Source organism: Globicephala melas, chromosome 5 (genome assembly GCF_963455315.2).
Source record: "Globicephala melas chromosome 5, mGloMel1.2, whole genome shotgun sequence".
NCBI classification, from domain to species: Eukaryota; Metazoa; Chordata; class Mammalia; order Artiodactyla; family Delphinidae; genus Globicephala; species Globicephala melas.
Window position 1 is genome coordinate 64,208,486 of NC_083318.1, and position 135,543 is coordinate 64,344,028.

The 135,543-nt window shown below is 37.6% G+C and overlaps 1 protein-coding gene and 1 pseudogene across 5 annotated transcripts; both read left to right on the top strand.

Moving 5' to 3' along the window:
- Positions 1-34: 34 nt before the first annotated feature.
- On the top strand, positions 35-1,204 carry LOC115865918 (nucleosome assembly protein 1-like 1 pseudogene; annotated as a pseudogene).
- A 10,465-nt stretch (positions 1,205-11,669) lies between these two features.
- On the top strand, positions 11,670-101,175 carry N4BP2 (NEDD4 binding protein 2). Of its 5 annotated transcripts, XM_060299250.1 has the most exons (19): positions 11,670-12,002; positions 17,484-17,547; positions 26,416-26,514; positions 44,813-44,905; positions 46,301-47,438; positions 51,027-51,151; positions 53,758-53,846; positions 56,943-57,019; positions 62,564-62,716; positions 64,263-66,640; positions 67,266-67,351; positions 67,857-67,902; positions 69,482-69,678; positions 72,479-72,597; positions 77,282-77,420; positions 88,960-89,148; positions 90,052-90,220; positions 97,057-97,180; positions 98,369-101,175. In XM_060299250.1, exons 5-19 carry the CDS (start codon positions 46,312-46,314, stop codon positions 98,412-98,414), a joined length of 5,064 nt encoding a protein of 1,687 aa, XP_060155233.1. In that variant the 5' UTR covers positions 11,670-12,002; positions 17,484-17,547; positions 26,416-26,514; positions 44,813-44,905; positions 46,301-46,311; the 3' UTR covers positions 98,415-101,175. The 5 variants fall into 5 exon arrangements, with proteins under 5 accessions (XP_060155233.1, XP_060155234.1, XP_060155236.1 ...); XM_060299251.1 differs by lacking the exon at positions 17,484-17,547; XM_060299252.1 differs by lacking the exons at positions 11,670-12,002; positions 17,484-17,547; positions 26,416-26,514 and adding an exon at positions 42,281-42,314.
- Positions 101,176-135,543: the final 34,368 nt, after the last annotated feature.

Below are 135,543 nucleotides of genomic sequence, written 5' to 3' on the forward strand. Positions count from 1 at the left end.
GGCCACCTGGCTCCCTGTGCTAGCCACCGATATTTGGAGTTCTTACAGTAACACAGACATTGACAAGAAAGAGCAGTCTGAACTTGATCAAGGTTTGGTTGATGTTGAAGAAGTAGAAGAAGAAGAAACTGGTGAAGAATCAAAAATCAAAGCAGGTCAGCTGACTGTTCAGATGTTGCAAAATCCTCAGATTCTTGCAACCCTTCAAGAAAGATCTGATGGTCTGGTAGAAACACCAACAGGATACATTGAAAGCTTGCCTAGGGTAGTTAAAAGACAAGTGAACGCTCTGAAAATCCTTCAAGTTAAATGTGCATAGATAGAAGCCAAATTCTATGAGGAAGTTCATGACCTTGAAGGAAAATATACTGTTCTCTATCAGCCTCTATTTGATAAGTGATTTGAGATCACTTATGAACCTACATAAGAAGAATGTGAATGGAAACCAGATGAGGAAAATGAAATTTTGGAAGAACTGAAAGAAAAGGCCAAGATTGAAGATGAGAAAAAAGATAAAGAAAAAGCAGACCCCAAGGGAATTCCTGAATTTTGGTTGACCATTTTTAAGAATGTTGACTTGCTCAGTGATATGTTTCAGGAACATGATAAACATATTCTGAAGCACTTGAAAGATATGAAAGTGAAGTCCTTAGATGCAGACCGGCCTAAGAGTTTTGTCTTAGAGTTTCACTTTGAACCCAGTGAATATTTTACAAGTGAACTGTTGACAAAGACACATAGTATAAGTCAGAACCAGATGATTCTGTTCCTTTTTCTTTTGAAGGACCAGAAATTAAGGCTTGTACAAGGTCCACATAGATTGGAAAAAAGGAAAGAATTGTCACTTTGAAAATCATTAAGAAGCAGAAACAAGGGACTTGGGGCAGTTTGTACTGTGACCAAAACAGTTTCTAATACTCTTTAATATTTTTGCACCTCCTGAAGGTCCTGAGAGTGGAGATCTGGTTGCTGCTGCTGAAGCTATCCTTGCTGCAGACCTTGGAAGTCATCACTTTTTACATGAATGTATAATCCCAAGATCAGTGTATACTTTACTGGAGAAGTTACTAAAGAAGATGATGATGATTATGATGAAGAAGGTTAAGAAGAGGATGAGAAAGGGGAAGAAGAAGGAGATGAGGAAAATGATCCAGACTATGACTCAAAGAAGGATCAAAACCCAACAGAGAGAAAGCAGCCGTGAAGCAGGATGTATGTGGCCTTGAGGGTAACTTGCACTGATCTAACTTCAGCTTCCTTGGAAAGGAGGAATTTACATAACTTGAAAAGCCTATTTCAAGTTTTTTGTTGTTGTTTGTTTGCTTGTTTTTGTAGCTTAAAATAAAAATATCAAATTAAAAAAAATGATCTCACAGTTTCTGTGGACAGGAATTTTTTTTTCTTTTTCTTTACTTTCTTTTTTTTTTTTTAATTTTTGGCCGCACCGTGCAGCATGCAGGATCTTAGTTCCCTGACCAGGGAAGAGTGGAAGTGCAGAGTCTTAACCACTGGACCAACAGGAAAGGCCCTGTAGTCAGGAATTTGGAAGTGACTTAATTGTGTAGTTGTGGCTCAGGGTCTCTCATGAGGTTACCATCAAGATATTGGCTGGGGCTGCAGTCATCTGGATGCTTAATAAATCTGGCTGGAGGATCTGCTTCCAAAATGGCTCATTCTCATGGTTGTTGGCAGGAGGCCTCAGTTCCCTACTGAAACCGTGCACCTCAGATTGGGACTTGAACCCACATGCCAGGACTTCACCCCGGCCAAAACCCAAGAGGCTGGGACTCGAACATGGCCAAAACCCAAGGTCTTCTAACTGAGATCACACACCTGGTTTCAGGACTTAATGAAGCTCAGGTTCTTGATGTCTCATTGCAGAAAGAATTCAGTGAGCCATAAAGTGATAGGTGAGACGTGGATTTATTTAGAGAGAAACACACTCCACAGACAGAGTGTGGGCCATCTCAGAATGCAAGAGCAGCACCAGGGTATGGGGTTGTCAGTTTTTATAGGGATGGGTAATTTCATAGGCTAATGAGTGGAAGGAGTATTCTAGCTATTCCAGGAAGAGGCTGGAATTTCCAGGAATTGGGCCATCACCCACTTTTTTTTTTTGCGGTATGCGGGCCTCTCACTGTTGTGGCCTCTCCCGTTGCGGAGCACAGGCTCCGGACGCGCAGGCTCAGTGGCCATGGCTCACGGGCCCAGCCGCTCCGCGGCATGTGGGATCCTCCTGGACCGGGGCACGAACCCGTGTTCCCTGCATCGGCAGGCGGACTCTCAACCACTGCGCCACCAGGGAAACCCCACCACCCACTTTTTGATCCTTATGGTCGGCCTTGGAACTGTCATGGCACCTGCCAGTGTGTCATTTAGCATGCTAATATAGTACAATGAGCGTATACTGAGGCTCAAGGTCTACTGGAAGTCGACTTGTCCGCCATATTGGACCCTTTTGGTTCTAATCAGTTTATGTCATGTCCTCAGGCTATGTCGTTCTTTCAAAGGTTGTGTCCTACCCACTTCCTTCCTGTTTCACTACCACATGAGTCTATCCATAGGGCTACTTGAGTATCTTTGAAATATGACAACTTCCCTAAGAGAGAGCAAGGAGGTCACAATGCCTAATGACCTAGTCTTAGAAGTCATGCAACATCACGTTACCACATTCTACTCATTAGAAGTGAGTCACTAAGTCTAGCCCATATTGAAAGGGGAGAGAATTACACTTCAACTTTTTGAAAGCAGGAGTGCCAAAGATCTTGTAGACATATTTTAAAACCATCAAACATATTCAAGGAAAAAAAAATTCAGCATGGGGCTTCCCTGGTGGTGCAGTGGTTGAGAGTCCACCTGCCGATGCAGGGGACACAGGTTCGTGCCCCGGTCCGGGAAGATCCCACATGCCGCGGAGCGGCTGGGCCCGTGAGCCATGGCCGCTGAGCCTGCGCGTCCGGAGCCTGTGCTCCGCAACAACGGGAGAGGCCACAACAGTGAGAGGCCCGCTTACCGCAAAAAAAAAAAAAAAAAAAAAAAAAAATCAGCATGGCTAGAATTAGAGTAAAAGATGAGGGTAATGACTGATGAAGAGAGGACTGGTGAATGATGACAGTGGAAAAATTAGCTGGAACCAGATTCCTTATTTCCCTATTAATCTTAGTGATTTAGTTTTTATTTTTAGGACAGTGGTAAGCCATTGAAAAGCTTTCTTTTTTATTTATATTTAAATTTAAATTTGTTTTCATTTTTTAATTTTTTGGTCACACTGTGTGGCTAGCAGGATCTTAGTTCCCTGACCAGGGATTGAACCCATGCTCCCTGCAGTGCAAGCGTAGAGTCCTAACCACTGGACTGCCAGGGAATTCCCAAAAGTTCTCTTTTTTAAAGCTTTATTGAAATATAATTCATAAACCATACAAATCACCCATTTAAAGTGTTCAACTCAATGGCTTTTAGTATATTCACAGAATTGTGCGGTTATCTCTACAATCAGTTTTAGAACATTTTCATTACCCCAAAAAGAAACCTTTAGTTGTTACTCATCCTCCCTGTCCCTAGGCAACCACTAATCTACTTTTTCTCTCTATACATTTACCTATTCTGGGCCTTTCATGTAAATGGAAATGTGGTACTTTGTGACTGGTTTCTTGAAATTATGTTTTCAAGTTTCATCTATGTTGCAGTATATATCAATAGTTCATTCTTTTTTTGTTTTAACAAACATTTTATTTACTTATCTTTTGGCCTTGCTGTGCGGCTTGCAGGATCTCAGTTCCCTGACCAGAGACTGAACCTGGGCCACAGCAGTGAAAGTACCAAGTCCTAACCACTAGACCACTAGGGAACTCCCAATTCTTCATTCCTTTTTATGGATGAATAATATTCCGTTGCATGGATATACACATTTTATCTATCTATTAATTGATAGACATTTGGGTTGTTTCTACTTTTTGGCTATTGTGAATAATGTTGCTGTGAACATTCACGTACAAGATTTTGTGTGGACATGTTTTCATTTCTCTTGGGTATATACCTAGGAATGGAATTTCTGGGTCATGTGATAACTATATGTTTAGATTTTTGAGGAACTTCCAGGCTGTTTTCCATTCATTTGCACCATTTTACATTCCTACTAGCAACATATGAGGGTTCCAGTTTCTTCACATCTTTGCCAATACATGTTGTTGTCCATCTTTTTGATAACAGCCATCCTACAGAGTGTGACAAGGCATTTCATTTTGTTTTTAATTTGCATTTTTGTCTTAAAATGTAGATTTTGGGACTTCCATGGTGGTCCAGTGGTTAAGGCTCCGTGCTTCCACTGCAGGGGGAACGAGTTTGATCCCTGGTTGGGGAGCCCGGGATCCCACATGCTGCATGCTGCGGACAAAAAAATAAAATAAAATAATAGATTTTGTTATTATTCAGGTATGACAAGGTCAACAGATCAGATTGCCATTGAAAAGACAGCTGTTATGCTCAGAGATCCCAAGAGGAGGTGGCACGCCATGCCATGGCAGAGGAAACCACCAAGTTCAGTCAGGAGGGGAGGGGAATGTGGGTAAGAATTTTATTGTGATTTCTGTGGTAACCACAAGTGAGGCTGAGTACGGTTTAGGATTGGCTAGGTTGAATAATTTCCATAAACCATGGGGCAAAGGGACTGCTCCTAGCTATCTGGTACCTGGCCGGGGGGAGTAAGATAGGGAAATAGTAGCCTGCAGTATAAGAGTTTGATAAAGAATGTGATTGAGGATTTGGGCTGTAGATTGGTTGGTTTGTCTATGAAAGGCATGCCTCCAGGCAAGTCGTTTTACTGTCTATAAAAATTGGCTAACCCCGGCAGGGGAGGGGCAGGAGCTTCAGGTCAGCAAGGTCCCAAAATATCAGAGCATCAGAAACGTACAATGCCCCTGATAGTTAATGTTGTTGAACCCTTTCATATGCTCATTGGCCATCTTTGGAGAAGTGTCTGCTCAGATCCTTTGCCCATTTTTAAATTGGGTTGTCTTTTATTATTGAGTTGCAATAGTTCTTTGTACATTCTAGCTACAAGTCCCTTATCAGATATATGATTTGCAAAAATTGTCTCCTGGGACTACCCAGGACTCCTTGCTTCCACTGCAGGGGGCACGGGTTCAATCCCTGGTCTGGGAACTAAGATCCCGCAAGCCTTGCAATGTAGCCAAAAGAAAAAATAAATTAAAATTATAAATAAATAAATAAAGGTGAGGGGTGAGATCTAGAGCACAGGGAATAAGTAGCCTTAGTTAGGAGGAGAAGTTATGCTGCTCCCATGGAACCAGGAAGGGTGGCAGAAAGCATGAGTGGCCATGTAGGTAGGTTTACTGGCCCGCTGGCAGGAAGCTGATGGAGTTCTTCAAAGGAAGGCCATGGCTGCACCCTCAATGCCCATCACAGGGCCTGCTGTAGAGTAAGGACTCAGTAAATGTTTAATGAACTGAACAGGCTTGGGTTTCAGTCATGATTGCATCATGATTATATCACGATTTCTAGATACGATCTTAGGAAAGTTACTTACTCTCCGTGCCTCATTTCCTGTGAAAGTGGGGATAAAAATCCCAGTCATTGAGTCAGAAACAATATATATATATATATATATATATATATATATATATATTCACCAAAATCTGTTTCCTTTTCTTCTTGGACACACAGCTAGATAATGCTTTGCCTCCTCCAGTTATGTTAGGCACATACTGACTGGCACATCATTGGCTCTCAATAGATGTCTAATGAAAGACTATAACTACTGAGATATTCCATTATAAACTTTGTTGTGTCACCAGTTCTTCCTTACCTTGATCCAAGATGACATCTTGTCTGGCCATGGAGGTAGTTAAGTCCAAATGAAAATTTCCTGTGGATGATCTTTTGTAAAGAATATAATTTGTTTTACACAGAACTAACTAATGATAATTAATTTCCCCCTAATTATAATTCATGGAGAAAAGCAGGTGGTATTCTTAATTCCCTGAATAGAACTGGAGGGAAGCAGTAGTTGTGGAAAACTTTTGCCAGAGTATTTCTCCCCCCACAGGCCCCCCCCCCATGTAATTTAAGGGTACACTGTTATTAGAAGTAGTGTGAGGGACGTTTTGATTAGAGAATGGGAAAATTGAACTGCCGCTAACAAAAACTTGCTGACTATGGAGGTGGAGCGCTCTAGGGTTTTAGTACCTTAGATGAAGCTGTCAGTGATTCAGATTTTCAACCTCAACTTTTCTGGTTTAATAACATGGTCAAGTCAGTTACATGAATGCATTAAACAAATTCATGAATTCTCATGCCAACCAATTTCTTGTGCAAATAATATGTAAATCAGGATGCTAATTTATTAATTTACAATGATAAATGTAACCAGAGAGCAGGTTGTATGGCTTATCAGCTGCTTGATACACTCTTTTTTGGTAGGAAGATATGGGAGGCCATATAGTTATAATCAGAAAGTTTTCTGGTAAACTGAAATCTGGAGCAAGAAGAGTTAGATGGGCAATCTTAAAGGCCAGGATTATCGAATTATGGTAAGTGAATGTAACCATTTCAGTAGTAAGGACAGGCTTGCTAAGAGAGGGTTGCTTTTTCTCTACTGATTTTTTTTTTTTTTTTTCGGTACGCGGGCCTCTCACTATTGTGGCCTCACCCGTTGCGGAGCATGGCTCCGGACGCGCAGGCTCAGCGGCCATGGCTCATGGGCCTAGCCGCTCCGCGGCATGTGGGATCTTCCAGACCAGGGCTCGAACCAGTGTCCCCTGCATTAGCAGGCAGATTCTCAACCACTGCGCCACCAGGGAAGCCCAAGAAAATGTTTTAATATATGGTATTAATATATTTTATTTATATCAGTGCAGTCATAAAATATGGCTTTAAATATTTTTTTATGGAAGAAGGGACCCATAAAGGCAGAAGTGCCTATGGCCCCATGCAAGACCCAGTGTGGCCCTGTGCTGCCTGTGGAATAGGGTGGGGAAGTCTACTTAACTGAGTTGTTCAGGTGACAGATCAGTTTGGTTCTCATAAGCTATAGCCTCCAGTTGGTCCTTATCAGTTCAGGAGATACTTGATCCATCATTTACCTTACACTTGCCCTTTATTCTCAATTTAGACAGAGAAGACCAATGCTATTTACTGGGCTCCCTGAAGACCCCCACATAAATCACAGGAATATATATTTACTGGGAATTCCCTGGCAGTCCAGTGGTTAGGACTCCAAGCTCTCAGTGCCAAGGGGGCAGGTTCAGTCCCTGGTTGGGAACTAAGATCCCACAAGCCCCGAGGTGCAGCCAAAAAAACCCAAACAAAACCAAACAGAAAAGGAATATATATTTACTGAATTAAATGGAAGGAGACTGGAGAATTTGTGTACTGAGCAGGGCTACTCTAATCAATGATGGTCAATCTCTGACAAATTACTGTTATTTAACTTCCCTTTTCTATGTTCCATGCAGCTGCAAATTCTTCTGTATTTTGGAATCAGCCAAAAGAAAATGAGGAAACTCCTTGACATCATCCTACAAACCATCCTGATTTGGAACAGGTATTTTTCAGCAGTCCATCAAAGCAAATAATGAGAAATTCCTATGCCCCACCATGAACAAATATCCAATGTAGTACATATTTTGAAACACTCACATCTATATGGGACCTAAAGTAAAATCTGGAACTGTTTTACATGTGACAAAGGCACTTAGGTGATATTACATTCAGAGAGCAAGTTGGAATGACAACATTTTTTCTAGGAATGATAATGTTTTTCTAGGAAAACAATATTTAATTTTTTTCCCTTATCTAGTTTACTTGATTAAAACTCTGGATATCGGGCTTCCCTGGTGGCACAGTGGTTGAGAGTCCACCTGCCGATGCAGGGGACACGGGTTTGTGCCCAGGTCCGGGAAGATCTCACATGCCGCGGAGCAGCTGGGCCCGTGAGCCATGGCCGCTGAGCCTGCGCGTCTGGAGCCTGTGCTCCGCAACGGGAGAGGCCACAACAGTGAGAGGCCCGCGTACCGCAAAAAAAAATAATAATAATAAATAAAAAAATTGTACATACTTAAAGTGTATAACATGATGATTTGATATAGGTATACATTGTGAAATGCTTATCATAATTAACACATCCCATCACTTCTCATAGTTACCTTTTGTGTGTGTGTGTGCACACGAAGAACACTTAAGATGTATTCTCTTAGCAAATTTCAATTCTTAAAAGTTATCTCCTCTCCGTAGATATTCTTAGTACCCTATTCCTTCCTTCGAGATATTTGTTTCCTCACTTTTTTTAAAAAAAAGCAGCACTTTATGCCTGCCTTTTTATAGATAAATAACTGCACAGAGAAAATTACTTTTTCTTCATGATTGAATCCATAATATCTGCAATTAATAACTACCATCTATTGAGCCTTTACTTTTACATGCTTTCATTATTTTAATTAATCATAAGTAGATATAATGAATGCATTAGAGAGATGAGAAATTTGAGTTTTAGAGGGCTTAAAGTAATTTTCCCAAGGCACAAAGCTTGCAGCTCCTGTTGAGTGTGGTAAAGAAATCTTTTATAAAGATAAGCCCACTGATATTACTTACTTTAGATAACAGCAATATAACTCACTATCCAGTTTCTACCAGATTTAAAATTGAAAAACACAGGAGTTCCAGCATATGTTGGTTCTTACTTTCTTTTAGTAATGTTATTGCAAAATGTTATTCTAAGTTTAATTGGGAATGAAAACAAGTATTTATCAGCCACTATGTAAAAGAGGAAAAAAATCCTGAGACAGATTTTCTTTTGATTTGCCATATGCTGTGTCATGGAGTAATGCTCATTCTTTTACTCATCAAGTGTTCAAGGAGTGTTTTGTACAAGGGTCTGAGTTTGGTAATGAGGAATACAAGACTAAATGGGAAACAGAACCTATCTTCAAGGAATTGATGATCTACTAAGGGAGATTATAAATATGTAAATAATTAAATTAAGTGGAATGCTCCAAGTCAAATTAAAAGGATAGAAATGTAAAGGTGGCATAAATTATTTTCGACTGAGAGGAAATCATACTTATGTTCTAAACAAGCATGTTTAGAATTTAGCTGTTAAATAGACCGAAGATGCTTTAGACAAATATCAAAGATTTGTTTATAATAAATTACAAAATTTTATTTATTTACAAAAACCCAAGACATTTTTAAAAATGTAAATTTTATTATTTCCTTAAAGGCCAGTCTTTCATCTAAAGAAATGCCAGGGTTCATCTTATTTAAAGTGTTAAGTGGTAGCATTTTGCCATTCTACAGATTCATCTGGCATTTTAGAGAATTAAATATTGTAACATAACCAACTGGAAGATTATAGAGAACAATGTGAGATCAGGAGTAGCACCCTGGTATTTAAGGTACATCAAGATACTCAATAATTCAGATATTCTTAAATTTCTTCTTTAAAATTAAAAGATACCCCATCTCAAATGAGAATGAGCATGATAAACAATCAGTTTATCCAATGTTTTAACCTAATGCTTATGTCTCATCCTTTAAAAGATGTGTTGTACTTTTCCCATTGGTTTAGAATTTAAACCAATAAGGAAGGAGGAAATCTTTATAAATATTCACAAAGAAGGCTGGCATTGTGGATGTTGAGTAAAGATTGCTTTGTTCTTCATTTGAGTCTGACTTTAGAACTTTATAGTATTGATGTTTTTCTTTTATTGATATAGGAAGCAAACACTATTTTTTCTTTAAATATTCAGCCTGGGTGATGTCTTGCTGGCTTGAAATATATTTTCCAGTGTTAAGAATACTTTATTTCTTTTTGTTCAGACCTAAGATGTGATGAATCCTTAACAATGTTCAAAGGAAAAATCAAGAATTTAAATGCCAGTTTTTATTATCATGCTGATATTATCAGCATGATAATCATTTTATTATCATGTTCATATTTCATATGAATAAAATTAATATTAACTTGCTAGATTTCTTTGAAGTTTATAATTACTAGGATTCTTTCATTACTAAAGCGGCATGTATCACTGTTATTAGTCTCTTTTAATGGATGTGCAGAGGCAGAGATAATGTCAGGGTCTCAGCAAAAGTTATTTATATCTTGAGATTCTGGGTACTTTGTTAAAATCTCTGCTGCTTCAAAATTAATAAAAGCATTGATAGGGGTGTTTGTATTTTAATTTCTTAACAGGGGCTCAAGAGACTTTTAAAAATACAAAAATCATACAAAAGGGAAAAAAAAAACAGACCTTTTTTTCCCCGTGTGGTTGGTTTCATTAGAACATGTACCAAACCCGAGGTCTCTGCTTAAATATTTCGGGTTTCTAAAAAAACCACTAGAATGTTTTCGTGAGTTACTGTTCCAACTAGACCTAAATGAAGATAAAAATTCACTTGCATTTTCCCCAAATTTCCACTCAGTTTATAGCAATTACTAAAACAACACTGACAGTCTGTCTCTTCGATGCAAAGGAATATTTTGTCAGGGAGCTACTTCTTTTCGCTACGAAAAACACTGATGGTGTAACAAAAAGTAATTGCAAAGGGAGGGGAACAGAGGGAGGAAAAAAACAAATAAGCATAATCACCACCCCCAGAAAGCAAGGGTGAAAAATTCGTGTGCCTGAAAACACAACATTTCACGTCAGAACACAGAAGAAGCAAACAAAGGAAGGCAGAGTTTAGGAGGACAAAAAAATGGAGCAGGTTTTGGGGACGATCTAATAAGACAGTGAATGCAAAAGGGCAGAAAACCTCGTTGCTTTTTCTTGGCACCTGAAAACTGAAGCTCTAAGCGGGGCAAAGGTCAGCGTCTGCGGTTCTACGTTGCAAACGTGGTCTCGTTTTTTTGTGCTTCCGCCAGCGTGTTCTGACCGCATGTCGGTGGCGCCGGTTGGGACCAGGCAGCCTCGGTCCCGGCTGCGGCCGCGGCTGCAGCCGACCCCTTTGTCTCCCGACTCCGAGGCGGCCGCGCCGTGTCAGACGCCCGAGCGCGCAGAGGGGCAGCGGGCCGCGCGCCCGGAAACCTCCCGCGGACAGCGCGGCGCGCGCGGAGGCGGGGTTCGCGCGCCCGCCGCCGCCTTGGCCTTACACGCCTCGAGTCAACGGCTCAGTTAGGCTAAGCCGAGGCCGCTTGGCTCGCCCCGCGGTCTCTACCAACTTGCCGCTGGGACCCGCGAGCTGGCGGGCCCGCCCCGGCTTCCATTTCCTTCCCAGCCTCAACCAGCGAGTACGATCTTGTGTTTCTGTTTTGCTTTTGAAGATTGCGAGAGAGTGAAGAGGCTTATACACGGCTGTGTCTAACACGGTTACCGCGCAGCTTGTTTCGGCCGAAATTACGGGCCCCTTATTGCTACGTTCACCAGCTCAAAACGGCTCCCGCCTTCCCCGAAAACCCGACGCATTGAAAAGGGCTTGCTTCTCCGTGTGACCCCACCACAGGGAGAGGGGGAAACACGTCAGGCTTTCGGGCTTTCGGGGGTGGGGGCGGCTCAGATGCAGCAGAACCGGCCAGGCCGGGGCCCGCTCTCAGTGGGGAGCGGGAGAGGCGGGAGCGCCCGCGGGCAGGGGTCGCCGGGGCTGGCCCTGCGGGGCGGGCCGACGCGCCGCAGCGGAGCTCGGGGACGAACCAGAGGTCTTGGTAGGGAGCCGGCGTGGGTGGGGGAGGCGGAGAGCAGCGATTCACCTGGGCGACGTGGCAGCCATTCCCTACTCTCCGAGACCCCTCCCCATTCGGCCGCCCACCCGCCCTCTCGCGGCTGGTTGCTGCGAGGCTGCTCTTCCCCGGCCGGACGGAGAGCGGCAGTGTCTCCCCGCCGGGCGCCCGCCGTGCGTCTCCCCCGCGCGGCCGCCGCTGCTCGCCAGCCCTGCGCCGTGCTGGAGAGCGCAGTGGCGGCGGCGGGAAAGGGCTGCGGAATCGCGGCGCTGCGTCTCACACTCGACGACGCGGCCTCGGCCTCGACGCCCTCCGCCCGTTCCCGGAGCAGGTAAAGGCGGCGGGTGGGAGGCGGGGCGGCGGGGCTGGGCTGAGGGTCCGGTTGGGAAGGAATCCCGGAGTCCCCGAATCCGAGCGGAGGGCCTGAGGTAAGCGGCGGGAGGCGCTGCCACTGAAACCCCAATCCCCGAAGGTGGGGGGCCGGCGCTGGCAGTCCGGCCCGCGGGCCCGGTCGCCCGGACGGAAGGGAAGTGAGGCGTCGGTGAGAGGCGGGCCATGGCGCGCCGCCCGAGGTCGGGCGAAGGCGGAAGCTGCGGTCGCTTTCCTGGCCCCCCAGTCCCTGGCGGCCCTCCAAGCCCTTGACACACCCCTCTCGCCCCCAGTAGCTTCCCTGTCAGTTCCCGCCCGGACTTGACCTCGAGGCCCTCCGAGCGCCTTCGGCTTTTCCCAGGCGGATCCTTCTTGGAACTTCGGGCCACCCTCCCGAGCACGTAGTCCTATTAGAGCTGTTTATTTACTCACTTCCAATCCAAACACAGCCTCTCCGCACGTTCCGAGTTTGGATACTGCGGGGAGGCATTCCCGGTTCCCGTTGTCTGTGCCGCTTGGATCGTCGTCCACACCCCCTCCCCCGCGGCAACTTTGATCCTCGCTGGGTCCCTCCTTGAGCCCTACCGTGATCCGGACCCTCTCCTAGAGGTCCGTGTGGAAATCCGTCTTGGATAGAGTGAGTCACTCGACCTGGGGCAGTTTATTTCTTAAGCTCTTGGTTAAAACGTGGTGTTTTTTGTTGTTTTCTCTCCGAAAGAGAGCTAGAGTAATTTAAAAAGAAAAAAAGTGTAAACGGCCGATTGCGCTCGCTGTTGGCTTTAAAGAATCTTCTTTTCAGCAACAGTCTTTAGAACTAGGATCTGATATTTGTGGCACGGACAGGTTTGTACACATTCTCGCCATGCAGTGGTTGTAATGTCTTCATAGCACAGTTCTGACTTGAAGGTAGGATTGGCTGGTTTTTCTACTCGACATCTTTAAGCCAATCAAGAAGCGGTGCTTGCCTGGAAACTGGATAACTCAGAAAAGGTGGGGATTGGTTGAGCTCAGAGAAAAAAATCCTGGACATGAACCTGGCTTCTCAGAAAAAACTGATTTGCAGCTGCCTCTCTTCCCCCACTTAAAAAATAATGTTACCATTTCATCTCAACAGCAGGCTTTTTATTCTTTTTTTATTATTTGTACTGTTTTTCTATCAAACGCCCAGCTCTCTTTTTAACTCATTTTAGCTTTCATCCTTCAGTTTTCAATGAAAGAATCTTTAAACGCCTTAAGAAATGTAAACATCATGTGTTTGTTTTGATAATAAGCATGGTTTAATTTTCTTACGTTGTCCGTTGTTAAAGGTCAGAAATTAAATCAACAATTTTTTGTTCCTGTGCCAGAGCCTTTATTATTCAAGTGGCTGTGGTAGGATGGGGGGCTGCCGTGATGGAGATGGTGAAAAGAATAGGGAAGAAGTGGCTGCTTTTCTGCATGGATGCTACACTTTAGTTCATGAAAAAAGACTAACGTATAAAACAAACAAAACCCATGACAAATCAGCATTTAGTACTTACGAATGTCAGTTTGTGCACCTGTTGACTTTAGTTGCTTTGAAGGGGAGAGTAAAGAGGACCGATCACTGGACTTCATATAGAAAAAGTGGGCTTAAGTTATTGAATGTTTTTTTTTTATTAAAGTAGGCATAGTATCTGTACACAAGAGAGGCTAAATATATTATCAGTGTAGGTGCATGTTTTTTTAATACTATCTGAGGATTTTCCTTCTCTTAAAATCTCCCTTTTCTTCTTGATTATCTAATGGTTATGCATGTATTTTGATATGCAAATCAGTTAGAAGAGAATTACCATCTTTGCCTTCCTTCTATTCAGCTTTTTATATGCAAACTCACATTCTAAGTCTTGGGAATAATCTTAGTTTGTCAGGTCAAACATTAAATCTTAGCAGATCACATTATTAAGTGCCTTTAGTAGTAGTTTTATTAGGAATTGAAGAAGAGATTGAATTTTTTTATTTTTATATTTATCATGCCAGTCTATGAGTAAGCCAAACGTCATTAGAATTGTATCTGGGGCTTCCCTGGTGGCACAGTGGTTGAGTATCCACCTGCCAATGCAGGGGACATGGGTTTGATCCCTGGTCCGGGAAGATGCCACAGAGCAACTAAGCCAGTGCACCACAACTACTGAGCCTGTGCTCTAGAGCCCATGAGCCACAACTACTGAGCCCGTGCACCACAACTACTGAAGCCCGCACGCCTAGAGCCCGTGCTGCACAACAAGAGAAGCCACCGCAATGAGAAGCCCGCGCACTGCAACGAAGAGTAGCCCCCTCTCGCCACAACTAGAGAAAGCCCGTGTGCAGCAACAAAGACCCAACACAGCCAAAAATAAATAAATAAATAAATAAAATAAATAAATTAGAAAAAAAAGAATTCTATCTGGACTCTTGACTTTTAATAACAATCCTTCCATCTTTTATCGAATTTTTGTAGCCATACCATTTAATTGTATAATGTTACTTTCATAATATGATATAGTATTTAGTAGAATGAATTTTCCCTATGTGTCTTTAAAATTTTTTTTTAATATATCTGCTCTATTTATTAAATTTAAGAATTAGTTTTGGAGACTGACATGAATAATATTTAATTTTTCTGTTCTGAAGCAGGGTATCTTTTAAAAAATTTTTTCTTTTGTGTTTAAATTTGTTTCTTCCGCCTGTAGTGTCTTCACTGTTCTCTGTGTCCTCCTCCCCCTAAACTCTCTGCTAACCTACTTCAAGATTTAGGTGGTACATGTTGTAAAGTCTTCTTTCCTTCCTTCCCCCAGCAGAGATAATCACGTACTCATTGTATTACCTCTGAACCATTACATACTTACTGCTATATTGAGCTACCTCCTCCCTATAGTAACTGAGTTTCACTGAATTTTACTCAATTCTTTTTCTCTAACACTAGTCCCAAAGCTATAGTTGTATAGATATTAAATAAATATTGGCATGAATAAAGGAGATATTTTACTTTAAAAAATATTTTTCCCAGTTACTATCTGTATGCTGTTAATTCTTAAATCTCCAACCCAAAGCTCTTTCCTGATAACCGACTCGTATATCATCTACCTTCATGACATGTTCATTTGTATGCTCCCACAGGTAACGCAGACTGAGCATATCCCAAACTGTAGTTATTATCAACCTTCCCTCTCCCAGCCTCAAACCAAAAATATGAAACAAACTGTGTCTTCTTTTTAGGGGAAGATTAAATGAGATAATGCATGTGTGCTAAGAATTCGGTAAATAGTAGACGCTGCTAATAATAACTTGGCAGAAACATGGGCTATTCCGTTTCCTCTCTTTTTCGCTTCATATTCTGATTGATCACTGAGCCCTGTTGAATTCTTTCTTCTTAATATCCCTTGAACCTGTGCCTTTTCCTCTATTCCCAAGGCTAACATCCAACTCCATGGTTAGCATCATCTCTTACCTGGATTGCCGCAGTAGCCTCCTAAGTGGTTATCCCTTCTTCCAGTCTTGCCTTCCAATCCACTTTTCCCACTGTAGCCAGAGTAATCTAACACATTTAAACCTGTAACTCCCCTGCTAAAAAAAATTTTTTTTTTTTTTTTGGCCACACTGTGCGGCTTGTGGGATCTTAGTTCCCTGACCAGGAATCAAACCTGTGCGCCCCTGCAGTGGAAGTGCAGAGTCCTAACCACTGGACCGCCAGGGAAGTCCCAAAACATTTTTTTTTTGTGACTTTTCATCGCCTTCAGGATAAAATCTGAACTTTTAAAAAAATTTTTATTTATTTATTTTTGGCTGCGTTGGGTCTTCGTTGCTGCGCACAGGCTTTCTCTAGTTGCAGCGAGGGGGCTACTCTTTGTTTCCGTGCATGGGCTTCTCATTGCGGTGGCTTCTCTTGTCGCGGAACATGCGCTCTAGGTGTGCGGGCTTCAGTAGTTGTGGCACGTGGGCTCAGTAGTTGTGGCTCGCGGGCTCTAGAGCACAGGCTCAGTAGTTGTGGCGCACGGGCTTAGTTGCTTCACAGCATGTGGGATCTTCCTGGACCAGGGCTCGAACCCGTGTCCCCTGCATTGGCAGGTGGATTCTTAACCACTGTGCCACCAGGGAAGTCCCTGAACTTCTTAATTTGGCTTTCAGGATCATGATCTGGCATGTTTACTTCTTCATCCTCTGTCACTTTCTCCTTTTGCCCTCAATGTGCTGCTAGTCATAAACAGTTACTTGGATTTCTCCCTCAAGATGCCACATTTGTTAAATCTAGGCCTGAGTACAGAAGCTTTCCTCTGTCTGGAATGTCTTACCTAGCTCCCTGCTTCCTTCCCCTTTGGTTTTGTTAGCTCATACTTATCTTTCAGGTCTCCGTAGAGGTGATGACCTCTCTAGGGAAGCCAGCCCTCTACTTGTTTGCCTAGCATTCTACATTCTCATTGTAATTGCTTATTGTTATCTCACCATATACTGGTTAGGGTGTAACAAAGAAAAAGGTAAATTGACTATGTTAAAAAATGATGTGAAGGACTTCCCTGGTGGTCCAGTGGTTAAAACTACATGCTTCCACGGCAGGGGGCACTGGTTCGATCCCTGGTCAGGGAACTAAGATCCTGCATGCTGCGTGGCATGGCCAAAAAAAAAAAAAAAAAAAGATGTGATTTGCATAGAGTGTATTAAAAAGGGAATTAAATAGTAATTTGGGGGTTTACCTAGTAGGGAAGAGAAAGACATTATATCGGATAGATGAAAGTTTTCTTAGTAGGAAAGGCATACTAAGTAGGTCCTTTTACAGTTTCAGTGAAGTATACCTTTACATATAATTTCCATCTTATTCAGTTTCTCTGAATATTAGTTAGAGGTTATTAGTTAGGACTTTTTGGATTGCAAATAACAGAGATACAGTTTGAAATGGCCTATGGATGGAAAAGTTACTGGTTCAGTAACCATATAACAGAAAGTGTATGGATAGAGATGGCCATAAGGAGCTAAGGTGGGAACTTGCCCATAGTTAGATCCTTCCTATAAATTTTTTTTTTTTTTTTTTGGCTGCACCCCGCGGCATGTGGGATCTTAGTTCCCCGACCTGGGACCTGGCAGTGAAAGCGCCGAGTCCTAACCACTAGTCCTAACCACTGGCGCCATCTCTCCCACTGCAGATATGCTTCTTCACAAAGTGGGACCTGGTTCCTGGCGCACAGGCTTACCTACTTAGAGACTAATGTCAGAGGATCTAGATAGAGTGGCTCACATGCCTGTCCTTCGACCGGTTCCTGCAGCTGAGGGGATGAGGTACTATGCCTAGTTCAGCCTAGATCATGTGTTGTGCTTACTTATATAGCCAGGGGTCTATTAGCAGGAATCAGGCCCCTGGTGGAGTAGGGGAGGAGAAGGAGTTCTGGGCAGACACAAAGAATATCCATTCTAAATCTTAACCACCCTTCTGACTTTCAATTTATTTTCCTAGATATTTTATTCATGGGAAAGAGATGCCCTGTATTATGGACCTGAGTATTCCAGGTACCGAAATGGTAAGTCCAGTATTTTAAAGGACTAAATTGGCTTTTTGGTTTATGCTGGCATATAACAAATATTTGTTAAGCTTTTGTTTGCTAAATAGAAACACATTGTGAGATGCTTATAGACTAGTAGTGTAAACAAATAAATACAAAGGTGCTAAGGTAGAGGTGTATCTAGGATGCAGTGGCAGCTCTATGTAAATCAAACTTTGGGATAGTGGAAAACTTTCCTGAAAGAAAGTTAATTGAGGCAAGAAATATGGGTTGTGTGGGATGGGGTAGAGGGACTTTTGGGTAGAACGTGTGTGAGGCACAGAGATGTGAGATGGGCCAGGGGCCCATCTATCTAGTTATTTGGGAAACAAATAATTAGATACAGGAGGAGTAGAGAGTACCTGGGGAGGAGTAGAGGAAGAGAATGGTAGGGGTAGGTAAGGGGCCAAATCATAGAAGTCCTTGAATGGTTTAACCAAGGAGTTGGAACTTGATCTTGAAAGCTGTGGAGTCATTGAAGCATTTTACGCTGGAACTCTCAGGCCTGAAGTGCCTGTGCAATATACACATGGATATGTCTGTCAGGCAGTTTTTGGAGAGACAGCAGTGAGCAGTCCTGAAGAGAGATCTTAGTTCTCTGCCCAGGAATTGAATCTGGGTAGCCTGGATGAAAACTAGGAATCCTAGCTGCTAGACCACCAGGGGCTAGAGGCTAGAAGCAAAGTGGCCCTGGCTCTTGCCCCCATTTGAAAGCAGGAATGTTTCAAGGAGGCAAAAACTGTAAAAACAGGTACAAATTTTATTATTAGAGACACAACACAACAAGTGGGAGAGCACACAGAGAAACAGTTTGTTTATTTAAGCCTGAAGCAAGGCAGAAATATACACTTGGAGAGAAAGGGTATGAGTCTCTTCTTTAATGAGAAGGAGCGCAGTAAAGAGGTGATTTAAATCACTTATATAGGACAGTCCTTCCGGGTCTTTGTTTACTTTAGGCCAATAATCTTGTTTCTTTTTTCACATCTGACCTGTCCTAGGACTCTCCCCAGCATGGGTGCACAACTTTTTGCTAAGATGGATTCCACCGCAGAGGGCTGTTGGGGGTATGTCCACACTTATTATGGGGTGGCGCCCCCTCCCTTTTTTGACCCCTCAAGGAGCCTTCCTGTGCATGTGCAGACAGGGAAGTTTTTGTCGACCTCAGGAGTGGTCATCTTATCTTTTTACTTCAGCAAAGCTCAGCTCTTGCCACTAACTTTGTCCTTGGAGTGTCTAGGGAAAACAAAGCTTCAATTTTACTCCACTTGACAAACACCAGCTGTCTAGCCAGGGGCCCATCTATCTGCTATCTCAAGGCAGTTAACTATATTGGAGTTTGGGAGAGAATTCTTGGCTGGAGTCATAGGTACTGAAGCCATGGATTTGGATGGGCCTAGAAAAAGGTGGTGGAGCAGAAGGTTGGGAACAGAACCCAGGGTAACAATGACACTGAAAGAGGAGCATGAGAAAAGCAATCAATGAAGGAGACTGAGAAGGGGCAGCCAGAGAAAAACCAGTAGGTGTAGGCGGCAGATTGCATTGGATCAAGAAGTCAACAGAAAGTGGGAAGTTGAAACAATAAATTGTAAACTACTTTTATTTTAAGGAACTGAAACTGCCTAGGAAATACTGGGAGTTTGGATAGTCTGAGTTAAGAATTTGCTTCATTGTTATCAATTCAGGGTGTATTGAGAAACCAAATTTCAAACAGTTTTTCCACTACAGGAATTTGAACTTTTTAGAATTAGAATTTTTAAAGATAGGGAGGAGAGGATGGAGGCTTTTTGGAGGGTGGTAGTTGGTAGGAAAGAAGTGGTTGAATAGGGCATGGATATGGTTTATGTACAATCAGTCATTTTGGGGTGTACAGAGCACCTAGTAGAGTATTCTGTGTATAGTTTCTGGAGCTATAAAGATTCAGTAAGTCTATTTTATCAGGAGACCTAGAGTTGATAAATGATGGTGTAGTTGAAATTAAATCTATACTTCTTGGCATTTCTATTTGTGATTTTCTTTCCTGTTCTATTTCTGACTTAACCTCTCTTGAGTGAACATTTTCTTTCCCTTCTCTTACATTTGTTTTTCTTTGTAGTTAAACCCCTTATAGATTTTTTAAAAATTGTAATAAACGTATAACAGAATTTATCATCTTAACTACTTTTAAGTGAACAGTATAGTAGTGTTAATAATACAGTAAGTCCCCTACATATGAACAAGTTCCATTCTGAGAACGTGTTCATAAGTCCAACAAAGTTAGCCTGGGTACCCAACTAACAATCGGCTGCATGGTACTGTAATATAATAGATTTATAATACTTTTCACACAAATAATACATAAAAAAACAAAAAAAATAAACATTTTTAATCTTACAGTACAGTACCTTGAAAAGTACAGTGGTACTGTACAACAGCTGGCATACAGGAGCTGGCATCAAGTGAACAGGCAAGAAGGGTTACTGACTGGAGGAGGGAGAGGAGCTGGGAGATGGTAGAGCTGAAGGACCGTCAGCAATAGGAGACAGAGGGCAAGCTGCAGTTTCCCTCACACCTTACTTGATTGGACATGCGAGCACATGTTTGTATCTTTGGAAGTTCGCAACTTGAAGGTTTGTATGGAGGGGACTTACTGTATATACATGGTTAATACAACAGGTCTGTAGAACTTTTTCATCTTGAAGAACTGAAACTCTATACCCATTGAACAACCCCCCCCTTCCCCACCTCACCTCTAGCCCCTGGCATCTGTCATCCTACTTTGTAAGAGTTTGACTACTATATTTGTTTATTGAGGTATAGTTAATGGACAATATTATATGTTTCAGATGTACAACATAGTGATTGACCATTTTTAAAGGTTATACTCCATTTATAGTTATTATAAAATATTGGCTATAGTCCCTGTGTTGCACAGTATATCCTTGTAGCTTATATATATATATATATATATATTTTTTTTTTTTTAACATCTTTATTGGAGTATAACTGCTTTACAATGGTGTGTCAGTTTCTGCTTTATAACAAAGTGAATCAGTTATACATATACATATGTCCCCATATCTCCTCCCTCTTGCGTCTCCCTCACTCCCTCCCTTCCTCCCTTCCTATCCCACCCCTCTAGGTGGTCACAAAGCACTGAGCTGATCTCCCTGTGCCATGCAGCTCCTTCCCACTAGCTATCTATTTTACGTTTGGTAGTGTATATATGTCCATGCTACTCTCTCACTTTGTCACAGCTTACCCTTCCCCCTCCCCGTATCCTCAAGTCCATTCTCTAGTAGGTCTGCATCTTTATTCCCATCTTGCCCCTAGGTTCTTCTGACCACTTTTTTTTTTTTTAGATTCCATATATATATGTTAGCATATGGCTTGTAGCTTATATTATACATAGTAGTTTGTACCTCTTAACTCCCTACACCTATCTTGCCCCTCACCCCCTTCCCTCTCCCCACTAGTAACCACAGATTTGTTTTCTATATCTGTGAATCTGTTTCTTTTTGTTATATTCATTAGTTTGTTTTATTTTTTAGATTTCACATATAAGTGGTATCATACAGTACTTGTCTTTCTCTGACTTGTTTCACTTAGCGTAATATCCTCCAAGTTTATCCATGTTGTTGCAGATGGCAAAATTTCATTCTTTTTTATGGCTGAGTAGTATTCCATTGTGTATATCTTCTTTATCTATTCATCTGTTGATGGACACTTAGGTTACTTCCATATCTTGGCAATTGTAAATAGTGCTGCTCTGACCACTGGGGTGCATCTGTCTTTTCCAATAAGTGTTTTCATTTTTTCTCACATATACCCAGGAGTAGAATTGCTGGGTCATATGGTAGTTCTAATTTTAGTTTTTTGAGAAACCTCCATAATGTTTTTCACAGTGGCTGCACCAATTTACATTCGTGAGGGTTCCCTTTTTTCCACATACTCACCATTTGTTATTTGTGTTCTTTTTTTTTAAATTAAAAAAAATTATTTATTTTTGGCTGTATTGGGTCTTTGTTGCTGCACATGGACTTTCTCTAGTTGAGGCAAGCAGGGGCTGCTCTTTGTTGCAGAGTGTGGGCTTCTGTTGTTGCAGTTGTAGAGCACGGGCTCTAGGCGTGTGGGCTTCAGTAGTTGTGGTGCACGGGCTCAGTAGTTATAGCTTGTGGGCTCTAGAGCGCAGGCTCAGTAGTTGTGGCACGTGGGCTCAGCTGTTCTGCAGCATGTGGGATCTTCCCAGACCAGGGCTCGAACCCACTTCCCCTGCATTGGAAGGCAGATTAGTGACCACTGCACCACCAGGGAAGCCCTTGTGGTTTTTTTGATGATAGCCATTCTGACAGGTGTGAGGTGACATCTCATTTTTTTTTTTTTAAGTCTTTATCAAATTTGTTACAATATTGCTTCTGTTTTATGTTTTGGTTTTTTGGGAGTGAGGCATGTGAGACCTTAGCTCCCTGACCAATCAAACCCGCACCCCCCCTGCATTGGAAGGTGAAGTCTTAACCACTGGACCGTCAGGGAAGTCCTGCATGTGGTTTTTTTTTTTTTTTTTTTTTTTTGCGGTACGCGGGCCTCTCACTGTTGTGGCCTCTCCTGTTGCGGAGCAAAGGCTCTGGACGCGCAGGCTCAGCAGCCATGGCTCACGGGCCTAGCTGCTCCGCGGCATGCATGTGGGATCTTCCCGGACTGGGGCACGAACCTGTGTCCCCTGCATCGGCAGGTGGACTCTCAACCACTGTGCCTCCAGGGAAGCCCCCCTCATGTGGTTTTAATTTGCATTTCTCTGATGATTAATGATGTTCTGTAGGCCATCTGTATGGAACTTGACTACTTTAGATACCTCATATAAGTAGAATCATACACTGTTTGTCTTTTTGTGACTGGCATATTTCACTTAGCATAATGTCCTCAGGTTTCATCTATGTTAGAGCATATGACAGGATTTCCTTTTTTTTAGAGGCTGCATAATATTTCACTATGTATATGTGTGTGTATCCCACATTTTCTTTTTCTTTGTCTTTATTTATTTGGCTGCATTGGGTCTTAGTTGTGGTGCGCAGGCTTCTCTCTAGTTGTGGCACACAGGCTCCAAAGTGCGAGGGCTCAGTAGTTGTGGTGCGCAGACTTAGTTGCCCTGCGACATGTGGGATCTTAGTTCCCTGACCAGGGATCGAACCCGCATTCCCTGCATTGGAAGGCAGATTCTTAACCACTGGACCACCAGGGAAGTCCTTCCCACTTGTCTTAATCCAGTTTTCTATTGATGAACATTTAGGTTGCACAAACTTTTTTTTCTTAATTACTTATATGTTCTTCTGTATCAACTAGTCTGCTGTCAACTCCTTGTGTGTATTTCATTTCAATTATTGTAGCTTTCAGCTCTTACTGGTTCTTTTTTATATTTTCTTGTTTCTTGTTAAAATTCTCACTGTGTTCATCTCAATTTTTTCCAAGTTCAGTTAGCATTCTTATTACTAATGCATTGAACTTTTTATCTGGTAAATTATTTATCTGTTTCATTGGCTGTTTTCTTTTTGCCCAGGGTTTTTTTTTCTTATTTTTTCATTTGAAAGAAATCCCTTTGTCTTCTCATTTTGTTTAACTCACTCTGTCTCTATGAAATTAGGATACCTATCCCAGTCTTGAAGGGGTGTCCTCTGCATGTGAGTATGGGTCACATCTTCCCCCAGGATGTGCTGGAAGCTATCACCTTGGTGTGAGGTGAGACTAGAGACTGAGAGGCTAGAACCAGAGACAGGTGTGAACTGGAGCTTCTCCCATGTTCAGTGGCCATCACTACCCTATTATGGGCATCGTCAGGTCCCAAGGTGTTGGAGTTAGAAATCCTGAGGGTCGGGTCCTAGCTGGTCTGTTCTCTCTAAGTGTGCACTCTCCCCATGCCTGGTAATGGGGAGCAGCATTGAAGCAAGAGGAGCTGGATCGTGTGCCTGGTCCAGGCTGGGACACATGCTGGGACAGTTCTGGTATGCCAGTCAGAGCTCAAAACAGCTCCCTATCCAACATCTCCATGAGCACTAGCAATGGCTGCCCTTACCCCTTTCAGTACAGTGCTGGGCCCAAGTTGGCTCTGTCCCTCAAGGGTGAGATTGCATGGACTTTTAATTTGCTTCTACCTCTTGACTATTGTGAATAATGCTGCAGTGAACATGGGTGTGCAAATATCTCTTGGAGATCCTGTTTTCAATTCTTTTGGACGTATGCACAAAAGTGGGATTGCTGGATCATATTCTGTTTTTACTTTTCTGAAGAACCTCCATACCATTTTTCATAGTAGCTGCACCGTTTTACATTCCCACCAACAGTACACAATAACTTTATTTATTTATTTATTTGGCTGCGTTGGGTCTTTGTTGCTGTGTGCGGGCTTTCTCTAGTTGCGGCGAGTGGGGGCTGCTCTTGGTTGCGGCGTGCGGGCTTCTCATTGCGGTGGCTTCTGTTGTTGCAGAGCATGGGCTCTAGGCGCATGGGCTCAGTAGTTGTGGCTCATGGCTCTAGAGTGCAGGCTCAGTAGTTGTGGCGCACGGGCTTAGTTGCTCCACAGCATGTGGGATCTTCCCGGACCAGGGACTGAACCCATGTCCGCTGCATTGGCAGGCGGATTCTTAACCACTGCGCCACCAGGGAAGTCCTCACAATAACTTTAACTTTTTTTTTTTTCCTCAAGCTTGCTTTGGCTATTTGGGGTTCTCTTAATTTTTTATTTTAATTTTAATTTATTTATTATTTATTTACTTTTATTTTTGGCTGTGTTGGGTCTTCGTTTTTGTGCGTGGGCTTTCTCTAGTTGTGGCGAGCGGGGGCCACTCTTTATCGCGGTGCGCGGGCCTTTCACTGTCGTGGCCTCTCTTGTTGCGGAGCACAAGCTCCAGACGCCTGCAGGCTCAGTAGTTGTGACTCACGGGCCCAGTTGCTCTGCGGCATGTGGGATCTTCCCAGACCAGGGCTCGAACCCGTATCCCCTGTATTGGCAGGCAGATTCTCAACGACTGCGCCACCAGGGAAGCCCTCTTCTCTTAATTTTTATCCTTTAAAAATTTTTCTTTCATTTTCTTCCTTCCCTTACCACATGATTAAATTTTTCTTTTTCTTAGAACACATACGTAACCAGATATAACCTTTAAAATATGGAGTGTGCCCTGCTTTTATTAAAACTTTGTATATTTGAATTCAGAGTTTCAAATTAAGGGTTGGTATTTGAATTTAAAAAGGATTTTTTACTTTGTAGAGGTAAACAAACCAGTTTACTTGAAGCATGGTACATATTAAAAACTTTTATTAGCAAAATACATAGACATATATAGAAAAGTAGAAAAGTACATTGAACTCATGTAAACCCACCTCCTAGATTTAATGATTACTAATATTTTGCTACATTTGCTTTATATATGTGTATATTTCTATGTATATATAAATTTCCTGAGCGTTTTAAAAGTAAATGGTGGCAAATGAGGGTTTTTTTCTTTTTGTGTACTATACATTTGTATTATAAATGTTATATATATTTTGAACTTTGATAATTTCATTTAAGGATTAAGCTTGAAATTTACTCTTTTAAAAAATCATAAGAGGGCTTCCCTGGTGGCGCAGTGGTTGGGAGTCCGCCTGCCAATGCAGGGGACACGGGTTCGTGCCCCGGTCCAGGAAGATCCCACATGCCGCGGAGCAGCTGGGCCCGGGAGCCATGGCCGCTGAGCCTGTGCTCCGCAACGGGAGAGGCCACACAGTGAGAGGCCCGTGTATCGCAAAAAAAAATAATAATTCATAAGACGTATTATCTTTGACATATCTTCCAGAAAAAGGATATTCTCCTATATAACCACAAAACCATTATCATTCCTAGCAAAATTATCAATAAGTCCCTAATATATAATACTTGTACCATATTCAGATTTCTCTAATTGTTCCAAAAACATCTTTTATTGCCTTTAAAAAATATGAAAATCTAGTCAAGAGCTACCCATTGTATCTGGCTGTCTCTTGAGTCTTTTTTAATTATAGAATTGTCTCTTACCTACCCACCCCCTTTACCACCCTCCCTCCTCCTCCCCATAATACAGATTTGTTGGCTCTGTTGGGAATGTCTGACATTTTGTATTGCTGATAGTTTCTTCATGGTCAGTGTAACTTTTTCCTCTATCCCCTATATTTCATATAAACTGGGAGTGAGATTTAAAGGTGTTTCAGGTTCAGGTTAGACATTTTTGGAAGAGTAGTTCATTTAGCAATGCTGTGTACTCATATTGTTTCACTTACAGGCATGTAATGTTTAGTTGTCCCACCGTTTGGATGCTGTGTTTGATCACCAGGCCAAGGTGATGACCACCAGATCGTTTTATTGTAAAATTATATTTGTCTTTTTATATCTTGCGAATAATCTGTGGCATGGTACTTTGGCACCAGGTATGTCAATATCAACCTTTCACCTAATGATTTTAGCCTTCATTGATGATTGTTGATCAGCTATTTAATTATGGTTTACGATATGGTAATTAGTTTTAGATCCTATTACATAGTTGTCTTCAATAAAGAAGGTTTCCCTCATCAATTAGCGCTATTTTGTTGCCTTGAAATAATGTTTTACTTAAAAGACAGAATAAATGCTTAGATCTTTCCCTTGTATAACCATTTCCAGAGTGTAATAGTCACCTCTAATGGCGGTGGATGAAGTTGGTCTTTTTTCTTTACTTTGTGGTTTTCTCTTTGGAATATGATATATATCTATATTATAAATATGGTATATATTTTGGACTTTGATTTCATTTGGGATTACTATTTGATATAAATTTGCTTTTGTTACGTATGTATATAATATATCATCATTTACATTTTTTTTAATAGTAAGAAGACATTACGTGGATAACAGGAAGAGCTGTAGAGTTTGCAGGTGTCAGCTGTGGCCTTAATAAGCACATTGATAGCATCAGTGATAGACAGATGGTAAGTTTATTGAAGTCTAGAGTGAGTATATTTTACACATAGGTTTTCAAGCTTTTATTTACATATTTGAGTGATTAAAGAAATCTCTCATAAGAAGGAAAATGTAATCACATATTTTGTTACTAGAATTTCTCAAAGAGCTTGTGGTTGCATAAAACATGCTGACCCAAGAAGTCTAAAGAACTGTATTGTGGTTTTCCCATTTAATGTGTGTTTTGGTGTCTTTGCTTCTAAAATACTACTTCTTACTCCTTCATATTTTACGTATTTTAGCCATCCACAAATATTTTTTGTGCACCTATTTTATGTATGGGACTATGACTAAATGCCAAATTGGAGTAGTATGTATCATAATCTGTGTTCTCAAGGAACATGGCTAATTGGGGAAATAAACACATACAGATGAAAATATGTCAGTAAAACCAACAATGTGAGAATCTAAAATATCTAAGGAAGATTAGTACTGGTAGTAAGTAATGAAGGAGTATAGAAAGTGTTGAAGAATTGTAGAGAAATACACTTTCCTGCCATTCTTTGGCCCAAAGCTGTATATGGTTCAGCAACTGGCTTTTTCCCTTAAGAATATGTCTCAGAGATCTTTCTGGTTTCTACATTATACCTTCAACTTTTCATAGCTGCATAGCATTACAAAGCATGATTTTTTTTTGCCATAATTTATTTAACCATTCTTTATCAATAGTTAGTATGTCCAGTTATTACTTATAATAGTTCTTATGACAGATGGATGCATTTTAAGATTATTGGTTACCTTAATTTGGTTACATTTTCTATAAATACTGTCTTTTTTAGTGACACACCCTTTGGTACCTTGATGAGATTTAGTATCTACCTTCAGCTTATCAAGCAGGAGACTTAAAATCATCTTGTAGGGTAACTTACTCCCCAGTAAATGATTGTATTGGTTCTTGGTAGCAGTTGTTTCTGAGAGAGATGTTTTCTGATCTTGTCTGGGATTGTGCCATATTTGAGTCTTCTAACTTCCCTATATGTTCCTTATAGAGAGATGATTTTTGTTTTTGTTCCTTTTAAAGGGATGATTTTTGTTTTCGTTCCTTTTATGGTGGTTTTAAAGAGCTAAAATACTATTGATATATTTGATTGTTAGTATCAGTTTTCTTAGGTCTGTTATTTCTAGATGGTTGATATTGAGTATTAAATAGAATATCTTGACTGTTAACAGAAATTTATTTCTGGATATTTTTCCATAAAGATAAGTTCTTTAAAATTACTAGCCCTTATATGCATGTAACAGATTTATTCATAAACTGATACAGGAAAATTTTTAAGTGTTAGCACTGTGTTGATGATGTAGTGTTTAGTAGGAAAGTTTTTTCCTGAAGTGTTGTTTATTGGTATATCCACTTTAATGGCAGTACTGACCATTACCATACCACTTCTAGAGTTCATGTTTACTTCTACTACTATTTATAGACTTCATGTTCACCCTGAATTTTTTTTAATGGTTAAAAGAACATATATCCTTATCTGTTAAAAAAAAAAAAAAAAGAACTAGAGTTAATAAGACCTCTGCTTATCATGCTGAAATTTTTTTTTTTTTTTTTTTTTTGTGGTACGCGGGCCTCTCACTGTTGTGGCCTCTCCCGTTGTGGAGCACAGGCTCAGCGGCCATGGCTCACGGGCCCAGCCGCTCCGCGGCATGTGGGATCTTTCCGGACCAGGGCATGAACCTGTGTCCCTGCATCGGCAGGCGGACTCTCAACCACTGCGCCACCAGGGAAGCCCCATGCTGAAATATTTTAATGATAATCTGTGAGCAAGTATGTATTGGTTAGCTTCTCTCAGGTTAAAACTGAATAATAGAGGTAGAAGAGCTTGGAAAATGGGTATATGAAATTTATATATATATTCATGGTATCACTATTAATAACAATTTATATTATTTGTTTTTAGGTTCTTCATTTGAGAACCAGCCCTTTCACATTTCTCCATAATATATCAAACCTTCTTACCCATCCTAATTTCCCATATCCTTTTAGAATATTTAGGTCAGGTATGTATATGAAGAAGCTACACAAGCTTGTTTAGTGTATTAATGAGACCTTCTTTATGGAAAAATGAAGATATATAAAATCAGGTGTTAAAAGTTAAATGTGAACATTACTTAAGTGAATAAATAGGATTGAAGTAAACTGGATCTACAGAGTGATTGGGAGGTAGTGTCAGCTATGTATGTTTTTTGTTTTTTGTTTTTTTTTGTAGTACGCGGGCCTATCACTGTTGTGGCCTCTCGCGTTGCGGAGCACAGGCTCCGGACGCGCAGGCTCAGCGGCCATGGCTCACGGGCCCAGCCGCTCCGTGGCATGTGGGATCTTCCCGGACCGGGGCAGCGGACTCTCAACCACTGTGTCACCAGGGAAGCCCAACTATGTATGTTTTTATACTTAAGAGTTTCTTCCCTATACTGGTTGGATACTTAAACTGCCTATATGTTTAGATCCTTTTCCATATAGGTAGACACAATAAAAAAAGGGGTGGAAGGATAATATAGTTTGCAAGCTGGAGGAAGTGTATAGGGAAGTCCAAGATTCACCTTTAATTGATAATAGTGGTTGTTTTTTCCCGTGATGATGAAAGAATGTATATATTATAGATTATTTGGAAAATGCAAAAAGTAGTTTATAAAAAGTAGATAAAAAAAAGTAGTAGTTAAAAATAAAGTTACCATTACCCAGGATTTCCTTTCCAATCTAATATAGTCCAGTCCCATTTAGGTGTCTGTATAAATTATATTCAGTTTTGTGTCTTGCTTTCTTTTTTAACATAGTTTTTAAAAAAACTCTAGTTAATATCCAAAATATAGTCTTTAATGGCTGTATAAAATTCCATTCTTATGAATTTACAGGGATATTGTATCTAGTAGAGTCTAGCAAACCTGGGTTCAGATCCCAGTTTTGCTACTTAAGAGCCTTAAGCCTGATAACTTACTTTTTCTAGTCCTTAGTTTTCTTACTTGTGAAATAGGCATAATATTAATTACTGTTTTAAGAATTAAGTAAAATCATGATCTTAACATTCTAGCTGGCATATGTTAAGTATTTAATACATTATACTTACCGTCATCAGAAAGTTTTTTATCATTTCTTTCTCACCAAATATTTAGTTGTTTTCCATTTTTCTTTGTAAAAAGTTACAGTATTTTGAACATCTCTATATAAATATTTATGTAGATCTGTGATTATTATTATTATTATTTTTTGCGGTACGAGGGCCTCTCACTGTTGTGGCCTCTCCCGTTGCGGAGCACAGGCTCCAGACGCACAGGCTCAGCAGCCATGGCTCACGGGCCTAGCCGCTCTGCCGCCTGCGGGATCTTCCCGGACCGGGGCACGAACCCGTGTCCTTGCATCGGCAGGCGGACTCTCAACCACTGCGCCACCAGGGAAGCCCTGTGATTATTTTTTATGATGAGTTCCTAGAAGTAGAATCCAAAAAATGGGTCAAAAAATATAAGTAACCTAAAATTTCTTGATACATAGTGCCATTTTGCTTTTCAGAAAGGTTATACCAGTTTACACTCATCACAATGTATAAGAATTTTTATTTTACTCTAGCCTTGCTAACACTGGCTATTGTCATTTTTAAAAATTATGTTTTATTTAATAGGCAATATAAAAATGTTTTAATCCTATATTATCTCTTTTAATTTGGTTTTATTAATGGGGTTAAACTTTTTAATGTTTATTGAGTATTTCTGTTTCTTCTTAGAATTCTGTACCTATTGCTTTCTCGTTCTTAGTTCTTTTTCCCTGCCTTAATCCTTTATTCATCAGCAGAAATTTATTGAGTGCTTACTATGTGTTAGACATTGTTTTAGTATTGGTATTTAATTTTGATATTTACTATAGTTTAGTGATGGCAATGCAGGAGTGAACAGAATTGACAAAAACATTTTTTTTCAAAGAGCTTACTTTTAGTGTCAGTATACTGGCATTAAACAAAATAAACATCTAAATTACAGAGTGATAACTGCTTTGAAGCAAAAAATAATGAAAGGGAGATGGAGAGAACTCTGTGTGCGCACGATTTTACACTGGGTGGTTAGGGAAAGCCTCACTACAAAGGTGCCATGAGTAAAGTCTTGTAAAAAGCAAGTCAGATACATATCTGGGGGGTGGGGAGGAGTGCATTTCTGGCTATGAATCAAGTGTAAGGGCAGTGAAGCAGGAGAATACTGGGTGAATTTAAGAAAGAGCAAGAGGGAGACTAGCAAGAAATGATGTGAGAGAGTTATTAGGGAACCAGACTGTTTAGGATTGTAACTAGGCCATTTTAAGAACCTGGGCTTTTACTCTGCATGAGATGCAGAGCTATTGGAGGTTTTAAAGCAAAGGAGTGACCTGATTTGACTTATGATCTACTGATTCAACGCAGTCCCTGTCAGTGTACTGTCTGACTTTGCAGAAATTGACGAGCTGACTCTAAATTTCACATGGAAAATGCAAGGGGCCCGGAATTGCAAAACAGTCTTGGAAAAGGAGAACAACGTTGGAAGACTCACATTTCCTAATTTTAAAATTTACTGCAAAGCACAAGAATCAGGACAGTGTGATACTGGCATAAGAATAGACATATAGATGAATGAAATAGAACTGAGAGTCAAGCAGTAAACTTATTCTCATGGTCAGTTGATTTTCAGCAAGGGTACCAAGACCATTCAATGGGGAAAGAATAGTATTTTCAACCAGTGGTGATGGGACAACTGGATATCCACATGCAAAAAAATTAACTTGGACCCCTGTCTTACACCATATACAAAAATTAACTCAAAATGGATTGAAGACCTAAATGTAAGAGCTAAAACTACAAAATCCTTAGAAGAAAGCATGGCACATATCTTTGTGGCCTTGGTTTAGGCAATGGTTTCTTAGGACACCAAAAGTGTAAATGACAAAAAAAAAAAAAAATTCATCAAGATAAAAAATATGCTTCGAAGGACACCATCAAGAAAGTGAAAAAGACAACCCACAGAATGGGAGAAAATATTTTATATTTGATAAAGGACTTGTATCCAGAAATACAAGGAATTCTTAAAGCTCAGTAATATAGACAAGTAACCCTTAACTTTAAAAATAGGCAAAGGATCTGAATAGACATTTCTTCAAAGAAGATATATGAATGCCAGTAAGCACATAAGTGATGGTCAATGTTAGTTATTAGGGAAATGCAAGTTAAAGCCACAATGAGATACCATTAGGATGGCCATAGTCAAAAAGAGAGACAATAACAGGTGTTGGTGAGATTGTAGAGAAATGGGGAATCCCCATACAATACTGGTAGAAGTTGAAAATGGTGCAGCCACTTTGGGAAACAGTCTGGCACTTCCTCAGAAGGTTAAACATAGAGTTACCACATGATCTGAATATACATTGAATTTAGAACTGGCAAGATTTGCTGAATGATTAGACATGAGGTGTGAGGGAAAGAGGAGGCAAAAATGACTCAGTTTTTTTTTTCCTCAGCAACTGGAAACTTCTATTGCTGCAGTTGAGAGGATTGTAGTTAGGGGGGGTCTGCAGTGGAGTTTCAGAAGATCACTTAGACATGCTTGGTTTGAGATGTCTATTGGATACACAAAGTGGAGATGTTCAGTGGGTAGTTTGGTGTGGGTATGGAGTCAGGGAAGAGGTGCAGATTGGAGATGTAAATTAGTTAGCATTTTGTTAGTGTTTAAAGCCATTGAAAGATCACCAAAGGAGTGGGTAAGCTCCACTGTTTCCAAATTGAGTGATGAGGAAATCCTGAGAGTGGCACTGTCCTGAGAAGAAGATAATGTTAAACGTTCTTTGGAGGAGGGATTTATCAGCTGAGTAAATGTGGCTAGTAAGTCTAGACCATTAGATTTAATTTCATTTTCTCAATGTTGGTGTTAAAGAGATATACAGTGTGGCAACCTTGCTAAATTATCTGGGTAATCCAACAGATAATCTGTAAATTCTTTTGGATTTCATATGCACTCAATTTTAGTGTCTGAATAACGATGGTTCTATTTCCTCCGTTCCAATCTTTAGAACTTTTATTTCCTTTTCAAGTCTTAATGCTCTGGCCATGAGCTCTGGTACGATGTAGTTGATTATATGACTTTTCTTCTTTATTTTGTTAATATCAGGAATTGCATTGGTTGACTTTCAAATATATTTTTTAAATTAATTAGTTTTATTTTTGGCTGTGGTGTGTCTTCGTTGCTTGCGTGGGCTTTCTCTAGTTGCGGTGAACAGGGTCTACTCTTCGTTGTGGTGCATGGGCTTCTCATTGCAGTGACTTTTCTTGTTATGGAGCACGGGCTCTAGGCATGCGGCCTTCAGGAGTTGCAGCGTGTGGGCTCAGTAGTTGTGGCTTGCGGGCTCTAGAGTACAGGCTCAGTAGTTGTGGAGCACGGGCTTAGTTGCTCCGTGGCATGTGGGATCTTCCCAGACTAGGGCTCAAACCCATGTCCCCTGCATTGTCAGGCAGATTCTTAACCACTGTACCACCAGAGAAGCCTGACTTTCAAATATTTTGACAACCTTATATTCTTAAAATAAATTCAGATTAGTGATGCATTATTCTTATCAGTCACTAATATAATTTTTGTATTTTATGTAACATCACTCATAATTTATGTATTACTACTTTAATATTTTGTTTAGGAATTTTGTATCTATTTTCATGAGTGAAATAGGCTTGTAATTTTTCTTTCTTTTAATAACTTGCAGAGTTATCAGGTTATATTGGCCTCATAAAATGAGTTGGGAAGTGTTTCTTCTTTTTCTAGTCTCTGGAAAAGTTTGTATAAGATGGGTATTAGATTATTTAGTGGAATTTATTTTATTATTTTTTTTATAAATTTACTTATTTATTTATTTTTGGCTGCGTTGGGTCTTTGCCGTTTGTGGGCTTTCTCTGGTTGTGGCGAGCGGGGGCTACTCTTCACGGGCTTCTCACTGTGGTGGCTTCTCTTGTTGTGGAGCATGGGCTCTAGGCGTGCGGGCTTCAGCAGTTGTGGCTTGCGGGCTCTAGAGCACAGGTTCAGTAGTTGTGGTGCACGGGCTTAGTTGATCCGCAGCATGTGGGATCTTCCCGGACCAGGAATTGAACCCGTGTCTCCTGCTTTGGCAGGCAGAATCTTCAACACTGTGCCACCAGGGAAACCCATAGTGGAATTTATTTATTTTAAAAAACTAGAAAAAAATTTTTTTTGGCCATGCACTCGGTATGTGGGATCTTAGTTCCCCAACCAGGGGTGGAACCCGAGCCCCCTGCAGTGGAAGAGTGGAGTCCTAACCACTGGACCGCCAGGGAAGTCCCTTTAGTGGAATTTATTGATGAAGCCATGTAGACTTGGAGTTTCTTTGTGGGAAGGTTTTAAATTACAGATTTCATTTCTTTAATAGATACAGAACTATCAGGTTTTTTAAATATCTGGTATGGTATGATGTTTGTTTTTTAAAAAATAATATGTGCATTTCATTTAAAGTTAAAAATTTATGGATGTTAAATTGTTTATGATATCTTCATCTCTCTCTTTTTTTATTTTTTACAACCAAGACAAAGAATTTATTCATTAATTTCAAACTAACAGGTGAAAAGGAAGCAAATTTCTTCCATAAATTGTATATAGACATATACTGGACTCCTAAAGAGATGCATCAGAGTCTTAAGATAATGAGAGTCTTGTAAGACAAGATTCATCTCTTTTTTTAAATGTCCGTGGGCTTGACAGTGATGTCTCCGTTTTCATTTCTGATATTGGTTGTTTGTGCCTTTTCTTTCTTTTTTTGATCACTCTTGCCAGTGATTTATTCTTGTGTTATTTTTTTCCCCCCAGGGAACCATCTTTTGACTTTTTCGATCCTCTGTACTGTATAGTTGTTTTCTGTTTTCTCTTTGCTCTTTATTATTTCCTTCTTTCTAGTTTCTTTGGGTTAGATTTGCTGTTTTTTCCCCCCAACTGTTATTTGGATGCTTATTTAGATCATTTATTTTTTTAGCCCTTCTTCTTTTCTAATATATGCATTTGTATGCTTCTCTTCTACACGTGACTTTGTTTCTCACAAGTATGGATATATAACATTTTTATTTGGTTAAAAATATTTTCTAATTGATATTAATAATTATTTTTAAAATTAACTTTAATTGTATGTAATTATAATGAATTCTTCTTTGATATATAGACATGTATTTCTTAATTTTCAAGTAATTTGGTTTTCTAATTATATTTTTGCTACTGATTTCTAACATAATTCCATGTGTACTTGAAAATAAAGTGTATTCTGTGGTTATTGGGTCCAGTGTTGTATAGATATTAAGTCGTTATACTTATAGTATGGCTCAAATCTTTTATGGCCTTACTGTTTTTTCTCTCCCTTTTTCCACCTCCTCCTTCTTCTCTGTGTGTCTGTGGTGGGGACCTCCTTGTTCTAATAGTTACCGAGAGAGGGCTTTCACTAGTTGAATGCAAATTTAGAACTGCTGCATCTTCCCTGTGGATTAGACCTTTTGTCTTTGACTTTTATCATTGACATAGGTTACTGGTGATTTAGATATGAGCAGTTGTTAGTGTAGTGGTAGAAATGGTGGGGGCAAAATCCTGTCTAAGAAAGAATAGAAGGAGAGAAATTGGAAAGAGTTGCCATTTTCCTGTATTTTTTTTTGGTGGTACGCGGGCCTCTCACTGCTGTGGCCTCTCCCATTGCGGAGCACAGGTTCTGGACGCACAGGCTCAGGGGCCATGGCTCACGGGCCCAGCCGCTCCGCGGCATGTGGGGTTTTCCCAGACCGGGGCATGAACCTGTGTCCCCTGCATCGGCAGGTGGACTCTCAACCACTGCACCACCAGGGAAGCCCCCCACTTTTTTTTTTGATATACAGGTATTTTACATTTAAATGTGGCTAGATGTGTTAGTACTTCTTTTTCTTTATGACCTTCAATTTGTACTTTTCTGTATATAAAGCTTCTTAACTTCCTAAAATGGGATATTCACTTGCCCAATGGAACTTATATTCTAGAACAGTGCTGTCCAGTAGAATTATGGCAAAGTTCACTGTGCAGTATGATAGTCATTAACTACATGTAGCTATTGAGCACTTGAAATGTGCCTAGTGTGACTGAGGAACTGAATTTTTAATTTTACATCCTCTTTTTCAAAATTAGACTTTTTGAGATTGTAGATTCACATGCAGCTGTCATAAATAATACAGAGAAATCTCCTGTGCTCTTCACCCAGTTCCCTCAATGAAAGAAGCATGTTTGCAAAACTTAGTATGGCATCATAACCAGGATATTGACATTAATACAGTCAAGATATAGAACATTTCCATCACCACAAGAGTCCCTCAAATTACCCTTTTATAGCCACACCTACTACTACCCTCTCCTTCCTCCTCCTTAACCTTTGACAACCGCTAACCTGTTATCTATTTGTATAATTTTGTCATTTCAAGAATGTTAAATAAATGGGGACCATTCAGTATATAGCCTTTTGGGATTGACTTGTTGTACTCAGCATAATTCTTTGGAATTTCATCCAGGTCTTGTGTATCAATAGTATATTTTCTTTTTATTGGTGACTAGTACTTCATGAATGGAAGTAACATAGTTTGTTTAACCATGTTACCCATTGAAGGGCATCTGAACTGTTTACTAGTTTTTGGTTATAATGAATAAAAGCTGCTACAGACATTTGTGTGCAAGTTTTTGGGTGAACGTAATGTTTCATTTCTTAGAGATAAGCACCCAGAAGTGCAATTGCTTAATTGTATGGTAGTTGCAGGTTTAGTTTAAGAAACTGCCAAACTCTTGTCCAGAGTGGCTTTACCATTTTACATTCCCATCAGCAGCATATGAGCCATCCAGTTTCTCTGCATCCTTGCCAGGATTTGGTGTTGTCATTATTCTTTATGTTAGCCAACTTAATAGATGTGTAAGTAATATTTCATTGTAGTTTTAAATTGCATTTACTTAATGGCTAATGATGTTGAAATCTTTTATGTGCCTATTTGTCATCTGGATATCCTTTCGGTGTAATTTTTTTTCTGTTTTTTTCCCCCCATTTTCTAACTGAATTATTTGTTATTTTTCCCCCTCTGATTTAATTAATCAATTTATTTATTTATTTAAAAATGTATTTATTTTTGGCTGCGTGGGATCTTCATTGCTGCGTGTGGACTTTCTCTAGTTGCGGCGAGCGGGGGCTACTCTTCATTGTGGTGCACGTGCATCACATTTTAGTGGCTTCTCTTGTTGCAGAGCATGGGCTTTAGGCACGCGGGCTTCAGTAGTTGTGGTGTGTGGGCTCAGTAATTGTGGCTTGCGGGCTCTAGAGCACAGGCTCAGTAGTTGTGGCACATGGGCTTAGTTGCTGTGCGGCATGTGGGATCTTCCTGGACCAGGGCTCAAACCCGTGTCCCCTGCATTGGCGGGTGGATTCTTAACCACTGTGCCACCAGTGAAGTCCCTGTTTTTACTTTTGAGTTTTGATAAAGTTCTTTTATATATTTTAGATACTAGTCCTATGTTAGATACATGGTATGCAAGCATTTTCTCTCAGTCTGTCACTTTTCTTTTCATCCTCTTAACAAGGTTCTTCACAGAACAAAAGTTTTAAATTTTGATGAAGTACAGTTTATCAATTTTTCCTTTTATGGATCATACTTTTGGTGTTTTTGCCTAGCCCTAGATCCTGAAGATTTTCTTCTTTTTTTTTTTTTCTCTAAAAGTTTTATAGTTTTATGGATTTAAGTCCTTGATCCATTTTTTTTTAACTTTTTATTTTATATTGGAGTATAGCTGATTAACAGTGTTGTGATAGTTTCAGGTGCACAGCAAAGGGACTCAGCCATACATATACATGTATCCATTCTCCCCCCAACTCCCCTCCCATCCAGGCTGCCACATAACGTTGAGCAGAGTTCCCTTCTTGATCCATTTTGAGTTTTTTTTTTTTTTTTAATAAAGTGTGAGACTTAGGTCAAGGTTTATTTTTTTTTATCTGTGGATGTCTGCTTGCTTCACTTCCATTTATTGAAAAGGCTATATTTTCTCTATTGAATTGCTTTTGCACTTTTGTCAGAAGTCAGTTGGGCATATTCATGCTGGTCTATTTCTGGGTTCTCTTGTCTGTTTCCAAATCTATAATTTGTTCTCAGATCTATATGTCTGTCCCTCCCCTGATACCATATAGTCTTGATAAGTTTAGCTTTATAACACGTCTTAATAATTGAGTTGACTGATTCCTCTTGCTCTATTCTCTTTCAAAATTGTTTTAACTATTCTAGTTCCTTTGTCTTTCCATTTAAATTTATTAATAATCTTGTCCATATCCACAAAAAATCTTTGCTGGGGTTTTGATAGGAATTGAGTTAAACTGTATATCAATTTGGGGAGAATTGACATCTTTACTATATTGAGTCTAACAGCCCATGAATCCATTCATTTACATTTTTGATATTTTTCATCATGATTTTGTATTTTTAGCATACAAGCCTTGTATATGTTTTGTTAGATTTATATCAGAATATTTCATTTTTTGGAGCATTTGTGAGTCATATTGTATTTTAAATTACAGTGCCCATGTATTCATTGGTAGAATATATAAATACAGTTGCTTTTGTGTGTTTATCTTGTATCCTGCACTTTGCTGAATTCACTTATATGTTGGAGATTTTGTCAGTTCTTTGGGATTTTCCACATAGATAGCTATGTCATCTACAAGTAGGGACAGTTTTATTTTTTCCTTTTGAATCGGTACGTCTTTTATTTCCTTATCTTCTCTTACTTCACAGGCTAGAGCTTCCAGCATTATCTTTAATAAGAGTGGTGAAGGTAGACATCCTTGCTTTGTTCTCAGTCTTAGGAGGAAAGCATATAGTATTTTACTATTAAATAAAATGTTATCTGTAGAGTTTTTGTAGATGCTCTTAATCAAGTTGAGGAAGTTCTCTTATATTCCTATTTTTTGGGTACCTTTTATCATGAATGGGTGTTGAATTTTGTCACTTTTTTTCTTCGTTCATTGATACAATTGTGGTTTTTCTTCATTAGCCTGTTAATATGGGTGGGATACTGATTTTTAAACATTGAGCCAGCCTTGTATCCCTGGAATAAACCTCACTTAATCATGGTATTTAATTCTTTTAAAATAAATTGCTGAATTCTATTTGTAATATTTTGTTAAGGGTTTTTATGTCTGTATTCGGGAAGTATATGGGTTTGCAGGTTTTTCTTTTTTTTTTAACTGGCTTTGTCTGATTTTGGTGTCAGGATAACAATACTGGCTTCATGAAGTGAATTAAGAAGGTTCCCTCTTCCATTTTTGGAAGAGATTATATAGGGTTAGTTAATTCTTCTTAAAAATGTTCGGTAAACTTCTCCTTTGAAGGTATTTGGGCCTGGAGTTTCTTTTCTGGGAATTTGTAAATTGTGAATTAAATTTCATTAAAAATCATAGAGCTTTTATCTGTTTCCTGTTGGGTGAGTCTGATAATTTGTGGTTTTTGAGAAATAAGTCTATTTCATAGAAGATGTCAAACTTTCACATGTACATTTGTTTATAATATTCCCCTATTAGTCTTTTTTTTTTTTTTTTTTGCGGTGCGCGGGCCTCTCACTGTTGTGGCCTCTCCTGTTGCGGAGCACAGGCTCCGGACGTGCAGGCTCAGCGGCCATGGCTCACGGGCCTAGCTGCTCCGCGGCATGTGGGATCTTCCCGGACCGGGGCACGAACCCGTGTCCCCTGCATTGGCAGGCGGACTCACTGCGCCACCAGGGAAGCCCCCTTATTAGTCTTTTGATGTCTGCAGGGTCTGTAGTGATTGTTTTTCTGTTTTTAGTTTTATTCATTTCTTCTCTGATCTTTATTATTCCGTTTTTCCTACTGGCTTTGGGTTTATTTTTCTCTTCTTTTTCTACGTTCTTGTGATGGGGGCTTAGATTATTGATTTGAGACTTTTCCTCTTTTCTAATGTATGCATTTAGTTATAAATTTGCTATAAATTTCTGCCATTGCTGCTTTAGCTGTGTCCTACAAATTTTGATATTGTATATTTTCATTTTTATTCATTTCCGTGTATTTTGAAATTTTCCTTGAGACTTCCTCTTTGACCCATGAATTATTTAGTATATTGGTTATGTTCCAAGTGTTTGGAGATTTTCCTGTTATCTTTTTGTTATTGATTTCTAGTTTGATTACATTGTGGTCAGAGAACATACTTTATATGATTTCAGTTCTTTTAAGTTTGTTGAGGTTTGTTTTATAGCCTAGGGTATGGTCTATTTTGGTATGTGTTCTTTGGGCACTTGAAAAGGATATGTATTCTGCTGTTGTTGAATGTAGTGTTCTATAAATGTTGATTAGATCCTTAAAGGATGGTGTTATTGAGTGCTTCGGTATCCTTGCTGATCTTCTGTCTATTTACTCTTATTGAGAGAGGGGTATTGTAGTCTCTAACTATAATTGTGAGCTTGTCTCTTTCTCCTTTCAATTTTGTCAGTTTTTGCTTCACTTACTTAGTGGCTCTGTTGTTTGGTGCATACACATTTAGAGTTGCTACGTGTTCTTGGTAGACTGATCCTTTATGATTATATAATGTCCTCTATCTCTGCTGATTTTTTTTTTGCTCTGAATTCTACTTTATCTGATATTAATATGTAAAAATGTAATTTTATTTAATTTTAATTAATTTAAATTTAAATAGGCTCATGTGGCTGGTGGCTGCCATATTGACATTGCAGTCCTGGAAGATGGAGAGAGCTATGACACAATAAATTTGATTAAAAGGTAAATTTTATAGTATGTTAGAAGGTGTTAAGGGCAATGGGTGGTTAGCAGGAAAGGGAAATTGGGGCAGAGAAAGTGGGTGATATGACTTTAAATTGGGTAATCAAGGAAGAAATCATTGAATGTGACACTTGGGCAAAGATTTGAAGGAGTGAGAGAGTTAGCAATACAAGTATCTTGGGGAAAAGTATATTAAAGGCCAAGAGGGAGGCGGGCCGTAGTAAGAACTTTAGCTTTTACTCTGAGTGACATGGAGAGCCACTTGAGAATTTAAAGCAGACCCTGATTCATTCTGACTTATGTGTTGTATGAAGATCATTCTGGCTGGTGTGTTGAAAGTAGACTGTAGGGGACAAAGGGTGGAAACAGGGAGGCCATTTAGGAGACAGGAATATAGGTGAAAGATGACAGTAGCCAGACCAAATGGTTAGAGCAGGTTTTTAAGAAAATATCAGACATTTGGTTTTAGGTGTGTTACATTTGAATTGTTTATTAAATAGATCCAAGTGGAGAAAGCAAGTAGATTGTCAAAGTTCTCCAGATCTATCAGTCCCTGCCCTTGTGGAGCTTACATTTTACTAGAATATGGGTAGTAAATACAATACATAAATAAAACAAATGGATAAAACATACACTGTGTTAGAAGGTAAATCTTAGGGAGAAAATTCAAGTAAGGAAAAAGGGATAAGTGGTGTTGGGCGACTGACTTGCTGAGAAGGTAACAACTGAGTAATGATAGGACTAATGATAGGAGGAAATACATCTTTTAGATACCTGGGATAATATTAGTTTAGGTAGAAGGGACCAAATGTAAAGGTTCTGAGATGGGAGCATGGCTGATGTTTGAAGAAGAAGGAGGTGAAGTATGGCTGGAGTGACATGAGCAAGGGAAAGAGGATTAGGGATGACAGCACAGAAGTAAAAAGTGTCTGCGTTATAGGCCCTTTTAAGGGCTCTGGCTTTTATCCTGAATGAGATGGGAAGCTAGTGGATAGTTTAGCAGAAGAGAGGCATGATCTGACCCTGTGGTTTAACTGAGTCACTCTAGTTGTTATGAATGAAGGGGCAAGGGTGGAAGCAAGATTAGTTAGGAGACTTTTATACTAATCCGCTGTGGTAGCAGTGGAAATGGTGAGGAATGATCATATTCTGGATACATTTTGAGGGTTGCATTGACAAAATTGCCTTACTGATTGGATGTGGGCTGGACAGGAGTCAAGGATTATTCCAAGGTTTTTGACCTGAGCCGTTGGAAGGATAGAGTTGCATTAATTGAGATAGGAAAGACTAGGAAGGACAGGTGTGAAGTAGGTGATCAGGAGCTCAGTTTTGGACATGTTAAGCTTATGATGCCTATTGGACATCCAAATAGGTGTTCAGTAGGCATTCTCATTATGAATACTGTTTTTGTTTTAAAAATGAAATAATTGTACTAAAACAGTGTACTCATTGTTCTGAAAATATATTGCATTTGTTAATATCTTAATTTTTAACATGTTCAATCCTGAAAAACTTGAATATTTTTGAGAGAGAAATTGTTTGACTGCTTTTTGGCTTTGCTGCCACCAGAGTTGATGGTACTTTCTTAAATAAAGATGTCATTCCGATTTTAGACATGGAAATATAACTATAGTCCGAGTGTTTCAACTTGCTTTCTATTTTAGGTCCTATTACTGCTGGATTGTGCAAGATATTTAACCCTATTTTCTTTGAGGTATGACTTAAATATCAAAAGTCTTAAATAAGAGAAGGGAAACATTTTAGTTTTGGAAGTCAGAATGCCAAGGAGAAGGAAAAATCTTGGGGGAAATCCTTTTCGGAAGACTACAAACTCTAAGGAAGTTGTATCCAGTGTTGCTAGTCATGAGGAGCCAACCACTACTCTTCCTTCCATGTGTGAGACAAAAGTTGATCAGGAAGAACTCTTCACCAGTATCTCAGAGATGTTTTCTGATCTGGATCCTGATGTAGTGTATTTGATGCTTTCTGAATGTGATTTCAAAGGTGAGAAAAAGTTTAGTTTGAACCCTTTGCATCCTATAAGAAGATTTCATGTACTATGGTATGACCAGTAGTAATATAGAAAATGACTACCTTATTTCTATTTTGTTCATCATTTTTTGAATATCTGCTGCGGGCAAGGTATAAGTTGGGTATTACAAGGGATATGAAGAAGAATAAAGCTTAGCTTCTTCTTTCAAGAAATGTACAGTTGTAAGTGTAAGATGTATGTGTAGGTATCATATTCTATGTTTTATTTCTTTTTATCTTCCCTCTAGAATAGGTTGGCACTATTGACGTTTTGGACCGGATAATTCTTTGTTGTGCGTGGCTTTCCTGTGCATCGTAGGATGTTGAGCAGCATCTCTGGCCTGTACCCACTAGCTGCCAGTAGCACATTCCTCCCTGCTACCCCAGTTGTGACAACTAAAAATGCCTCTATATATCATCTTATGTCCCCTGGGGGCAATATCATCCCCCAGTTGAGAATCATTGACCTAGAATGTAAGCTCCTTAAAGACAGGGATTTAAAAATCTTTTGTTTTACTGTTGTGTCTCCAAGCCCCCAAATACCAAATGACTCAGTAGGATCTCAGTAAATATTTCTTGAGTGAAAAGGTAATTATAATTGTGGAAATGAGAGCTGATTAAGAATTGAGGCTAATAGAGTAGTGTGGTTTCAAAAATTTGGCTTTGGAGTCAAGAAAACTAGGTTGGATTTCCAGCTCTGTCACTTAACCTCTCTGGTTTCAGTTTTCTTATCTGCTAAGGAGAATAATAATAGTATGTACCTCATAGGACTTTTTCAGTGAAGGTTGAGTTTTCGTTTTTTTGGTTTGTTTTGATAAAGTCTTCAGTATAGTAAGTTATTAATGACTTGTAATAAATTGTTTAGATGTATGTTTGCAGCCATACATATCAAATTTGACTGATGAGTAAATTAAATATTGATGTTTAGCATTGCTATTGGCCATGATTAGTATAAGATAAAATTATTCTAGGTTTAGGGAGTTTTGGTAATGTGATAAACTTCCATTTTTTTTACATTCTGTGGTCTGTGATGTGAGCATATCTTATCTATCCTGTTATGTATACAGAAAACCAGTTTTCAGCAGTTCACGTGATGCTCAGAAATGATAGTGTTTACAATTTTACTTGTGGCTTCAACATTTATTTCCTAATTTTGATGTGTTTAAACTTTATTTGTTGCACATACACTGACATAGCAATGAAGAATTACAAGGAAAATATATTACCCTTACATCCTAACAAAAAACATTTCTCTTTTCCAGGATCTTCTCTACACCTTGTTCATAAATACTGATGTTTTGAGTAGTTTGAATAATAACATTGATGAAATTGTATATTCTACTTTTTAAACTTAACATAAGCATTTTTTTCAGTGTTGGCTGCAGTCTTTATATTTATTTTTAATAGCTTTCTAATATTCCATTGGGTTGTTGTGCTCTAATTTATTTAATTATAACTAAGTTTTACATGGATAATTAATATTGCAAAGAACATCTTGGTACAAATAAACTTTTCTGTCTTTTGGCTTTTTTCTCAGTCCCAAAGTTTTATTTTCTTCTATCACAGGGTTAGGACAGTTTTTGGCTCTTGGAAACATACTGCTAAATTGCCTACTAAAGAGGTGTGCCATATGGTATCAGCATGGGAAAGGGTGGGGTGGGATAAATTGGGAGATTGGGATCGACATATTCACACTACTACATATAAAATAGATAACTAATAAGGATCTACTGTATAGTACGGGGAACTCTTCTCAGTACTCTGTAATGATCTACATAGGAAAAGAATCTAAAAAAGAGTAGATATATGTGTATGTATAACTGATTCACTTTGCTGTACAGCGGGAACTAACACAACATTGTAAAGTAACTACACTCCAATAAAAATTAACTTAAAAAATAAATTTATTTAAAAAAAAACGGGGGTGTGCCTATTTGTAATGACACCAGCACTGTATAAGTATAGGAGTTTCGTCACAGCCTTTTGAGCATTGAGTGGTATTATTTTAAGATTTTAGGAATAAGATTTTACCTTTTCTTAATGCTATTTTTTTAAGATAAAGAGAAATGTTGAATATATTTGTGTATGATTGTTTATTAATTCTTGTATTGTGTGAATTGTTCATGTGCTTTTCATTGTTTTATACCATTGTTTTAATTTTTTTCAACATTCTGTGAAAGAACTTTTCTTTTGTGTTATATAAATATAGTTTGATCTTTTACTTATTTTTACTTAATACTGTTTTTTCATTATATACACATTAATTTTTTTGGTTGATTTTTTTCTTTTGTGATTTTTCTATCACATAGATTTTTTTCTTAGAAATACCTCTTATATTTGCTTTTTTTTCCTTTTCTTTTTTCTTTTTTCCATGTTTAGGGCTTCTAGCTTTTGTAGCATTGCTATAGTCTTCTAACTGGTCTCTCTGTCAGCCTTGCCCCCTCCAATCCCTCTTTGTTTTTCTTCTTAAGGGAACATAATTTGGGTGCTTACTAGGTGCCAGTCCTTGTGCACAGCCCTTTTTCATGGATTATCTCATTTAATCCTCACAACAACACTATGAGGTAGGTACTTTTATTATCCACACATTGCAGATGAGGAAATCAAGGCTTAGGAAAGTTAAGTAGCTCATTCAAAGTGTTATTGCCAGCAAGTAGGGATTTAAATGTTGTTCTGACTCCTGACCAGAGCTTTTACCTACTGTGCTGTGCTGTTTCCACATTTATCTTCCATAAAACAAAACAAGATAAAACACAAAAATAATATAAAAAAGCCTCAAATTTCTGATGCTTAACAATTCTAATGGCTCTGTATTTATGTTATAAGGGAAGGAGCTCAGCAGTGGAGTCAGACATACCAGTCCTGGCTCTGTTGCTTACTATCTGTGTGACTTGGGCTAAGTTAATGTACTTTCTGAACTTCATTTCCTTCATCTATTTGCTAGGAATACTGTAACTCATAGTATAATTTGAAGATTCAGTGAGATGACAAAGCATCTAGCCCAAATGCTATGACAGGTAGTTTCCCTTCAAGTTCCCTTAGAAAATAAAATTGATATTTCTTACCATGAAATACAGGACGCTTCCCAATTTCCCTTTCCAGTTTTATCTCCTCTTACCCACCATACTACTTGTACTCGCATTCCAACAAACTTCTCTTAATAACTTAAACATGCTTTGTGTTTTCAAGACTGGCTTTGCCTTTCCCTTCTGTGTCTGACAAGTTTCTTTTTGATCTTCGACTCCCAGTTCACATATTACCTTATGTGAAATCTTTCCTTACTCTCCTATAAGGCTGTTAAGGCATTTGTATATTATAAAAAGTGTGCATTATTTAACCTATATTATATTATAGTGTGATTGTCTTCTAACGTAATTATCTGTAATTGCCTCCATTAGACTGCAAAAATCCTTTGAGTGTAGTTAAAAGCCGTCTTATTCATCATTGTACAAAGTATGTCTGATACGTAGTACATGCTCATACATATTTTTTTGTATTAAGTGAAATTCATAGCATGGACCATATATACAAATTACATTTACTAGGAGAGTACTTAAAATACTTCATCCTTAAAAGGACATGCAGTAGGTTAGTATTTGTTGAGTAAATCAACTGATTTTAGGATCTGTATAAACAACCCTAATGTATATAATTACAGATATTTTTACTTTTAATCAATAAATTCATCAGAGAATATCTACTTGATGGCAGTTCATTAGCCTAGTTTACTACTGTTTGTTTGAAAGTAACATTGCATGTCTTCATAATTTAAACCTTTCACTGATACAGACTGATATATTAGTAAAATATTAATTTAAGGAATGACTTGAATACTTATAAATTTCTCTGTATTTCATTCAATGTGAATTCTAGTATAATTTTATGTGGATTTTAATTAAATTATATTTTACTGTTTTCAATACATACGGATATATTTTGTTGTCGTTCTTGTTGTACAGTTGAAAATGCCATGGATTGTCTATTAGAATTATCAGCCACTGACGCTAAAATAGAAGAATCGCCTTCAAAAAGCTTCGTTGCTTCTGAGAACCAAGTAGATGCAGTGGGATGTGAAATAATGGAAAAGTGTCCTCCTGAAGAAGAGAATGAAGATTCAAAAATGGATTCATTTTTGGACATGCAGCTAACTGAAGACTTAGATTCCTTAATACAGAATGCTTTTGAGAAATTGAACTCTTCTCCTGATGACCATGCATACTCATTTTTGACTTTGCAAGATGTTAATAATCTTAGTAACCCGAGTGCATTTATAAATTCAGATTCAAGTAGTACGACTCCCATTCTTTCTACCCAAAATATGGATTTGAACAGTGAAAATGTAGAGAGTTCTGCCTCTACATTAAGTTCAAATTCCTTAACTTCACATTCACTTTCAAATGAGTCCAAAAGTTTTACAAAGGATAACACATTGGCATTGGAAGATTCTCTTCTCAGTAGTTCTTTAAATGTAGCAAATGACACTACGATGGATTGTAGTAACCAAATTCAGAAAGAGCTTTTAGAATCTGTGTGTGTTGAGACTCAGTTCTCTCAAGCCCCTGTAGATTTGGATGCCAACGAACTTCAGGCGCCTTTAAACCTTACTGTGCAAAATCTGGGGCTTGGTTTACTAGGTACAGGTGGAGATCAGAAATCTTCTGTCCCTGATGTTTTTGTACCTTCTGAAGAATTCAATTTCCAGTCACACAAACAGACTGAACTGCCACCAAAGGGGAAGGATGTGAACTACTGCCCAGTACTTACCCCTCTCCCTCTACTGCTGCCTCCTCCTCCCCCTCCACCAATGTGGAATCCAATGATTCCTGCTTTTGACCTCTTTCAAGGAAACCATGGCTTTGTAGCTCCTGTTGTAACCACAGCTGCACACTGGAGACCTGTCAACTATACATTTCCACCCCCGGTTATTTCTCATACTTCCCCAACAAAGGTATGGAGAAATAAAGAGGGAACAAGTGCTTATCAGGTACAAGAAACTCCAGCTTCTCAGGTTGTAAGAAAGAAGACATCATCTTATGTTGGACTAGTTCTTGTTCTTCTCAGAGGGCTTCCGGGATCAGGAAAATCTTTTTTGGCAAGGTATGAGGTTTAATTGAGTTTAAAGAAAGAGTGTAATGCATGAACTTGAATATTTATAACAGCGTAAATATGTGGAATACTTTTAGTTCATAGAGATGTTTACTAATTTTTTTTTAACTTTGTAGCTAATAGCACTGTTTTCTCTAGAAGTTTTTATTGAATTCTTTCATCTCAGAATATTTTGAGAGACAGAATAGAGGAAAATATTAAAGATGATTCCAAGATTGTGAACTTGTGAAATCAACAGAAATAAGTTCATGTGGAAGAGAACTAATTTGGGTGGGAGAAAGATGAATTCAGCTTTGATTATAGAGATAAAGGGCCATAATTGATTTTGAATTCAAGGAAGTCTTATACACAAGAATTCTACTGGTAGTTGGAGATTTGGAAGTGTAGCATGTTGTTAAATAAGGTTTTAGAAATGTATGTTTGAAGAAAGAACATGGGATGAACCACTGATAGAGAACTTCAAATTCTCAGTGATTTATTTCTTGCAAAATGTGCTCTCAGTTGTTTTATCTCAAATACCCATCTATGTCCCTTTTGTAATCAAGGAATGTTGTGGATGCCTTGGTGTGAGAGACTAGAGTCAGGGTTAGAGGCAGCTTTGTTGTGTTTTCAGTAGCACTTGTTAAAGAGTGTTGTTTTCAAAGTTTTTTCCTACCCTCCTTCTTTAAATTCCAGAATATTTACATCTAATATATTTTATTTGCCAGTTTTTCCCTTTTCCTTCCAAATTTTAACTCTTTGCTCTCTTCTATTCTTAGCTGGGTCTTTTCTATTTGATCCTGGGTGTATCTAGCATTAGTGAGTATGCATGTATACCTTGATGAGCTCATTTTCAGTTTTTTTTTTTTTTTTTGCGGTACGCAGGCCTCTCACTGTTGTGGCCTCTCCCACTGCGGAGCACAGGCTGCGGACGCGCAGGCCCAGTGGCCATGGCTCACGGGCCCAGGCGCTCCGCGGCATGTGGGATCCTCCCTGACCGGGGCACGATCCCCCGTCCCCTGCATCGGCAGGTGGACTCTCAACCACTGCGCCACCAGGGAAGCCCTTCAGTTGTTTTTTTTAATGTCCTTTCTTAGTGTGGATTTATTTCCCAATAAATTTCCACATATTCTACTCATACACTTATAAGTATATTCTTCTGTAGACATAGGCTTTCTCATTGATTTAATGACCACAAGAATAAAAAACACTTTAATTTAATATTATAGACATTACAGTCAGTTATGATATTGCATTTTGTGAAAGATTGGAACAAAAGGTTGTACCTTAAAAAGTAATAGTGCTGTGACATTTGTTTGAAGAACTAGGTTTCAGAAGCCTTAGAGCCAGAGGCAGCTACAGTTAGCAATTGGGAAGGGAAAGAAGTGCGTGTTACAAAGTCAGAGCTTACTAATAATTTTTGAATGAGTAGAGAGAAATAACTGGGAAGTACAGAGACATAGAAGCTGAGTTTTCTCAGAGAGAACAGTCCACCGTATTAAGCTAGCATGCAAGCCCAAGGAAAATGAAAGATGAAAAACAGCTTTTGGATTTATTGGAAAGAAGGTCATGAATGGATATCTTGAAAAACAATTTTGTTGCGCTGGGAAGGTGGAAGACCTTAAGACCTTAAAAAAGCATTTATACTAAAGCAGTTAAGGGAAGGAGAGAAGTTGGGTAATAGTTGAAAAAGGGGTCCTTAAAGTGTGGTTAAAATTTTAAAAGATAGCTGAGATGTATACACGTTTAAAGGGAAAAGAGGAATTAAAGTGTCAGAGGGGAAGACTTAGAGATAAAGGAGAAGAGGGTAAATGTAGGAGTCTTAAAAAGTGGGATCAAGTGAGCATTCACCAGAATGTGAGCTCCATGAGTGCAAGAATGTTTGTTGTTTTTATTCACTGATGTATGCTCAGTGCTTAAAACAGTGCCTGGCACTTAGTAGATGCTAATAAAAATTAAATTCAAAAGGTATATTTTAATATGGGAAAAGAATCTAAAAAAGAGTGGATATATGTATAACTGATTCACTTTGCTGTACACCTGAAACTAACACAACATTTTAAATCAACTATACTACAATAAAAATTAATTTAAAAGTATATTTTAACTTCAGGAATATTTATACGTTTTAGGAGAGGATAAATGGTGATATTTTACAAATGGTTAAGAGGGTAGCATTGTTATGTCTCTGTGGATTCTGTTTGCTTAGTTTTTGCACGTATCTCAATTACATAGAAGATAAATTCCAGAGTCAAGAAAGAGAGATGGGAGACTTCCCTGGTGGTCCAGTAGTTGAGACTTTGCGCTTCCACTGCAGGGGACACAGCTTTGATCCCTGGTTGGGGAACTAAGATCCCCTGCAACCTGCGCAGCATGGCCAAAAGAAAGAGATGTCAGAAAAGCCCAGCAAAACTATCTTAACTTTGTATAATTTAACAGATTAAATTAATAGTCTATTAACATTATATTTTTGGATGTTTTTGGCATACTCACTAAATTTATGGCAATATACAAAGAGCTTCATCTACTTTTGAAGATCGGTTGAATATCAAGGTACTCACCTAATGGGAAGTGACCTTCCACTTAGAGTGGGTAAGGTAGATCAGTGTGTATCAAGTGACCAGATGAGGGGATTGCCTGTGACTGATAAGAGTTCTGAAGCATTTGCAGTTGTCTGGTTTTCATGATAATTAAAATGTGTTAATTTTCAAACCTTTATAGTATATAAAGCAAAGTAGCCTTGCCTCAGGTCAGTATACCTGGGAGTCAAACTTCTGCTTAGAGGATTTCTAGTGTGATTTTATTTTTTTAATATTTTATTTATTTATTTATTTATTTTATTTTTGGCTGCGTTGTGTCTTAGTTGTGGCACACGGGATCTTTCGTTGTGGCACGCGGGCTCTTTGTTGCAGTGCACGGGCTTCTCCCTAGTTGTGGCACATGAGCTCCAGAGCACGCGGGCTCAGTAGTTGCAGCGCGCAGGCTTAGTTGCCCCTCGGCATGTGGGATCTTAAGTTCTCTGACCTGGGATCAAACCTGCATCCTCTGCACTGGAAGGCATATTCTCAATCACTGGACCACCAGGGAAGTCCCTCTAGTGTGATTTGTTTGAATAATAAAATATTTTCATTCTTTTAAATAATAATATTTGAATTTTTAAGTCGGTTTTTTAAAAAATTAATTTATTTGTTTATTTTTGGCTGTGTTGCGTCTTCTTTACCTTGCGCGGGCTTTCTCTGGTTGGGGCGAGTGAGGACTACTCTTTGTTGCGGTGCACGGGCTTCTCATTGCGGTGGCTTCTCTTTGTTGTGGAGCATGGGCTCTAGGCGCGCAGGATTCAGTAGTCATGGTGCGCAGGCTCTAGAGCACAGGCTCAGTAGTTGCAACACACGGGCTTAGTTGCCCTGCGGCATGTGGGATATTCCTGGACCAGGGATCAGACCCGTGTGCCCTGCATTGGCAGGCGGATTCTTAACTGCTAAGCCACCAGGGAAGTCCAATACTTGAATTTTTAATTCGGATTATGACCTTGCAAAAATTAGGAGAGAGAATTTAAATAGAAGAAAAATGAATGAAAATAATTACATTTATCATTCACAGGACCTTGCAAGAGGATAATCCAAGTGGAGTCATTCTTAGTACTGATGATTATTTTTACATAAATGGACAATACCAGTTTGATGTAAAATACTTAGGAGAAGCACATGAATGGAACCAGAATCGTGGTAAGAATAGACATCAGATGATGCGTAATATTAAGAGGAATATAAAGAAAAAAATCCACTTAGTGTTTGTATTTTGAGAGACGTATAACTTTTAAAAGTTATAATTATCTTTAATTCTAAATTGTAACTATATATAATATAGGTAAAATTATAACAATTCTAATGTTACATAGTAAGTGAAAGAGGTAGTCTCATAGAGTTGTTATGAGAATTAAATGAGCTAAGTTTTATAGAATAGCTTAGTACATTGCATAACATGTTTAAGTTTTATTTAGTCAGTGGGTTATCTTGTCAGAAGTATAGTAAGTCAGATTTTCTGTGCTTGTCTCTGAATAGCTCAAGATGGTTACAGTTTTCTGGCTCTGGTTCCTGTTTCCTAAAATAGAATTTGCATTGTTAATCACTAGTCTTGCCTAGATTGGCTTAATTTTTATAGAGGATAGTGTGAATGTAAAAATGACTCTCCTCAAACTGAATCTGCAGGGAGATCATAGGTAAAACCTTAATTTCTTTATTAGTGCAACTGTCTATTCACTGAACATGGTTTTATTATGAAATGTTTAGTTATGGATAGAGTTTTATGTGTGAAGTTCTTATTAAGACATATAGACAATATTTTACTTAGTGTTTCTTTTACGATAAATGAAGGCTATGAAGGCTATTCTTGAGTTTGTCATCTTTAGACATTGTTAAATTTTTCTAAATTCATTCTTGAACGAAATACTGAAGTGAAAACTCAGGAATACCAACACAAAAATAAACAGTGTGATGTGATGAAGAGCAATCTTGGATTTGCCAGTTACTAGCTGTGTGATCTTGTGCAAGTTATTTATATTCTCCAGGACCCAGTGTCTTCATCTGTAAAAGGACTTAATAATACTAAACCCCCAGGATTCTTGTAAAGGTTAAATGAGAATGAAAAGTGCTTAGCCATAGTTCAGTGTGCCCTTTCTATAACAACAACCGCAACAATGATGGTATGAAATTAATTGGCAGAACTTTTTTTAAAAAGCTTTATTGAATGAGATAAGAATCAAATCGTTTTTAGCATATTCAGTGTTGTACAACCATCACCACAATCAATTTTAGAACGTTTTTATCACTCCAGAAAGACCTCATACCCATTAGCAGTCACTCCTCATTTCTCCCCAACTCTCTCCCAGCCCCAGGCAACTACTACTTTACTTTCTCTTTCTATAGGTTTGTCTCTTCTGAACATTTCATACAAGTAGAATCATATAATATGTGGTCTTTGTGAATGGCTTTCTTTCATTTAGCATAACGTTTTTCAAGGTTCATCCATGTTGTAGAAAGTATCAGTACTTTATTCTTTTTTATGGCTGAATAATATTCCATTATATGGATCTGCCACATTTTGTTTATCCATTCATTAGTTGATGGACATTTGGGTTGTTTCCACTTTTTGGCTATTATGAATAATGTTGCTATGAACATGCCTGTCTATGTCTAACCTTTTTAGTAACTGCCAAGCTATTTTCCAAAGCAGCTGCACTATTTTACATTCCCAGTAGCAGTTTATGAGGGTTCCAACTTCTCTATATCTTTACCAACACATGTTATTATCTATCTTTTTGATGATAGCTATCCTGGTGGGTGTGAAGTGGTATCATGTGTGGTTTTGATTTGCATTTTCCTGATGGCTGATGATGTTGAGCATCTTTTTGTGTGCTTGTTGGCTACTTGTTTATCTCCTTTGGAGAGCTTTCTATTCAAATCTTTTGCCATTTTTAAATTGAATTATTTGTCTTTTTATTATTGAGTTATAAGAGAGTATACAGAACTTTTAAAACTTCCAAATATTTTCCTCATAAGGCTTATTTATTGTGGCTCATCATTAATTCCCTGAATGGTCTAATTCCTTGGGAAAAAAGGCAGTTTTATAAGAAAATCTCTTGCACAAGGCATATAATAATTGTTTATTTCAAATCAAGACATCTTGTTTTTTGTCATGTGTATGCGTGTTTGCCTATATTTTTTGTTTTTAAACTTTATTTTGGAATAATTTTAGATTTATGGAAAGGTTTGCAAAGGCAGTATTGAGTTTCTCTATACCCCTCACCCATTTGGCCCTAATGTTAACATTTTATATAACTATGGTACATTTGTCAAGGCTAAGAAATTAAAATTAACATTGGTACATTACTATTAATTAAACTCCAGATTTTACTTGGATTTTAGTTTTTCTACAAAAGTCCTTTTCTGTTCCAGAATCCAGATTCTGGATTCATGGTATCCAGAATCTTATCCAGGATACCATGTTGCTTTTAGCATGGTATGATATTGTTTTTAATGATAGCTTTTTTCCCCATTTATGCTATTTATACATGTAACATGCACGTCAAACTAAAATCAGGCAGTTTTTATTTAATTTCTCTCATTATAATTTTAGTATTTAGTATTCAACATTTCCCTATGTTTTAATTTTTTATATATTCAAAAGTAGTATTTAGAAATAGAGTTGTGAATAAAATTAGCACATATCTATGATTTTCAAATTATGAAAACAAGATCAGATTTTTAAAATATCAAGCTAATCCTTAATATTGTTACTAAAAGTGATTTCTCATTTTCTGTTTGTATTTCAGCAAAAGAAGCATTTGAGAAGAAGGTATCTCCTATAATAATAGATAATACAAATCTACAGGCATGGGAAATGAAGCCATATGTTGCTTTGGTTTGTACCATGAATTGTCATAAGTCTAATAGTGGGTTTGAAATTATTGGGGGATGTTAATTACACAAGTGAATCTCAAGCAAACAGTCCTTGGACTGTATGTAACTGAGCTTTCTCTGGTCTTTAGCAAAATGAGAAAAATAGGAATAGTTTTTCCATAAAACTAAATTTATTCAATTTTCAAATTTTGAGATTCAGTTTTTAAATTCTGAGATTGTTTTTGTTTTTTGATGTCTTTTATGAAAAGATAGTGGTATTAAATTATAATTTTATGTTTGTGTGTATTTATGTGTATGTATGTGTGTGTCTACACACACACACAACCATTTTCTTATTGCTTTTACTTGGCAGAATCAAAATTTGCTGGTTCTTTCTTAGTCCCCAAATTTCTTTTGAAATTTTGCTATTCTGAGAAATTCAAAATTCTGTACATTCAGCTATTTTCAGTTCTCCAAATTTGCTGGATTCCTTTTTTGTCCAGCTTTGATGTCAGCTTTTTCAGGAAGTTAGCTTTCATTCACTTACTAAAAAGCTGAATTGGGCACTCTTTCTGCTTTCCTGGCACCCTGGCTTACTTCTGTCATAGTATTAAGCACACGGTTTTTATCAGTAGGCCATGGGTTGACTAACTTTTTTCTAGAAAGCACCAGATAGTAAATATTTTAGGTTTTGCAGGCCACAGTTTCTGTTGCATATTCTCTTTTAACAACCTTTTAAAGATAAAAACACACACACACACAAAAACTATTCTTAACTCCTAGGCTGTACAAATACTGGCTGATGGGCTGAATTTAGCTCTAAGCTATCCATTTTTCTTGAGGGTAAGCCTATCATTTTTTTCATCATTGAATCTCCAGAATATAACACTATGCTTGGCATATAATTAATATATATTCATTGAGTAAATTGATGAGTGAAGCTTTTGTGAGTATGGGTATTGTTTGTTTTATTACCCCAAGATTAGCACATCTGGCACATTGAAGCTCAGTTTGTTTCTTTAGTTAGTAAATATTGTACTTGCTGATTTATGTTCTTAACACATCCAACTTATACCCCCATTGCTGTGCCCAGTGCACTTGTACTGTTTTGAAGTACAAGGTATGATTCTTTACTTTTCTGAAGAAAATTGTGTCCTTTGAACAAGTGAGATTTTACTTCTGTGCAGGGCAGTAGAGGGAACAAAGACTTGATTTTAGTGCATTGGGAGCACTAAAATCACACACAGTTTGCTTTCTGGCCTTAGGAGTTTCTAGTTTCTAGACTAATATATTCACCACTGGGACCTGCTTCCCCCTTAACCTTACTTAACTCCTCTGTAGGTTTTTCTTAGCTTCCTGCTCTCATCTTAGAAAGTTCTTTATTTTCCTATGAAAATAGGAAAAAAACCACTTTACTTTCCTATGTAGAAAACAAAGAAGTCCTTGAATTATGTGTTTCTGATTTTCATTTAGGCTTCAGCCTTCTATAATGTTTTCTTTCCCCTTTTTTATTATATAATGATTGAAAATATGAAGCTATTTTTCCAGTATTGATTCCTTGACTCTTTGCAACTCTACTTAGAAGTATAAAGGACTCCTGCTTATCATAGATGGCAAATGCTTTTGTCTTCATAAAGAAGTAGATGAAGGAATTACTGTAGAGAAGAGGATCACTTTTTGCTTCTTTTGGTAGTAAGATAATGAAAGCTGTAGGGGAGTGGAATAGAGTAAACAGTCTATTACCATCTTGACTGTCATTTACAAAAGTAGCTAAAGTAGTAAGAGATAAATAGGGAGCAGTCAAATATGCTTAGTGGCAATTGGCAAAACGTGTGTGTGTGTGTGTATGTGTGTGTGTATGTATGTATGTATATATATGGCAAAGCAATATTGTCCCTTGTGGGCTATCATAGAGGTTGACCTAAGTCAGAATCCTCTTAAGTAATGTAACATATTTTTAAGGTTTGCCTATTGATATGGGAGTTGAAAAAGTCTTTAAATTGATAGTCTCTCTTTTTCTCTTTGTGTATGCATGAATTTAAAATTAATTTGATCCTAACAGCTGTATGATACCCCTTTAGGTAATTAGAGACCTGGGCTATTGCCAGGCCTTGAATCATTTGTATGAAATTTGGTGCTGAGGTGAGGAGATGGAAGTGAGTAAGCTCATTACAGGGTGTTATGTCACTACCTACCTTGGTGTCTGGGTTGAATTTTGGACTTTTCTGTCAGAATGACAGAAAATAGCAGTGACCACTCTTGTCATCTTGTCATAAAGCTGAGAGGATCAATAGTGGGAGGTGAGGTCAGAGATGTAATGGTGGTTGGGGAGATGGTAGGGCAGATTATGTAAGGGCTCATACATAGATCACTGTGAGGACTTTGGATTTTACCTTGGGTGACGTGGAAGATACATTAGTCTGCTCAGGATGCCATAAAAAAAATACCATAGACTGGGTAGCTTCAACAAGAGGAAATTAATTTTCTCATAGTTCTGGAGGCTAGACGTCCCAGATCAAGGTCCAGCAGGGTCAGTTTCTGGTGAGAGTTCTCTTCCTCCCTTGCAGGTGGCCATTTTCTTGCTGTGTTCTCACATGGTGGAGAGAGCAAGTTCTCCGGTGTCTCTTCTTTTTTTTCTTTTTCTTTTTTTTTTTTTTTTGCGGTACGCGGGCCTCTCACTGTTGTGGCCTCTCCCGTTGCGGAGCACAGGCTTACTTTCTTAATTTATATTAAGTACATTTTCTCATTAACACATATAGTATTTTTAAAACCATTGTATATATTTTCACTGTATGGCTGTATCTTCATTTCTTTAGCCAGTTCCATGTTAATAGACACTAAGTTGTTTGTATTCTTTTGCTGTTACAAATAATGGCGAACTGGATATCCTGCTGTATATATATTTCTGCACTCTGACATAAGTTTTTATCAATAGCATAAATTTCTGAAAGTTCATTGCTGGATCAAAGAGACTGTGCATTTTACCAGGTAACACACTCATCAAGATTAGATAATCTTTTAGGTTCTTTCAGTTTTAACATGCTGTGAATTTGGAAACAATGAATTAAATTTCATGGAAGTAATTATTTTAAAATGCATTTGTCTTTTTTGTACGTAGTCTCAAAAACATAAATATAAAGTCCTTTTCCGGGAACCGGATACCTGGTGGAAATTCAAACCAAAGGAACTTGCAAGGTAAAACTTGGAGTTTATCTAACATGTTTTTAATTTCATGAGAGTGATAGAAAGTCCATCTAGATTTTTTTCCCCTTGTAAATAATGAACGAAACAAAATGTATTAGATTGCGGCTTTGCCACTTAAAAATTGATAACAAATTTTGTATTGCCTATAGGCTTTCTTTTTTCAGTTTGTGAAGAATTTGTCTTTCTGTTCCTCAATTGTTAATTAACAGTCAGAACAATTCCAATTGTCTTATATAGTCAGTACTTTATTACTTATTAATAATATAATGTCAATATCTGAAACTAGAAGAGATTCTAGGATTTGGCAAACCTGAACCGTGTGCTACTGGCAGGAACAAATTGTTGTAGCTGCCTAGTGACTCACAATGCTGGACGGAAGTGAGGAGGTATAAATGGAAAAGGTAGCAAATGTTCAGCTGTCCAGGTTTTTCACTACCCACTCTGCTTTCCCCCCAAGGTTATACTTTTTTCTTTGATTGTTTGACTTGGATAAAAATGTTAACTCAGGACATGGACATACAGTGTATTTTGTTTTGTGCTCTGTATTCCCTTAGAGATAGCCCTAAATTAATTTTGGTCAGGGTATTTTCTCCATGGTAATTTAAACTAATGTCAGTACTAAATAAAGGACAACCTAACTTTAGGATATCCACAATGTTGTGCAAGCATCACCACTGTTTAATTGACGAACGTTTTCATTACCTCAACAAAGAAGCCCTGTATTTGCTATTAGTCACTCCCAATTCCCCTTTCCCTTGGCAACTACTAATCTGATTTTCTGTCTCTATCAATTTGCCTATTCCAGACATTTCATATAAATGGAATCATACAATATGTGACCTTTTGTGTCTGACATCTTCACTTAGCATAATGTTTTCAAGGTTCACCCACGTTGGAGCATGTATCAGTACTTCATTCCTTTTTATTATCCTTTTGTTACATTACTAGATACATTACTAGATTTGGTTTTCTAGTATTTCATTTAGGATTTTTGCATCTGTATGAATGAGTGAGATTGACTTACAGTTTTTTCTTCTTTGCCCTGTTTTGCCTGGTTTTGGCATCATGGTTTTAGGTTCATAAGATTAGTTGGGAAGTATTTCTTCTCTTTTCTGAGTTTATGTAAGTTTGAATGTTTGATAGAATTTACTTATGAAACTGTCTGGATCCTCTGTTTTCTTTGTGAGAAGTTTCCATTGGAATTTGTCCATTACACCAAAGTTTTCAAATTTATTAAGACCGTTTATGGGACTTCCCTGGTGGCGCAATGGTTAAGAATCTGCCTGCCGATGCAGGGGACACGGGTTCAAGCCCTGGTCTGGGAAGATCCCACATGCCACAGAGCAACTAAGCCTGTGTGCCACAATGACTGAGCCTGTGCTCTAGAGCCCACGAGCCACAAATACTGAGCCCTCGTGCCACAACTACTGAAGCTCACGTGCCTAGAGCCCATGCTCCACAACAAGAGAAGCCACTGCAATGAGAAGCCTGCGTACCTCAACAAAGAGTAGCCCCCCTCCCCGTAGCTAGAGAAAGCCCACGCGCAGCAACAAAGACCCAACGCAGCCAAAATATAAATTAAATAAATAAATACATAAAACAAAAAACTTTTTATTAAAACTCTTGTAGTATTCTCTTACCATTTACATCTCTGCTGCATCTATACTTTTAAATACTAATGTGTTTATGTGTATCTTCTTTTTTTTCTTGATTATTCTTAGCAGAGATCAGATTTTTTTGTTTTTATAAATTTATTTATTCACTTTTTAAATTTTTTTTTTTGCGGTACGCGGGCCTCTCACTGCTGTGGTCTCTCCCGTTGCAGAGCACAGGCTCTGGACGTGCAGGCTCAGCGGCCATGGCTCACGGACCTAGCCGCTCTGTGGCATGGGGGATCTTCCCAGACCGGGGCACGAACCCGTGTCCCCTGCATCGGCAGGCAGACTCTCAACCACTGCGCCACCAGGGAAGCCCTATTTATTTGTTTTCATTTTTGGCTGTGTTGGGTCTTCGTTGCTGTGCACGGGCTTTATCTAGTTGCAGCAAGTGGGGGCTACTCTTCGTTGCGGTGCGCAGACTTCTCATTGTTGTGGTTTCTCTTGTTGCAGAGCATGGGCTCTAGGCATGCGGGCTTCAGTAGTTGTGGCACGAGGGCTCAGTAATTGTGGCTCGCGGGCTCTAGAGTGTGGGCTCTAGAGTGCAGGCTCAGTAGTTGTGGCGCACGGGCTTAGCTGCTCTGCGGCATGTGAGATCTTCCCGGACCAGGGCTCAAACCTGTGTCCCCTGCATTGGCAGGCGGATTCTTAACCACTGTGCCACCAGGGAAGCCCGAGATCAGATGTTTTATTAGCCTTTTCAAATAGACATCTTTCTGCTTTGTTGATCTTTCTATTATAAGTTTGTTTTATGTTTCATTCATTTCTGCTTCTTTTATTCTACTTTCTTTGCTTTAAAAAAATCTATTTTGCTTTGTTTATTCTTTTTTTTTTTTTTTGGCTGCATTGAGTCTTCGTTTCGGTGCGCGGGCTTCTCACTGCAGTGGCTTCTCTTGTTGGGGAGCATGAGCTCTAGGCGCATGGGCGTCAGTAGTTGTGGCATGTGGACTCATTAGTTGTGGCTCTCGGGCTCTAGAGCACAGGCTCAGTAGTTGTAATGCACGGGCTTAGTTGCTCCACAGCATGTGGGATCTTCCTGGATCAGGGCTTGAACCTGTGTCCCTTGCATTGGCAGGCAGATTCTTAACCACTGAGCCACCAGCGAAGCCCTAGGTCATTTTCTAATATGAACATTTAATGCTATAAATTTCCCTAAGTATCATGTTAGATGCCCCTAGAATTTTAATATATAATATCTTCTTTTTATTATTTATTTTCTACTTTGCATTACTGTTACTTTAATTCTTTAACCCTTGGGTTGTTTAGAGCTATGTTTTAAATTTTGGAACAGATGGTTTTAAAATTCATCTTTTCAAAAAAATTGGTTTTCAACTTTACTGCAGTAGGTAAGATTGTGCGGTTTGTATGATACTAATTCTCTGATATATTTAAAGTTGTGTTTTACTAGTTCATTGTCAATTTTTTATAAATGTTCATATTTGCTTGATAATGTATAACAGTTATAGTATATTAATATATCATTAAATCATGGTTATTCTTTTGCTTGCATCTGTAGCTTTACTTTCCAGAAAATTTTGCTTGATGGATTAATGTTTAAGAGAGGGATGAGAAAATGTACTATGGGAGAGGTATTGATATCTCCCTCTATTATGTTGATTATGTCAGTTTTTCCTTATAATTCTGCCCATTTTTGCTTTAAATATACTGAGGATATTTTTTGAAGTACATATAAGCTTAAGATTTTTATATCACTCTAATTGAACCTTTTATCCTTGTCTAGTAATTTTCTTTTATTAATATTAATTTTTGTTATAAAATCTAATTTGTCTAATATAAATAGAATTATACCAGTTCTTTTAGTTAGTATTTGAGTGTTACTTCTTTTTCTATACTTTTCCTTTCAACCTTTCAGTATCTTTGTGTTTAGGTATATCTCTTATAACCAGTATGGCTGGGTTTTAAAAAATTCACTCTATCTTTGGCTTTTAATTGATAAGCTTAGTTCTTTTACAGTTATTTTGGATATTCATATAATTGGTCTTGTTTCTTGCTGTCTCTCTCTGTACTTTTTATTAATCTCACCTTTTCTGTGATTGTTTTTTCTCCTATCACAGAAAATTATATATTTGACTTTTTTTCCTCCTGTCTTGCCTTTTTTGGATTTTTTTAATTGAATGCAAATTTTCTTACTCGTTTTTTCCTTCTCTACTAATTTGGAGATTATATACACTTTTTAAACTCTTTTAGTGGTTACATTAAAAGTTTTATCATGCAGACTTTAAAATTAAACCATTTTCCTAGCTTTCCTCTTCACAAATGCAAGGACTTTCAAACATGTTAACTCTGATACTTACTTCCTTTCCAACTCACATGCTATGATTGTCCGGAATGTACAGATGGTGTTTTCACTCGTGTAGTTATTTGTGCTGTGTGTAGTGCTTTGTGCTTAATTTTCCTTTCATTATAGGTCTTTCATCTGAGAATTTCCTTCTGCCTGACAGTTCATCTTTTAGGATTTTCTTTACATTGTAGACCAGTTTCATGTCAATCTCTTTCTTTTTTTTTTTTTTTAAATCTGAAAATCCTTTTATTGTCCTCATTCTTATAAGATACTTTTGCTGAGTGTATATATTCTAGATTGATAGTTTCTGTTATTGATGATGACATTTGTCCATTATTATTGTTGTCAGGTGTAATTCTAATAGTTGGTTTCTTTGTAGATGATTCGTTTTTTTAAATTTCTAGTTGCTTTTAATATCATCTCTATCTTTGGTGAATGACAATATCAGTACTGTGTTTCTAGTTGTAGATTTCTTATTTATCTTGCTTAAGATTTGTTGGATTTGTGAGATTAGGAGATTGATGTCTTTCATCAGTTCTGGAACATTCTCAGCCATTTTTCTTTAAATTGCTTCTGTCCCACATACTCTCTCTTCTCTTTCTGGGACTTGGATTAGATGTATACTAGACCTCTTTGCTCTGTCCTCTATGTCTGTGTCTCAACCTCTCTTTCATATTTTCTATCTCTTTGCTTCTCTGTCATCTGAAACCAGATAAGACTGAGGTATTTAAATATGAAAGCCAGATTTCCCCAGGGGGCAAATGCTAATATTAGCCTCAGGATCCAGACACTAAAGTTGGATCCATCCTGAGATAGGAGAGTTTCAACTGGGATGTTTTCATTAAGACAAGACCCTTGAAGGACTAAAGCATACCATCTTGCCTCCTGGCAGATGCAAATTCAGATGCTGTATGAATGAAAGCGCCCCCAGTTTAAGGCCTAAGGATTCCCATATATTAGATTCAACTAAGTGTGAGCTCATAAACAAAAACAAAGGAATAAGCTACCATGAATGAAAGCACAAATATAACGAACTTCATATTTGGACATCCAGAGACTTCAAATACTAAGAATGTTTTTTCTTTACTTGAACTTAAAATGTGTTAAAGTGTGTGTCTACTTTAATTCGTATGGGATCCAGTTTTACTGTAATAGGAGTGTCCTTTGGCACATCTAGTCTGCTGTACTGGCATAAGTGGAAGCCTCTGTAGTGGAATATTTTTAGTCACTAGTTAATAATTAATCAATTGAAATGATGGTCATGTTCATATGAGATTTTTTTGGCAGAGCTTGAGAATAACTTCTTTTAAAGTTATTAAGATCTGCTGTTTTTTTCCAAGTTGATGAAGGATGTTTGGAAAAGATTGTATGGCATAATTAAGAAAATGGTAATTTAGGACATTCTGAATAAAATGAAACTTAGAATCAGATAGTTTATATTGTATCATAATAAACCAGTTTTGATATTTTTATGTATTAGAAATGTATCGTTGTTTCTCTTAACATTATATGAGCCGATTTTTTAAGAACTTAATTACCAGTGTTCCTTCTACCCTTTTTTTCCCCTGGAATTTTTAGGCGTAATATTCATGGGATAAGCAAAGAAAAAATAACAAGAATGTTGGAACACTATCAACGTTTTGTTTCAGTGCCCATAATCATGAGTTCTTCAGTTCCAGAGAAAATGGAACGTATCGAGTTGTGTGCATATTCTTGTGACAGAAGTACTAGGTAGGTTAAAGTCTCTATGTACAGAAATTCAATTTAAAAACTTAATTTTAAAAAATCTGATAATTTAGGAACTTCTAAAATCACTGCCAAATAACTTTAAAAATAAGGTAGGCGTTTGTTGTTTGTAGGGTTTAGGTATAGTCTTACCTGGAGCAGGATATATATGGTTAGCAAGAGAAGTAAAAGTTTATGTGGGTGATGACATACATGGGGGTTTCATTGTCTTTTGGTTTATGTAGGTCCATGTTTACACTATGAATACTCCTGCCTTCTTTATTTAACTTGCTGCTATTCCAATATTTATCTGTTACCTTATCTACCCTCTATTGTTATTTGGTATATAGTCACATTACTTCTTAATTTTCTTAGGTATTAATAAAAATACTCTTTCAAACAAGTATCGTAAAAATGTATTATGCATGGTATACTTTTACTAAGTAATAACAAGTCACAGCCTTTTGAAAGTCTGCAATTCAGGATAGTACTGATTATGTTAAAAACATTTAGGATACATAAACAATTGAATAAATAAGTGAGTAAAGAAGAGTCTTAAATATAAATAAAGTTCTGAATTGCTCACATTTTTTGATGATTAGGGATGAGAGACCCTTTTAAAAAGGAGTTGGGAAAAGAAAATTCACAAATGCTCTTTTATTGAGGAGCAGTATTGCAAAGTGGTTAAGAATATGGGCTCCTTAGTTGTATTTCCTGGCTTCAAATCCCAAAGCTTTGTAATCTTTGACAAATTATAAAATCTCTCTATACTTCGGCTCCTCATTTGCAAAATGGCAATAATAACACTTTGCTTATAAGGATCTCATAAGGATTATGAATTAATACTTGTGAAGGACTTATAATAGCATCTGGTATATAGAAAACTGAATGTTAGGTGTGATTTCACTTAGGAAGGCTTCATGGGATAGTTGGGACTTTGAGAACTCCTGCAATAAAGAAAGAAAGGAAGATGAGTTGTTAAATAAGGAAAATGCACTGAAGTTGAAAGTATAATGATTCGGCAAAAGTGCTCTGAGTCTGAAATTAACATCGAGGATGGCTTTAAAAAATTTAGCAAGTGACATCTCAAATGAGAGCTGTCCTCCCTTTCTCTCATTTCACTTAATTGTGCAGATCATGTTGGTTGACTCTTTGAGACTTTGTAAATCAATCTTAAGCATTTTCCTCTGCAGCAAATGACAGGTGGTATAGAGGCAGACCTAGTTTCACATATATTAAGCTTAAATAGGTTGGAAAGGAGCTAGGGAGGTGTCCTCTTCTGGGAACAAATTTAGAACCTTAACTTTAATATTTAATGCATAATAAACACCTTAACTGAAAATCTCATGTTAATTATTCAATTTGAAAAAATCTGAGTGCTTCTTGTATGCCAAGCGTTGTGCTAGGTGTTGGGATTACAATAAAGCGTTGTGTTCATAGTGTATTAGGGAAGGATCAAGTGTCTCTCTTTCAGTTGAATGATTCTTTAAATCATAATATTAATGGCAACATTAAGAGATTTCCTTATAATACTTAAAAACAAATCTTACAGCCCAAGAGACAATGAAGATATTGCCTCTGAAAAAGAAGAAAATGTTTTATCCTCGTCTCTGAAGCATCCAGAGTTAATTGAAGAGAAGAAACATGATGTGACCAAAGAAAATTTGTTACCTGAGAATGTTACATGTCTCCCTAATGCAGATTTAAACAACGGAAAAAAAGAAATAAGTGGTATGAATCCTAACATTCAGAGTGCTTTCATTCACGAAGCTCCAGACATTTATTTTTCTGATTCTGAAAGCAAAGAACGAGCAACAGACAAACGTGAAAAAGAAGAGCCAGTAGAAATGGCTCCTGAAAAAGAGTGTAGTAAAACCAGTGCAGATAGTTTTGTAGAGAGAATATCACCAAGTATTTGCTGTGGTGGAAATAATCAAGAAGACTGTGGTCTTTCAAATACTGTACCACTTCAAAATGAAAAATCTTCATCTAGTGAAACGCTGGAAGAAAGAGCAGGAGTAAAGAAAAAAGCCTTTGGAAAACAAAAAAGCAAATCAACTTCGGAAAAGTTCCCAAGACAAGAGCTGTCTTTTGTTGGTGACTGGCCAGTTGATAAGTCTATTGGTCAGAGGACAAAAAGGAGCCGAAAAACTGAGAAAGCTTTATCTATACACAGTGACAAAAAGTATAATTGCCCTCAGTCACATAAAGTATTAGACAGTAGTTTATCTGTGAGTATAGATTGTATCCAGCCACGAGGATCTCCACATGAAAACGTAGAGGATGACAGCAAGTCACAGTGTGATGATGCCTCAGAATCTTTCAATAGCTGTAAATATGGTACTTATAAAAATACTGAAAAAGACTCATTTAACATTGTGGGTGACTGGCCTTCATCTGATTCTTTAGCTCAGAGAGAGCACAGATCAAGAATGCCAAAGGCTGGCTTAAATGAACCCAACCTAGAATTTGGAACTAACAACACTATGAATGAAATGTCCTTATATACAGCACGTGAGGCCTGTTGGGGCACAAGTCCTGAAGAACTAAAAACGTTGGGTAGTTCTACTCGAGCAAGTTCTGAAATGCTGCCCAATGAAATGACCTGTGAGAATAAAACTTGTCCAAGTAAAAAGATTCATAGGCAACACACATTGTCTCTTACTTTTACCAATAGTGTGCCAACTGCTCCTGGAGGAGTGGGACCACAAACTTTAGCTGAATTTCAAGAAGAAAAGACTAAAGAAGTCCCTGGAATAGAAGTAGGCAAGTGTACTCAGACTGAACCACAGGATTTTGCTCTCTTATGGAAAATAGAAAAGAATAAAATTAGTGTTTCAGATTCTCTGAGAGTATTAACAGGAAGATTAGATGGATTTAAACCAAAAGCTCTCAATATTAACACAAAATTAGATGTTCAAGAAACAATTCCATATAGGGTAATGTATGACAAAAGCACATATGTTGAAGAAAGTGAGCTTACCAGTGCTGATGAATCTGAAAATCTTAACATTCTTTGTAAACTATTTGGATCGTTTTCATTAGAAGCCCTAAAAGACCTATATGAGAGGTGTAACAAAGATATTATTTGGGCCACGAGCCTTTTATTGGATTCTGAAACTAAATTATGTGAGGATACTGAATTTGAGAATATAGAAAAGTCATATGATGAAACACAAATTGGGCCATTTTCTCTGGGACTGAATTTGAAGGAAATTATTAGCCAAAGAGGAAGCTTAGAGGAGTCTAATTCTTCTGTGCCAGAATTTAGCCATGGAATTGGTATCAGTAACACTAATGTACAGTCCACCTGTAATTCAGAAAAGGAAAGCTTAGAGCAGGCAGAAATAAGAGCTGTAACTACTGAAAAACCTGGATTAATAACAGGTATACTTCCTAATGTAGATCTCAAGAATAATAATGAAGTACTTCCTAATAGTCAGGCAGAACTTTCAGGTTTATATAATGTTAAGCAGCTTTTTCCAGGCACTCTAAAAGCTACTACCACTAAAAATGTGAGTGAAATGGAGAAGAATCCAGAAGTCACTGAGATTGGAGACAGTATAAATTCTTCTTTGAATTTGTCTGATATTTTAAATTCTGTATTGAGCACTTCAGATCTTGAATTACATGAAGAAATTTATTTTACTGACTCTTTTGACATAAATAAAAGTGAAAATCTTCCAAAGGATTATGTGAAATTTCCAAACACAGAAGAATTTATGAATGAAGATGAACAGGAAGTGGAAAAAATTCTAATGGCAGGGAGTGCTTTGTCAGCTGAGGTTACTGAAGAAGATAAAACTGAGACGTTGAATCCCACGCCAGTGATGGCCAAATCGCTGACCATAGACTGTCTGGAATTGGCATTGCCCCCTGAACTGGCTTTTCAGCTCAATGAATTATTTGGCCCTGTTGGTATTGATTCAGGTAAGGAAAAAGTAAATTACTTATATGTGTATCTTTGTGTAAGTAGAATATAGATAGAGGGTCTAGTTCAATTTTAAAATTATTTTATGTTACTAGAAGTGTAAAAGTAATTTGTGTTGCCTACCTTATTATTTTTGACACAGTGTGTTTGTAGAAGATTTTTAAGTATATAATTTGAAGAAATAGAGAGTATTTAGATGGACTTTGTGTTCATCTTGTGCATATACTGGAAGTTTTCTCTGGTATTTACCTCATACTTATTTGCACAGGTACATCTTTTTGAATCCTTTGGTGCTACTCCAGATACACTTAAGGCAAGATAATTCCTTAGAATACGCCTACTGGAAAGTCTTGACTAATGGAAATGAATATATTAAATATATTTAGTGTAATGGACATGAATAACTTAAATATATGAAACATAATATAATTGTACCTGCCAAGAAGTGTGAAAACAATGACATACTACATAAAAATATTCCAAGAGATTTAGAACTAGAGACATAGGTTAGTAATTAAAAATACAAATTAGTTTTATGATGCATAAGGTAGTTGAGTATGTTTTCTGCAAATGTATAATGAGTAATGATCATATTTTCTTTTCTTTTCTTCCCCCCGTCACAAGGGTCCCTAACAGTTGAGGACTGTGTGGTTCATATAGATCTGAATCTGGCTAAAGTGATTCATGAAAAATGGAAAGAATCTGTAATGGTTGGTAGGCTTCTTTTTATAGAAAGCTCCTTTTGTGTACATTTTGTCACCTTTGCTCTTCAATAAAATCTGTTATATGAAAGATTCTATTGAATTTTGACTTTGAGAGAGAATTAATTTTACCAGTTAACAGGTTACTGATTTTTTTTTCTCCTTCCAGTATTTTAGATTATTTCCAGACTGGCCAAATTATATAATTAATGATGGAGCTCAATATGACTGTTGATTTTTGTTTTTAATGGAAAAAAATTATAGTTTTTTACTCCTTAAAGACTTGCAGTGCTAATTTTCATAAACAGTTTTTTAAAAATCACAGCATAAGAGCTCTATAAGTAGAAAAAATATATAGATGGAATCAATTTATAATTGTATTTATCTGCTTTTATTAGATTTAGCAAGAATGATTGATAGTTTTACAGGGAGAAATGATTACTAGAGAAAAATAATATAAGCTTGTTTTCTAATGCACTCTGCTTTGCCAATCCTGTTCTGCCTCTGTGTTTAGGAGCGACAAAGACAAGAAGAGGTATCCTGTGGCAAATTAATGCAAGGTAAAGCACATATTTTCACTTCTAATATTCTTGTCTTGATGTTGAAACTTGGTGTGTGTGTGTGAATTTTAACTTTTTTTTTTTTTAAGCGTTTATTTATTTGGCTGCGCCAGGTCTTAGTTGTGGCATGCGGGATCTTCATTGCCGCGTGTGGGATCTTTGTTGAGGTGTGCAGGATCTTTAGTTGTGGCGTGAGGGGTCTTTTAGTTGTGGCATGCAGGCTCTTAGTTGTAGCATGCGGGATCTAGGTCCCTGACCAGGGATCGAACCCCGGCCCTCTGCACTGGGAGCAGGCCAGGGAAGTCCCTGAATCTTAATTCATTTTAAATATACTTCCACAAAATATGTTACCCAAGAATTTTGATTTGCAAATAAAAGTTTTAACATTTAATATTGATACAAAAGAAAATAAAGCTTAAAGAAGAAAAAAGCCCCTATAATGTCATTTAACTTTCAGTTAACACCTGAAAACTAACACAACATTATAAATCAACTATATTTCAATTTAAAAAAAACAAACAGGAGTGCTGTGGAACACCCAAGGTGTGCTCTAATGCACATAGTCAGGGTGTTTCCTGTTTATGATTTTGCTCTGAATGAAGGGAAACTGTTCTGGTTTGAGAGCAATAAAGTATTCCTGTGTTTGAGAGTATCATTGAAATATTACTTGATTTTTCAAATTTTTTATTGATGTTAATATAATTAGAGCACAAAAGTCAACCTGCTTTTTGATTACATCTGCCAAATTGAAAATAATTGATTCCAGAAGATTTCTTAGATAGCATTGTCGTAAGTGGTTAGTGCAGGGTGGCAGACCTGTTACAGGGTCCTCCTTTTGTGCCTGAGTTCCTTCAGATGCCTCTTTTGTCCACTCCGTACTAGGACTCCAGGTTGAAGATTCTTAACTTTAGTTCAGACCTGTGTTGTAGCTTCAAGAGCTAAAGCTGTTTGAGAGCTGGAGGTTCCCAAAGAGTATCAGAGTTATTCAGATGACAGTATTTGCTATTTCTTCACTCTCCAGGAAATCAAAGGAGTATATCAGAATGTGGTACTTAGAAAAGCTGAAATATTATACATTAAGTCTTGTTATTATGAACTTCTTAGAATGTTTAGTTTCTTCCTTATGTTGAATATCATTTGTTCAGTATTTATTGTAGACCTCCAATGGGTTACAGATTTGCAGAAATATTCATCCTTTCAGTTCTTGGAGTGGCCAAGCAGAGCTGACCAAAGCTGCTCACTTCTGGCTGGCTGCAGCTTCCTCTGTTTACCAGTGTATATGTGTGTCACTGTTTTCTCTGTGTTGATGTGATATGAAAAAGAGTGGGGAAGCATTGAGTTGATTTACAGTAATACCCAGATCATTGTTCATTTGAATATTTCTACATTTATACTTGCTTGCGATTATGTGAAGATGTATTTTGAAACTTTGAAATACAACTTGGAATATTGTATTTATAAGCAAAGAGTAAAAAATCATGTTTTCTGGGTCTCTCTGAGGTAGATGTAACAGAATGAATAATGCCTAATTTGTACATTTATTTTTGATGGTCTGACACTATTGATACTGCTTTTGTAGATCCTTCCCTGGTTGGGCGTGTTGGTCTTGATAATCCAGAACAAAAATCATCTCAGAGAACGGGCAAAAAATTACTGAAGACTTTAGCAGCACCTGAAATGCAACCCTTATTGGATCATTGGAACACTCATACTAAAAAAGTATCACTCAGAGAAATAATGTCAGAAGAAATTGCCTTACAGGAAAAGCATGATTTGGTATGAGTTAGTATAAATATTAAGCCTTTGTCTCTGACTCTAATTTAATCATATGTTTACTTTTTGATTTTCATTTGATTCTACTTTTCCTAGTCTGAAATCATATTTTAACCTGATTGAAGTTAATGTTAAAATTGAAAAATGTTTTAAATGTAGTTTGAAGTTGGAGGTCTTTGCTTCTGGAAAATTAGTTGATATTCTATAACAGTAAGCCAATTTATGTTAACTCTGTTGTTTTAGATTTAATTTTGCAGGTGTATATATCTTATCTTTAACATTTACTTCTGCAATTTTTTAATTCTAGAAAAACATGAAAGAATATTTCCTTTGAAGATAATTTCATTTATAAGTTAGTAATAAGAAATGACACTTGCTATTAAAGAATTGTCCATCTTTGAAACAAAATTTTTTTAGAGAAAAATTTTAGAAACTTATGAATCTGAAATTAAGTACTCTTCTTTTTTATCTAACTTTGTAATTAAACAAGTTCAAACAGATATTTCACTTTGCTTTGAACTTAATTTTTGTCCTTTATTCAACATATCTAATTATATGGTATGAAGCCGTAAGAGAATTTTGTTTATTTTGCATTTCTTTTTCTTAACGTTTTTTGGAATTCTGAAAATTAGTATTAGAGAATTTCAGAACCAAAACGGAAAAGACTTTAGAGGTTATTTAGTCCAATTCTCAAGGAAAAAAAATTTCTTAGTTGGTGATCTTAAAGCATTTTACCCTCTTTTTTCACTAATTTGACTGCTCAAAGGAACACCTTTATATTGGCTGAAATACGTAGAATTGGGGCATAGAAAGAATGATGGGATTCTTCTACCTTCATATTTATTTCCCCCAGTTATCTTGTTAATTAAATTGGAAATAAGCTACCATTACCATCTTTGCATGTTTACATAATCCAAAGAACAATCTCTTCAGTAGGATCTTATAATTTAGTGTTGTTTCAGATATCTTCTTCAATTTACGTATGTAATAAATTGGAGAAATAGATTTTCTTAAAAAATAAGGAAAGCCTAGAACTTATGCTCAAATGGTGTGACACTTTTTGTTGAAATGCCATTTTCCTCTACTGAAACTTATCTTTATGGTTCTAACCTGCCTTTTAATCTCTTAGTATAATAATGAACAAAAAAGTTTCTTTGACTTTCCAACTTAATTTTTTTTTTTTTTCTCCTATCAGTGATTTTTGCTTTTTTTTCCATGGGTTTGGTAATAGAAGCTATACTCTTCATCCCAAGGGTATTCCCCCTTAGAGCCTCAGTTAAGAGAATTTCTGGAGAAATTTCTCAGTAAGAGAATTTCCCAAAGGAGAAATATCATTTAAATTCTTATAAAGCAAAGCATATAAAATAAACATTAGGCATAATGTATGAATAGGATAATTAATTGTAACATGATTATGGTTATGAGTTTTCAGTTTATTGATGGGACCCTAGAATTTGTAGTTTAGAAACTCTATGATCTGGCAGATTGCTAGTAAATCTGATCACTGAATTTTTTAGTAAGGTCGGATTATAATGTATATCTTAAATAAGACGTGAATGTTTAAAATTCTTGAGGTGGCTTGTTTTCATCACTCTTGTGATGTCTGATCAGTTCTTTTTACTGGTCAGATTGTCACCTATTGTGGTTCTTTTTTTATTGTTGTTTGGTGCTATAAATGGCCTAAATATGGTTAGGCTTCAAAACCATTAACTATTCCAGGATTTTCCTAAATTATTGTAATTTTTATATTTTCAGAGACACCTTTGAAATTTTATAGGAAGTTATTTTTCAGACATTAGGATTTTTGGAATAAACAAAAATATTACATAGTTAAATCACAATGTCAGTAAATTGTCTTAGAGTTAGAAATCACTTTAAGAATGATTACCATATTCCTCAATTAGAATTCACATGGCACATTTTAGGAAAGCTCTTTCGGTTTGGCTATTTAAACAATCCAAATATGACTTTGAAAAAATAACAGTAACAAATCTCATGCAATTACTTTGGAGTAAATATGTTTGTGAAAAAAATTTTTTTATGTGAATTTTAAGATTTTCTGTCAACCTGAATTTGCAACTTATTTGTACATTGTAGTTTCTGCCCATTGAGGAGAATATGTTTTTGAGGACGTTGTTCACAGCATCACACAGTGTCCCTTTAATGAGGACCCATGGGAGAAATTTCTCTCAGGTCTCAGTACCAGGAAAAGCTGTACTTCTCCTGAGCAACTGGTTTGTTTTTATTTTATGGACACTGAGAATCTTTGTTTCCCCCTTTGCTTTGGCCACTAAGAAGCTAAGAACTGAATTTGTGGCCCACCTTTAGCAATTGTACAGGATTTTGTGGTATGCATTTATATACTAATTTTACTTGCTAGCTTTATCCTATATTCTTACCTTTATTTTCTCTACTCTTTGACTTCATTTATTTATATCCTGTTTATATTTTTATATATGTATATATATATATCCTTTTTTGTATAATATGATTGAATGTGTTGGGTGTGTATATGTGAGAGTATATATACACATGCACACGCATATATGTATATGTGTGATTGTGTGTATGTGTGTGTGTGTTAATGAACAGCTTCAAATACTTAGCAAAAAATGGGATATAAATAAATTGTGCAAGAATACTTATATTACTAATTTCAGCCTTTAATCAGTGAAGAAAGTCTGTGACTGCTTTTAAATTATTAGTCGTTTTGCAATAAAATAACCATGCTTTTGGGTCAGCATAACTAGTATTGTAAATTCCATCATAAAGATGGTTTTTGTCTTTTTTTTGTTTGTTTTAGAGAAGGGAGCCGCTTATATTTGAAAAAGATTGTGCCACTAAACTAAAGGAGAAGCAGCTCTTTAAGATATTTCCAGCCATTAACCAAAATTTTCTGGTGGACATTTTCAAGGACCACAAGTGAGTACTAGAAGGATTGTGTGTAGTTTCTGTTGTGATGTCATTGAAAGCATATGTCATGCATTTTAATCTCTTATTTTTATTTTTCTGTTAACAAAAATAATATAGGTATATTATAAACCATTTAAATGCAATAATGTAGAAAGTGAGGAGTTTCTGTCAATTGGTTCATATTCCTCCTTAGTTTTTTCTCATATACATACACTAATGTATGTGTGTACATGTGTACCTATTTGCTTTTGTGTCTATACAAAAATTTGTATAGAAAATTTTTGTGTCTACACAAAAATAGGTTGTGTTTTATGTACTATTTTGTAGTTTTACTGTTATTTATTTTTTCTGTCCATACTTTATGATCTACTCTTTTCTTTTTAAAGTCTACAGAGTATTCCATAGTATTCTTAAGTGATTTCTTAAAGTACCGTAGTTTATTTAAACATGCTCTGTTTATGGGCTTTTTGACTGTAAGAAAAGTTGGAAACCATGTTGCACTGAGTATCCTTGAACATACATTTTTGTGTGCATGGATGAATGTTATTGTAGGCTAGTTCCTAAAAGTGAAATTGCTGGTCCAGAGTGTGTATATTAAATTTGTTTACAGCTAATGCCAAATTTCCTTTTAAAAGGACTTTCCATATTAGTTATATGGGCTGATAGCATAACCTGCCCTGGATATTAAGAATCTTTAAATTTTTTGCCAGTCTGGTGCAAAAAATATTTCATTGCTGTTTAAATTTTTATTTTCCTTATTACTACTGAGGTTGAGCTTTTTTCCATTAATTTCTTTTTCTATTAATTGCTTACCCTTTGCCTGTCTTCCTTTTGACTGTTTGTATTTCTTTCTAGATCTGTGAGAGCTCTTTATATATCATGTGTAGTTATCTTTGTTAATATAGATTATAGTAATTTTTTCTGATATAGCCATATACATATTTGAATTCATGTTTTGTCAGAAAGTCTTTTCCCTTATTGGTTCTGCGTTTTATCACTTTTTAAGAAAATCTGTCCTACCCCAATATTATGAAAATATTTTCTGCAGTAAATTTTTTTTTTTTTTTTTTTTTTTTTGCGTTACGTGGGCCTCTCACTGTTGTGGCCTCTCCCGTTGCGGAGCACAGGCTCCAGACGCACAGGCTCAGCAGCCATGGCTCACGGGCCCAGCCGCTCCGCGGCATGTGGGTTCTTCCCAGACTGGGGCACGAACCCGTATCCCCTGCATTGGCAGGCAGACTCTCAACCACTGCGCCACCAGGGAAGCCCTCTGCAGTATTTTTAATAGTTAAATTTAAAAAGTTTATCTAGCATTTTTATGTGTATGGTATGAAGTAGAGTTTAACTTAATTGTTTTCTCCAAATGATTAACTGGATGAATAGGTCACCTTTACCCACTGATATAAAATATAATTACTAATATTTACTACATTCTCAAATATACATTTTCTTTTATAGACTCTTTGATTCCATTGAGCTATTTGGTCCTAAGTTTCCACCATCTTGTTTTAGTTATTGTGGTGTTGTAGTGTGTTTTGATGCTTAGTATGTTAGGAATGCTTCTGGTTTGAGTAATACATACTTTCGATCTTAATGTATTCCTTAAATTCCTATTTTAGCAAGAGTTGTTTTAAATAGATGCCTTTTTAGAGTCTTTGGCGAATCCAATATAGATTTTTTTTCTTTAGTTTATTAGTATATTTCATGTTAGTCACAGTAATTTCTGGAATAAAAAAATCTTTCAGGTTTTGTTTTTTTCCTTTAATGTAGTGTCAGAATTGATTTCAGGATTTTTGCAACAGTAGTTAAATGAGATAAGTCTGTGATATTCTGTTCCTGTGTTATCTTTGTCAGATTTTGGTTTTAGGGTTTAATTTGGTGTTTGGCTTAATAAAAGAACCTGGCAAGACTGCCATTTTTCTCTGTGCCCTGGAAAGTTTAAATAAATTAGTACCTTGAAGGTTCTGGGGTTGTACCTTTTTAGGGGGAAGGTCTCTTCGCTTTTCTTTAGGGAGAAGGTCTTTTCACTATCTTTTTAGGGGTATTGCTTTATTCAGATTTTTTTTTTTTTTTTTTTTTTTTTTTGCGGTACGCGGGCCTCTCACTGTTGTGGCCTCTCCCGTTGCGGAGCACAGGCTCCGGACACGCAGGCTCAGCGGCCATGGCTCACGGGCCCAGCTGCTCTGCGGCACGTGGGATCTTCCCAGACTGGGGCACGAACCCGTGTCCCCTGCATCAGCAGGCGGACTCTCAACCACTGCGCCACCAGGGAAGCCCAGATGTTTGCTTTTTTTCCATGAGTCTTTTCTGGTAGTTTGTCTTCTAGAAAATCATCAGGTTTATTATTGTTAAGTTGTATATAATATTCTGTGATAATTAAAAACATTATTTTGTATTTATCATGTCCTTTTTTCCTTTCCTAATTTTTTTTTCTATTTTCTTTGTTATTGCTGTTTATCAGATTGACCCTTTTAAAAAACAGGCTCTTGGTTTATTGATCAAAGTCTGTTTTATTTCTCTAATCATTTATTTTTGGTGATTCTTTTCTATTTTTGATGGTTCCTTTCTCTTTAAATTTGTTATGTTTTCAATTCTTTGGTTAATTTGTTTCCTTTCAATCTTTAATAACAAATATACTTAAGGGTGTGAATTTTTTTCTGTATAATGTTTTTGATATGTATGTAATGTTTTGATTTTGATATGTAGTATTTTCATTTTTTTTCTAAATAATCTCTAATTCACTTTGACTTTCTAATTTATCCAAGAGTTTTATATTTTCTAAATGGTTTGATAGTTTGGTGGAGGGGGGGAATTACTGTTTGTTTTGTTGTGTTGGGGTATAAGAATGCAGCCTGAAAGAGTCCTGCTTTTTGGAAGTTGAGATTTCCTTTGTGGTTTAATACATGATCAGTTATTATAAATATTGCACAAAGTGCCTTTTTAAAAAAATATTTATTTATTTACTTATTTATTTGGCTTCTTCGTGTCTTAGTTGTGGCATGCGGTATCTTTCATTGCAGCATGCTGACTTCTCTCTAGTTCTGGCCCGCGGGCTGCAGAGCGCGCAGGCTCAGTAGTTGTGGCACATGGGCTTAGTTGCCCTGTGGCCTGTGGCATCTTAGTTCCCAACCAGAGATTGAACCCATGTCCCCTGCATTGGAAGGTGGATTCGCAACCACTGGACCACCAGGAAAGTCCCTGAAAGTGTTTTTGAAAAAGAATATTCTCTGCTGAGTATGCAGAGTTCTAAATATGTCACTTGAATCAAGTTTTTCATGGTATTATTTCAATCCACAATTTTTCTATTTATTTTTGCTACCTAAACAGCTGTTTTCTTAGAGTTGTGTGTTAAAATATCCCAAGGCACTGGGGGTTAGGAGGGTGGTGCTGGCATATGGCAACTCTCTTCTATGGGGACCTAGGGCAAGAAGCCCTGATGTGAAATTACCCAGAGTTGTGGTTCCCCAGGCAAGGTAAGGGGACTGAGTTGAGTCCTTCCTCTCGATGCTCAGAGTGATTGGTCAGTCAGGCCCCTTGGGGCAGGTATTATGGTATTAAATGATTACCTCCATTTGTCTGCCAACAAGTGGATAATTGTCTCAGTTACCAGTAGCTTCAGTTTCACCCCGGGTAAGAAGGGTAGGTTCGTTCAGTTACTGCAGCGTACGCCTGCAGTGTCATCTTCCAGGGCCACGCACTGCTAACAGCGCCTGTGGTGGAGACTGGCTTCCGGCCCTAGGAGTGGGCAAGCCAGGTGATTTTAAGAACTAGTTAGGATGTGGTTAATTTCTGGTAGTTTCTAGCCCCTAGAAACCCCAATTTGTTGAGCATATGTGTGGCGGCAAGATGAGAGTGCTCAAGGAGAATTGGTAGTCCCAAATGGTTCCCCTTCAAGGGTTGTCTTTAATAAATTGATGAATAGCAAAATATCACAGTATTTTAGATAGCTGTCACATTTCAAAAACAGTCCTTTGTGGTTAGCTCTTCATTATCTGGCCATTGGAAAAGATCAGAGGCATAAATAATCTGAAATAATGAGCAGTATAAAATCATTTATAATTTTCTTTGGAATGAGTTTCTTTGGATACAGGGACATTAGCGTTTCAGATGTTTGTCAATTTTTGTAGAATTTCGTATTCCACATAATATAGTATCACCATGAAAATATGCCTAAATAATGTAGGGGTGAGAGGTAGGGTAGTGTTTTAGTTTTTCCTTTCTATATCCCTGCTTAGAATTTCTTTGACTAGAATGCCATGGTATAAGTAAAATGTAAAATTTGACAGGATAAAAATGTCAGTTTAAGGATTTATTGTCTGTTTTTGATGTTTGAAGGAAACTGAAACCATGTGTGAATCCAACAAGGGACTTAAGTATAGGTGATAAGATGAAAGAAAGATTTGTGGACAATTTACGTGGAATAAAAGATAAGAAAATGAATTAATTATCAATATGTTACTTTTCGGTATTCATTTAAAAAATTAGTTTTTGAGAGCCTCTAACTTGACACTTTCCCTCTGTTCATTCTTGAGTCTTGAGATACACAATGAGCATTTAATTTTCATGTTAAAACTCAGAAGTGAGCCAATTTTTCATATTCTTCTAAGATTTTGTAAGATTGCTTATGTTAATGTTTCCACATAACTTTTATTTTCATTTATTGACCTCATATTTGTACTTCAACTCTCTACAGCTATTCGTTAGAACACACAGTGCAATTTCTAAATTGTGTTCTTGAAGGAGACCCTGTAAAAACAGTGGTAGCACAAGAGTTTGTTCACCAAAATGAGAATGTCACTTCTCATACTGCACAGAAGTCTAAGGAGAAAAAGGTATAGAGCTACTTAATTTTTTACAGTAATGGTAAATAATTGTGTTTGAAAATATAATTGGTTTGTTAGATAGTTTAATGATTATTTCTCACCCTTTTTCATAGACTGGAAATTTAACCACCAATAGCATATTTGGTTTAGAATATCTGTTTGCTCAAAATAGTGAATTTATAGCTGATTATATTTTTTTCTTTAAACCCTTTGTGCACAACAAGCATTGGAATTTCTGTAACTTTTTATGTGTAGACTACACAGTAGAGTATGAGGCTTAATTGAATAGCAGTGGGTGTAATGTGATGGGTCTTAGGGCATAAATAATGTGGGTGGAAATGTTTAGCCGTTTGAGAAGCTACCAAGTATTTTCCCCAAATGGCTGCGTTCTTTTACATTTCCATCAGCAGTGTATGAGGGTTACAATTTCTCCACATCCTCTCTGACACTTGTTATCATCTGTCTTTTTGATTATAGCCATCCTAGTGGGTGTGAAGTTGTTTTATGGGTACCTGGGATTTGTTTTAATCAGGTATGGTAAGACACCCAGACATGGAAACGTTGTGAAGGATCCCTAGAAACAGGAGGCATGGCCCAAAGCCACATGAGGAAGCACCAGGGTCAAGGAGGCAAAGGAAGTAGGGGGGAAGTGTGGGCAAGAGCCTTTTTTGTGGTGTCTGCAGGAAGGACTGGGCCACGCAGAGTAATAAGCAGGTTTAGGATGGACTAGCTTGAATAATTTCAGCAGGCTCTGGGGCATAGGAACTGTCCCCAGTTTTCTGGTACCTGGCTTCGGTGATCAGGGTATATAGATGGTAGTCAGAGAGTGAGAGCCCCATAAAGAAGGTGGTTGGGGGTATGGGCTCTAGATTGGATGGTTTGCATATATAAAGCGTTCTAGCAAGTGAGTTGTTTCCTATCTCTAGGAATTAGCTAACCCCAAGGTGGTGGGTGCTGTGTCTCTGGGGGTCAGCAAGGCCCCAGATGTCAAAGCATCAGAATACAGGAAATAAAAGACGTGGCTAATACAGAAGTGGTATCTCGTTGTGATTTTGATTTGCATTTCCCTGATTACTGGTGATGTTGAGCATCTTATCATGTGCTTATTGGCCATTTGTATAACTTCTTTGAAGAAATGTCTATTAATATCCATTACCCATTACAATTAAAAAATTCTCTAGTTGTATGAATTTTTATATAGTCTGTGTACAAGACCCTTATCAGACATATGACTTGCAGAATTTTTCCTGTTCCAAGGGTTGTCTTTTCACTTTTTTGATGATGTCCTTTGAAGCACAAAAGTTTTAAAAATTGATCACAATTTTTTCTTTTGTTGGATGTACTTTTGTTTTCTTTTCATTTTTTCTTTTTTCTCGCTGTGTGACAGCTTACCCTTCCCCCTCCCCATATCCTCAAGTCCATTCTCTAGTAGGTCTGTGTCTTTATTCCTGTCTTACCCCTAGGTTGTTCATGACATTTTTTTTTCTTAAATTCCATATATATGTGTTAGCATACAGTATTTGTCTTTCTCTTTCTGACTTACTTCACTCTGTATGACAGACTCTAGGTCTATCCACCTCATTACAAATAGCTCACTTTCGTATCTTTTTATGGCTGAGTAATATTCCATTGTATATATGTGCCACATCTTCTTTATCCATTCATCCGACGATGGACACTTAGGTTGTTTCCATCTCCGGGCTATTGTACATAGAGCTGCAATGAACATTTTGGTACATGACTCTTTTTGAATTATGGTTTTCTCAGGGTGTATGCCCAGTAGTGGGATTGCTGCGTCATATGGTAGTTCTATTTGTAGTTTTTTAAGGAACCTCCATACTGTTCTCCACAGTGGCTGTATCAATTTACATTCCCACCAACAGTGCAAGAGGGTTCCCTTTTCTCCACACCCTCTCCAGCATTTATTGTTTCTAGATTTTTTGATGATGGCCATTCTGACTGGTGTGAGATGATATCTCATTGTAGTTTTGATTTGCATTTCTCTAATGATTAATGATGTTGAGCATTCTTTCATGTGTTTGTTGGCAGTCTGTATATCTTCACTGGAGAAATGTCTACTTAGGTCTTCTGCCCATTTTGGATTGGGTTGTTGGTTTTTTTGTTATTGAGCTGCTTATAAATTTTGGAGATTAATCCTTTGTCAGTTGCTTCATTTGCAAATATTTTCTCCCATTCTGAGGGTTGTCTTTTGGTCTTGTTTATGGTTTCCTTTGCTGTGCAAAAGCTTTGAAGTTTCATTAGGTCCCATTTGTTTATTTTTGTTTTCATTTCCATTTCTCTAGGAGGTGGGTCAAAAAGGATCTTGCTGTGATTTATGTCATAGAGTGTTCTGCCTATGTTTTCCTCTAAGAGTTTGATAGTTTCTGGCCTTACATTTAAGTCTTTAATCCATTTGAGCTTATTTTTGTGTATGGTGTTAGGGAGTGGTCTAATCTCATACTTTTACATGTACCTGTCCAGTTTTCCCAGCACCACTTACTGAAGAGGCTGTCCTTTCTCCACTGTACATTCCTGCCTCCTTTATCAAAGATAAGGTGACCGTTTGTGCGTGGGTTTATCTCTGGGCTTTCTATCCTGTTCCATTGATCTATCTTTCTGTTTTTGTGCCAGTACCATACTGTCTTGATTACTGTAGCTTTGTAGTATAGTCTGAAGTCAGGGAGCCTGATTCCTCCAGCTCCGTTTTTCGTTCTCAAGATTGCTTTGGCTATTCGGGGTCTTTTGTGTTTCCATACAAATTGTGAAATTTTTTGTTCTAGTTCTGTGAAAAATGCCAGTGGTAGTTTGATAGGGATTGCATTGAATCTGTAGATTGCTTTGGGTAGTAGAGTCATTTGCACAATGTTGATTCTTCCAATCCAAGAACATGGTATATCTCTCCATCTATTTGTATCATCTTTAATTTCTTTCATCAGTGTCTTATAATTTTCTGCACACAGGTCTTTTGTCTCCTTAGGTAGGTTTATTCCTAGATATTTTATTCTTTCTGTTGCAGTGGTAAATGGGAGTGTTTTCTTGATTTCACTTTCAGATTTTTCATCATTAGTGTATAGGAATGCCAGCAATTTCTGTGCATTAATTTTGTATCCTGCTACTTTACCAAATTCATTGATTAGCTCTAGTAGTTTTCAGGTAGCATCTTTAGGATTCTCTATGTATCTGCAAACAGTGACAGCTTTACTTCTTCTTTTCCAATTTGGATTCCTTTTATTTCCTTTTCTTCTCTGATTGCTGTGGCTAAAACTTCCAAAACTATGTTGAATAAGAGTGGTGAGAGTGGGCAACCTTGTCTTGTTCCTGATCTTAGTGGAAATGCTTTCAGTTTTTCACCGTTGAGGACAATGTTGGCTGTGGGTTTGTCATATATGGCCTTTATTATGTTGAGGTAAGTTCCCTCTATGTCTACTTTCTGGAGGGTTTTTATCATAAATGGGTGTTGAATTTTGTTGAAAGCTTTCTCTGCATCTATTGAGATGATCATATGGTTTTTCTCCTTCAATTTGTTAATATGGTGTATCACATTGATTGATTTGCGTATATTGAAGAATCCTTGCATTCCTGGAATAAACCCCACTTGATCATGATGTATGATCCATTTAATGTGCTGTTGAATTCTGTTTGCTAGTATTTTGTTGAGGATTTTTGCATCTATGTTCATCAGTGATATTGGCCTGTAGTTTTCTTTCTTTGTGACATCCTTGTCTGGTTTTGGTATCAGGGTGATGGTGGCCTTGTAGAATGAGTTTGGGAGTGTTCCTCCCTCTGCTATATTTTGTAAGAGCTTGAGAAGGATAGGTGTTAGCTCTTCTCTAAATGTTTGATAGAATTCTCCTGTGAAGCCATCTGGTCCTGGGCTTTTGTTTGTTGGAAGATTTTTAATCACAGTTTCAATTTCAGTGCTTGTGATTGGCCTGTTCATATTTTCTATTTCTTCCTAATTCAGTCTTGGCAGGTTGTACATTTCTAAGAATTTGTCCATTTCTTCCAGGTTGTCCATTTTATTGGCATAGAGTTGCTTGTAGTAATCTCTCATGATCTTTTGTATTTCTGCAGTGTCAGTTGTTACTTCTCCTTTTTCATTTCTAATTCTATTGATTTGAGTCTTCTCCCATTTTTTCTTGATGAGTCTGGCTAATGGTTTATCAATTTTGTTTATCTTCTCAAAGAACCAGCTTTTAGTTTTATTGATCTTTGCTATCGTTTCCTTCATTTCTTTTTCGTTTATTTCTGACCTGATTTTTATGATTTCTTTTCTTCTGCTGACTTTGGGGTTTTTTTGTTCTTCTTTCTCTAATTGATTTAGATGCAAGGTTAGGTTGTTTATTCGAGATGTTTCCTGTTTCTTAAGGTAGGATTGTATTGCTATAAACTTCCCTCTTAGAACTGCTTTTGCTGCATCCCATAGATTTTGGGTTGTCGTGTCTCCATTGTCATTTGTTTCTAGGTATTTTTTGATTTCCTCTTTGATTTCTTCAGTGATCACTTCGTTATTAAGTAGTGTATTGTTTAGCCTCCATGTGTTTGTATTTTTTACAGATCTTTTCCTGTAATTGATATCTAGTCTCATAGCATTGTGGTCAGAAAAGATACTTGATACAATTTCAGTTTTCTTAAATTTACCAAGGCTTGATTTGTGACCCAAGATATGATCTATCCTGGAGAATGTTCCATGAGCACTTGAGAAAAATGTGTATTCTGTTGTTTTTGGATAGAATGTCCTATAAATATCGATTAAGTTCATCTTGTTTAATGTATCATTTAAAGCTTGTGTTTCCTTATTTATTTTCATTTGGGATGATCTGTCCATTGGTGAAAGTGGGGTGTTAAAGTCCCCTACTATGAATGTGTTACTGTCGATTTCCCCTTTTATGGCTGTTAGTATTTGCCTTATGTATTGAGGTGCTCCTATGTTGGGTGCATAAATATTTACAATTGTTATATCTTCTTCTTGGATTGATCCCTTGATCATTATGTAGTGTCCTTCTTTGTCTCTTCTAATAGTCTTTATTTTAAAGTCTATTTTGTCTGATATGAGAATAGCTACTCCAGCTTTTTTTTGGTTTCCATTTGCATGAAATATCTTTTTCCATCCCATTACTTTCAGTCTGTATGTGTCTCTAGGTCTGAAGTGGGTCTTTTGTAGACAGCAAATATATGGGTCTTGTTTTTGTATCCATTCAGCCAATCTGTGTCTTTTGGTGGGGGCATTTAATCCATTTACATTTAAGGTAATTATCGATATGTATGTTCCTATTCCCATTTTCTAAATTGTTTTGGGTTCGTTATTGTAGGTCTTTTCCTTTTCTTGTGTTTCTTGCCTAGAGAAGTTCCTTTAGCAGTTTTTGTAAAGCTGGTTTGGTTTTGCTGAACTCTCTCAGCTTTTGCTTGTCTGTAAAGGTTTTAATTTCTCCATCAAATCTGAATGAGATCATTGCTGGGTAGAGTAATCTTGGTTGCAGGTTTTTCTCCTTCACCACTTTAAATATGTCCTGCCAGTCCCTTCTGGCTTGCAGAGTTTCTGCTGAAAGATCAGCTGTTAACCTTATGGGGATTCCCTTGTGTGTTATTTGTTGTTTTTCCCTTGCTGCTTTTAATATGTTTTCTTTGTATTTAATTTTTGACAGTTTGATTAATATGTGTCTTGGCGTGTTTCTCCTTGGATTTATCCTGTATGAGAGTCTCTGTGCTTCCTGGACTTGATTAACTGTTTCCTTTCCCATATTAGGGAAGTTTCCAACTATAATCTCTTCAAATATTTTCTCAGTCCTTTTCTTTTTCTCTTCTTCTTCTGGAACCCCTATAATTCAAATGTTGGTGCGTTTAATGTTGTGCCAGAGGTCTCTGAGACTGTCCTCAGTTCTTTTCATTCTTTTTTCTTTATTCTGCTCTGCAGTAGTTATTTCCACCATTTTATCTTCCAGGTCACTTATCCGTTCTTCTGCCTCAGTTATTCTGCTATTGATCCCATCTAGAGTATTTTTAATTTCATTTATTGTGTTGTTCATTGTTGTTTGTTTCATCTTTAGTTCTTCTAGGTGCTTTTTAAATGTTTCTTGCATTTTGTCTGTTTCCAAGATTTTGGATTATCTTTACTATCATTATTCTGAATTCTTTTTCAGGTAGACTGCCTATTTCCTCTTCATTTGTTAGGTCTGGTGGGTTTTTATCTTGCTCCTTCATCTGCTGTGTGTTTTTTTGTCTTCTCATTTTGCTTATCTTACTGTGTTTGGGGTCTCCCTTTTTCAGGCTGCAGGTTCGTAGTTCCCGTTGTTTTTGGTGTCTGTCCCCAGTGGCTAAGGTTGGTTCAGTGGGTTGTGAAGGCTTCCTGGTGGAGGGGACTAGTGCCTGTGTTCTGGTGGATTAGGCTGGATCTTGTCTTTCTGGTGGGCAGGTCCACGTCTGGTGGTGTGTTTTGGGGTGTCTGTGGACTTATTATGATTTTAGGCAGCCTCTCTGCTAATGGGTGGGGTTGTGTTCCTGTCTTGCTAGTTGTTTGGCATAAGATGTCCAGCACTGTAGCTTGCTGGTCGTTGAGTGAAGCTGGGTGCTGGTGTTGAAATGGAGATCTCTGGGAGGTTTTCACCATTTGATATTATGTGTAGCTGGGAGGTCTCTTGTGGACCAGTGTCCTGAAGTTGGCTCTCCCACCTCAGAGGCACAGCACTGACTCCTGGCTGCAGCACCAAGAGCCTTTCATCCACACGGCTCAGAATAAAAGGGAGAAAAAGTAGGAAGAAAGAATTAATAGAAGAAAGAGAGAGAGAGAGAGAGGGAGGGAGGGAGGGAGGGAGGGAGAGAGAGAGAGAAAGAAAGAAGGAAAGAAGGAAAGAAAGAAAGAAAGGGAGGGAGGGATGAGTGAAGGAAGGAAAAAAGAGAAGATAAAATAAAGTAATAAGATAAAATATAATAAAGTTATTAAAATAAAAAAATAATTATTAAGAGAAAAAAATTAAAACAATAACAACAACAACAAAAAAATGGACGTATAGAACCCTAGGACAAATGGTGGAAGCAAAGCTATACAGACAAAATCTGACACAGAAGCATACACATACTCACAAAAAGAGGAAAAGGGGAAAAAATCATAAATCTTGTTCTCAAAGTCCATCTCCTCAATTTGGGATGATTCGTTGTCTATTCATGTATTCCTCAGATGCAGGGTACATCAAGTTGATTGTGGAGATTTAATCCACTGCTTCTGAGGCTGCTGGGAGAGATTTCCCTTTCTCTTCTTTGTTCTCACAGCTCGCAGGGGCTCAGCTTTGGATTTGGCCCCACCTCTGCGTGTAGGTCGCTGGAGGGCGTCTGTTCTTCGCTCAGACAGGATGGGGTTAAAGGAGCAGCTGATTCGGGGGCTCTGGCTCACTCAGGCCGGGGGGAGGGAGGGGTACGGAGTGCGGGGCGGGTCTGCGGCAGCAGAGGCCAGCATGACGTTGCACGAGCCTGAGGCGTGCCGTGTGTTTTCCTGGGGGAGTTGTCCCTGGATCCTGGGGCCCTGGCAGTAGCGAGCTGCACAGGCTCCCCGGAAGCAGGTGTGTGGATAGTGACCTGTGCTCACACACAGGCTTCTTGGTGGCGGGAGCAGCAGCCTTAGCGTCTCCTGCCCGTCTCTGGGGTCCGCGCTGTTAGCCGCGGCTCGCGCCCGTCTCTGGAGCTCCTTTAAGCAACGCTCTTAATCCCCTCTCCTCGCACACCAGGAAACAAAGAGGGAAGAAAAAGTCTCTTGCCTCTTCGGCAGGTCCAAACTTTTCCCCCGGATTCCCTCCCGGTTAGCCGTGGCGCACTAATCCCCTGCAGGCTGTGTTCACGCTGCCAACCGCAGTCCTCTCCCGGTGCTCTGACCAAAGCCCGGGCCTAAGCTCCCAGCCCCGCCCATTCCGGCGGGTGAGCAGACAAGCCTCTCGGGCTGGTGAGTGCTGCTCGGCACCGATCCTCTGTGCGGGAATCTCCCTGCTTTGCCCTCCGTACCCCTGTTGCTGTGCTCTCCTCTGCGGCCCCGAAGCTTTTTCCCTCCACCACCCGCAGTCTCCGCCCGCGAATGGGCTTCCTAGTGTGTGGAAACCTTTCCTCCTTCACAGCTCCCTCCCACTGGTGCAGGTCCCGTCCCTATTCTCCCGTCCCGTCTCTGTTTATTCTTTTTTCCTTTGCCCTACCCAGGTACGTGGGGGGTTTCTTGCCTTTTGGGAGGTCTGAGGTCTTCTGCCAGCATTCAGTAGGTATTCTGTAGGAGTTGTTCCATGTGTAGATGTATTTCTGGTGTATCTGTGGGGAGGAAGGTGGTCTCCGTGTCTTACTCTTCTGCCATCTTGAAACAGGAACCTGTTGGATGTACTTTTGGTGTCATATCTAAGAAACTATTGCCTAATTCACGGTCATGGGGATTTACACCTGAGTTTTCTTCTAAGAGTTTTATAGTTTTAGTGTTTACATTTAGAGCTTTGATCTATTTGGGTTAATTTTTGTATATGGTGTGAGATAGGGGTCCAGGTTCATTCTTTTGCATGTGGATATCCAGTTGTCACAGCACCACTTGTTGCAAAGACTGCTTTTCCCCATTGAATTTTCTTAGCACCCTAGTTGAAAATGAATTGACTATAAATTTATCACTAGACTCTCAGTTTCATTCCGTTGATCTGTATGTTTCTCATTATGCCAGTACCACAGTCTTGATTACTGTAGCTTTGTAGTAAGTTTTGAAATTAGGAAGTGTGCGTTTTCAACTATTTTCAAGATTATTTTGTCTATTCTGGTCCTCATGCATTTCCATGTGAATTTTAGGATCAGCTTGTCAATTTCTGCAAAGAAGCCAGTTGGAATTTTCATGGGGATTTTGTTGAGCCTGTGGATCAATTTGAGGTGTATTGCGATCTGAACAATATTGTCTTCCAATTCATGAATATAGAGTACCTTTCGATTTATTTAGGTCCTCTTAATTTCATTCAACAGTGTGTTGTAGTTTTTTTTTTTTTTTTGCGCCACGCGGGCCTCTCACCGTTGTGGCCTCACAGGCTCCGGACGCGCAGGCTTAGCGGCCATGGCCCACGGGCCCAGCCGCTCCGCGGCATGTGGGATCTTCCCGGCCTGGGGCACGAACCCATGTCCCCTGCATCGGCAGGTGGACTCTCAACAACTGTGCCACCAGGGAAGCCCCTGTTGTTGTTTTGAGTATAAGTTTTGCATGCCTTTTAAAAAATTTATTTCTAAGCATTTTATTTTTTTGATGCTATTATAAATGAAATTGATTTCTTAATTTTATTTTTGGATTGTACATTGCAAATACATAGAAATACAATTGATTTTGTATATTAATCTTGTATTCGTTTTAGGCTTTTTTTTTCTTTTTTAAACAGTCCTCAATCATCCTGCTATACTTGCTCATTAATAAGACCACTCAGGGATAGTGGAGCACCACTTGTATGTTGCCTTTTTTCTTTGAATATTTCACCATCACTTAGCTGATACATAGAACTTAGGTAATTTTGGTTTTCATGTGATCTGTTAGCGTGTACACGGAGCAGGAACCAAGTGTACTGCTGATGCCTGTGTTCATCATGGATAGGTGCAGTATATTATAAGATTCAGGGAGTGTACAAGATGATGATGAGACCTTCAGTGCCAAACTGGGAATGAAGATTACTTTTTCACCTGATAATAGAGCAAGGCACTCTTGGTCATTATGGCGATACAGGAAGTGATGGGGACAAAGTGTGCTTGCTCAAAGTGGGAGATGGTTAGAAAATGTAGGAATCAGAAAAGGGTTTGTGAGTTGTGTAAATGTTGGCCAGAACGTAAATTTGGGTAAGTTATACTGGAGATTATTCTTAGCCTTTCTCAAAAAAACGTAGGTAGGTGTCACAACACTGATAAAAATCTTTTAAGATTTTGAACAGAATAGAATAGTCTGTCTTTGATATCCCAGGATCCCAAGGGATCAGAGATACTAAAGGGGAGTATCATGATACCAGTAACATTTTGGTTTATCTGCTTTGTTCAAGAAAGTAACATTTATTTAAAACTGTGTTTTATTAATACTACTACTTTTTCCCTTTAGCCTTTGATAAAATTTGCAAGTTTGTTACCATTGGAAATGGTTTTGGTATAATAGTACATCACACTTTCAAGTGACACTAATTACATAAATTCTTAGGCAGCACGTATTTCATTTGGCCCTTGTTAATGAAGTAAACCACATCACTATAAAAGGGATGTAAAAATAAATTTTGGTTTTATTTAAAAAGAGAGTAGCTATTTGATAAAGTGTCTCTCATTATGTACTGTCTGTTTTGGGCCACGCCGTGTGGCTTGCGGGATCTTGGTTTCCCCACTAGGGATTGAACCCCGGCCTCTGGCAGTGAAAGTGCCAAGTCCTAACCACTGGACTGCCAGGGAATTCCCTGTTTTTTCTTTTTTAAAAATAAGCAATGAAGGGTCCCTTCCCAGAGAACCAAATGTATTTGCATTTTTTAGTATGAACACCAACACAGAGAGATTTTAAAGCTATGAAATATTTATGTCCATATTGTTAGGCACTATGGGCTTTTCAAAGGTCATAGAAAGTGTTTTTATTATCCTCTCCCTGGAAAATCTTTGATTTTATCAGGGATGCAAGCCATATACTCACAGAATATTTAAACGTTAATATGAAAGAAGCTTGTGAAGCTTGACTACTGAGCGTGACATAAGGATGTAGGTCCTATGAATATTCTTAGGTAAGAGAGAGCCTTGGGTTTGTTGCAGAAAATAAACTGACTGTATATTTACAGATTTTTGACTGTGGTAATGAGTTAGGAATATGGTGATGCATTAATTTTATTCTTTTCTATTTGGTGGAGAGTATTGAGGCATATTTGCATAATAATTATTATTCTCATTAACCTTGTGTTTTAACTTAGAGTTAGTTTAGTTTCTTTAATTCAGGGTCTCATATGGGTAACAACTACTTGATGATATTTCAGAAAACTCAAGAAGTCAACACTACCATAGCGGCTAGTTGGTAGTTAGCTGGTTGAAAACTGCCCATAAACCTCCTTATGATTTTTTACCTACTATAAGGCATGGTTACTCCACATGCCTTTCTGTTTTAACAAGAATATTATTCAATTACTTTATCAATTGGTTTATAAAAAATATTGAAATATGCCATTACTTCCTTCAGTGGTTGGACTGATCCTTTGAATGGGTTTACAAACTAAAATTTGGAAAATATTGCATTTAGATAAATGAGCATCATTCCTTGAATATCTTATATTCTCTCTTTTGGCTTGATTTTTTTTATTTTCATAATTTTAGAGAACTTTTTAACATCTTCTAAGATAAGAATGGTTGAAGAAGGAGTACCCTTATGGCATGAAAAGGTTAACAGTAGTTGCTAAGTGCATGACTTACTAGATAGACAGTAGGGAGAGTCTGTTTTTTAAGAAGAAAGATAAAAATTAGTAGAGCCCAGTTTTCATGTACATTTTTTTGAAGGTAAAATGTGTGCTTTCTACTTTCTTTCGTATTTTACTTATTGTGTAACACCGTACAGGCAAAGAAATTGAAAGAGACTGAAGATATACCAAGCGAACCATCTTTCCAGGATTTTGAGTACCCAGAGTATGATGACTACAGGGCAGAGGCTTTCCTGCACCAGCAGAAGAGGATGGAATGCTATAGCAAGGCAAAGGAAGCTTATCGGATGGGGAAGAAAAATGTTGCCACGTTTTATGCCCAACAAGTAAAGAGGAAAATTATTTTTTCTTTGTCACTTACAACATTTGAATAATCTTGAAGCAGATAATACTCATACTGTGACTGGACTAAGTTATTCTGGGGAATGTACATTGTATAAGTGACAGAAAGTGTCCTAATATGTAAGAAATGTATGGTTCTGAGAATTCTTCCAACAGTCCATATTTTCTTTTAGGTTGGATTCTCTCATTCAGTACTGCTTCTAAACAGATATGAATTTTCTGGAGGAAAGGAAGCAGAATGTTAATATTGGCCATCCCAGGGTGGGATTACAGAGGTCTTGTGCTTTCTATCATGCTTGAATTTTAAGTTGTGTATCACTGTCATAGTCAGAAAAAGAAAGTTACATTAATATCTCTCAGGGAAGTAAAATTTCTACCTGGTCTCATACAGCATGGTATTACAAGAAACCTGATTGATTTACTTTTTGTTTTCTGTGGTTCCATATCACTTACTTTTTTATGATGGAGCAGAAAAAGGTATCAAACCGGTATAACCTTGTGAGCAATAATAGCAAACCTTGAGGAATGACTTCAGGGATAACTGCAAGGTTTTAAAGGGTTGAGACTCAGGATTATCAAAAGATAAACCAGTGGATTCCTTCTTGAGATGTGTGTTGTTTATTTAAGTGTCCTTTTCCTATGATTTTTGGATCAGAGAATGTGTTAGAAATGATGATTTAGTAGTTTAAGAACTATGTTATTTGTCCACTGAAATTCACCTAAATTTTGGTGCATTCTTGCATATTAGCCCATTGCATTATTTAAAATTTTACATTTGTTGTTGCCTTTTTTGTTCTTCCTTTTATTTGGGGCACTATTTGTTTCCTCATTGCTTACTAAGTAGCAGATATCAAAAGTGATTACTGATGATATGTTTATAATTAAAGGGTAGTCTTCATGAGCAGAAGATGAAAGAAGCCAATCACCTTGCTGCTGTGGAGATCTTTGAGAAAGTCAATGCCTCCCTGCTGCCACAGAATGTTTTAGACCTCCATGGGCTGCATGTGGATGAGGCTATAGAACATTTGATGACAGTTTTACAGGAGAAAACTGAAGGTAGGACTATAGTCATGACAGATTTTCACAAATTCAAGGAAGTCTGAATGTGCAGGCTGAGGATATCTGTGCCACATTTATAGATGTTTGTATTAGATTCATTCTTCAAGAAAACCTTGGGAAAGAATTCTAACTGCCATGTCCATTAACATTTTTATTTTCCTGTTTCAGTTACGTTTGTATTCCTTTGTTATAATTGTCAAAGGGAGGGCATGATGTAATCTGAGAATCCTCTGGACCATTCAGGAATATAATACATCTTTGTTCAGTAGACATTTATTAAAGCTAATAGATACTTATTAGATGTCAGTTGCTCAACAGATGTTTAATAAAATGCAGAAGTAGGGCTTCCCTGGAGGCGCAGTGGTTGGGAGTCCACCTGCCGATGCAGGGGACACAGGTTTGTGCCCCGGTCCGGGAAGATCCCACATGCCGCGGAGTGGCTGGGCCAGTGAGCCATGGCCGCTGAACCTGCGCGTCCAGAGCCTGTGCTCTGCAACGGGAGAGGCCACAACAGCGAGAGGCCTGCGTACCGCAAAAAAAAAAATAAAAAAAAATAAAAAATGCAGAAGTAAATTAGGTGATAGGATTTTTATAGAATTATCATAAAGGCAGGATTTATGAGTGTTTGCATTTTGGTAGTATGCCCTTCTCCCTTTCTGCTTGTATTTTGTCTTTGCGGGTCAGTAGGAATGCTACTGCCTGCCTCTTACAATCAATATCATGTACTTTATATACGTTAAAGTATCTTGTTGGTTTATCATCTTGTTTCCTTTTCATCACCAGATGGTAGCACTTGGGAAAATTCAATCTGTTGTAGTACCCCAGACTCTAATACTAGGGAGTCATCTCCTCTTAGCACTACTAGGATATTTTTGAATTCTCAACTTGGCTTTCTCTTTGTCTTACATTTTATTGTGGAGACATGGAATCCATGCCTCAGTTATTACCCTGTGGTTCAGTAATACTGCTGTGTCATTGATAGCTGTATTGTTCTGGTTAATTAATTTGTATATATTTTAGAAAGTTTTATACTATATGTTATATAGGTTTATCAGTTCAGCACATATAGGTTTTACAATTCAGTTGTAATTAAATACTTGATTAAATATAATTGATATAAAAACTTTATCATGAAAACCACATTGAAAAAGTTGCGAGTAAAATAACGAACACCTGTGTACCCATGAATGTAAGTAACAAGTGATAACATTTTACTGTATGTGCTTCATATATATTTTTGTTGTTGTTGTTGTTCCTCCCTTTGCATTATCCCCAATCCTTTTCTCTTTCTTCTCTCCCCTTCTGATGGAAATCAACATCCTACAGTTTGGTCTGCATCATCCTGGACAGTTTTGAAAATACCTTTACTACGTGTATTGTACATTCATCCATAATTGGTCTATAGTATCCTTTTTGTGAATTTTAAAAAATGAACATACATGGTGTCACACTATATCGTCAGCCAAGCCACTTATTTTATTTTTACCCAATACAGTTTTCAAGATCTACTCATCTCGACGGATTGAGTTTTTTTTAAATTATAACTGCTGTGTAGTATTGTGTGACCTTATCATAATGTATCCATCCCTATATTGATGGACGTTTAATTATAATGTTGCAGTGAGCTTTATTTTGCATATCAACATGTGTCCTCTTATCATTATCCTTTTTCCTAGCTTTTTATATTGAAAAATTAAAAACCTGCAGAGAAGTTGAAAGAATTGTACAATATACATATTGTACAAATTTTGTACAGTATATGAATTGTACATATATCCTTTACCTAGATTGATCAGTCGTCAACATTTGGCCACATTTGTTTATATTATCTCTCTAGAATTTTTTTCTGCTGAACCATTTGATAATAAGTCTCATTAAACATTGTGGTGCTTTACTTTTGCATACCTCTGCATGTTTATCTCTTGAGGACAAATTCATTCTCCTACATAATCACAATACATTATCACTTTTAAGACATTTAACATTGTTATAATGATGTTGTCTAATATACAGGCCATATTCAGATTTTTCCAGTTATATGGAAATGTCCTATGTAGCTGTGCCATGTTCCACCCCCAATCCAGGATCTAGTCATGCATCATATGTTCCAGTTGATTGTCCCAAACCTGTAGCCTCCTATAATATAGAAGTGTTCCTCAGTCTGTTTTTTGTTTTCCATGTTATTGACACTTTTAAAGACTCCACGCCAGTTGTTTGGTAGATTGCCCTACAATTTTAATTTGTCTAATTGTTTCTTCATGATTAGATTCAGTTTAAAATTTTCTTGGTGAAAATACTGCATAGGAGATGTTAGGTCATCCTTGGGGAACTAATCAAGAGACATATATGGTCAGTTTGCCCCAGTATTGGTGGTGTTAAGTTTGATTTCTTAGCTTAATGTGGGACTTTATCATATCAGATTTCAATTTGTAAATGTACCTTTTCTTTCTTTGTAATCAATTAGTAAATTTTGGTGATTGATACTTTGTGGCTGTATGAATAACTGTTCTCATTTTGCCTAATGATTTTAGCATCCACAGATGATCCTTGTCTGAATCAATTATTATATTGGTGGTTGCATAATGGTGTTTTAAAAAAATTTTATTTTTTAAAATTTATTTATTTTTGTCTGTGTTGGGTCTTTGTTGTTGCACGTGGGCTTTCTCTAGTTGCGGTGGCTTCTCTTGTTGCAGAGCACTGGCTGTAGGCATGCGGGCTTCAGTAGTTGTGGCTCACGGGCTCTAGAGCGCAGGCTCAGTGCTTGTGGCGCACGGGCTTTGTTGCTCCGCGGCATGTGGGATCTTCCAGGACCAGGGATCAAACCCACGTCCCCTGCATTGGCAGGAGGATTCTTAACCACTGCGCTACCAGGGAAGTTCTCATAATGGTGTTTTATAATTTTGTGTTCCTTCTCTGTTCATTAGCAGACATTCTTTGATAAAGTAGAGGATCCCCCTCCCCCAGTTGTTTTTTAAATAGAATTTTGAAAATCTTGGAGAAAGAACTAGAAAACAACAACAATAAAGATTAGAAAAGAGAAAATTTAAGAGTGGTTTAAATACATTATTTAATCTGGAGAAAAGAAAAGTAGAAGTATTATATGGAAGTATTATAAGGGAATATTTTGTCTATAGAGGACGAGTAAATCATTTACTCAGTAAAATTTGATTATCTTCTATATTCTAGACATCAGGGATAAAGCAGTGAAAAAGACACACAATCCCTGTCTTTATGGAGTTTGCTGTCTAGTAGGATAGATGACAGTGAATAAATAGTTACATAAATGGTTAGCATTGTGATAAAAAGTACAGGTTGCTATGTTTCATTTAGCATAAATTCCCAGATCCCTACATAATTGTTCCTTGGCCTGTCTCTACATTCTCATCTTGTGTTTTGCTTCTTCTCCTTTTCTTTATGTTTATCTACATTATCATTTGTTAACCTCCAGATTAAGTTAGGCTCCCTATTAAAAGCCTCTCATAGTACTCCTCTGTATCACAGTACTTATAAAAAGCTTTTTGTATAATTGATTATTAAATATCCATCTTTTTGGCCAAGAATTGAGTCAATGATGATTATTGAATCATTATTGTATATTGAGCCTTTCATTCACCACTTTAAAAAACTTTTGAATAAATGACTGAATAAAGGGTAGGTATTCCTCTCATTTTATAGTAAGGAAACTGATGATATAAACAGTTTAATAAAGTGGAAAATAATAAGTGTCAGTAAGGATATAGAGAATTGGAACCCTCATATATTGCTGGTGGGAATGTTAAATGGTACAACCACTGTGGAAAAGGTTGACATTCCTTGAAAGGTTAAACACAGAGCTACCATATAACCCAGCAGTTCTGCTCCTAGGTTTGTACACAAGATAATTGAAAACACAATTCATCCACACAAAAGCTGGTACATGAATGTTCATAATAGCCAAAAGGTGGAAACAACGCAAATCTATCAACTGGTGAATGGAAAAAATGTGGTATATCCATACAATGGAATATAATTCAGCCATAAAAAGGAATGAAATGCTGATACGTGCTACAACATGGATGAACCTTGTAAACATTATGCAGTGTGAAAGAAGCCAGATACAAAGGGCCACATATTACACGATTTCCATTTATTGTACATGAAATGTCTAGAATGGGCAGATCAGTAGAAACGGAAAGTACATTAATGTTTGCTGGGACTGGAAAGGGGGGATGGAGATTGACTGCTAACAGGAACAGAATTTCTTTTTGAGATGATGGAATGTTCTGGAATTAGATCATGTTGATGGTTACACAACATTGTAATAATGTACTAAAAACTACTGAATTGTACATTTTAAAATTATGAATTTTATGTTAGGTGAATTTTATCTCAATAGAAAAAATTATGAGAATAAAAGTGTTAAATAATTTGTGTAAGGTGATACTGGATCAGACTCAAGATACAAACCCTTTTTGGAAGCCAAAGCCCATCTTGTGCGTGCTACCTGTGGTAGCCTGTAGTTACTGACATCACCAGCAGGTGGTAGTATTGTTGAATAGAAATGTGTCCAGGTGAAAAATCTGTGGCTCTGCCCCACATTGCTATTAGTCATGAAAGATGATTGTCAAAATTGGGGATGAATTAAAAAACAAAAAAGATATCTGAACCTTTTGTGTCTTCTTATTGAAATATACACCACTACTACTCATGAAGCTTCTTTTGCCCCCAAATAACCAGAAGCAGGTAGAGCCTTTAGATCTGACTACTACTTTATACAGATTTATAGGGAACAGAGGAACATGTTAGATGGCACCATGGGGATACAGTCAGCAAAATCCAGACTGTAAATATCTAGGATAAATGATCTAATTTTTTCAACAAATTGTAAAAAAAAAAAGATAAAAGAAAGCACACACACACACACACACACACACACACACACACACACACGGGAAGGAGAACCTTTAGATTAAAAATTAAGAAATATATCAACCAAATACAATGTGTGGAGACTTGTTTCAACCCTGATTCAAACAAGTCACAGTAAAAACATTTTTTTTGAGACTACTGGGGGACATTTTTAGCCATTTTTAGAAACATATTAAGGAACTATTTTTACTTTGTACCATATGATGGTGACATTGTGGTTATGTTTTTTTTAAAGGGTCCTTATCTTTTTGAATACATACTGAAATATTTACAGTTGAAATGATAAGAAATCTGAGATATGCTTAAAAATCAGTTAAAAAAGGTGGTAAGCAGGATTAACCTGAAATTTGGGAACCCAAGCATATTATATTAATTCATTCAATAAACATCCTCTGACACCCTACTTTGATGCATGTGAGAACATTTTCAGAGCAGTAAGTAAACTATTGAAAGGTGAAATGCTGTAAATGACTGACTTAACTGATGAGAGGAGCGGTAGTGAAGGAGTGATGAGAGCTGAATTATGGTTAGTTGAGATATATTTTTTTTAAGTAAGCATTTATTTGTAATATCACATACATAAAGAACAATACACAAATAATTATTGTATAGCATAAAAACTTTTTACAAAGTGAATACCCATGTATAGCCATCACCCAGAGAGAGTTGAATTTTGAACAAAATGTTGCTTGAAGTTATGGAGGTGGATCTTAAGCAAAGAAGGAATTATAAATGCAGGACCAACATATCCACTAAAATTCTAGTCTAAATATTGCCCTGGAGATATGAGACTCGAAAAACAATCTGTTTGTGGATCTGATGGAGTCTTAGGGCAACTTACTGAGCAGAATATGGAATGTTTATGTGTATATGTATTTTATGCTAAAGGTCAAAACTTGTGCTTTTTTTTTTTTTTTTTTTTTTTTTTTTTGCGGTACGCGGGCCTCTCACTGTTGTGGCCTCTCCCGTTGCGGAGCACAGGCTCCGGACGCGCAGGCTCAGCGGCCATGGCTCACGGGCCCAGCCACTCCACGGCATGTGGGATCTTCCCGGACCGGGGCACGAACCCGTGTCCCCTGCATCGGGGAAGCCCAAAACTTGTGCTATTTATAACTGAGGAACAAGTATCTATTGAATTATTAAATCAACTCCTATTATTAACAAGTTTTTTTTGTTATTTTATTGTAGCTGTTACTGACTTTCAGGATTTATATACTTGATTTTCACAAGGTCATTTCCAAAGCAGAAGCTGTGGTCTAAGAGTCTCAGGTTCATTCGATATTTTAAAATCATCTGTTTGGAAGAGTTTCTTAAGTTAATAATTGATTATCTTTAGCGGTAAGACTGCAGTCCATGCTATAATTAGTGGATTTGCTAATGGCTCTTCCTGAGGATGATATTCTATAAAGCAGTTGCCTTATACCCCATTTTATTGTTAAGGAAATAGGCACAGATAGGCTAAGTAATTGTCCATGGTCCTATCACACAGTCATTTAGTGGCAGAGCTGCTAATCAGACCAAAGCTGGGTGGCTTCAGAGTAATAGAGTTGTTGTAAAGATTCTTAGTTAATAAATATAAGTCACTTAAAGCAATGCCTGACTCCATGTGTGTAATAATTGTTAAGTATCATTAATATTATTGTTGTTATCATTATTTCAGAGAGAAATTCTGATAACACATGGAAATCTCTCTCCCCACAGGAGAAGTCCCACTTAAGTCTTTAGGTGGATGAGTTGCTAGGAAGCTTCCATACTTAAAGTGTAGGTGAAACAGTACATTTAAAAACATTAATTTGGGGATTTTTGAAGTGATAAATCTCTAAATCCTCATGAAAATTATTTCATACGTGTTTGAGTAAAGGTTTGTTTTCTGTTGAGAATGTAAGATAGATCAATTTTAACGGTTCCAATTCCTGTTGTAACAGAATTTAAGCAGAATGGTGGTAAGCCCTATCTTTCTGTGATTACGGGGAGAGGAAACCACAGCCAGGGAGGAGTTGCTCGCATCAAACCAGCTGTCATTAAATACCTCACAAGCCATAGCTTCAGGTGAGTATAGATTTCTGTTATCGATAATGGCAGTTGCCCATATGCAGATGGTAAACACTAATAGTTTGCTCAGAACAATTTGTTAAAATAGTTAACTAAATTTAACCATCTGATTCTAGCCATAAATTCATGACTAGATTATGATATATAACATTCCTTTCTAGATTTATGATGTCCACTAAACCAGAAATGAAAGAAAAATGTTTGTTATTGAAGTAATCATTTGACAAAACTATTTCTATCATAAATTAAAAATATAAAAGAAACTAAGTATATTTGTGTTTTTTTGATAATGTATCATTCAGGGTAGTTAGATTATACATATCATAGTTTAATGTTGCTGTTTAATTAATTCCTTTGAAAAGAAATAACATGTCTGTGGATTTTGGAAGGAGTTGGAGCTTCTGCTAAAATGTGGTTATAATTTGGGTGTATTTAAACATTAGTGGAAATGTCCAGTCAGTTACGAATTTACACATCTTCATAAATTAAGTGCCATTATTGATCTTAGCTGACAAACATGAAATGTCCTTTTTCATTAAGTGGTTATGAGGAATCTAAGTACCCTCCTTCCCTTACTTCCAGTTTCAATGAATGTAGCATATTTTGTTTATGTCACGTGATAAAATGTTGGCTATATTATAGAAAATGGTAGTGTTAATTCTGAGCATGAAAATAGATGACATTTTAGAGTTACTTTTACAAAAGGAGTAGTTAGACCACAACATTATCATGTTGGGATTGATGATCTGTTTTAGAGACTTGTGTTTCTTTAAATTTCACAGTGAGGGAGTTGAAAGCATTTCATGGCCTGATGAATCAGACTTACCTATTAGAGATTTCTTGGTACTGTTACAATGCATAGAAATAATGTAATGCAGACATCGTCTTCTCCTTCATGCAGCGTGCTGTTGTTCATGAGGGTCAAATTCAGGCTTGAGAATTTTAAAAAATCTTAAATTGTAATACTTAATTAGGAATAACCCCCAGCCTTAGTCATGTATTTATTTTGACAATAGATTAAAAGGAACATAAGCATAGATATTAGTGCTGGATTTAACTTAAAGGAGAGTGTTTTGATAGTTAATATTATGTTTACCATAGGCACTTGAATTGATTACAAGATTATGTTTCTTAATCAGTTTGAAATTCTTATCTTTAAAATAACTCTTTTTTTCATTTCTGCAGGTTCTCTGAAATTAAACCAGGGTGCTTGAAAGTCATGCTAAAGTAAAATAAATGTCCTTGACTTAAAAGTGTGAAGGTTTGTAGGTTAAAATTAGTTTTATTTGCAGTAATTTAGTCAACTGTACTGTAAATGTGTGTTTTATTAGAAGTAATGTCCAGTTATAAAACAGAAAAACACTATGTTTTTCAAAATTCAAGAGAAGTTTAATTTTTTACTGAATCACATGCCAAATATGTAGTCTATTAAAAGTATTAAAGAGAATTTTTACTGATTACAAAATATCTAAGAAAATTATCAGCTGCAGTTTTAAAGATTGAAATGCTCTGATTCTTTCTCAGACAGAAAATGTAACCTTTATATTAATTGTTGTTTGACGTTTAGTAAAGTCTTAAAGGTTTCTATGAGAAGTATTTAAAGTGCTTTGAGACCTGGTTCATAATACAAGCCCTTCAAAAGCTTGCATTTAAAAAAGAAGTACTGGGCTTCCTTGGTGGCGCAGTGGTTGAGAATCTGCCTGCCAGTGTGGGGGACACAGGTTTGAGCCCTGGTCTGGGAGGGTCCCACATGCCGCGGAGCGTCCGGGCCCGTGGGCCACAACTACTGAGCCTGCGTGTCTGGAGCCTGTGCTCCACAACAGGAGAGACCGCGATGGTGAGAGGCCCGCGCACCACGATGAAGAGTGGCCCCCGCTTGCCGCAATTGGAGGAAGCCCTCGCACAGAAACGAAGACCCAACGCAGCCAAAGGTAAATAAATTAATTTAAAAAAAAAAAAGTACTAGTACCAGTAGTAATGAAAGAAAGGAGATCTAACAAAAACACTTGAGTGCTTTTTGATTTCAAAACAATACAAAAAAAACATTTTGGTGTATCCTACAGGAAGGAAGACATGCTGTTGCACTTTCTTCTGCTTTGTATATGATCGTGATCTCTTACCTTTTGTTCCTTTGTTCTGTGTGTGTACATTTTCTAGGAGTAAAGTTGGAGTCTGAGATTATATTGCAATTTTATACCTTCCATAGGCAGGCAAGTTTTCAGAGAAGGAAAAATGGTTAGGTATCTACCAAGTGCTGCTGTCTTATAAAACTGCTTCTAGTCTTACAGAACTGTCTGTGTAAGTGGTATTGAAGACAGTACTAAAGAGCTATATTTTATATTTGAGGCATGTAATTTCTAAACTACAGTAGGTCAAAATCCTATTAACTTAAATAGATATAGAAAACTTTTTTGATATAATCATAAAAGAAATTTTTACAATTTAAAAGTTTTTTACCTTTATTTTTAAAAAGAACCAACTTTCTGAAAGGAAACTTTCATTGACTTCTGTTTTTTGGTGAGCTAAAAAGTCCTGTTAGTATGTCAGTTATAATTTCCTTTACACACAAGTTTAGTGTGGCGAAGTATAATTTTCCAATGTGAGACACTGGCTTAAATAAATTTGACTTTGGATATGAAGGATATTTTCAACATACGTAATTTTAGCAAACAATTGTATTGTTTTTTGATAAGCTTAAAAATTAATTGGATCAGGAATGATACGATTGAGCTATTACTGAAAGAATCCTGAATTTCGGAATGGTTTCCCAAAAGAACAGACATTTTAATGAAAATAAAATTCAAAAAATGTTTTTATATATCATGAAAGCATGCTTGTAAAAGAAGAGCCATATCATTGAATTTATTTCTACAAAAATAAAAATATATGTTTATTACTTAGAAATAGTGACTGGTATTGAAGTATTATTCACATTTGTTATGTTTGTGGTAATTTGTTAAAAAAAAGAAAAGAATGCCAACAGTTTGGCATTATGTTTTTTGTGATGTCTAGAAGAATTGTGTACATTAAAAATAAAGCAATTCCTTTCAGCAACTTATTATAAAACTACAACTGTTAATGAAATAAAATCTTTCTATATATAAATTGATATGATTTAAGAAATGTGAATAACAATACTAAAACCTAGAATTATTCTAGTGTGTGCAGCTGCATACTCATTTTCTGTGTTTTTATATTTCCTTACCCAGTTTTAAAAAAACATCACTTTTGAGCACTTCAGCTAGACTTATTTCAGTATTATTTATTATAATTATGATTGATGTGGGAGCAGTCAAAAAGAACAAGAGGTGGGGTATTTTGTGGGCAGAAACCAAATGAAAGAACCTATGTTTTGTACTGTATCAACTCTAATTTTATGCTTTATTTGGTAAATCTAGGGTATTTCTTCTTAATCATCCATAAATATATAGGCAAATTTTGAGCATCATAAATGTTTTTATGAAGTTGTTTAGTACCAAACTGCCTCCTACCCCACTATGTAGCATAGTTTAACCAACACATAATTATGAAAGAAAATTTTATAATTGCCCCTTTCTTGTTTTGCCTATTTCTAAATCCTGTATGCCAAAGGTAAACAGAGTTTGAGGATTATCAAATTTTTCTCTTTTACCCATTTCTAAATCCTGTGTGTCAAAACTAATGATAATGTGGGGATTATCAAAGTTTTGATGTATGTATTGGTATATTTGTGCTAATATATGACTTACTAGAATGGCTCTTTGCAAAGTTATTAGTATTTTAAAAGTATAGGGCTTCCCTGGTGGCGCAGTGGTTGAGCGTTCGCCTGCCGATTCAGGGGACACGGGTTCGTGCCCCGGTCCAGGAAGATCCCACATGCCGTGGAGCGGCTGGGCCCGTGAGCCATGGCCGCTGAGCCTGCACGTCCGGACCTGTGCTCCGCAACGGGAGAGGCCACAACAGTGAGAGGCCCGCGTACCGCAAAAAAAAAAAAAAAAAAAAAAAAATTATAACACTTCTATAATTTGCAAGAGTTTAGTAACAGTTATATTCTTTCAATAGTCTCTTACCAGTATCTACCAGGGGAAAAAGAGAACTAATGTGGAAACCACAGGGAAAGTGGGGTTGGAATGAGGGGACTCTTAACAGTATTTCCAACTATTCATTTCCTTGCTTCAACAGGAGAAATGGAAGCATGTTGTCTTACATTTATTGGCTGTTCATATATCTCTATATTGTTTTCAAGTTGAGGTTTCTTCAATTTATTAGTGTTTCAATACTACTTGCAATTCTAAGGCCTTTAAATATAGGACATATTGTATAGTAGAAATCCTGACTTTAAAGTGTCTTGTGTATTATAACACATTTTGAAAAGAAAAGCTAAATAATTCTGTTGGATTGTTTCCAATCCTTTATTTTGGTCTTTTTCTTTTTAAATTCAAGTGTTTTGTATGCTTAGAAAAAGGACATGTATAAAAGTAAGATTGGTTTTTTCTGAGCTGGAAATTGGAAACTTTGAAACTCAGGAAATTGCTCTGACAATGTTTTAACTGCTCTCAATTTAAGAAAATGACAAAATGTATAAAAAAGAGAGAAATAATGTGTGCTGTTTTTTTCCAAGTGCTTTTTCTGAGTGCTTTTCCATTGTGCAATTGAGGTGAAGTTTGATAATTTTTCTGTGTAGTGGTTAAATATTGCTTATTTTTATTTACATGGTAAAGAAAACAGATTTAAATGTTTGCGTGGCCAAAAAAAATTGTCATTTAAAAGGTGAAGTAAGTTTGTGTAGAATGTATGTTAATGGTGCTTATTTTTAAATTGTAATTCAAGTTTACAGTGTTACTTAACGTCTCTTTGCAGAGTTTATTAGAGAAATAAGGCTAGAATACATCTACATCCCGAAGAGCTTTTTATAACTCCACATTACATGATGATGAATTTTATTATTTTCCTTAAAGTTGAGCAATTGAATTTTATGGTCCAAATGATGAACCCTGATTAACAAATGATTGAATTAACCATGAGACTTCTCATTAAAATATATTGCAGCTGTCAGTTGGAGAATATATTATAAAATTTTCAGATAGTATATAAGAAACAAAATACTTTTATTTGTACTATAAAGAAAATGTAATTTTGCTGTTAACGCTGTACTTTTTTATTGAAAATGTTTATAACTTTGCTTTTAAAATTTCTTATGAAACGATTTGCAAATTATGTACTTAATTTAATAAAATACTTTAACCACTGTCTAGTGTGAGGATATCCTTCATTTGATGTGGTAGGGTTAGTGGTTTAAATATTAAAATGTATGTGTATGTGTAACTTTGTAATTTCAAGGGAAAAGGGTCAAAAAATTTTCATTTTTGTACCACACCTTTTATTCTAGTTTAAATTATCTTGCTATAGCAAATAGGGGTCTACTTTTGAACCAGGTAAATGCATTAGCTAGGTTTATCTTTTCATAACCTTATATCTTTTGACTGATGTCAAAATTAAGAATTGCATCTCTAAAGGATTCAAGTAATACTTTAATTAATATTAAAGACCTTTGAACTTTATTCACCTCCAAAGCAGAATAATTTACTCATTTAGCAAGGACTTAAAAATATTTATACAACAAATATTTATTGAGCATTTGTTACTAGGGATACAAAGTGAGACAGACAGAGCTTCTGTCCACAGGTATCTTACAGTCTCATCAACTATTTTGTGTATAGTGATTTATATGGTGGAACACTTTTCATATACATTATATTTTAAGACTCAAGAGAATTTTATTACATAGGTGTGTTACAAAAGCTTAGACTGATTTGCCTAGTTAGTGATGGAGGTAAGACTTCAACTTAGATTCTCTGACTCCTAGTATAGAGCAACAGCATTTGTCATAACAGTAAAAATAATTACTGAAAAAGAGATAATATCCTATTATCCCCAACTGAGAGAGATGTGGCTCCACAGTATATGTCTATGAAAGCCTGTCGTTTATAAATCTGCCTTACTCCTTTATCCAGGGGAAGCTGGTATTATGGATTTTCCCAATGGCAAAGATAAAAGTTCATTTTTCTCTTAATTTAAAATTCAGAGATATAGAGAGTCCAGGACTGATGGGCATGCTCTTTTCCACAGTTTTTGGGGATCTAGGATCCTTTTAGCTCACCACTCTACCATATCCAAGGTGTGGCTCTCATTTTCCTAAAGCAGTGTGGGTGGCTACAGCTCTGATCATCACATCTACGTTCTGTTGGAGGGAAAACAAAGAAGGGAGCAACAGGCAAGTGCCATGATCTTTTATAGAAGAATTACAGAAGCTGCCACAGGACACTTCCACTTACATCTCATTGGCCAGAACTCAGTCATGTGGTCACATCTAGCTGCAAGAGAGGCTGGGAAATTGCCTTTATTTCAGACTGCCAAATATTCAGCTAAAATTTGGGCATTCTCTTGGAGGAAAGAGAATGTATATTAGGGGAATGAAGAGCAGTCTCTGCCACATCATTTCTGATTACTGAATGCAAGTAATGTGAAAATTAGTTCTTATATGTTTATTCAACAGATCTTTGTTGATGACTACTATGTGCTAGGAATAATAAAAAAGATATCATAGTTGTATGTATTTAAACTTAAATATTCAAATAGTAACCAACATGGCTGATGGAATGGGTTTTCAGTTGACAATTTAACTGCTAGTGGGATCACTTTTAATTTAATAACTCAGTTGTGGCAACTAGATAAGTACATAAGTTATTTCTAGTGATACTGCTAAATATATTTGCATAGTGACTTCTGTGTTTTCTTAAACATTCATTAATCACATCCATGTGTACAAGCAGTACTTGGTACAAGTGATGTAAAGCTAAATAAACTGGGGTAGGGAGATGTAAACATGTAAATGTCCTAAGAACTAGAAGCTGTGTATAAAGAATTGTGGAAGCACTGTGGGGAATAAGTAATTCTTTTTGGAGGTGGTAAACTTGAACTTTGCTCTCTTGATTGAATTTTTAAGTGACTTTTTGTAAGGAAAAGATTAAACACTGCAAATTTATGGCTTTTGTACATGTATAACCATACAATTGTACCTTTCATAGGTTCTGGAGCGCTTCTCTGGGTAATCTCAATTTAAATTTAATTTTGTGACTGGTGTAAGACAGTGGTCCAGTTTCATTCTTTTGCATGTGACTATCCAGGTTTCCTAACACCATTTATTGAAGAGAGTATCTGTTTCCCCTTGAGTATTCTTGGCTCCCTTGTCAGATGTTAGTGGGTTTATTTCTGGGCTCTCTGTTGTGTTCCATTGGTCTGTGTCTGTTTTGATGATTGCTATAGCTTTGTACTGTAGTTTTAAATCAGGAAGTGTGATGCCTCCAGTTTTGTTCTTTCTCAAGATTGCTTTGGCTATTCAGGATCTTTTGTGGTTCCATACAAATTTTAGGATTGTTCTGTTTCTGTGAAAAATGCCACTGGAATTTTGATAGGGATTGCAATGAATCTATAGATGGTTTTGGGTAGTATGGACATTTTAATGTTAACTCTTCTGATCAATGAGCGTGAGATAATTTTTCCACTTATTTGTGTCTTGTTTTCTGTCATCAACCTCTTATAGTTTTCAGTGTACATATCTTTCACTTCCTTGGTTACATTTATTCCTAAGTATTTTATCGTTTTTGATACTATTGTAAATGGGGTTGTTTTCTTTATTTCTTTATCAGATAGTTCATTGTTAGTGTATAGAAACACAGCTGCTTTTTGTATGTTGATTTTGTATCTTGCAGCTTTACTGAATTCGTTTATTAGTTCTAACAGTTTTTGTTGGCGTGTTTAGGCTTTTCTATATTAAGATTATATCATCTGCAAACAGACAGTTTAACTTCTTCCCTTCAGACTTGGTTGCCTTTTATTTCTTTTTCTTGAATAATTGCTCTAGCTAAGATTTCAGTACCGTGTTGAGTAGGAGTGGTAAGAGCAGGCACCGTTGTCTTGTTCTTGATTGTAAAGAGAAGGCTTTCAGCCTTCCCGAGTCACCTTGGCTTCAGTTTTCAAAGTCTCACTGGGGAGCAGTGAGAAAAGACAATGGCCAGCAAACCTGGAGGCTAAGAGACACCCCATAAATATAGCACCTGAAGGGGCTCCACCCTTAGTGGGGATGAATCAGAAGTAATTTTTCCCTTCTCCTCCTTCCCACTGCCAAAAGACTGCAAGGACTCAGTCTTTTGGACTGCAAAAGACTCAGTTGCCTTGGCACTGAGCAGAACAAGAGACCAAAAAAAAAAAATCATAAAAACTTAAAACCACTACTGACCCTCACAGATTAGCAGCCCAAAGTCACATGATGTAGGTAGTCCAAAAAACTTCAATGAAGTGAGTTTGAAGAGGTTCCATCCCGATAATGCCACCATTAGCTGCCTGGCAGAGGCAAATGCACGTCTTCTCAGGGAGAGTACACCGTCATCTTGGTGGATTAAAAAAAAAAAATCCCACAAATTATTTCCGAGGAAAACAAGCAGTTTATAATAAAATAACCAAGCATACAAGGAACTAATTCACCAAGAGTGCCAACTAGTAGAAATAAGAGAGCAGAAACAGACATGTAAAAACTGTCTTCATTGGTAACAATAGATTAAAACATAATAAAAGATATATCCTATGTTCTTTTTTTTTTTTTTTTTTTTTTGCGGTACACGGGCCTCTAACTGTTGTGGCCTCTCCCATTGCGGAGCACAGGCTCTGGACGCGCAGGCTCAGCGGCCACGGCTCACGGGCCCAGCCCCTCCACGGCATGTGGGATCTTCCCAGACCGGGGCACGAACCCGTGTCCCCTGCATCGGCAGGCGGACTCTCAATCACTGCGCCACCAGGGAAGCCCTATCCTATGTTCTTAATGACCATATATGCAGAAATCCTAACAAAATACTACAAAAACAAATCCAGTGATATATAAAAAGGATAATATATCGCAACTAAGTGGGTTTTACAAGGATATAATTTACTACAGTAACAGAAGGGGAGAAAAAAGGAAAAAAATCATACGGTTAACTTGCTAGATATGGAAAACGTATTTGATAAAATTCAACACCTATCATGGTAAAATACTTCAGATACTTAAGAATAGAATGGAATTACTTTAGTCTGATAAAGAGTATTTAAAAATCACAAATATATTTAAAGGTAAAATATGGAAATCTTGCCTCCTGAGATCAGGAAGCTAGATCTATATGAATTAAAATCAAAATGGATTCCTACCTAAACATATACATAGGTGGGCTCCAGAAGGATTAATGATTCAGTTGTGACCCGTGAAGCTATAAAATTGTGTCATCAATTTTAAGAATCACGATTTATCATTTCTGAAAATGGGATGAGCCTTACCATAGATTTTTTACAAATTGCCATTGGCCATTTTTTCCCACAATTAAACATCTCTGATATCAGTATGCGTCTTCATATACTGCATCTGAGATTTCATTAAATATGAAAAATAGTTTTGGAAAACATCTTTGTCACGTAGGGACGGGGAGGAATTTAAAACACCCAGAAACAAAAGCCATAAGGCAAAACTGTGATGCATTTGATAACAAAATTAAGGTTTTCTGCCCAACGAAGAACATGAGTGACAATAGAAAATATTTGCAATGTCTGAGGGACAAGGAACTAGTTTCTAAATATAGAGGAACTCTGGTAAAAATAAATCTAACAGGAAAATGGTCAAAGAATATGGTAAGGCCGTTTACAGAAGGAGAGACTAAAAGCCAGCAAGCCAATAAACAGATGCTCAAGTTTATTCCTAATAGGAGAAATACAATTAAAATAAAAATGAGGTATTCTCTCACACTTATTAGTCTGGCAAAATGGAACCCTGGACAATGCTACATGTTACTCTCATGCACTACTGGTGAGAGACCTGGAGAGCATTCTGGTAGTGCTTAGTTGAGTTAAAATGTTTATATATCCTATGGCACAGCAGTTGTACTGCTGGGGGGTGTATCCCTAAGGAATTTCTACACAAGTTCACAAGGACGCAGGAAATTGGAGGTAATTTAGGTCTTCATTACTGGGAGAATGTGAAGGTGGTAGATAATACACTATTGAGTACTGTGAAGGAGTTAGAATGGGCAATGATGTACACACAGCAATGTGGATAAATCTTAAAAACAGTGCTATGTGGGGAAAAAAGATATATATAACAATACTATTTATGTAAATTAAAAATACACACACAAAAACAATGCATGTTTTACAACAGATAACAATGATACACATGCAAATACAAAGTTTGCCTGGGGGTGAGGAAAGGATATGGAAATGAGGAAGGCAGCAAAAAAGGAATAAATCAATAAAATGTAGGGGCCTTACACAGAACAAAGGTGATAGTTGCCATGAACTAGGGAGAATGACTAACTCAACCCTCTGCTATGAAATCCACTAAATAACTTGGTGGGCCGGGTGTTGGGGGGAGGCCAAAGTCTGCTTGTTTCTAGAAACTGATGCTTAGACATGCTTTAGTTTGGTTTGGGTCATCTTTGCCCAACTTCTGCTAATGCTAAAACTGCATGGTAGAGCCAATGGTCACAGTAACTGAGATCTTTTTCTGAAAAAATACCTGGAATTGTTCTTGTTCTGTTAACCGAACCCTGACTAATAACACAATGAGGTTGCTAAAATTGCTTAGCCAGGTTAGTAAAATGAAGTAAAGAAGAGGTTATCCAGGATCTTAAGCTATTTAAATCTTACTGGAAACGGCAAGCTTCCCAGAAACAATGTAGACAGTAAATAGTGTATCTCTTGGGAGACCTGTGCTTGGCTGTAGCAGTCAGAAATGAAAACAGATTTTTTTGGTAGTTAGACACATGTTGTAATTTTGAGCAAACAGTTCCAGAAGCCATTATCCAAATGCCCTTTGGGAGGTTTCCCACTATCAGCTTTATATAAGCTAAAATCAACAGTCTAGGAAGCTCAGACTTACAGTTTATCAAGAGAAAAGGAAGGCACGTTTTACCTGGGCTGTCATAACAAGCTAATGAATTGGCTTCTCTTTAGGTGGATCTTGGTAATACTACCTCTTTGGAGTACAGTGAATTAAAAGATCAATTGGATAATACTGTTAGGAAAGATTTCCTGCCTTTAATGGGTCAGGTTGTTTATCCCCATTAACTGTATAGTTGTGGTCCCATCTGATTGAATGCAGAATATTATGTTTTTGTTTTGGGTTTTTTTTGTGGCTTCTACTATCCCAGAAAGGTATCTAATACATAGAATGAACCAGTTGCTCAAAAATCAGTGGAAATCACCTTATATTGTCAAAAACAAAACCAAATTCAACTTAAATCTGACCAAGCCTATAGATCCAACACGCAATTTATAGGAATTACAGAAGACAGAGGAATATGTTAACACCATGGGAGGCAATCATCAAAAATACAGACTGTGGGAAACTCTTAACAACACAGTTTCTTCAAAAATTACAAAGAGAAGAAAAAAAAAAACAAAGGGAAAGGGAACCTATAAACTGAGATTTAAGAGGCATATTAGCCATTGCAATTTGTAGTCCTTATTTGGGTGCTGGTTCAGAAAAAAAAAACTATGAAAATTTTTATGACAATAACAAGACAGTTGGCAATGTGAAGATTGATTGGTTACTTAATTATATTAAAGAACTTTTTTGTCTTCTTTTAGGGATGATGATACTGTGGTTGCATTAGGAAAACCCAGTCGTGCTTCCTGTGTGTTTCTTTTCTGTGTGTCTCCTTTACTATTCACACAGAACACTTCTGGTCACCAAGTGTGTAGTTTTCGCCCACACCAAGCAATTGTCTGTGACACCAGTGGGTGTTCTACAATTCAACTCAATTTGACACTATCTACCCAGAGATAGCATCAGATTCCACAGGTTAAGGGCTCAGACTCACAAGACTTACCCGCCCCCCCCCTCCACTTCAGATGACAATCACAAGTAGTAGGTCCCCAGGTTACCCACAACTTTTTTTGTTAAATAAATTTATTTATTTATTTATATTTGGCTGTGTTGTGTCCTTGTTGCTGTGTGCGGGCTTTCTCTAGTTGCGGCAAGCGGGGGCTACTCTTTGTTGCAGTGCATAGGCTTCTCATTGCGGTGGCTTCTCTTGTTGCGGAGCACGGGCTCTAGGTGCGTGGGCTCAGTAGTTGTGGCTCGTGGGCTCTAGAGCGCAGGCTCAGTAGTTGTGGTGCACGGACTTAGCTGCTCCGTGGCATGTGGGATCTTCTCAGACCAGGACTCAAACCCGTGTCCCCTGCATTGGCAGGTGGATTCTTAACCAGTGTGCCACCAGGGAAGTCCCTACACACACTTCTGTCTGACCTGGCTACATATTGGAGATTCTCATGACCCTCTCCTCAATTTCAATTAATTTGCTGGAGTGGCTCACTGAAACAGTTCCTTATGTTTACTAGGTTATTAAAGAACATGATAAAGGATACAGATGAACAACCATATGAAGAAATACATAGGGCAAGGTCTGGGAGGGTCCTGAGCTCAGGAACTTCTGTCCCTGTGGAGTTGGGGTGTATCACCCTTCTGGTGTGGAGGTGTTCACCCACCTGGAAGCTCTCTGAGCCCCATTGTATTGGGGTTTTATGGAGGCTTCCTCACATGGGCATGATGAATTTTTTTATTTTTATTTTTTTCTTTATTTTTGGCTGTGTTGGGCCTTCATTGCCGCACACGGGCTTTCTCTGGTTGCAGCGAGCGAGGTCTACTCTGTTGCGGTGCGCAGGCTTCTCACTCAGTGGCTTCTCTTGTTGCGGAGCACGGGCTCTAGGTGCATGGGCTTCAGTAGTTGCAGCACGCGGGCTCAGTAGATGTGGCACACAGCCCTAGAGCAGCCTTAGAGTGTGCAGGCTTCAGTAGTTGCAGCACACAGGCTCAGTAGTTGTGGCACATGGGCTCTAGAGCACAGGCTCAGTAGTTGTGGCGCACGGGCTCAGTTCCTTTGTGGCATGTGGGATCTTTCCAGACCAGGGATCGAACCCATGTCCCCTGCATTGGCAGGCAGATTCCCAGCTACTGCGCCACCAGGGAAGTCCCTGGGCATGATAAATTTAAAACTCTGTTTCCATCCCCTCTCTCCTCTCTGGAGGATAAGGGATGGGACCGAAAATTCCAAGCTTCTAATCATGACTTGGTCTTTCTGAGGACCAGCCCCCATCCAGGAGGCCACCCAGAGTCACCTCAGTAGAATAAAAGATTCTCCTAGTGCTCTTATCACTTAGGAATTTATAGAGGTTTTAGGAGCCCTGTGTCAGGGACAGGGTCAAAGACAAATATTAGAATAAGAGATGCCCCTTATGTTCTTATCACTTAGGAAATTACAAGGGTTTCAAGAGCTCTGTGCCAGGAACCAGGGGCAAAGACCAATACATATTTTCTAATCTCACAGTGGTTGTATTTTTTTAAAGAGTCTTTGCTTTTTGAAAAAATGATACATATTTACATAAAATGATAATGATGTCTGGGATTTTCTTGAAAATAAGATGAATTGGGTGGGGGTACTTATGAAATAAGATTGGCCTAAGTTGGTAAATGTTCAAGCTGGGGATTCATTATTGTATAATGCCTATTTTTGAAAGTATTTAAAACTCTGTAATAAAAAATATATTTTAAAAAGTTGGTAGAAGAGCTGAAATAGTGGATTCTAGACTTGGCTATGCAAATGACTTCCAGAATACAGCAGAATTAACCTGCCATAGTAGCTGCCACCTCTGTCATTATTAAAAGATGGGCAATCAGGAGGCCACTAGGACTTACTCTCAACATACCCAGAGCTTGTGACTAGACACTAGAAAAATATTGCCAAAAACCCTGGCATCTCCATAACCTGACTTTTTAGCAGAATGAGCAATAGCAGTAGATAGATGGCCTCCAACTTATTTCCGCCTCCCAAATCTCATAAGAGTATATCTAACTGGTGGAAATTATTTTATACCCAGATTTTTACCTGCAAGAGGAGTCTAGGAAATGTAGTTTTAAACTTTCCAGCCTCTACAATACAAAAAGTCTCATTAGAAGAAAGTGGAGCTGGAGGATGAATTATCAAATGTCCATATTTACAACACTTATGGTACTTGTCAAATCAGCCACTAGAAATAAACTAGGTTGATGAATTTATCACAAAAGCCTTACATGTCAACTAAGGTATGTAGAGGTATGCCAGGGGTTACCACAAGCCCAGGATAAACTTAGCATATCTTTCAGAAGCATTAATTTTATTCAATGGCAAATAATGCACATTATTATTTAATGTACCTTATTTGTATATTAAAACAAAAATGGATAAATTGTGGAGAAGAATGGAAAACTGCCTTAATTTTTAAAATACAACAGTAGGGTTCAGACGCAAGAGGGAGGAGATATGGGGATATATGTATATGTATAGCTGATTCACATTGTTATAAAGCAGAAACTAACACACCATTGTAGAGCAATTATACTCCAATAAAGATGCTAAAAAAAAAAAAAAGTAGGGTTCAAAGAGATTAATCTTTAGGCTATTTACCTGGACTCTCCCCAGAGTAGTCTCTCAAACTTTAGCATACACAATAATCATCCACAAAATGCTCAGTTAAAATACAGATTTTTGCATTCCTTCAGATTTCCTGAAACAATTTCAGGAGGTTGGGCTCTGAATTTTAAATAAATACCCCAGATGATTCTAATGCAGGTGGGCCACACCTTAAGAAATGCTACCCTAGTATGATAGGCCCCCATGAACACTTTATCCTTTCCTTACTCAAGGTAGTGTTTCTTGGCTTCTACCCCAATCCTGGTTTGCAGGTTCTCAACCATAATTAACTCTGCAATGGGACACAGAAAGAAATATGTACTCTTTTAAGTTTACATGCAGTAACTTATTTAATTCTCATAACAATCCAGTGAGGGAAGTTGAAGAACAAAGAGGTTAAGTGACTTGAAGTTTACACAGACAAGAGGTGATGGGACCAAGGTTCAAACTAAGGCAGTCAGGTTCCAAAGCCTGTGCATTTAACTATGATGTCTATTACCTCCAAGCAATGGTCTAAGAAGCTCAGACTTCAAATTTATCAAGGAGAAAACCAAGATACATTTTACTTGCACTGTCATAGTGAGCTAATGAACCTCCCTGCCCTCCCTGGCAGTCTCCTCAGAGCCCACCAGGCTTCACTAACAGTCTCGTCAAGGCCCTTTAAGTTTTCACTAATTTTCTCCTCAAGGTTCTTCCAGCTTCTTCCAAATGCCAAATTCCAAAGCTACTCTCACATTTTAGGTTTTTGTTATAGCAGTACCCCCTTTTGGTACCAAAATCTCCATTAGTTATCTATTGCTGTCTAAGAAATTATTCCAAGACTTAGGGGCTTAAAACAACAATAAACATTTATTATCCTTAGAGTTTCCCAGGATTCTGGGAGTGGTCTACCTGGGGAATTCTAAGTTGGAGTCTTTCAGGAGGTTGTAGCCAACATGTCTATTGGGGTATCAGTCATTTGAAGACTTGACTGGGGCTTGGAAATCCACTTCCAAGGTGGTGGCTCATTCATATGTATTGTAAGTTGGTGCTGGTTGTTGGTGAGAATCCCCAATTTCTCCCTATGCGAGCTTCTCCACAGGCTGCTTGAGTGTCCTTCGAACATGGCAGCTCTCCCCAGAGTGAGCAATCCATGTGAGCAAAACAGAAGCTGCAATATCTTTTATGACCTAGTATTGGAAGTCTCACACCATTATTTTTTTCTTTTCCATTATGGTTTATTACAGGATATTGAATATATTTCCCTGTGCTATACAATAGGACCTTGTTTTTTATCCATTCTATATATAATAGTTTGCATCTGCTTGTCCCAAAATCCGAATCCAACCCTCCCCCAGCCCCCCTTGGCAACCACAGGTCTGATCTCTATGTGAGTTTCACACCATTATTTTTGCCAAATTCTATTTGTTAGAAACAAGTCACTAAGAACAGTCTACATTCATAGGTAGGGGAATAAGCTCTACTTTTTGAAGGAAAGAATGTCAAAGAATTGGTGGACATTTTTTTAAAAATTAATTTATTTTTGGCTTTGTTGGGTCTTCGTTTCTGCGCGAGGGCTTTCTCTAGTTGCGGCATGTGGGGGCCACTCTTCATCGCGATGTGTGGGCCTCTCACTATCACGGCCTCTCTTGTTGCGGAGCGCAGACTCCAGACGCGCAGGCTCAGTAGTTGTGGCTCACAGGCCTAGCTGCTCCGCGGCATGTGGGATCTTCCCAGACCAGGGCTCGAACCCGTGTCCCCTGCATTGGCAGGCAGATTCTCAACCACTGCGCCACCAGGGAAGCCTGTGGACATCTTTAAAGCACATCATGTCTACCATGTGCCAGGCACTGCTAGGTACTTTGCAAATGTATCCAACATAATCTTTATAACCACCCTCAGGGTAGGTATCATTACCCACATGGCAGAGGTTGTCAGCCTACCCAACAGCTATTCTTCTTTCTCATTATCCCAACTCTTTTTGTTCAGGTATCTGGTGGCAATGTGCTCAGGAAAGATTGACCCCTCTCTAGCCCCAGAGGGTGAATTATGATTGGTTGAAAAGGCAATCATAGCACTCCCATTTCCCTTTGTCAGTGACCGGTTAGAGGGTGGATATATGACCAAGCCAAAGGGACTAGAGGATTCTACTAGGAGGGTTCTAGGAAAGGTTTTCCTCACTAATACAGAAAGGCACATGGGAAGTGCGCTGTTCTTCAGCAAGACTTTATGTCTATTTGTGATGCCTGGAATTGCAGTCTCCAATGTCGTAACCATGAAGAGACACATCCAAGGCCCAACTCCATGAAATAAGGATTGTAGAGCATAAAGAGGAAAGAAGCTTTTTTCTTGATGACATCAATGAGCCACTGAATCAACCCTGGAACCAATTTTAACCACCTTGTTATGGGAGACAACGTAGGTTGGCTGGGTTTTCTGTTACAGCTGAAAGCATCCTAATGGACATACACCATTTCACAGATTAGAAAAAGATGTTCAGAGAGGTTATGTCACTTGCCCCAACTTTCCCAGCTAATAAGTAGCAAAATCATGTTTCAGATTGAGATTTGTATATTTTAAAAACTTGGTATTTGTGTATTGTATCAAGTGATTTTTCTCCAGCAGTTATTAGGAGTCAGAGAGGAGAAACAGAGACATCAGTTGGGTTAAGTAGAATCAGTGGTTGGCAAACAGGTATGGTAGGTGGTCAATGTGGGAAGGAAGGGAGAAGGATGTTATATATGTAAAGGGTGTTATATATGTAAAGTTGAAATGGCTGACTGGGAGATACATACTAGGTAAGGAGTCAAGTGGCACCCAGAGGGGGCTGGTAGACTGGGGAAATGGAGATGAATAGTGAAGATAAAGAACAGACTCAGAGCATGTGAGGGAAAGTGGAAGGAGGTTGTAGATAGGGAGAGAATTTCAGAGTAGAAGATGTTAGGGATGTGAATATTTGTTCCCAGCAGAGTTTGATTTGTGGCTGAGAATGGAGATGATGGTTGTCAGAGTGGAGAAGGTCACAGAGCTGATATCAAATTTCTGGATCATCCATTTAATGTACATATTGCCCAGGAAGGTGACAGGCAATGGAGTCTCGAGGAAGATAGATTGAAAGCCAGTCTGCTGAAAATATGGATGGATTAAAAAATGTTTTCTTTATTTGCATGGTCTCCATCCTTCACACTGATAGGATGTGACTCAACACAGCCCATGTTGAGGAAAGATTTATAAGGATTATTCTGCTTTTATCTGCTGTTTTGCACCAAGTAGAGAGATGAGATGGATGGGGTCATTGGGAGGAGCTGAGAGGATTGTGGGAAATGAACAGTTTCTCAGTTCTTTCTGAAATAATTCTTTGCAGTGGGATTTCACTGTTATGTTAGAAGTGACTCTTTCCTGTTCATTTATCCATCTGAATATATGAAAACCAATGAAATATACTTTAAAAATCACCTACTATTTTGAATTATCTCAGTTTCCCTGTGGGTATAAACAATGGGGAATATTTTTTTAAACATACTTGTCTGAGTACATTTATTTTTATTTTATTTATTTATTTATTGGCTGCATTGGGTCTTCTTTGCTGCGTGCGGGATTTCTCTAGTTGTGGCGAGTGGGGGCTACTTGTCGTTGCAGTTCACGGGCTTCTCTTGTTTTGGAGCATGGGCTCTAGGTGCGTGGGCTTCAGTAGTTGTGGCACACGGGCTCAGTAGTTGTGGCTTGCGGGCTCTAGAGCGCAGCCTCAGTAGTTGTGGTGCACGGGCTTAGTTCCGCAGCATGTGGGATCTTCCTGGACCAGGGATCGAACCCATGTCCCCTGCATTGGCAAGTGGATTCTTAACCACTGCACCACTATGGAAGTCCACAATGGAAAATTAATGGCACTCTCTTGAATCTCTTTGTTAAGACTCAGAAGCAGGGGGAGCTGTATAGTACGAAGTTCTCACTGTCTTTTTAAGGTCTGGGCTAAGTTTTTCTTTTCATTGTTCTGTCTTAGGTAAAATTAATTTCTTCCTTTTAAAAATAATGTCTGGCATGTGGTTACTTAGGAATCTGTTTTTAAAGGACCTTATTAATTTTTTATTACACTCGTGAAATGAAATCATTCTAGAATTTCTGAATATACTTTCTTCCTTGGCCCTCATATTTCTTGGTTCCTGTCCTTGGAGTCATGTTAACAGTTTTAGGTCATATGCCTGTGATTTCACCATAAACTAACTCAGATCTTTTTAGAAAGCAGGGAGGATATAAATAAATGCATTTATGTGTTTAAGGGAAAAAGAAGCAAGGTGCAAAAGAGAAAAAGAAGCAAGGTGCAAAAGGGTACTTACAGTATGATCCCATTTGTGTTTTTTGAAAAAGATTTATATAGATAAATCCACTTATATACTATACATCTCTTTCTGTGTACACACACACGAATGCAAACCCACAAATAGAGTGAACAGAATAGATCCTGGGTCTTTAATGACTCAGCCTCAGAGCATATCGTGTTCAGAAGACAGTAAAAGTAATTCTAATCTTTATTTGTATTTCTCAAAGAACTTACAAGAAGCACTAGTATTTTATATAACTTGTGTTATGTAACTGGTATGAACACCTCTTTAAGTCTGCATTCCCACATAGTCTTTCTGTCGCCCACTCTCTCATATCCTGTAGATAACCGGAAGCCTCTGCCCCATAGTTCTTATTCTCCCTTTCACCAAAACCCTCCCTGATATCTTTGCCAGTGCTAGGCCTCATCTATTACCCCTCCTTTCTTTCCTTTTCCTTTTTTTTCTCCACATGGTGAATAGGCCTGGACCTTTATTTATTTATTTATTTATTTATTTGGTTGCACCAGGCCTTAGTTGTGGCAGACAGGCTCCTTAGTTGCAGCTTGCAGGCTCCTTAGTTGCGGCTCACCGGCTCCTTAGTTGTGGCATGCGAACTCTTAGCTGCAGCATGCACATGGGATCTAGTTCACTGACCAGGGATCAAACCCGGGACCCTGCATTGGGAGCGCAGAGTCTTAATCACTGGACCACCAGGGAAGTCCCAATGCATATTTTAAAATACAATGAAAATATCATACTTGATAGAGTGAATTATCTAGTGCGTAACTTATATGTATATTATTATATTTCACTTTAGGCTGCTTTACCAAATGTTATACTTAGATAATTTAGCTGATATCTGTGATGATCCAATGTTATAAGGAAAAGCATTAATATACCTTTTTAAGCTCTCAAATGGATACTTTCACAGCTAGGAGAAGACGGGGAGGGCAGATCCTGGAGATCTAATATGTAAGTGAATTACAAGGGAAAAGCCAAATTTAATAGATGCACATTTTCCTGAGCTGAATGAAGACTTGAATTTGCAGGTACACCAAGTTCTAGACAGGATTGATGAGAAAAGGCACATACTTAAACACATTCTGACAGAATTCCTGAATCTCAAGGTTGAAGAGAAAAACCTTATAAATTTCTAGACAGAAATAAGGAATTATTTACAAATAGAAAAGAATCAGACTGGCATCAGACAGTGGAATAATGTCTACACCTTTTGAGAGAAAAAAGATGTAACCCTAGAGGTCTCTTTCCAACCTAGAATTATTCACCTGCCAGGGTGAAAGGGATGCAGAAATGTAAGAATACCAAGAATATATCACTCATATGCCCCATCCAAGGAAACTATAAAAAAAGGACTCTAACTAAACAAGTTAATGAGAATAGAGATGTCAAGAAAGGAGAAGGTGAAGTAGAAAGGAAAAAATGGTGAGTGAACAGTGAGCTTTGTAGTAAACATGGATAATGATGGATTGGATGGGAATGTGTACTGCATATGTTCAATAAATAGCCTTCAGATAAATGAGACTCACCTAATGAGAGCCTGGAAGTAAAAGTTGTAAAATTTCTCAGCAGAACCCAAGAGGTGGGGTTGGGGGAAGGGAAGTGGAAATTAAAAGCATTCTAAAAGTATTATTTTATTGAGATGGAGAGAAAGTATCAAGAAATAGACTAACATGGTGGAGAAATAGTATCTTTTCAAAGACTAGTAATAAAATATGCATTTGGTGATGCACATTAAAAAAAGAAGATAACCACTAGTGGAATGGGAAAGAATAATATCATTTTGAAATTAGTAAGGGGAAAAGGGGATAAATTATAACTTGATTATACTAGTAAACATAAATTAAAGGAAAAAGGGAAATTAATGAAGTAAATTCAATAGAAGCGTAAGCAAGAGAGAAGAAATAAATCAAGAATATTAGTGATTATATTAAATGCAAATGAGCTCAATGTTCCTATCAAAAGACAGAGACTGTCACATTAGATTAAAAACAAACCCAGTGGGCTTCCCTGGTGGCACAGTGGTTGAGAGTCCACCTGCCAAGGCAGGGGACATGGGTTCATGCCCCATGTCCGGGAAGATCCCACATGCTGCGGAGCGGCTGGGCCCGTGAGCCATGGCCACTGAGCCTGCGCGTCCAGAGCCTGTGCTCCGCAACGGGAGAGGCCACAACAGTGAGAGGCCCGCGTACTGCAAAAAAAAAAAATACAAACCCAGCTATATGTTGTGTACAAGAAGCACACTTTATGTAATAAAGAATTATTTTAAAATAGATTGGAAAAGCACATAATGCAAATAAATTAAAACTAGGAGAGGAAATATTAATATCAGACAAAGTGATAGTGAACAGGAAGAAGAACATTGCCTATAAAAGATGTAACCTATGAAGATATGCATCAAACAATACAATAGCTAAATATTGTAAGGACATATTTGTATGGACAACTAAGTATATGTAAGGACAACTGCATTAAAATAAAATTAGAGTAGTTTTTTATTATACCTTTTTCAGAACTAGACAGATCTAGTAGATCAAAATATTAAGAAAGACCATACAAAGACTAATATAATCAACATATATACATTATTAAATATGCACAGTATCTTACATTCTTCAGAGAATAATATATATTTCGAAATGGCCATTGACTATATATGAAAAGTGGCCATAAACTTTGCCACACACACACACACAAAAAGAAAACCAATAAGAAAATTTTAAAGTAGAGATTTTTACAGGTCACATTATCTGATTAAATTATAAGTAAATTAATTAAATTTTTAAAAAATAATTTAATCAATTATTTGAAATTTAATACTGCCATCCTGTGATCATTTCACAATATACAGGTCAAATCGTTGTGTTGTACCCCTGAAACTAATGTAATGTTGTATGCCAATTATACCTCAATAAAAAATATTAAAACAGAAAAAATTCCATCCAGAAAAAAAAAAGACTACCCTCCTAAATAATCTTTGCATCAAATTAGAAACTAAAATTGAAATTGTAAACTCTCTAAAGTGAGAAAGGAAAATCCAACAAAACCAAATCTACACGACCCAACGAAAGCTGTATGCAAAGATTAGAAATACATGAATTCAATATTCATCTTTTAAAAATTAGAAAAAGAACCAAGAAGACAGTAGAAGAGGGAACTAATAAAAAGAAAGACTTAATTTGATGAAATGTGGAAAATAGTAGAAAAGAAAAATAAATTAAAAGCACTCCTCCCTCACCTGCCACCCAAAGATAAACTCCTTATGAACCAGAGGGTAAAAACAAACAAACAAAAACCTAGTAAACCTAAAATACACATTTAACTTAGCAATTCTACTCAATAATTCTCATGGAAATAAGAACATAAATCTCAAGATATATTACGTATTCAAGGATATTTATTTAGTAATGTTCATAGTGACCAAAACTGAAAACAAAGTGCCCTTGCAAAGGTAATGCTTGAATAAGCTGTGTTATAGCCATGCTTTAGAAACATATACAGCCATAGAAAAGATGACTAAATCCTCTTCCAGTTATCCATTGCTATGTAACAAAGTTCCCCAAAACTCTTACTGATGTAAAACAACAATTTTATTATGCTCATGGATTCGGTGGGATTTGGACAAGGCACAGCAGAGATTACAAGCACAATTGAGATGGTTTGTTCTCTGTGGTGTCTGAGGCCTCATACAGAAGACAAGAAAGCTGAGGGTGACTTGATGGAAGGGATCTGGAATTTTGTGAAGGCTCATTCACTCACACGTTTGGCAGTTTGGCTGTTGTATGAGACTTCAGCTAGAACTGTCTGTGAGAATTTCTACACATGGGCTCCCTGTGTAGCCTGGCTCCTTCACAACATGGTGCTGATTAAGAGAGAGAGAGACAGGGAAACAGGGAGACAGGGAGAGAAAGAAAAAGAAGAAGAAAGAGAAATGGGTGGAAGATGTGTCATGTTTTCTAACCTAGTCTTAGAAGTCACACAGCATCACTTTTGCCACATTCTATTTGTTCAGACAGTCACAGGCACAGCTGGTTTAAGGGGAGGGGAAATAGACTCCACATTTTTATTGGACAGTGGCAAGGTCCTGGAAGAGCATGTGGAACCAGACATATTGTTGTGGCTATTTTTGGAAAATACAGTCTTCCATAGATCCTTACCAGTTAGGGCATCCCATGATGTATTGTTAAGTAAACAAGCAATAAAATCAGAAAAGGGTACATAATATAACTTTTTGTAAAACAGTTAATGGCAACTCCAATATGTATATATTTATGATTATATGAACAGGCAGAAGGCTACGTAAAGATAAACAGTAGGTAGTTAACTTCGGTTGAGGACCTAGAAAGAAGGCAGAGGTAAACAAGAAAAAAAGTACGCTTATATCTACCTACATACATACAAATATAAAAAAGTGCCAGTAGTAGCGATAAAAATTTGGAGAGTGGGGACTTCCCTGGTGGCGCAGTGGTTAAGAGTCCGCCTGCCAATGTGGGGCACACGGGGTTCAATCCCAGGTCGGGGAAGATCCCACATGCCGCGGAGCAACTAAGCCTGTGCGCCACAACTACTGAGCCTGCGCTCTAGAGCCCGTGCTCCGCAACAAGAGAAGCCACCGCAATGAGAAGCCCGTGCACCACAACGAAGAGTAGCCCCCACTCGCCGCAACTAGAGAAAGCCCGCACGCAGCAAGGAAGACCCAACACAGCCAAAAATAAATTAAAAAAAAAAAAAAATTGGAGAGTGGTCTTGGCAATGTTGAATGTGCATGTGGGTTCTGAAGAAAAAATTTAGAACAGTGGAAAGGGCTGTGATATGGACCAGATGTCGTAAGTTTCACAGACAGCATTGTTTTGATGGAGCTCTTATAATTAAGTAAGATTGGGGAATTTCCAATTTTATTGCCTATGTTAACAGAAATAGACAATAACAAACTTGAGCCAAAGTGATCACCCTGTTGTCATCAGGGAAGATAGTTTTGATTTTCTTGAAAAGGAAGTTTCTTCTCAGATTTTATATTTGCTCTATTATTTTAATAAGAATATTGTATTAGTGTAATCTTTGACCTATGAGGTCAATGTCTGAATAGTTACATCCACTTTATGGTTTCAAAACTTTTAAGTCTAACTAGTTATAAATGATAGTGGAAGGATTACTTTCTGATGTCTAAATGTTGCATTCTCCTTGGAGTATCAGTATTGTTTTTTGTTTTTGTATACACTTCACTATGTGTGATTAAGTGATGTATCTGCACTTGTTAGCACTTACATGGTCATCGATTGTCCATACATTTCTTTCCTTCCTTTGCTTGCTTTTTTTTGGGTTTTCTCCTAATCACTAGTACTCTGAAGAGGCTGGGGCAAGGAAAAGAGTCTGAACATAAACCGAAGGACTGTTGCTTTGCACGGACTTCTTGTCTAAGGCTTGTTTGCATGAGGCTGAAATCAGCGTTGAAGTGTAAGTCAGCCAAGGAGTTCACTAACATTCCAGAACCACCTAGAATCAAAGAGACCAGTGACCTCCGAGATTGTGGGTGACTGTCTTCCCCTTAATCCTTTTAGCAATGGATTCTCTCCCCAATGGTAGCAATAATTCAGGATCGAGTATGATATATTTGAGGACCTTATTACAAGTTTACCACTAGGGGTCAGAAATTAGCCCATGAATCCTGCACACTTTCACCAAGAGTATGCTAGCTGATAATGCTTTATGTATTTTTCCTTTGTTTCCTACTTATGATGAGTTTCAGAACACTAATCAGATAGCTTTGAGGTTTAAAGGGAACCCCTGTAACTTTTTTACACCAAACTTTAGTAACTGGATTACTTGGAGTCTTTACTCTAATCCACCCTCAATCATTAAATTTTTTTTTGGCCTACTCACTATACACACTTACAGTCCCAACATAAGAGTTCATTGTGGTAATATAAAGATTACAGATAAAATAAAAAATGAACTAGGTAGACGTCTAATAAGGATCTCAGCAGACCTCATCAATTTTTGTGCTCTAATTAGAAATTGTCAATTACATATATGTTTTCAGCTGTATCCTTTTGGCCAGATGCTACCAAATGAGATAATTTCCTGTTCAATAGCTATGCTGAGTTATGCATTAACTTAAATGATTGAGTTAATGTGTCATGGGTCATTTAAGACAGTGTAACTTTCTTTCAAATATCCTCTTGTTCAATGATGTCTCTCCTACTTTGGTTCCTCTTTGGTGTTTGGAAAAGGATTGAAACTAGGAAACAAATGATATGAAATATATATTTTACATGTTTACACTTGAGAGATTTAATTGTTTTTTGGAACTTGTTTGAGAATTCAGTTTTCATATTTCGGTGAACTCAGATTGGCATATTTTATTTAGTGGTGTCCAGTTTAATGATTTTATCAGTTATGCTGGGGTTTGGTAGAGGCATTTTGATGTATTTGGCCAGTCTTGCTGGATTGCGTATTTAAAGGACTGAGCTTCCACTTTTCTCCGTCTGTCTTCTGCCCTTGGCTAAGCCCTCCAGAATGAAGTGCTAGAACATGTTATCATCGTCCTTGTTTGCTGTGGGCCTCTCCCTACTGCTAGGAACTAGGTAGGAAAATAGGATTCAAGCTGCAGGAGAAGGCTGCCAGCCCCCTTGGTGCGATGAGAGTGCCGTCTTGTACCTCACCTATTGCTGCCATGATTGGTGTCCCTGCTACTTTTGCTCCCAGGGATAATGCTGGGTGCTAGTCTCCATGCAACATGGCCAGAGAAGCAGTTCAAGGCTGTCTGATGACGTTTGGGTTTAGCTTTGGATTATCGCCTAAGATGTGGCAGGGTATTATGGGTTGAACTGTATTCTCCCAAAATTCATACTTCGAAGTTCTAACCCCTAGTATCTCCCAATGTGATCATTGAGTTAAAATGGTGTCCTTTGGGTGGTCCCTAATCTAGTACACTGTGTCCTTATAAAAAGGTAAAGTTGGACACAGCGATATGCAAAGAGGGAATATAATACAAAGAAACACAGGGAGTAGCGGGCCATCTACAACTAAGAAGAGCGGGGCCTGGAACAGACCCTTCCCTCACAGCCTCAGAAGAAATCGACCCTGCTGACCTTGATCTTGGACTTCTAGCCTCCAGACCAGTGAGACAATAAATTTCTGCTGTTTAAGCCACCCAGTCTGTGGTCCTTTGTTATGGCAGCCCTAGCAAACTAATATAGTGGGTTTAGATCAGTTCATCTCAGCTGTGTTTGTTTAAGTCTCTGAGAGTGACCATTTCACTACAACCTTCCCAACAATATATATTGTAGTCTCCCAATATCCAGCACATGGCCTGTATTAATGTTTGAAGACTAAATGAACAAAAGATTATATTGAATCTATGATGTTTCAAAGCTAAGAACTTTTTTGTCTTTTTGCAAAAGCACCACCCAGTTTTCCCTGTAGGTATCTCTGGGAGTAGGTCCAGGTGACACTTCCCTGATGCTGTTTGCTCCCCCAACTCCCCATCCCATCAGCAGAGAACATCCCTTGCAATCAGGCCAACTTTCCCTTGAGCCCCTCATGTCCTCAGAGGGGCTGGTCTAGGAAACCTGTCTGTTATACCACCTCAGTAGATTGCTCAGATCCTGGATGTGAGCAAATCCACAACCCAAAGTTGCAAAAGGAAGTTGACTGCCCTAACTCCTGGACCTCTCTGGAAGGTACCCTATGATGACAAAGAGTCCTTGCTTAGAATACAGCTAGATGAGGATTCGATGTGATCTCTGCCATGTTAAGTACTGTGGGGATATGGAATAAGAGGAAACACAATAGGACACATAATTGCTATACTACAAGGTAGCATTATGATAAATACTATGGGGAAGAGGCTATAGGGAAACATAAAGAAGTTTACTTTGACTGGGACAGCCTGGAAGGGGTTCATGGAAGATGGAGCACCTAAGCAGGGTTTTGTGGATGGAGATGGAGGTAAATGTGCTCTGTGCAAGGAGAAAATGTATACAAGGGCTCAAAGTGATGGTCAGGATATTCCCAACAACACCTTCCCTTGAAAAGTGAGCCTGAAAACAGGATGACATTCAGTGGGAAGACATCAGTGTGAGTGGACCAGTTAGTTATAATTAAATTGTGTTCTCACTGCATGGTGCCTGGGCTGGACTCCTGTTAAATGTTTTGAATATCATTCCTACTAGTAAACCAACAATATTTCTTTTTCTCTGTGTTGTAACTTCTTCCTCTCCTCTCCTTTCCTCCCTTCCCCTATCCTTTTCTTCTTTCTTTTTTTTTTTCCAGAACTGATTTCAAGAAATAGAAGGTACAGATTTGAACTTTTTACCCATAAACGTTCCTTGATTTACTTATGATTATAAAAGCAATAAAGCTTGTGAGAAAAACACTAAAAAAAAAAGAAAAAAGAATTTTAAAACTCTCTATTAATCCTATTCAACACAAAAAAACTGCTAGCATTTTGATGATTTTCCTCTGCCAACTTTCTGCTTTGTATATAAATTAAATATTTAAATAGCTGAGATCATACCTTGCATATATTTTTGTATCCTGCGTTTTACAATGAAAGTTAAACCATGCATCTTTTCTTATGCTATTAAAGGTCATGATAATAGTTATGAACATACTCCGTAGTATGGATTACTGTAACATAATTTATTTTCCTGTTTTTGGACATTCATGCTGATCAAAGTTTTCATCATTAATAATATATGTGATGAACATCTGTCTCCACTTCTGATTATTTCCAAAACTAGATTCCTTTGAATCTTTTGTTATCTCCTCTCTTCTTTGATTATATCATTGTTTATCATTCCAGGAGTGGAGAGTGTATAATTTCAACAAAAAAAACCCTCTCAAGGTGATTCTGATAGGCATACCTTACCTCTCCCCCAACTCCAGTTAAGAACTGCAGGATTACGGCAATGAAATCACTCCATGGTGTCTGAAGAAAATAGGATAATAGGAACATAATAAAGACCCCAATAACCGTGACATGTCTTTTTTCTTTTCCTTTTTTTTTTTTTTTTTTTTTTTTGCGGTACGCGGGCCTCATCACTGTTGTGGCCTCTCCCGTTGCGGAGCACAGGCTCCAGACGCGCAGGCTCAGCGGCCATGGCTCACGGGCCCAGCTGCTCCGCGGCATGTGGGATCTTCTTGGACCGGGGCACGAACCCGTGTTCCCTGCATCGGCAGGCGGACTCTCAACCACTGCGCCACCAGGGAAGCCCTGACATGTCTTTTTTCACGGAGTTAACTTTAATTATTCAAGCTCCCTGTGTTTGCCTCTAGACTTCGAAGTCAAAGCAGATGTCACCAACAGCCAGCTCTATTCTGCCTTCTAGAATTTTCCTCCAGCAGGGGAGGAGGAGACCTGGGGCAGTGCCCCGAGGAAGCTCAACTTTGAAAACAGAATTTGCACAGTATTTTGAATTTGAGGTGTTTATGAAAGGAAACGGTTAACTAGGTTCTTTGTGGGATTTTAGGTGATCTGGTATCACGCAGAGAGAAGGAAGGGAGGAAAGAGGTAGTTCTTCCTTGCTTTGCTTTTTAAGACTTCTTGCTCAACTAGAGCACAGACTTAATGTGAGGATATCTGACCTTTTAATATCAGACAAATTATTATCTGTCACCTGAGCCCTCATTTGTATTGTGTAGGGTTCTGGGTCTCCTTAAGGCTGCTTCCAGTTCTATCATTTTGTTCCGCAGTCATCTTGCACCCAGGCCTTTTTTGGTAAGAGCCGGTCTTACTTTTGTAAATCATATGTAGCCTAGATGTCTGTTGGGGTCACCCTGTCTTTTGAAATTCAAATAAAATTGCCACAACTAAATGTTTTTATTATGAAATGAGAGTAACTGAAAAGAGGCTGAGCATTTAACTTAAGCAACTTAAGAAAACAAAGAACAAAATAAATCAAAGAAAGTAACAGGAGGGTGAACTGTTTACTCAGAAATGAGTGCAGTGGAAAAGCAGTCTACCTTTCTGTCGCCTGTCAGTGTCAATACAAGTGAACTAGGTAAAATCAGAAATGAATGAATTAGAAAATAAAAATATAGCAGGAGTTGGTAAGTAAAACCAAAAGCTGTTCCTCAAGATATATAAATGCTATAGAGAGAAGTCTGGCAAGACTCACCAAGAAAAAGAAAAGAAAAAACAATTCAGATTTAGGCATGATACTCACAAATATGGAAGAGATAAAGGAATTACAAGAAAAATTAATGGTACCTGGTACTCGGGCAGCATGTGCATTTTTGGTAGATTTCAGTGATTATTAACAAAACACGGGCACACTTTATCATTGTAAAATCAATGAACAAACTTAATCTTTAACTACAATTTGTAACAAGGACAATGATCTAGCTCTCCAGATAACATAAAGTTGCCCAAGGCTGAAGAAAGTTTTTGAAAGGTTTGCACACAGGGTCACCCCTGATACTTGCTCAACATATAAGCTAAATATATAGGAAACAACCTTCCTTTGAATGTTAACGGCACATTTGCCTCAGATGGGATGACAGGTTTGTGCAGCTGCTGTTTGAGAGCCCTGCCTGTCAGGGCAAGACTCATAGTTGAAACATCTAATTCCTACCTTAGGCTCTTCTATTTGCTTCTTCTAACTTGTTGAGCTTTTGCAGCTGGTACTTCTATTTGATTTGTGTGTGGCACTCTGACTTTCTCATTTGCAGTCTTCAGTTTTCTGTCTGTCTTCATTTGCAGAGTTCCGTTTTACTGATCCAGGCAGGTGGCAAAAAGGTTAAGACCATTTATAAGGATTAGATGCATTCTGGAGCAGTTATTTATGGGACATATCAGATATTAAAACATTTTGGAAAACTCCTGTCATTAAGATGCAGCAAAATAATGGTAGCTAATGTTTATTGAAACTTCCTATGTTGCAAGGGATGTTTAAACACCTGGTATGTACTAACTCATTTAATCCTCACAAAGCCCTATGAAGTACAGATGCTAGTATTATCCCCATTTAATAGCCGAGGTAACCAAGGCACATAGAAGTTAAATAACTTTCCTGAGTTTACACAGCATAATCAGGATTTGAAATCAGGCAGGTTGGTACAAAGGATTGTACTCTTAACTATTACATTATTGCCATGTAATTTTGAAAGAATGATAAATCATAATTATAGGAAAATGTTGTTTACATTTTGGAGTGGTAAATAGTCTAATCAATCTCAGAAATTAAAAACTTGAGCACAGCAAAAGTCACCATAAACAAAATTAAAAGACAAATAACAGACATAGAGATATTTTTGTAAAATATATATAAATTATTGATATCTTTAATATATAAATAATTTTCCTAAATCAATATGAAAACAATAAATAATTCAATAGAGAAAAATGGGCAGAGGATATAAATATACATTTCAGAGAAGAAATAGAAGTGACCAGTAAATATGTGAAAAGATGTTGAATCTCACTAATTAATTAGCACGATATCACTTTTCAGCTGACAAAAACTAAAGAGATTTATAATACCTAGTGTGGTGAGAGTATAAGCAAATAGGTGCTGTCATTCATCACTGGCAGACTTCTCTGGAATGTAATTTGATAATACCTGCTACAATAAAAAATACATCTCTTCAGAAACCTTGCAAAGTCTCTTCCTGTCATTTATTCCACAGGAATACTTAACTGCTCATGCACAATTGCATTAAAGTGTTACATTGTTTTGTACAAGTACAGCACTTGCAATAGCAAAAAAGTCAATTTACATCAACATGGACTAAAATTAATTGTGATACTTCCATATGATGGAATACTATGCTGTTATTAAAGGATGAGGTTAACCTATCTGAAAATATGCCATGGCACATTGATTGGTTAAAATAAAACAGAACAAAAACATGTTGCAAAACAGTATGTCAAGCATGACTATTTCTGGTGTAAAGAAAAATGATATGCAAAATATATGTAAACATGTCATTAAAACATGCTAATATATGCAAAATATTGGTTCTAAAAATCATTCCATATTGAATGGGAAACATAGCATTTATACCTATTTTTCTGGGAACTTGGGGAAGCTTATGCTTAATATAAGCTCTAATTTCTAGCTTCCACTGAATGAACAGCCTTTTAGTGTTTTGTTCTCTCTTGACCCCTTTCCCTTGATTTTCCAAAAAACCTGCTCACACCAGGCTATTGTGTATACAGGATTTTTACTGAGAATTTGGTTGTAACATTAGGGAATTACATTGTAGCAGAGTACACTAGGTGACTTAATATTAGTCATCTTTATTCTTAAAACTTCTTTAGCCAAATCTGTACCCCCATCCTCTCCCCCAAATAGTCATTGGTGGCCCTAACTTGTCACCATATTGCTAGCCCTGCCACGCCACGCCCCCCCCCCCGCCCTTCTTCAGCTTTCTGTTTTCTTTTGTGCCAGCCCCAAACCTCCGACTTTCTGTTCATGTCTTCTGGATAGTAATTTGATGATATTGTTGTCACCCCTCTTCTAAAAGCATTTTTGTCAGTAGCTTATCTCATAAATTAATATATCAGGGACTTCCCTGGTGGCGCAGTGGTTAAGAATCCTCCTGCTAATGCAGGGGACACGGGTTCGATCCCTGGTCTGGAAAGATCCCACATGCCACAGAGCAACTCAGCTCGTGTGCCACAACTACTGAGCCTGCATGCCATAACTACTGAAGCCCACGTGCCTAGAGCCCATGCTCTGCAACAAGAGAAGCCACCACAATGAGAAGCTGGAGCACTGCAACGAAGAGTAGCCCCTGCTCGCCACAACTAGAGAAAGCCCGCATGCAGCAACGAAGACCCAACACAGCCAAAAATAAATTAATTAATTAAAAAAGAAATTAATGTATCAATTAGGATTAGGTTAGGTTGTGTGTGACAGAAAACTCAAAAACAATAGTGGGATGTGCAAGATAGGAGTCTATTTCTCTCTTTTGTGAAGATGGAACCCAGAGGTAGGCACTCCAGGGCTGGTGTGGCAGTAACAGGCTCATCAGGGACCCAGCCTTCTCGTTCTTCCAAACTCAGCTCACGGCTTTCATTGATTTCGTGGTCCAGGTGGGCTGCTCAAACTTAAGCATCTAAGAAGGAAAGGACAAAAAGAGCACCCCTCTTCCTATATGTCCTAGCCTTCGTTTCAGCTGGAGGTTGCCCACACCTCAGTAATCAGAACAAAGCCACATAACTACGTGCAGCTGAAAGGAAGGCTAGGACAGGTTGCCTTTATCTTGGGCTGTAGTGTGCTCAATTGAAAATTATTTTCTATTATTGAAGAGGGGGATTGAGGGGAATAACCAGCAGTCTCTGCCACATCTGCTAGTGTTTCCCTTGCACAAAAGGAAAGGCTTTTCAGGTACGAAAGAGTGTTCACTGTGGCTGGAACAGAACATGTAGTAAGGTATGGGACTAGAAAAGTAGGCAGGGGACATGTGAGGAAGGGCTTTGAAAGTCAAGTTGGGAAGTTTGAGTTTGGCAATAGGACGCCAAACATATTCTTATACTTAATATAAATTCTTCCAGGGATTTATACTGCCATACCTCATTTTATTACACTTCATTTTATTGTGCTTCCCAGATACTGCATTTTTTTTACAAATTGAAGGTTTGTGTATAGTGTAACTGCACTGGGAAACCAACAAATGTGTGTGACTAGCTTTATTGCGACATTCACTTTATTTTGGGGGTCTGGAACCAAACCTGCAATATCTCCAAGGTATTCCTGTTTGTATGAGTTACTTCACTAAATATATATATATATATATATATATATATTTTTTTTTTTTTTTTTTTTTTTTTCTGTACGCGGGCCTCTCACTGTTGTGGCCTCTCCCGTTGTGGAGCAGAGGCTCCGGACGCGCAGGCCCAGCGGCCATGGCTCACGGGCCTAGTCGCTCACGCGGCATATGGGATCTTCCCGGACCGGGGCATGAACCCGCGTCCCCTGCATCTGCAGGCGGACTCTCAACCACTGCGCCACCAGGGAAGCCCCATTTTATATTTTTTAATGTAAAGGTTATAACATATGAGTCCCAGTATTTAGAAAACAGGGGAATGGATAAAAACAATCTATGGGCAATTGTATCCCCCTAAGACAATTCCTGTTAGTGGTTTGGGTTTGTTTCTTCACAGTCTTTGAAAACATTGTTGTAATCATAGTGCATGTACAATCCCAAGTCCTGTTTTTCTTTTTTCTTTTTCTTACCCACATAATCTTACATCATGTGGCCACATGATCTTCCTACATATTATTTTTAAATAACTGTATAATATCACAGTAAAATAATCTACCTAACCATTTCTTTTTATTTTCAGCTTTATTGAGACATATATGACAAATAATATTGTGTATACTTAACCATTTCTTTATGACATTCTACACTGTTAGCCATTTAGGTTGGGTATTGGCTAATTTTTTTTTTTTGGCTAAATTTTTTCAATTTCAATTTTTAAAAATTTTTTTTGGCTGTGTTGGATCTTCATTGCTGTGCACAGGCTTTCTCTAGTTGCAGCGAGCGGGGGCTACTCTTCGTTGCAGTGCGTGGGCTTCTCATTGCGGTGGCTTCTCTTGTTGAGGAGCATGGGCTCTAGGCGTGCAGGCTTCAGTAGTTGTGGCACGTGGACTCAGTAGTTGTGGCTCATGGGCTCTAGAGCACAGACTTAGTAGTTGTGGTGCACAGGCTTAGTTGCTCCGTGGCATGTGGGATCTTCCTGGACCAGGGCTCGAACCCGTGTCCCCTGTATTGGCAAGTGGATTCTTAACCACTGTGCCACCAGGGAAGCCCCAATTTCAAATTTTTTTGTTTCAATTTCAAATTTTTGTTATATGTTACTACATCGTTAGAAGACATTCAGTTGCAAGTATTAGAATAACGAACTGTGGCTTAGATAATACCTGCATTTTATTATCTCACATAGTAAAAATTAAGAGGTGGAGAGTGGGTCAACAGTGTTCTGGCTCTGTGCCTCTGCAGGTTTCTGGGCTTTCCCGTGTGTCCTGAGATGACCGCTTTAGTCATCAGAACATCACATTCTCATATGACAACAGTCAAAGCATGAAAGGAAGGCAGGTGTTTTTTGACGTCTCTCACTGATCTACCCGGTGAAGAATACCTTTCCCAGGAACACCCAAGAAGACTTTCCTGAATATTTCATTGAGTGGAACGGGGTCACATGGCTACCCATAGCTGCAAGGGAAGCTGGGGAGCCGGGAACCAGAAGAGTCTCTTTCACTACCTTAGACTGGACATCATGATTCATTCCCTGATTTGGGACACTTTGCCCATCACCAGACAGAGATTCTTTTTAGCAAGGAAGAAGAAATGACTTTGGGGAAGGTAGACATTCAAGTTAACAGTTAAACATTGGGACTTACTGCAGACACAAAGAAAACCACATAAATGGTTTTTCAGGTTAAGTTCTCAAAAACCTGCCCTATATTGCTACATGGGCTAGAAGAGAGAACCAGATCTTCAGAATATGGCACTGTGATTTCACATTACTTTTTAAAAAATTGAAACCACACATACCTTTTTTTAAAATAAAAAGTTCCCAGCAAACCAAAAAACTGAAGCGAAACCACATGCATTAGAGAATCACTGACGAGAATAAACTGTATGTTTAGAGCACTTTATTAAGAATAGCTGGTAATGTTTGTTTGACTGATTATAGAGTTAATCCTTACTGATAGCTAAACATTTGCAGAATACAAAAACTCAGAGAAAAATAAATGAAAAATCATCTCCAATTTCACCATTCAGAGATAATCACCATTACTGTTTGATATAATTACTTTTAGTCTTTCAGACATGAATAATTTTTTTCATATAAAATTAGGATTTTATTGTACAGATCCTTTATTTTTGTATCTTATTCTTTATACTAATAAATCTATGACCATTTAAAAATAACGGATTTTCTGCATTTTTTGCATGTCTCTCTTCAGTGTGTATCTCTTATCATGTTTTAATGAATCAGTTGGGAAAAGTAATTTGCTTTCTGCAGGGAAAATGCTATAGAGGTAAATTGATCTAGAGAGTTCTCTTACTAACTGGCTGTGTGGCCTTATATAAGTTGCTTAACCTTTTTAAGTTTCAGTTTTCTCATTTAAAAAATGAGGTTGCTGAGAATAATAATAATACTTGTTTTGCTATTTCACAGTGATCTTGTGAGGACCAAATACACGAATATACATAAAAGTACTTTGTAAGTTGTAAATTGAATCTGAAACATAAAAATTCAAAGTTAGAAGAAAACTTAGTATTTTAATATGTTTCTTCCAAAGCATTAAAAAAAAACTCATTATTTTATATTTAGAAGATTAAAAGGCAGGAATTATAGAGAGCAAAACAATCTTACTTTATGTTTTGAATAATAAATATACCATAGAGATAGCTTTGTTCAAAATTATTTTAAAAAAACCATTTTGTTTCTGATAAATATTTAAGAACTTAAATTTCTTTTTTGGAAAAAATGTTTTAATAGAAATTTTGCCTTTTAAAAGGTTTATATGGTTTAAAAAAAGTAAAGGGTAACCAATATTTTATCATTGGACATTGAAATTGTTTTCATTTGTCTCTACATTAAATAAAACTGCACTGAACAGCCTTGGAAATAAATCTATGTATGGGTGTCTTATTAGTTTGTGAAGATAAATTACTTGAAGGAGATTGGCTGACCAAAGAATTCACCACAATTAAGGGATGTTTTTGTGAGACAATTTATAATTTACATTTATACTCATATATGTGTATCTATGTACTACTATACACTACTCATGTGAATTTAAATGGTATGAAGGTATATAGGTTTATGTATATGTGTATGTATTTTAGACACATATACACATAGCTATTTTTATACATATACATATTATATGTATATTGTATCTATAAACATGGTGGAATTTAAATTCACATGAGTAGTGTATAACAATCCTCATTTCTTCATACTATCCCCATCCTGATTATTAACTTTTTACTTACCTTTAATAACTGATGATATTATAAAAAAAAGTAAAGGTAATAGACATTTGTTTATGACTAACCTTGAAGTTTTATGTATCATTTTAAATGTCATTTAAACAGAAAGATTAAATGTCATTTAAACAGAAAGATTAAAAGAAAATTAAGGAAAATTTACAAAAATACTCCCTTTTCTTCTAAATGATTAAAAAATGCGCAACTATAATAATTTAGGTAATAGTAATCATAAGAAAACAGCAGATTTAATTTGAAACCAAATCTTGCAATCGTTGACTGCCCTTGGCACAAACATGTTTACCTCTAATGAGCACCAAGCATTTCCCACTACCTCTTTTTTTTGAGCTCAGACACTGAATAGATTTCCCAGAAACCTCACTTTTATTTCTGAGTACTCCTTTCTTTATCTTTCCCAGAAGATAAAGCTACTAGATAGACTAGGATCTTTCCCAGCTATGATTTCCATTTTAAGGGAAATTTAAGATTGGACTTCTAAGAGGTTTAATGCAAAAGCCGCTGGAATCTCTTGTTTTTGAAGTCTGTGTGGAAGTGGAATTTGCATCTGGTTGGAATCATCTAAATGTGACCCAGTATAGGCTGAGCGATGAGGAAGATGACTTTGCAAGGTTCAGCTATGGTTTCTATTCTGAGAATCAACTGCTATAAAATCACTGGTTATTACGCAAAACATATTGAGACTGAAGCAGTAACAAGGGTTTATGGAGGAAACAGGTAGACTTACTCAATGCAGTTTAAAAAAACCCTATAATTTTCTATCTGGCTTACATAGGTGTTAATACAAAAAATTTGGGAAATACAGAAAAGGAAAATGTAAAAATTACTGGTGTCCTGTCCCCTAGAGATTACCTCTATTAACATTTGCATATGTGTACATAATAACAAGTTGAATTCAAATTCAAGTTTTGTCTTGCTTTTTTTTACTTAACGGTATATTGTGTGCACATTTCCATGTCATTAAGTATTTTTTGATTTATAGTGAGTTGAAATTGCCTGCCTCTTAGGAATGAGTCACCGTCAGCAGAGATGAAATCAGTGCCTTCTAGAAGGAAGTAGTTGCCTCTACTGCCTACACCTGCCTCTCTTTCATTGCACCCATAACTATTTTTCTAATAAGCAATGCCAACTGGTGTCAAGTCTCAGCTGGATGACGTGATGTTTTGTTTTGTTTTGATCTATGGGCTGAAGTGCAATTTATAAATACCCTAAGTACAAAATTTCGCACAAATGTTTCAAGCTAGTTCTCTCCATGAAGGTTGCATCAGTAATAAAGTGAATGGAATTCATGATTTTACTTAGCAGACTCAACATTTATCATTTAAGCAAGTGGGTATTTCCAACATAGGAAGTTAACTGGTAAGGAAGAAGGGCTATGCTCCTCTGAGTCTGGCTTCCCAAAGCTCAGGCCACATTATTCCAGGTTTGTCAACAGGTGAAATATAAATTTTCTATTGAAGTAAACACCGGCTTAAGAAGTATGCTACTTTCTGGTAAGCTTAAAGAGATACTGAACTGATTTTCTTAACCATTTTTAATATTGTAAACAGAACCTTAAAAAACAAATGAACAAAAAACAACTACAGGGGCTTCCCTGGTGGCGCAGTGGTTGAGAGTCTGCCTGCCGATGCAGGGGACACCGGTTCGTGCTCCGGATCCAGGAAGATCCCACATGCCGCGGAGCGGCTGGGCCTGCGCGTCCGGAGCCTGTGCTCCGCAATGGGAGAGGCCACAGCAGTGAGAGGCCCGCGTACTGCAAAAAAAAAAAAAAAAAAAAAACAACTACATTCATCCAAGGACAAAAATGTACACACATTCCTGGCATTTGTGCAAAAAATTTTAAAAACTGCTATGTGAAAGTAAAACACCACTGGTCATCTTATTTTCGACTCAGAACATACCCTGACTTCCTTGTGTTGGTTATATATTCCTATAAGATGTATTTTATTCATTTAAGAGAGCTACCTGTTCAGATTACGAACTGACAAGTAATATAAATTCTAGTTTCATGTGATTTTCAGAAGATAGTGCCTCGTCTCTTCCATAAATCAGTATATATCTGTAATAGCTTCCAGAACTTTATTCAGGAAAGCATATGAAAGCCATTTTTACACATGTCCTTCACATTGTCAGCACAGCTATTCAGTAGTGGGTGAAATTCCTTTTCTTTTTTTTGTTGTTGTTGTTTGTTTTTTTATTTATTTTTGGCTGTGTTGGGTCATCGTTGCTGTGCGCAGGCTTTCTCTAGTTGCGGTGAGCAGGGGCTACTCTTTATTGCAGTGTACGGGCTTCTCATTGCAGTGGCTTCTCTTGTTGTGGAGCACAGGCGCTAGGTGCACGGGCTTCAGTAGTTGTGGCACATGGGCTCAGTAGTTGTGGCTCACGGGCTCTAGAGTGCAGGTTCAGTAGTTGTGGTGCACGGGCTTAGTTGCTCCGTGGCATGTGGGATCTTCCCAGACCAGGACTCGAACCCATGTCCCCTGCATTGGCAGGCAGATTCTTAACCACTGCGCCACCAGGGAAGTCCTGAAATTCCTCTTGCTTATTGGTATAGTGG

Coding starts and splice junctions, on each gene's coding strand:
- N4BP2 (XM_060299254.1), top strand. CDS start 42,089: ATGCCAAGGAGAAGGAAAAATCTTGGGGGAAATCCTTTTCGGAAGACT. Junction 77,421..88,959: donor AGAAGTCTAAGGAGAAAAAG/GTATAGAGCTAC, acceptor AACACCGTACAG/GCAAAGAAATTGAAAGAGAC. Junction 90,221..97,056: donor TTTACAGGAGAAAACTGAAG/GTAGGACTATAG, acceptor CTGTTGTAACAG/AATTTAAGCAGAATGGTGGT.